Here is a 144,179-nt window from a genome sequence, read left to right as displayed (position 1 = left end):
TTTAACCCAAGGTTAACATGATTAGTCTTAAAGGTTAATACTTATTTCTCCTATATGCTTAAAGGTTAATACTTATTTCTCCTATATGTTAGTTATATTCATTATAAGGGTAGGGAACATGGAGATTTAGCAGCAAACATCAGCCCAACAAATGAAAATCCTTTCACCAATGCTCCCCTTAAGATCTATTTAGTCTTAAGATATGATAAAGTTACATTCTTACATAGCAAGGACACAGTGATTTATAACAAAGTACAGTGATCTATTACAAAAGACAAAATCCATTAACTCAAAAAGTCTAGTGTTGCTAACATCAAAAACTACTATATTTCCTTTGCTATATTCCAAATACATTGATTAATATAAGCCCAGGTGCCTAAGGATATAGAGGCCTGGTGGCAATCATTGACTCAACAAGAAGAAAAAGTCCTATGCTAATTAAGACTCTCAAAATACTCCAAAACTCTCTGTGCTGTTTACGGTTGAGAGGTAGTAAACAATCATGTGCCTAGTGGCAGCAGTATGGATAATCCTGTCACACAAGCTGGTCTGTCAGCAGAGAGGTTTAACCTGAGACATCCTTGTCCCACCCAGAGCAGGGAATTAGCAGCAATTATTGACAGAACAAATGAAGAACCCTTCACCAATATAATTCCTAACCAACACACTATACTAATAATTTCCAACTCCCCAAAAGAATTTGCCTTTAGTAAGTCTAAAACATCTCGTGCCTCTCAGGTTGGGAGGCTGTAAACAATCACATGTGGCCAGACAAACCTATACAAGTGGGCTAGATAACCTTCAGAGGAGTCCGTAAGCTGAAACACTCTTGTCACGCCCAAGAATTTTTATTGCCTTGGAGCTGCACGTTTACTCCTTCTCCGAGAGAAACAGTTATGGGGGAGAGCCCCCTGTAAAGTCAGAGGTATAGGTGAGAGCATAAAACAGACTCTGGTTTTGGGGTTAAATGCTCGGGAACAGGGGGTTTCCTGAGGCTTGATCACGCCTTTGCGTATGCCAAGCCTCCTTCCTCATGACCTTTGCCATGGGCGGAATTCCTCACACTGGCCCCCGGCATCCTCCTGCCCCCAATCCCTCCCAGCATCAGAGTCTTTTCCAATGAGTCAACTCTTCACATGAGGTGGCCAAAGTACTGGAGTTTCAGGTTTAGATCATTCCCTCCAAAGAAATCCCAGGGCTGATCTCCTTCAGAATGGACTGGATGGATCTCCTGGCAGTCCAAGGGACTCTCAAGAGTCTTCTCCAACACCACAGTTCAAAAGCATCAATTCTTCAGTGCTCAGCTTTCTTCACAGTCCAACTCTCACATCCATACATGACCACTGGAAAACCATAGCCTTGACTAGATGGACCTTAGTTGACAAAGTAATGTCTCTGCTTTTCAATATGCTATCTAGGTTGGTCATAACTTTACTTCCAAGGAGTAAGCGTCTTTTAATTTCATGGCTACAGTCACCATCTGCAGTGATTTTGGAGCCCCAAAAAATGAAGTCTGACACTGTTTCCACTGTTTCCCCACCTATTTCCCATGAAGTGATGAGACCAGATACCATGATCTTCGTTTTCTAAATGTTGAGCTTGAAGCCAACTTTTTCACTCTCCTCTTTCAATTTCATCAAGAGGCTTTTGAGTTCCTCTTCACTTTCTGCCACAGGGGCGTGTCATCTGTATTTCTGAGGTTATTGATATTTCTCTTGGCAATCTTGATTCCAGCTTGTGCTTCTTCCAGCCCAGCATTTCTCATGATGTACTCTGCATATAAGTTATATAAGCAGGGTGACAATATACAGCTTGATGTACTCCTTTTCCTATTTGGAACCAGTCTGTTGTTCCATGTCCAGTTCTAACTGTTGCTTCATGACCTGCATACAGCTTTCTCAAGAGTCAGGTCAGGTGGTCTGGTATTCCCATCTCTTTCAGAATTTTCCACAGTTTGTTGTGATCCACACAGTCAAAGGGTTTGGCATAGTCAATAAAGCAGAAATAAATGTTTTCCTGGAACTCTCTTGCTTTTCCATGATCCAGCAGATGTTGGCAATTTGATCTCTGGTTCCTCTGCCTTTTCTAAAATCAGCTTGAACATCAGGAAGTTCATGGTTCACATATTACTGAAGCCTGGCTTGGAGAATTTTGAGCATTACTTTACCAGCGTGTGAGATGAGTGCAGTTGTGTGGTAGTTTGAGCATTCTTTGGCATTGCCTTTCTTTGGGATTGGAATGAAAACTGACCTTTTCCAGTCCTGTGGCCACTGCTGAGTTTTCCAAATTTGCTGGCATATTGAGTGCAGCACTTTGACAGCATCATCTTTCAGGATTTGAAATAGCTCAACTGGAATTCCATCACCTCCACTAGCTTTGTTCATAGTGATGCTTTCTAAGGCCCACTTGACTTCACATTCCAGGATGTCTGGCTCTAGGTGAGCGATCACACCATCGTGATTATCTTGGTCTTGAAGATATTTTTTTTGTACAGTTCTTCTGTGTATTCTTGCCACCTCTTCTTAATATCTTCTGCTTCTGTTAGGTCCATACCATTTCTGTCCTTTATTGTGCCCATCTTTGCATGAAATGTTCCCTTGGTATCTCTAATTTTCTTGAAGAGATCTCTAGTCTTTCCCATTGTGTTGTTTTCCTCTATTTCTTTGCACTGATCACTGAGGAAGGCTTTCTTATCTCTTCTTGCTATAAGGAAACTAATTTGTATTGTTTAAGTCATATAATCTGTGGGACTTTGTAATAAAACTCCGAGAAGACCAAGACGGTCTGGAAGAAACAAAGCAAGTCTCCATGGCCCATCGGTGTGACCTGCAAGCAGCACCTAAAGCTCCTCCAAATCATCTGCCTCCCTGCCCACCTGCAGCATCTGGGTGTCAGTGCCACCTAGCGGTAGAAGATCAAACTGTCCTAGAGAGTTCCTGAAAGGATGACTTCCAACGTCAGGTATTCCACAAACATGTAATGAGAGTCAGATGTGTGCAGCACCACTGGAATGCAAAGACAGGTGGTAAAGTCAATGTACTGCTGCTGTTAATGTTGCTGCTAAGTTGCTTCAGTCGTGTCCAACTCTGTGCGACCCCATAGACGGCAGCCTGCCAGGCTCCCCCGTTCCTGGGATTCTCCAAGCAAGAACACTGGAGTGGGTTGCTACTTCCTTCTCCAATGCATGAAAGTGAAAAGTGAAAGGGAAGTCGCTCTGTAGTGTCCGACTCTTAGCAACCCCATGGACTGCAGCCCACCAGGTTCCTCCGTCCATGGGATTTTCCAGGTTAATGTACTAGAGGAGTCCAAAGTCTAGTGGGTGAGCTGGAAGCACAAATCAATTTAGTGCCAATTGTATGTGCTATACTAGAGGTCCTTAAGCATTTTCTTTCAACAAGGAGAACAAAATAAAATACTTGAAGACTGAAAGAATGCAGAAAAGCCTTTCAGAGGAGGAGTGCAGGGTGACTTGCAAAGAGAGGGTGGACCTGGCCACCAGGAGAAGGGGCTGCAGAAATAAGAAGAGATATAGCTCGGGAGTCTGTGGCTGTGTCTTCCTTCCTGACAGAGGCCAAGGCAGGTGTAAACTGGAGGCAACTGGTCCAACATGCTGTGGGCTTCAGTTTCCTGAGTCTGCATGTGAGTGCTCTAGGGATGTGAGAAATGGCCAAAGCAATGAACTTGGAGTTAATTTAAAAAGAAAAAAAAGTCAGCTTCTTAGACATCAAAATTTACCAGGAACACAAGAGTCTGAGAGAGAAGGATGAAGGGGAAGTAAGTGAGCCCGTTGTCTGCCTAGGTTTTCTCCAGATTCCTCCTCAAATGTCTCCAAGTAAGATTGGGAGTCTCCCGATAGAGGATAGCAGCAAACAGGACTGAGGAGTGGAGAACTGACTCTCTTCATGACCCCTTCCATCTGTACAACTCAGTCTGTGGAGGGCTGATGTGAATGGGAGGGATGGTGGGTCACAGGGACAGGCCCTAAGAGGATGGACTTTGACAACAGAAGCCTGAAGGCAAAAGTGATGACCAGAGTCGGCAACAGTGAGTTCCTGGTAAACCATCCACTCAGACCAAGACTCTGCCAGCCAAGAGGAGAGGTGTGGAGCACCACGTGCAGGTAGGCAGAGCCAGATCAAGCAGACTGGGGGTGAGGCTAGGAGATCAGGGCCTGCATAGTCCAGGGAATGTGGACAGAGCCCCAGTGTCACAGCCAGATCGACGTGAGGAAACTACAGGAGAGCAGTGAGATTAATATCCTCCTATGAAAACTTTGGTCATAATGGGTGTGAGTCTGCAGCCTCTATAGGAAATGGAGCCCTAAAATCAGGTCCATCTTCTCCACTTCTGTCCTCAGGCTTCCCTCAGTCCCTTCTGGGAGTGGGTGCTGAATATACATTTGCTGTGTGTGAGGATGACTCAACTTCCACCTGAAACAACCAGAGAATTCCTGAAACAGGTGTCACTGGAGATAAAGGACTCCAGCCTTCAAGCTAACTTTTCCCCAAAAGGAATTCCAGACTCCAGTCAGTGCTCAAAGGAGCCTGCCTGCTTTGAACTCTACTTCTCAGTCTGACAGCCACCCAGTTCCCAGAGGTTCTTACTGGCAAGGCTTCCTTCTCCTACCACCCCTGACCTAACTCCATGAACACCTACTACCGGGGTCCAGCCCTGGTTGGATCCAGAGATATCTGAAGCATGAACAGTGTCAGTGACTGAGATTTAGAGATGTAGAGAGAGATAAGGAAAGAATTTTGCAGTTAAGAAAATAAAGGAGAGAAAGAGGTTGATATTCCTTGGTTTACGCAGAAAACTAATAAAGCCCCAGCATGGGACTTGCCCTGTTCACTTAGGCTGCAGGTGCCCTCTTGAATAGCTGAGGGTGTCCCACCTTGAGCACCTTCTTGAGTGGGTCTTAGAAGCCCGGGCAAGAAAGTGAACTCAGAGGGCCCCTGCGCTCCAGGGGGTCAACCTGAAAAGGAAAGAAAGAAAAACACGGGGAGACCAAGCTTTGGTGAGCAAGGCCCACAACTTTATTTTCAAAGGGACCTTTATACCCTGAATTGTACATAGAGAATAATGGAAGATGCAGAGTCATGCAGGGTCAGCAGTCCTGACCCTTACCGAGATCAGGCTTTCTTTCTGCATACCTTTCCATTTGCAAAAGTTTTACATGATTTACATCATCTTCTGGCCAGGACCCCCAGTTGTTCCTGCTAACATTTTATGACCCTTCTTTCTGATAAAGGTTAGTTAACCAGAAAACTTATTTTCTCTAAAGGTGATTCTTCTAAAGCCTGGTGCCACTCCCTGAAAGCAATAGATAAAGTTGCATTCCTATAGGGCAAAAGTGTGGTGGGCTATAACAAGGAAGGAATTTATTAACTTAAGGTTTAATGTTGTTAATATCAAGGCTACTTACTTATGTTTCTATATATCAACTATATTGATTAATGCACTCCCAGGTACACAATGAAAGATATGAAAACTTGGCAGCAAGTATTTGCTCAACAATGAAACCCTTAACCAGTTCTATTCTAATAATTTTTAACTCCTCGAAAGGCTCTACATTCCTAGAATGTTTTAAGCATCCTGTGCCTCTCATGGTTTGGAGGCTGTAAGCAATCACATGTGTAGTTGTAAGAGTCCGGATAAACCTATCAGGCAAGTTAGAAAACTATCAGAGGGGTTTGAATTGAAACACTCTTATCATGCCCGGGAGACTTATTAACTAGAGCTCTAAGTTGATTTCCTTCAGAGAAAGGTGGTCGAGGACAGCCCCCCGTTAATGTCAGAGTAGTTGGTGGAAGGCATAAAATAGCAAGACAGACAGATTCTGGCTTACAGGTAGATGCTTGAGCAGGTCCAGGGGTCCCTCGAGTCCTGACTTGCCTTTGCCCATCAAGTCTCTCCCTCATGACCTTTGTCATGGGTGGGATTTCCCTTGCTGGCTCCCGGCAACCTACTTCATGCCTGCACCAGCAAGGCCAAGATCGAGGACCTGTGCAGGCTCAGGACAGGAGACTGCAAGTGCAGGTGAAGTGCCAGGTGTGCCTCACGCCTGCACACAGGACTTCATCCACAGATTCACTGAGCATCAGTTGAGCATTGCCCAGGTCTCCCAGAAAGCCAGGAGCAGAACAGAACCCTCTGGAGCTCATTCTGGCTTTCTAGGACATCATCCCAACTGGTAGTGCAGGTTTCTCCTCCTCCTGGGAGAGTCTGAACCCACCTTCATGAGTTTCATCTATCCCGGGGCAGAAGGCTTACAAATGTCCCACATCTCAACTCCCTGGCACTGGGCTGCCTGCACTCCCAGAAGACTGGTATAATTTGCTTGTACCTAACTTGGACTCTTGAGGTCACTGATATGCCTGTCCCCCTGCCGTCAAGGCTTCCCTCACCCATTGCTCTGTAAGAAGGGAGAATGACCTGGAAGCAAGGTCTTTCCTCTGGAGCATGGCTCCAATCTGTGCATCCAGCAAGTCACTGAGGCCCAGCCACTCCTTTTCATGTGATGATGAGAGAGCTGGATTCACTTCCTCTCCTCCCTTTGACAACTTCTCTAGGTGAGGTTTTCCGATAAACTCTATTCCTTAATCATATGCATTTTCAGGAACTCTCTCTGAGACCTGACATACAGGAGTGGCAATAACAAAAACAAAAAAAAAAACAAAAACCCTCTCTGAAAAATGGCATAAGGTTATAGAACTGAGCAGTAGGGACACAACAGTGATTTTCTCAAAGGCAGAAAATCAAAGGTACCAGGGCTATTTCTTCAGACCCCACCCCACCCCACCCACCAGTGCCCCTCCTCAGCCAGGCAGCTTCTCTGCTTCCCCACCACTCCTGCTTCCCACCCTGACATATTCATCTGGATCCACTTTTCAGATTTTTCCCCCTTGCCTCAACTTTGAAAAAATGTCCCCAAAGCCTGAATAATCAATTCCTCTGAAATACAGATTAAACCATTCCCATTTGTTATTTAAAGATACACCTTCTGAAATGTGAAGCAGCACCATCTTGTCAAAGAAGGGTCTTATTGAAGAAGGAGGGATGGAAGACAGAGGGATGGGCTCCTCCCAGATTGACTTCATCTTGTTCCTGGAAGAAAATCCTAAGGAACCCTCATTCTCTCTGTGTGAGACAGAGAATAAAGCAGTGGAGCCGAGACTGCTCTGTCCTTGGTGGCCAGTGGGAGAGAATCTGGATTCAGGATGCTGGTAAGAGGTGGTGGTAGCAGAAAGAGAAGCAGATCAGTACTAGAGATGAGAGTTCGGAGAATCCTGTTTCAGAAATGGAGCAGGGCTCATGTCATGCAGCACGGTAGAGAATGACACTGTATTAAGTGCCCACCATGTGCTAGAGCACTATGCTAGGAGCTTAATTATGTTTTCCCAAACAATCCCTACAACTCAGCAGTTCTGCTCCTTACTACCTGGTCTACAGAAATGCATGCACCTGTCTCCAGGGCACACAAGAGAAAGGCTCCTGTAATGTTGAGTGAAAGAAGCCAGAGAGGTGAGAATACAAACTATGTGGCTTCTCTTGTGTGAATCCCTTCAAATGGCAAAGTAAATAACCATGCTTGTAGATGTCTACTGAGGTGGTCAAATAATGGAGAAAAGCAAGGAAGTACTTTTCTCTGGGGAAAGGGGACTTGGGATATGTAGGGGATGCTTGGAGACTCCTGGGATGCAGGGGTGTTCCATCTCATGACCCATGGTGTTTATATTGAGTGGTGGTGATTTAGTCAGTAAGTCAGACATCATCCTTGCAACCCCATGGACTGTAGCCTGCCAGGGTCCTCTGTGCATGGGATTCTCCAGGCAAGAATACTGGAGTGGGCTGCCATTTCCTCCTCCAGGGGATCTTCTCAACCAAGGGATTGAACCTGTGCCTCCTTCATCTCCTGCATCGTAGGCAAATTCTTTACAGTTGAGCCACTGGGGAAGCCCCATCTCTTCTTGTATGTTATTCCTATTTTGGTTAGAGAGGCCACATAGGAACATGCCATGAACTCAAACCTTCACCCAGAGGCTGTAAACCTGGGAAAACATTTATTCAATTCCCGATGTTTTCCTCTGCAAATCTAAAGTAATTGCATTTCTTGTTTTGTGACCTAATCCTTCTTGTCCTTTGGCCTCAATTATATAATCTACTCTGTTTATCCATATCCTTAAATTTACAGCATTTCTTTCTGGTGGGTGAAACAACTACTATTTGTGGGCAAATATGTTATCGAAACACATTCACATTTTTCATTAATCGTAAACACTGAAACAGTGGCTCACATTTTAAAATATAGTAGTGAGATGGAAGAAGGACTTAGTAGATGCTTATCTTCAGTATTTACCATCCCCAGGACCATTTTATTTTTTATTGAAAATATAATGCCATGCAGGAGTGTCCCTGGAATTCTGGTCTACTAGAACAACCAACTCATAATGAAAGAAATAGTTCATATTTAAGGGGTTCAAATTAAAATAGGTATTTTTGTCAAACATCTATCAGGGATTTCACTAGTGGCATGAACAAGTCTTTTTAAATCTAAAGACTCCTAAAATAGATAAATACCCCCTTTGTAAAAAGCTTGCAGGTATATATATATAAGTTCAGCTATTTCTGGTGTTATTTAGATAATAAGCAAAGAAGATGAAACTCAGACATAACTCTCAAATCTTAAATACTTGGCTCTTCCAGGACAGGAGACTATGGCACCAGCACATCTAGGGAGGGTATATTGATAACATGAAAGGCATTGGTCAGCACAGAAGAAGGTTAGTACATGTCCTCAGGATAAGGGTCATCAGCAATCTGACTTCCAGGGAAGTGTGTCTAATTTGGTAAGAAGTTTCCAGATAAGGGAAAATAGTTGCTTCCTGACCATCTCACAGTTTATGCTGAGTGAGCACCCTTACTTTTAGAGAAGGACTTTGTTCATGAGAAGGTGATGCTCAGGTCTATGATTAGCTACCTGTCCCCAGACAGGGAGTCTTTTATTATTAATGAAAGCTTGCATTGTATATCATTGTATATCTCTACGTTGTATATCATTGTTGACATAATTTTTTCAACATCAATGTGCATCAAGGGTCTAAAAGTTTTGAATATTGTAAGAAGGAAGTTTTCAGACTTGAATCACTGAAGGTACTGTGCTTAGTTGCTCAGTCATGTCCAACTCTTTGCGACCCCATGAACTGTTACCTGCCAGTCTCCTCTGACCATGGAATTTTCCAGGCAAGAATACTGGAGTGGGTTGCCATGCCTTCCTCCAGGGGAATTCCCCAACCTAGGGAATGAACTCACATTTCTTGCATTTCCTGCATTGGCAGGCAGATTCTTCACAACTGAGCCACCTGGGACCCTGTTGAAGTTGGGGACTCACCCATAAACTGAGGTGGGGTGGGAGCTCTCGCAGTAGGTGGGCACAAGCAAGGGCTGAGAGCAGTGCCTCCACCAGGGGAGCATCTCAGGTTTAAGAGGTGATGTAGTTGGCATGACTGATGGGATGGATGTTAAGACTAAAATTAAAAGACCCTGTGAAAACTAAACTTGAAGATTCCCTAGGAGGACAGTTCACTGACTCAGGGATGAGGACAGGGTCCAACATCCTGCAGCTCACAGACAGTGAAGGTCCCAGGGCCCTGCTCAGAGACCAGTTGAGGCTTCTCAGGCCAACAGCCTTTGCAGGTCTGGGTTGTAGCTGGAGATTCAGGCCTGTTCGTGACTCACTGAGAGCAAGGGAGGTGACTGTGGTTGACAAAGGACTGCCATATTACTCAGATGCTGCAGAGATACAGCTATAAGACCTGTGTTCCTTTGCCTGGGTGGATGTGAGAGAGGTGAGGGGTACCCCTGGGAAAGACCTGGTCTTCCCTTCTTGTGACTTCTCAGGGTCTGAAACCATCTTAGTGTGGAAGAGTCACTGCACTGAGAGGGACTTGGATCCAAAAAGAAACTTGGCAGCAGGTCAGGTGTGGGGAGGGCATCGGAGGCCTTGTCCTATTCCTGATTTTGTCAGGTACTGACTTTCCAGACCCTGGGCTTATCCATTAATGTCCATGGAGCCTCAGTTTTCCCATTTGTAAAATGGAAGGTAATCATATATTTACCCATCTGTATCTCACAGGTGAAAGAATTTCATACTTTAGATATGTAGGAGGCATTGACGGTGATTTCACTGACTGACTATAGATCATAGGAAACACTTGTTATGTTGATTTAGCAGGAATAGATTAAGCAATGTCCTCATTTGTCCATATCAAACTTCTCCCATCCTTAACCCTTTAGAACTAAACCTCAGCAGAGCTCCTATTTCATTGTCATGGACACAGAAGAGCATTTCCTTAACCTGAGCACAGGACCTATCGTCACTCATGGTTTCTCTGAGACTCAGCCTCACAAAGTGGAGATATCTCTAGTTGTCATACAAAACAATGTAGCTGTTTTATGTGTCTTTTCCTACTATGGGAAATAAGCTAACAGCATGTTCAGATCCTAATGGCTTTTAAATCTACTTGAATCAGAGATTTCATATTCTTTCTTTAGATTCTATTTCCTTCAACTCTCTTTGATGTGATTTATTTTATCTTAAAGTCTTTAGCTGCAGACTACTCATACTCTTTAGCAGGATTTAGAGGAAAAAGATACACTAAACAGTGTATTTTAGGTCAAGGATTTTTTTTTGGTAGAGCTGAAGAAACAGCTTGGACTTTTTCTTGGACTTTCCTTGGACCTTCTCTTGGACTACAAGATTAAACTAGCCAATCCTAAAGGAAATCAGTCCTGAATATTCATTGGAAGGACTGATGCTGAAGCTGAAACTCCAATACTTTGGCCACCTGATGTGAAGAACTGACTCATTTGAAAAGACCCTGCTGCGGGGAAAGATTAGAGGCAGGAGGAGAAGGGGACGACAGAGGATTAAATGGCTTGATGGCATCACCGACTCTATGGACATGAGTTTGAGCAAGCTCCAGGAGTTGGTGATGGACAGGGAAGCCTAGCATGCTGCAGTCCACAAAGAATCAGACATGACTGAGCAACCAAACTGAACTGAGGAAACAAATTCAAGCCCGAGATTCCAGAAATGACATCTGGAGTCACACCGCAGAATAGAGTTGCTGAAAAAGCTGCTGCCTTTGCTGTGAACAGAAATCCACAAGATGCTTGCTGTAATCATGCTGTCTCTCTCAGCATCTGTGCCATCAAAATAGATGCCCTCCATCCAGCCTAGACCCAAATATAGCTCTGTCTAAAAGAAAAGTCTATGAGCACAAAAACTGGTGGAATCGTACCCATAATGAGTCTGGAAAATATGATTTGAACTTTTCATCACTGCAGTGCAAAAAGTGTACAAGCTCAGGAATGCCTTGAGTTTTGGATTAACCAGTTCCAACTACCAATTTTGTCCTCAGAGATTTATTTTATACTTTTTTACCTCTCTCTTGGTTTTTCATAATGCAAGTTACCCCGAACCTTCTGTAATTATCTCGCTTTACTGTCTCCTACTCCCCCTACTTCTTTTCCATCCTTCATTAATCCTCCACACTTGCACTCACACCTGCCCTGTTGGTTCAGTTCTTTCCTGGTTTCCATGAAAAAAATTGAGTTGAGTCAAGAATGGGCTTGTTTGCTGACATTACTGTAAGTTTCACTCCAGTATCTTTATCCCTTATTCTAATTAGTTCTGTGAAAGAACCACCCCAACAGATATTCAGCCCTCATCAGCACCCTCCCTGGGTGAAACTGTCCTAACTTATAGTGACAATGAGCACAGTGAGATCCAAGGGTAAATGTGAGTGAGAACTGAATAAATAGAAACAAAAAGAGTGTAGATATTTCTTCCAAGAAGTCTGCCTGTGATGAGCAAGAAAGAGATATATTAGGAACTGGGGAAAGTCATAAAATTTAGTAAGTTTTTGCTCTCTTTCATGGAAGAGGTTCAGTCATGTTGTCAAAAGAAAAGACAGGTGAGAGGGAGAAGTTGAAAACATGATACTAATGGGAATAATTGATAAAACAATGTGTCTGAGGGAGTAAGAGGCAAGAATATAGCAAGACCTATGGGGCATAAGCATATTAAATATTTCATGTCTAGAAGCATAAAGTTAAATACAAAAGTGAATACTTAAAATGACAAGAATCTTTTCAGGGAGATTTTCCTCTGGTGTCTTGAGGCCTGCATCACCTGCTCTTTGCCTCTATAGCCCTGTCCAACTCTTTGTGATCCCATGGACTATACAGCCCATGGTATTCTCCAGGCCAGAATACTGAACTGGGTAGCCTATCTGTTATCCAAGGGGTCTTCCCCACCCAGGAATTGAACTGGAGTCCCCTGCATTGCAGGCGGATTTTTTACCAACTGAGCTATCAGGGAAGAGATAGTACAGGAGAAAAAGGAAAACTAAAAAAGAGATTTGAGAGAGAGGATCTCAGAAAAATTAGCAGTCAGGAAAACCAAAGGTCTTTTTATGGATAACATAGTGATGAAATTTGTATAGGACTTTTCAACATACACCCTGGGATGGGGGTAAAAGCAAGAAGACAATAGCTGTCCAAGGGAGCACCTTACCTGGGGGAGCAGATAGGCAACCGGACAGGGACAAAATGCCCTTTTAACCCAGCACCCACATTTTTCTCTCTGCATGGCTTTAATATTAATTATATAGGTAGGTTAAAATAAGAGAAGAGAAACAGATACACCATGCAAACGCTAATTCAAAGAAAGCTAGAGTGGTTAAAAATCAAGGAATGTAGACTTCAGAAAAGAGAAGTGATCAACATTAGTCATGCATGTCACATGATGAAGTGATAAGTTCACCAACAGATAATAACAATCCTAAATGTATGTACATCTAACAAAAGAGCTTCACAGTACAGAAAGGGAAAGCTCACAGAAATGGAAGGGAACACAGACCAATCCACAGTTATAGTCAGGCACTTTAACACTACTATCTCAGTAATGGAACTAGGAGATGGGAAACAAGCCAAACTGGAAAAGACATAAACACCACCATCGATGACTTTGATCTAACCGGCACTAATAGAACACCCTACCCAACAACAGACTACACTTCTTAAGTGCCTATGGAAAGTTCACTAAGATATGTATTGAATCATAAGCAAGCCTTGACAAAGGAAAATGATTGAAATGATGAATCTTATTCTCTTGTCATAAAGGAATTTGACTGTACACAATAATGAAAACAAAACAGAATAGCCAAAATCTTAGAAATTAAAGAAAGTGAAAGTCACTCAGTCATGCCCGACTCTTTGTGAGAGACTATTTGCAACGCCATGGACTATACAGTCCATGGAATTCTCTAGGCCAGAATACTGGATTGGGGAGCCTTTCCCTTTTCCAAGGGATCTTCCCAACCCTGGGGAGATCTCAGGTATCCCACATCGCAGGCGGATTTTTTACCAGCTGAGCCACAAGGGAAGCCCAAGAGTACTGGGATGGGTAGACTATCCCTTCTCCATTAAATCCCAACGCAGGCAGTAATTGTCTCCTGCATTGCAGGTGGATTCTTTACTAACTGAGCTATCAGAAAAGTTAAAGAAGACCCTTCTAAATAATCAGTGGACCAAAGAAAAAGTCTAAAATGAAATTAGAAAATATTTGCATTTAGTGAAAATGGAAATATAATGTATATTCTGTATATACATTATGCAATGTATAATGTATAATTGAAATATAAATTCAACCTAAAATCATGGGCTTAATTTAAAGCATTACTTAGAGAGATATTTATAGAATTAAAGGTTTATATTAGGAAAGAAAAATACATATGATTAATACTTTAAACTTTAGAAGCCAGAAAAAAATAAAAAGAAAAGAAAAAAACACAGAGCAAGCAGAAAAATGAAAAGAATAAATACAAGTTCAGAAAACAATAAAATTAATAAATTTAAAAACAGGTAAGTACAGTTTTGTGGTGGTGGTGGCTTAGTTGGTAAGTCATGTCTAACTGCTGCAACCCCATGGACTGTAGCCTATCAGGCTTCCTTGTCCATGAGCTTTCCCAGGCAAGAATACTGGAGTGGGTTGCCATTTCCTTCTCTGGAGAATCTTCCCAACCCAGGGATTGAACCCACATCTCCTACATTGCAGGCAGATTCTTTATTACTGAGCCATCAGTGGTTTCCATATATATTTTTAAATATAATTTAAGATCATACTTCATTGTGAAAATGGAAAGTTTTTACTTAGTTTGGAAACAAAAAAGATCTCCAATTAAGCCACTTCTATTCTACACTGTGCTGAATTCTCTATCTATCCCTTAAGGTAAAATTTTTAAAAAAAAAAGCTACAAAGATTGGAAAGGGGAGGAGGAACCAATCATTTGTTGCAGACAGCATGCTAGTCTATGTAGAAAATTTTCTTGAACTAATAAGGTTAGTAATACTACAAAAGGACAGGTCAATGGAGGAAAAACATACTTTTATATACTAGTGAGATATGAACAAAAATTTTAAAAGTTTTAATCCAATGTTGAGGGATTCTGTGTGGTTCTTGAAGAAGTCTATGGAGATGCAGATTCATCTAGCAAATTCTGCATAGTTGACAAGAGGGTACAGCCAGGCACTGGTGGAACAGAGTTCATTAGGCTTTGAGGGTTTATCCTGGCCTCATGTACTCACCTCCAGTCCCTAATCCATCTCTATTATCTTTCAATTAATACATTAAAAATATGAATCATGTTTTTAATTAAAGTCATGGCACTTCTTCCAAAGATTTCAGAGTATTTAATAATATCACCATGTACTTCAGTTAGGCCTTCCCTAATGGCTCAGCAGTAAAGAATCTGCCTGCTAATGCTGGAGATGCAGGAGATGAGGGTTTGATTCCTGAGTGGGGAAGATCCCCTGGAGAAGGAAATGGCAGCCCACTCCAGTATTCTTGCCTGGAAAATCCCTTGGATAGAGGAGCCTGGCAGGATACAGTCCTTGGGTTTGCAGAGAGTTGGACATGACTGAGTGACTAAACAACAACAAAATAGTTAATGCACCTTATTTCCTGTGAAATTGTTCCTTCGTTTTCACTGTCCGCTAGCACACTGTCACTAAAAGCTCAGCTTCTAGATATATATAGGGGCAGGAGCTCAGTTTAGTATGTTTCCTGCACAATTCAGAGAAAAATTTTATTCTTCAGGCCTCTGGAAGATTACAGTACTTTCAAGTACTTGGAATCCTCCTTTTAACTTGTGATCTGGGTGTGTGGGGTGTGGCCTTAGTAATAATTCACACAAACTAGAGAGTCAAGCTAGAGAGAATGAAAGGACTAAAGAAATAAAAAGACTAAAAGACACACTTTGACTTTTTTTTATTATAAATTTATTTTAATTGGAGGCTAATTACTTTACAATATTGTATTGGTTTTGCCATACATCAACATGAATCCTCCACGGGTATATACGTGTTCTCCATCCTGAACCCCCTCCCACCTCCCTCCCCGTACCATCCCCTGGGTCATTCCAGTGCACCAGCCCCAAGCATTCTGTATTTGACTTTATTGCATTTAAACATTGAGCAAATACCAGGCTGCTTTGTTTGTGTTGGGGTGGTAACACTGGTGTTGGAGAAAGGAAGAGTTTGTTTTGTAGTAGAAGACCACTTTCAGTATTTGTTCTTAGACCCAGGTAAAACAGCTGATACTACTTTAATCTCCACCAGAAAACAAATAGTATGTACGTTGCCTAACTAAACATGTGATAAATATGCTTCTCCATTATTTGCTTGGGGAGAAGTATCTATCTTCTTTTTCACTAAGTTAAATACAATGCCAAGAGGAAACAGGAATGCTAATATAGACTGTGATGAGAAAGTGTAGAGAATATAAGAGGAGCATCTCCACTGGTCAGAGGTCAGAGAGACATGTGAGGATTGGGGAACCTCTTCTAGACTGCTATTTCCTCTTGCATCTACCTCCATCAGTTTCCTCTGCATCTGAACAGGCTGGCAAGCAGCCTGCAATGGGGTTCTGCTCAGACAGCTGCCACCTCTGCTGGGCCTGCTGGCTCCTGGGATTCACCAGCCTTCTCCTCAGTAAGTGACCTTGGCTCCTGGGAGAGAGGGATATTGGGGGGAGTGTTAGGCAGGGTATCCTTTCCTTGTCTGACATCTTTAGTGAACAGAAGATAAAAACAGCTCTGTTATAATTTAGCAAGGAGCCTGCATTTGCTTTAGAGCCCTGGGGTGAATGGAAAAACAAAGTGACCTTGGGCTGTAGCGAGGCTGGGACCCTTAGCTCGAACAGCTTTGGCTGCGTTAAGGGAAACATTTCCAAAGAGGCGAGTTGGCTTCAGCTGCAGTAACAGGGAGGCTAGTAATAGGGAGCTGCCTGGGCAGGAGGGACTGGAGGTGGGGGTTTAGCTCCAAGCAGATCATCACAGAGGAGAGGGCCCCTTAAAGTCTCTCATTTATCTCAAAAGAGCTTATGAATTTTGCATTTCCCTTCTGAAAAAGTTTTAAAAGATTCCCTTCAGGTAAAAAAGTACCCAAGGAGGATGCCCTCTATAGATTCAAAGCACTCTCTTAGGGCAAAACCCTGAAAATAAGGGACATGTTTATCATTCAGGTATGATTGAACAATATGGGAAGTATCTGTACCATGGAATATTATAAAACTTTTAAAAATGCATGTATATCAGTTGGCTCAGAAGAATTTCCAATTTCCATAAGGTCAGATGCATGACTTTCTATCAGCAAGATGCAAAAATCTCTACATATTGAAACTCTGATCTTTTAAAGAAACAATAGCTGTTGCTATTTGTAAATATCTGCATTTCCACATGTTTATAAGAATGTGGAGAAAATGCAGGAGAAATCATAATAATTAGCTAACTGGGGTATTTCTTGGGGGAAAAGTTTACTGGGTGGGAGGTTAAGAAAAAGCAGATAGAATAAGTAGATGAGTAAAAATGGAAACTAAAATAAAAAAGAATCACGTAAAGAAGGATGTGTGTATCTATAAATTTATGAAAAATTATATCAGTGCATATATAAATTAAGTAAAAAATAATACAAAAGAAAATTTATGAATTCTGGCAAAAACTTGGAAATTTTATTATTATACATTTTTGTGTTAATATCCTAGCCACTCAATGAACTTGCAATGAATGAAATTTAATAAATTGCAGAGCATTTGTAAAAGAGGATAACTGGGATTAGCAATGAGCATTGTAGTAAGGACTATATTTCATTTGGCTAGGTTACTTTTGACATGCCGAGGGGGCTTTAATGTCCGTCATGAGTGTATGTTCCTCGGTTTTTGTCTCACCACTTTTATCTACAGTAATATGTTGGCTGTCTTCACTTCTCCAGTGTTGTTTAACTGGAAAAATATGTTTGATATTATAGTTTCCTCCATAGGCCCTGGGACTGGAAATTCACAATTAAAAAATAAAAAAGAGAAAGAGTCAGAAAGTGAGGTAAAGGGCTTCATAAAGAGACAGAGAGAGGGAAAAAATCTTGTTAAATTTTTTCAACTGAGACTAAGGCCATCACACCCAGAGAAGGAAAGCAGCTTTTTCAAGGTCACCCAGGAACTGGGGAGGGGTCGCATTGGTTGCCCCTTTAACCCTAGCCCCCTTGGTACCAAATGAAGTGGACAGTTTTCAGTAGAATTTTGGTGATCTAGAAGAGGCATCAGGAGAAGGAATTTCAACCCTAAATTCCTCTACATATCAGGGGAGGAGGGTGTTTGAAGAAATGATTCTGTGATGGTGCTGAAGTATTTGCCTTATCATTCTTAAAATCTTTAACACTTTCCAGGACATTACCTTGGAAGGAGAAGAGGGAAAGGAAGCCAGCAATTCACACTCCAATTTCTCAGAGAAACAGAAGCTGCTGGTGAGGACAGTTCTTGTCCTGTGGGGACCCTAACCGTAGTAATCATAGCATTTACTCAGTGTATCACTGTATCTGCTGGTAGGACCAGGAGGAGAAAGAGTCCCTGCCTTTGCGGGCTCTAGACAGAGAGAGACAACACAAAAATGCAGTTGAGAGGGAACTGTAGGTTTCCTAGTGTGATGATGGGGGAACGATCAGAAATGTGGACAAAATTTTATCTTGATTACTGAGTTCTTAATTTTATATTATTAAAATAAATTTTTGCTTTATCTTGCTTACAAACTTCTCTCATGTCTTCATAATTTTCCTTGAGATTAGATCTTTGGTAGATCACAAAGCTTTGCTGCTGTCCTTCTCTTTCTGAATCTTCTTCCATGTTCCTCACAGCTGGGCTCACCACCCCTTTGGGGTGGATCCTCCCTGTAACCTGAGAGCTTCCTCTCTCCCAGGTTCCCTCCTTTACAGAAACTGGGGAGTCTGGCTGAGCTGCTGTTTAACCCTCGGCTGGCCAGAAGTTCCTGCTCTGCTAATCCCCTCTAATTACTTGCTTCCCCTTTTCCCAGGAGAGGGAAGTTGGAGGATGAGACTCCAGGAGCTGCTCAGATCCTGGTGATGGGACAGCAGTGCTGGGAGGAGAGCCCCTGGGGAAGACAGAGACAGGATGGGGGAGTTGATGGGAGCTCCTGCAGGGGAGAAGCCCTGGGCTGGGAGAGGGGAACCCTGGTGCCAGGTGTGGCTCTGCCCTGTGTGACCCAGGACAGGTTCACCCCCGGGGGAGTTTCCTCCTCTGTGACAAGAGGGACCAGAGAATAGCCCCCAAGACCCCTCCATGCTGTGACACTGTAGGATTTGGTTGGCCCCACCCTGGCAGGCCTCTCCTGTGGTCCTTCATGGCCTGTACTCTGTCTCCTCACCTGGTCCTGTCCTTTTCTGGGTCCTGCTAGGGATTCACAGTTGGTGAGCCTGTTTAGGACACCTTCAAATAGAACCTTGGCCATGCTGTGGTCACTTTTTAGCCCTACAAGCAGGGAAGGATGCTCTTCTTCAAACCTCTCTTTGGAAACCCAGTCTGGCCCTCTGTTTTCTCTGCCTCTGCTCCAAGAAGGGGTCTCAGGACCCAGTGTCCCCACACCTCCTGGTGAAGGACATAACCTCATTTCTCACAGTGTGTGGAAACTTGGTCTGCAAACCACCCTCAGCTGTGCTTTATAAATCACTAACTGATAGCCTCAGCCAGAGGTTTGTAGTTCCTGTCTGTTTAGCAGAAAATACCGGCTTCTTCTCCCTGTCCCCCACAGAATGACCCCCACTTGCCTCTGTACTTGGGGGGTAACTAAAGAATTGTTTGGATCACAGTTGCCCAGTGAAAGTCCCTTAGGAAGGTGTTACATTGAAGCCTGAAATACAGTCCTTCAGGAGGTCCAAATGGCCCTTGTTGAAATAAAAACCTGTGCTTTGAGCCACAGATTTAATATAGCCCTTTGGTGTTCTTCGTTTTCAAAAAAAAATCTGTATTTAAATGTTAGATTAAATCTGAATGTGATGTTGAGTGAAACGTTAAGGAATGCATTTATCTTCCCCATTAGTGAAGTGTGATGTCACTCAGTCGTGTCTGACTCTTTGCGACCCCATAGACTATAGCCTACCAGGCTCCTCTGTCTGTGGGATTTTCCAGGCAACAGTACTGGAGTGGATTGCCATTTCCTTCTCCAGGGGATCTTCCCAACCCAGGGCTCAAACCCAGGTCTCCTGCATTGTAGACAGACGCTTTACCGTCTGAGCCACCAGGGAAGTCCTATCTTCCCCATTAATTCATGAAAAAACAAGCAGTAACATTACCACCAATTCAAAGGAGGAGAAAAAGACACCTAAATAGGCCATCAGAAGTGCTGAAATGATTTATACTAATCTCCTGAATTCATATGCGTTTATAGTATTTGTGGCTACAGAGATGAAGGACCAGAAGAACACACATCAGTAACAGTGCTTATCTTTGGAGACAACACATTTCGAAATGACATATTTTACTTGAAATGACTCCATAAATCACATCATTGTTTTCCATAAACACATAATACCTTTATAATTTTAAAAAACTGACTAAAGAAATTAAAAAGAAGGCAACAATCCACAATAAGTAGTCCAGAAGTAGAATCACTGTAGAACAGTGTACAGACATTAAATGAGTCACTTCTTTGTGTACAGACCTAGAGTAGGCTCCTTGTGTATTAATAGAATAGGCAAGAGTAGAATAGCCCATGGGAAACATGCTCACATATGTGAAGATACAGGTATCTGTATGTATGTGCTTGTAAAACCATAATTATCTCTGGATGGATGCTCAGGAAACTGGTGATAGTGCCTGCCCGTGGGAAGGGAAATGGACAGTGGGAGTCAGAGACAGGCAGAGATTCCATTTTCAGTTTCCATTTCCTTTTTATTTAACCATATGAAAGCATAATCCACTTAAATTTTTAAAATTAGAAAGCCACACAGTGTAATTAAAATGTTATCTCCTCTTCCTTGAATGGGGATAAGAATCTCAAACTGCTGCCTTTGATGGGATGTCCTGAGAATTATGAGACATTCAGTGTTTGATGGAGCTGCTGAAATGACCAAAATCATGTTCAGGGGCTGGGCTACCTCTTCCCCTGGTGGTGAAAGCGTCAGCTGAAATCCAGCTGACTGTGGAAATTCTATAGTTACTAGGTCCTAATAACAGTAATACAGTAATGGGAACTGAACATGTATTGCTGAGTCCTTTTATGTATCTTCATACTTAATCCTCACTGGAGCCCCATGAATGTTTGCAATTATTGTCCTATTGTTCTTACGCAGGAACTCAAGGATTAGACAGTGTAGGAACTTGCTAAGTATTGCATCGGCAGGAAAGGGCGGTTTTAGGACACAGTGCAGGTATGTTTCAGTCCAGAGCTTACACCTCAGGGGGTTAGCAGGCTTCAAAGGTTCAAAGTGTTGACAGGTTGGTGCTGCGAGCTGTGTGCTATGCTGGGATTTGTGACCTCCAGAGTAGAAGAATTCGATCTGGAGCCAGAGATGAGGCTTGACCACTTGGAGCTTCTGTATAGCAAAGTTTTATTAAAGTATAATAGAGATAGGGAAATCTTCTGACATAGACATCTGAAGGGGACAGAAAGAGTGCTTGTTTGCTAATTTTTAGCAAAGTGTTTTATGTCTGTTAGAGAGCTACCAATCCGATAAGACAGAAACCTCAAGGCTGAGGGAGTTTCACCAGGCTCCTTTTCCACAATATGCATTTTTGAGACAGGATGGCACAAGGTGCATCACCCCTTCGGCCATAAAACAATTGACATGAATATTGGTTTGTTGAGTCCAACGTTTGAGAAAAGAAAAAAAGTTAGACTCAGGCAGAACCATTTTGAAGAAAGGCAGATTGCAAAGCAAATACATAATTTCATTAACATTGTTTAAGAAAAACATTTCCATCAGAAAAACACTTTAGCTCAAGGCAGAACCAGGTGTCATCAGCACAGAATTAAAAGAAGCCTCTTTTAATTTTGTGTAGAGAAAGAAAAAAAAAAAGTCTGCCGCTTGCAGTTTATTTCCTCTTGCTGCTTGGAGACCTCTGGCCTTAATATCTATTGCCTTCTCAGTGTGGACCCTGGGTTCCACATTTCTTAGGGTCCTGTATAACTTCCTGCGGTTGTCATACCAAAATACCAGACTTTGGGTGACCTAGAAACAACAGAACTTTACTGTTTCACAATTATGTTAACTAGGAGTCAGAAATCAAGGGTTTGTCAGAGTCAGGCTCCCTCTGAAAACTGTAACGGTGTATTAGCTTGGGCTGGATCATGGAAAAAGCAAGAGAGATCCAGAAAAAAATATCTATTTCTGCTTTACTGACTATGCCAAAGCCTTTGACTGTGTGGATCACAATAAACTGTGGAAAACTGAAAGAGATGGGAATAACAGACCACTTGACCTGCCTCTTGAGAAACCTATATACAGGTCAGGAAGCAACAGTTAGAACTGGACATGGAACAACAGACTGGTTCTAAATAGGAAAAGAAGTGCGTCAAGGCTGTATATTGTCACTCTGCTTATTTAACTTATATGCAGAGTACATCATGACAAACGCTGGGCTGGAAGAAGCACAAGCTGGAATCAAGGAGAAATTGCCAGGAGAAATAACAATAACCTCAGATATGCAGACGACACCACCCTTGTAGCAGAAAGTGAAGAGGAACTAAAAAGCCTCTTGATGAAAGTGAAAGAGGAGAGTGAAAAAGTTTGCTTAAAGCTCAACGTTCAGAAAACGAAGATCATGGCATCCGGTCCCATCACTTCATGGGAAATAGATGAGTAAACAGTGGAAACAGTGGCTGACTTTATCTTTTTGGGCTCCAAAACCATTGCAGATGGTGACTGTAGCCATGAAATTAAAAGATACTTACTCCTTGGAAGAAAAGTTATGACCAACTGCTGGGGGCCAGCCCTGGTGGATCCAAGGAATTCGAAGGGTGGACAGAGTCGGCGAGGAAAAAACTTATTTATTTATTAATATAAGATTAGATTAGGAAGAAATAGTGTAATAAGAAAATTAAGTGAAGAAAGAGGGCTGAATAACTTGGATTACATGGAAGACCAATAAAATTCCAGACAAGGAATTTGTACCATCTACACCATCTACATTGGGCCACCGGCATTCGGCACTCGCTTGAATATCTAAGGGTGCCTCGCCTTAGGCTCCCTTTCGCTCGGGTCTTAACAGCCAGGGCAAGTAAGTAGACTTGGCGAGCCTCCGCACCCCAGATGGGAATTCAGCCTGAAATTAAAGTAAAGAGGAGAGGGAGGGGAAAGGAGAAAAGGAGAGAGAGAGAGAGAGAGACACGGGGGAAACCAGTCCAGCCACTGGCTCCGTCCTCGATTGTTCAGAAGGCCTTTTTCCTGATAAGGGTTTGTCAACCAGAAGACTTATTTGTGTTGATCTTCCCAAAGTCTGGTGCCATTCTCAGAAAGCACTAAATAAAGTTACATTCTTACATAGCAAAGATACAGCAGTTTATAACAGGTGAAAGGAGTACAGTGATTTATAACAAAAGAAACTCAAAAATCTAGTGTTGCTAACATCAAAACTACTATATATCTTTTTCCATGTCCCATTTACATTGATTAACATCCTCCCAGGTGCCTAAAAGATAAAGAATATGGAGGCCTGGCAGCAGTCATTGAGTCAACAGTGAAAACCCTCTACCAATATAATTTTTAACACTTTAGAAAAGGCTCTGTGTCTTTAAGATGCTTTTAAGCTTTGTGCCTCTCACAGTTGGGGGGGGCTGTAAGCAATTCACAAGCTGTAAGAGGTCGGGGGAACCTGTTAGGCAAGCTAGAGAGTTATCAGAGGGGTTTAACTGAAACATCCCTTTCAAATGCAGAAGGCTAAAGCCCTGATTTGACTTTTTCCAGAGAATATTAGAAGAGTGGAAAAACAGGCAGATTATTATTTTGGGGGGGTGGATGCTCAGGAAATTCCAGGGGAAAAACCTGAGGTCTGATTAGCCTTTCCATCAGAGCTCTGCCACATGACCTTGTCACAGGTGGAATTCCTCATGCTGGCTCCCGGCAGTCTACCTTTGATGAGCAAGAAAGAGATGTGTTAGGAACTGGAGGGAAGTCATAAGATTTCATAAGTTTATGCTTTCTTTCATGGAAGAGGTTCAGCTATATTTTTAGAATAAGAGAAAAGAGCAGAGAAGGACAAATTGAAGACATAATACTAGGTGGGAATAACTGATGAAACAGTGTCTGAGGGGGTAAGACACTCATACACACAATACATCATGTGACATTCTGGGCTGGATGAAGCACAGGCTGGAATCAAGATTGCCAAGAGAAATATAAAAAACCTCAGATACGCAGATGACACCATCCTTATGGCAAAAAGCGAAGAAGAAATAAAGAGCCTCTTAATGAAAGTGAAAGAGGAGAGTGAAAAAGTTGCTTTAAAACTCAACATTCAAAAAACTAATATCATGGCATCTGGTCCCATCACTTCATGCCAAACAGATGGGAAAACATTGGAAACAGTTACAGACTTTATTTTCTTTGGCTCCAAAATCACTGCAGCTGGTGACTGCAGCCATGAAACTGAAAGATGCTTGCTCCTTGGGGAAAAAGAAAAAAAAAAAAACTATGACCAACCAAGACAGCATATTAAAAAGCAGAGACATTACTTTGCCAACAAAGGTCTGTCTAGTCAAACCTATGGTTTTTCCAGTAGTCATGTATGGATGTGAGAGTTGGACTACAAAGAAAGTTGAGCATGGAAGAATTGATGCTTTTGAACTGTGGCATTGAAGAAGACTCTTGAGAGTCCCTTGGACTACAAGGAGATCCAACCAGTGCATCCTAAAGAAAGTCAATTCTGAATATTCATTAAAAGAACTGATGCTGAAGCGGAAACTCCAATATTTTGGCCACCTGATGTGAAGAACTGACTCATTTGAAAAGACTCTGATGCTGGGAAAGATCGAAAGTGGCAGGAGAAGGGGATGACAGAGGATGAGATGATTGGATGGCATCACCAACTCAATGGACATGAGTTTAAGCAAGCTCTGGGAGTAGGTGATGGACAGGGAAGCCTGGGGTGCTGCAGTCCATGGGTAGCAAAGAGTTGGACACAACTGAGCAACTGAACTGAACTGAATTGAGGGGGCAAGAGGCAAGAATAGAGTAAGGTTTGTGGGGCTTAATCATATTCAATATTTTATGTCTAGAAGCATAAAGTTAAGTAAGAATATTAATACTTAAAATGACAAGAGCCTTCTCAGGGAGGTGTCCTGAGGCCTGCCTCCCCTGCCTTTTGCCTTTACAAGTAATGATTAGTTGTACTATATCAAGATCACAGCTGTTTGGTAGATACATTGTCTATATTTGTCAATCTTTCTCTTTTTTTACTGCTGACCCTTTGTCTCCTTATTTATAAAATTTTATTAAAATGTTTGAAAGAGAATTAAAAAATTGATGAATGACATTAATGTCACTTGTCATTATTCTCATCCTTCTAACCACAGCAAGGACTGAAATGATGAGGAGACCCTCTAATTCTGACACTTTCAGGCCTTCTCAATCTCTCTTCTCCCACACTTGGTCCAGTTCTGGAACTTTAGACCAAGGGAACCATTATCATTGCCACACTCTTATTGCAGCTCCGGGAGCAGGGGATTGCTGTAGGTAGACCTCTGAGAGTCATGTTCAGATGCAAGGTCACTGTGACAGCAAGAAAAACATGCTATTCACTGAGATAGTACAGGAGAAAAAGAAAAACTAAAAAAGGGCTTTTAGAAAGAGGATCTCAGAAAAATCAGCAGTCAGACAAACCAAAGGGCCTTCCATGGGTAACACAGAGATGCAAGTATTATGGGACTTTTCAGCATGCACCCTGGGATGTGGTAAAAGCAAGAAGATGACAGAAGATGTACAAGGGGGCTCTTCAACTAGGGGTGCAGATAAGCCACCAGACATGGGAAGAAAAGATCCTTTTAGTTTAGTATCTACATTTCTCCATCTGGCATGGTTTCAGTGTTAATTATATAGGTAGGTTAAAATAAGAGAAAAGAAGCAGATACACCAGGCAAGCAGTAATTCAAAGAAAGCTAGAATAGATAAAAGTCAAGAATGTACACTTCGGAGCACAGAAATTAGCAAGGTCAAAGATGTATGTCATGTAATGATGATGCGGTAAATTCACCAACAAGTAATAACATTCCTAAGTGAGTATGGACCAAAGAAAAGAGCTTCAAAGAACAGAAGGGGAAACCCACAGAACTGGAAGGGAAAACAGACAAATCCACAATTAGAGTCAGGCACTTTAACATCCTCTCCCAGTAATGGTTCCAGTAGAAGGAAAACAATCAAAATTGGAAAAGATTTAAACACCACCATCAATGACCTTGACCGACTGATATTAATAGAACACCCCACCCAACAGCACACTATACTTTCTTCTAAAGTGCACATGGAAGGTTCGTCAAGACATGTATTGGATCATAAGCCAAACTTGACAAAGAAAAAGATTGAAATGACAAAGTATATCCTCTAGTCAAAAAAGAATTTGACCATAAACAATATTAAAATAAAACAGAATAGCCAAAAACAGAAATCAAAGAAGACACTTCTAAATAATCAGTGGAACAAAGAGTAAGTCTCAAATGTAATTAGAAAATATTTTAGTTTAGTGAAAATTAAAATGAGATGGTTGCATGGCATCACCGACTTGATGGAGATGAGTTTGAGCAAGCTCCAGGAGTTGGTGATGGACAGGGAAGCCTGACGTGCTACAATCCTTGGGGTCGCAAAGAGTCAGACATGACTGAGCAACTGAACTGAGCTGAACCGAAAATATAATGTATCAAAATTTGTGGGCTGAATTTACAGCAGTACTTAGAGGGGAATTTGTAGAGTTAAAGACTTATATTAGGGGAAAAATATATGTTCTTAATAATTTAGCTCTAAACTTTAGTAACTAGAAAAAGAAAAGAAAAGTTAAAACACCGAGGAAGCAGAAAGAAGAAAAGGATAAATATGACCAGACTAGATAGCATATTCAAAAGCAGAGACATTACCTTGCCAACTAAGGTCCGTCTAGTCAAGGCTATGGTTTTTCCTGTGGTCATGTATGGATGTGAGAGTTGGACTGTGAAGAAGGCTAAGTGCTGAAGAATTGATGCTTTTGAACTGTGGTATTGGAGAAGACTCTTGAGAGTCCCTTGGATTGCCAGGAGATCCAACCAGTCCATTCTGAAGGAGATCAGCCCTGGGATTTCTTTTGGAAGGAATGATACTAAAGCTGAAGCTCCAGTACTTTGGCCACCTCATGTGAAGAGTTGACTCATTGGAAAAGACTCTGATGCTGGGAGAAATTGGGGACAGGAGGAGAAGGGGACGACCGAGGATGAGATGGCTGGATGGCATCACTGATTCGATGGACGTGAATCTGAGTGAACTCTGGGAGTTGGTGATGGACAGGGAGGCCTGGCATGCTGTGATTCATGGGGTCACAAAGAGTCGGACATGACTGAGAGACTGAACTGAACTGATAAGAGCAGAAACCAATAAAACTAATAAACCATAAGTCCCATCTTTCTAGATTCCATACATATGCATTAACATACAATATTTGCATTTCTCTTTCTGACTTACTTCACTCTATATAATAGGCTCTAGGTTAATCTACCTCATTAGAACTGATTCAAATATGATTCCTTTTATAGCTAAGAAATATTCCACTGTATATATGTACCTCAACTTCCTTATCCATTCACCTGCTGATGGGCATCTAGGTTGCTTCCATGTAAACAGTGCTGCGATGAACAACATGCAATTACCCTCCAATTAAAATAAATAAATAAAGTAGTTTTTAAAACTATTAATCTTAAAACAGATACATGTATTTTTGTGAAGGTGGTAATTTAGTCACTAAGTCATGTCCGACTCTTGTGACCCCATGCACTATAGACCACCAGGCTCCTATGTCCATGAGATTTTCCAGGCAAGAATACTGGAGTGGGTTGCCATTTCCTTCTCCAGGGAAATGGAGATGTTCTTTCTGAACACAGGAATGGAAGCCGCATCTCCTGGATTAAAGAGGATTCTTTACTGGCGAGCCACCAGGGATTCCCATGTATATTTTTAAATATAGTTAAACGTCATACTTCATTGTGAAAAATGGCAAGTTTTCACTTAGTTTGGAAGCAAAAAGATCTCCATTAAGCCACTTGTATCCTACATTGTACTGAATTTTCTATTTATCCTTTACAGCAAATAAGAAGTCTACAAAGATTAGAAAGGGGAAGGGGAACCAATCATTATTTGTAGGCAAAATGCTTATCTATATGGCTTCCCTGATAGCTCAGCTGGTAAAGAATCCGCCTGCAATGTGGGACACCTGTGTTTGGTCCCTTGGTTGGGAAGATCCCCTTGAGAAGGGAACGGCTACCCGCCGCAGTATCCTGGCCTGGAGAATTTCATGGACTGTATAGTCCATGGGGTCTCAAAGAGTTGGACATGACTGAGTGACTTTCACTTTCATTGTTTATCTATGTAGAAAACCTTCTTGAACTAGTAAGTTTAGTAAGATTACAAAAAGAAAGGTCAATGGAGGAAAAACATACTTTTATATACTAGTGAGAGATATGAACTATCATTTTAAAAGTTTTAATACCAGGTTGTAGGGGTTTGAGTGGTTCTTGAAGATGTCTGTGGAGATGGAGATTCATCTAGCAAGTTCTGCATAGTGGATGAGGGTTCAGCAGAGCCCTAGTGGAACAGAGCCCATTAGGCTTTGAGGGTTTATCCTCATCTTATGTACTCACTTATAATTCCTGATCCATCCCATTACCATTCAGTCTGTATTAAAAATATGAATCGTGTTTTTAAAATTAAAGTCGTGGCACTTCATCCAAAGATTTCAGAGTATTTAATAATATCACTATATACTTTAGTTAATGCAGTTTGTTTCCTGTGGAATGGTTCCTTCTTATTTGCTGTCAACTAGCTCTTGCCTGGAAAATCCCAAGGACAGAGGAGCCTGGTGGGCTGCAGTCCATGGGGTCGCTGAGAGTCAGACATGACTGAGCAACTTCACCCTCACTTTTCACTTTCATGCATTGGAGAAGGAAATGGCAACCCACTCCAGTGTTTTTGCCTGGAGAATCCCAGGGATGGGGGAGCCTGATGGGCTGCCATCTATGGGGTCGCACAGAGTCGGACACGACTGAAGCGACTTAGCAGCAGCAGCAGCAGAAGCAGCAAGCTGTCACTAGAAGCTGAGGTTATAGAAATCTATAGAGGAAGGAGCTCAGTTTAGCAGGTTCCCCGACCAATTCAGAGAAAAAACTCTGCTCCTCATACATCTGGAAGATTACAACATTTTTAAGTACTTAGAATCCTCTTTTTAACTTACAATCCGGGTGTGTGGGGGATGGCCTTAGTAATAATTCACACTGCTGTGTGGATCGGGTCTGATGTTTACACGTGTACTTATGTATGTATTTGTGTATGTGTGTTGTTTGTAGAAGCTATGGATTAGACATGAAATATTTCCTTGCTTCCCTCTGGTCTTTGGGAATCTAATGTAGGTAGAGATTGCTAGCTAAGTTAGAGAGAAGGAAGGGAAGAGACAGAAGCGACACAGTTTTCTCTTATTTGCATTTTAAAATTGAGTAAAATAGAAGGCTGCTTTGTTTTTATTGGGGAAGTATTTGTGGTGTTGGAAAAGGAAAGGAGAATTTGTTGTACAGTAGCAGATAATTTTTCAATATTTTTTCTTATACCTAGGTAAACCAGCTGATACTGCTTAATTTTCACCATGAAACAAACAGTACATACGTTGCCTAATGAAACATGCAACAAATATGCTTTTTCATTTATTTTCCATAGGAGAAGAATCTATTCACTTTTTCACTAAGTTAAATATAATACCCAAAAGATAGTATACTCATTTTCACTATATTGATTCTTCCGATCCATGAACATGGTATATTTCTCCATCTATTAGTGTCCCCTTTGATTTCTTTCACCAGTGTTTTATAGTTTTATAGTTTTATATATATAGGTCTTTAGTTTCTTTAGGTAGATAAATTCTTAAGTATTTTACTATTTTCGTTGCAATGGTGAATGGAATGTTTCCTTAATTTCTCTATTTTCTCATTATTAGTGTATAGGAATGCAAGGGATTTCTGTGTGTTGATTTTATATCCTGAAACTTTACTATATTCATTGATTAGCTCTAGTCCAAAGAAGACATACAGATGGCTAACAAACACATGAAAAGATGCTCAGCATCACTCATTATAGAGAAATACAAATCAAAACCACAATGAGGTACCATTTCACGCCAGTCAGAATGGCAGCGATCCAAAAGTCTACAAGCAATAAATGCTGGAGAGGGTGTGGAGAAAAGGGAACTCTCTTACACTGTTGGTGGGAATGCAAACTAGTACAGCCACTATGGAGAACAGTGTGGAGATTCCTTAAAAAACTGGAAATAGAACTGCCTTATGACCCAGCAATCGCACTGCTGGGCATACACACGGAGGAAATCAGAATTGAAAGAGACACATGTACCCCAATGTTCATCACAGCATTGTTTATAATAGCCAGGACATGGAAGCAACCTAGATGTCCATCAGCAGATGAATGGATAAGAAAGTGGTGGTACATATACACAGTGGAGTATTACTCAGCCATTGAATACATTTGAATCAGTTCTAATGAGGTGGATGAAACTGGAGCCTATTATACAAAGTGAAGTAAGCCAGAAAGAAAAACACCAATACAGTATACTAATGCATATATATGGAATTTAGAAAGATGGTAATGATAACCCTGTATGCGAGACAGCAAAAGAGACACAGATGTATACAACAGTCTTTTGGACTCTGTGGGAGAGGGAGAGGGTGGGATGATTTGGGAGAATGGCATTGAAACATGTATAATATTATATATGAAACAAGTCGCCAGCCCAGGTTCAATGCATGATACTGGATGCTTGGGGCTGGTGCACTGGGACGACCCAGAGGGATGGTACAGGGAGGGAGGAGGGAGGGGGTTCAGGATGGGGAACATGTGTATACCTTTGGTGGATACATGTTGATGTATGGCAAAACCAATACAATATTGTAAAGTAATTAACCTCCAATTAAAATAAATCAATATAATACCAAAAAGGAAACTGGAATGCTAATATATGTTGTAAGGAAAAGTTGTGTAGGACATAAGGGGAGCATCTCCACTGGTCAAGAGTCAGAGAGAGAGGTGAGGATAGGGGAGCCTATTCCAGATGACTATTTCCTCTTCTCTTGCAGCCACCTCTATCAATGCTTCCTCTGCAGCAGAACACGCTGGCAGCTTGTGATGAGGCCCTGCTCAGAATGCCCCCACCTCTGCTGGGCCTCCTGGCTCCTAGGATTCACCTCAGTGAGTAACACGGGCACCTGGGAGGGAGAGAGATTGTGGAGAAAGCTTGAGACAGGGCCTCCTTTCATTGTTTGATATCTTTAGTGAACAAAACATACAAAGAACTCTGTTCTAATTTAGCAAATGCTGTGCATTGGTTTAGAGTCCTAGTGTGAATGGAAAAACAAAATGGCTGTTGGCTGTGGTGAGCCTGGGACCCTTAGCTACAACATCTTTGGCTGCACTAAAGGAAGTATTTCCAAGGAGGTGAGGCTGCTTCTGCTGCAGTAACAGGGAGGCCAGGAGGGCCTGGAGGTAGTGGGGAAGCTCAGCTCCTTGCAGATCATCACAAAGGAAAAGGTACCTTAAAGTCTTCAATTTATCTCAAAAGGACTTATGAAGTTTGTATTTCACTTCAGTGTCAGTTTTCTTCTGCAATGCTTTAAAAATGTTGCTGCTGCTGCTGCTAAGTCACTTCAGTCGTGTCCAACTCTGTGAGACCCTATAGACGGCAGCCCACCAGGATCCCCCATCCCTGGGATTCTCTAGGCAAGAGTACTGGAGTGGGTTGCCATGTCCTTCTCCAATGCATGAAAGTGAAAAGTGAAAGTGAAGTCACTCAGTCATGTCCGACTCTTAGGGACCCCATGGACTGCAGCCTACCAGGCTCCTCCATCCATGAGATTTTCCAGGCAAGAGTACTGGAGTGGGGTGCCATTGCCTTCTCCAACTAATTCACTAGTTTAGTATGGAATAAAATAACAGAGGCTTTGAATAAGTTAAATTGGTAACAACTGGTCAGTTTTCTTCAGTGATTACTATTCTTCTACACAGGCAGAATAATTAATTCACGGATAGTCTTTCTGGTCTATCTTCAACTATCCTTACACTACATAATCATTTAGGGACATCTTTTTACAGATATATGAAGAGAACACAGGTAGCTTTACATAAGTTGAGTTTGTTAAATCTATTTGTTATGACAGGGGATTTCTGACACAAAAATTGCTCACTGCACACTGAACCCCAGAGAAGTGATTAAACAAGACAGCTGATGTTAAGAGGTATATGGGAGTGGGGTAGGGCGAGAATTCATGGATAAATTAAAAACTGGCAAGTATCTGCTGAAGCAGAGCCACTTTTGGGGGGCATAAGAAAAACTGATAAGTCACCATTTTGGTCTCTTTAGAGAAATCTATTTATTGTTAAGAACTTAAGACCATTTACTACCATTCATGCTGCAAAATGCAGTAGTCACACTATTTCCAAAAGGACCCTAAAAACTGTAGTGCAAAAGAAATCTAAGAAAATAAATAATTACAAAACCATCAACATTTTTCAAAGAAATGTGCTCAAAACAGTGACTTTTACAAAAACTGTGAATTTGTTTTAAATGAAAAAAGAATTCTGTCTATGAAAGATCAAAGACTCATTTCACAGGTAACTTATACTGCATTAATGACTTGATTAACAGTGTACAAATAAGGGTTGTAGACTTTTTTAATTAGGTCTGAGCAATCAATATACATACTGATGGGGGAGTGTTCTGTATCCCAAACTCCAATATTTCAGCTTTGTGTCCTGTCCTGTTATTATAATTTTTAAAAATCTTAACAACGCAGTGATTCAAGTTTTCGTAACTTCAATGATGTGTTAGAGGACAATGGATTTTGGTTTGAAAAATTTGTTGTATCTGAAGGCCAGAACAGTACTCGACCATGATGATTAAATACATAAAATGATGGGTGATTCCTTAGTGTGTCAAATGTCTTAACACCGTTCTGTTTTACTACTTTCTTTCTTGGCCCCTCGCCTGTGATTCCTGGTAGACTCTTGGTAAGAACATAAATGGGTGGTGATAGTGGAGTATCCTTTTCTTCTTCCCAGCGAGATACATGTAGTTTATTTTTTAGTTCTGAAGTGGCATCCATGTCTTTAAACTCCCCTGCAATATGAACTATACCATCTGCAAAGGCCAGAAGTGTCTGAAGAACTATACCTATTGGCAGTGATTCATCTTCGTTTTCTGTTATCTCATATAAGAATGATGCTGTGCAGTGGAAAAAGCCTCGTAGGCTAGGGCAAAGAGGCCGGTGCCCACCAGCCCCTTCCATAGCGACGGCGCCATGACTCCAAAAGAGCAGCCCAACAAAAGAAGCAGAGGGGCGGCAGAGCCGTTCCTTCCTCCACCGGTGGGTGTCGGCCCAGCGCAAAAAGATGACGTCACTGAAGCCCTGGGCGCAAAGCGTCTCAGGGGTGGCAAAACAGAATAGCCGTGAGAAAGCGGAAACAGGAATGCTGGGAAGAAGGGGGAAATGACAAGGAAAAAGGTCCAGGAATTAAAAATGTTATCTTCATGTAAAAACAAAAGCCTCCAGGATGATGCCCTCTATAGATTCAAAGTACCCTTTTAAGTCAAAACCCTGAAAACAAAGGACATGTCCATCATTCAGAAATCATTGAGCAGTATGGGAGATATCTGTACAATGGAATATTATAAAATCTTTTAAAATGCATGTATATGAGTTGGCTGGGAGGAATTTTCAGTTTCCATGGGGTCAGATGCATGGCTTTACCTCAGCATGATGTGAAAGGTGGTATATAATGCAAGCCTATCTTTTAAAGGTAACAGCAGACTTTGATATTTAAAAATACCTTTATCGCCACATGATGGTAACAGTGTGAAGAAAATATAAGAAAAAGCCATAATAGATCACTAAGGAAAAACATTGTTGTAAAGATTGGTAAAGAATATGTAGATACAATAACTAGTTGAGGAAGAAAATGAAAGTAAAATAAAACATCTCTTAAAAGAAGAATGTGTATGTATCAACAAATGTAAGAAACGTTGCTTCTTAATTTTAATTTTTTAATGTAAACTTATTTATTTTAATTGGAGGCTAATTACTTTACAATATTGTATTGGTTTTGCCATACATCAACATGAATCCACCACGAGTGTACACAGTTCCCCATCCTGAACCCCTCTCCCAACTTCCTCCCCATACCATCCCTCTGCATCATCCCAGTGCGCCAGCCCCAAGCATCCTGTATCATGCATCAAACCTGGACTAGTGATTCATTTCACGTATGATATTATACATGTTTCAATGCCATTCTCCCAAATCATCCCACCCTCGCCCTCTCCCACAGAGTCCCTAAGACTGTTGTATACATCTCTGTCTCTTTTGCTGTCTCACATGCAGGGTTATCATACCATCTTTCTAAATTCCATATATATGCGTTAGTATACTATATTGGTGTTTTTCTTTCTGGCTTAATCCACTTTGTATAATAGGCTCCAGTTTCATCCACCTCATTAGAACTGATTCAAATGTATTCTTCTTAATGGCTGAGTAATACTCCATTGTGCTTATGTACCACAGTTTTCTTATCCACTCGTCTCCTGATGGACATCTAGGTTGCTTCCATGTCCTGACTATTATAAACAGTGCTGTGAAGAATATTGGGGTACACGTGTCTCTTTCAATTCTAGTTTCCTCAGACATTGCTTCTTTAAATGTACAAAAATTAAATGCAGAGTAACAATTAACCGATACGATATTGTAAAGTAAAAACAAATAAAAAAATAAAATCTGAAAAAAATAAAACATAGGTTTTTTGTTTCTTTAGGTAAATATATTCCTAAGCAAAAACAATACCTAGTTGTGGATGTGACTAGTGATAGAAGCAAGATCCGATGCTGTAAAGAGCAATATTGCATAGGAACCTGGAATGCCAGGTCCATGAATCAAGGCAAATTGGAAGTGGTCAAACAAGAGATGGCAAGGGTGAACGTCGACATTCTAGGAATCAGCGAACTAAAATGGACTGGAATGGGTGACTTTAACTCAGATGATCATTATATCTACTACTACTGCGGGCAGGAATCCCTCAGAAGAAATGGAGTAGCCATCATGGTCAACAAAAGAGTCTGGAATGCAGTACTTGGATGCAATCTCAAAATGACAGAATGATCTCTGTTCGTCTCCAAGGCAAACCATTCAATATCACAGTTATCCAAGTCTATGCCCCAACCAGTAATGCTGAAGAAGCTGAAGTTGAATGGTTTTATGAACATCTATAAGACCTTTTAGAACTAACACCCCAAAAAATTGTCCTTTTCATTATAGGGGACTGGAATGCAAAAGTAGGAAGTCAAGAAACACCTAGAGTAACAGGCAAATTTGGCCTTGGAATGCGGAATGAAGCAGGGCAAAGACTAATAGAGTTTTGCCAAGAAAATGCACTGGTCATAGCAAACACCCTCTTCCAACAACACAAGAGAAGACTCTACACATGGACATCACCAGATGGTCAACACTGAAATCAGATTGATTATATTCTTTGCAGCCAAAGATGGAGAAGCTCCATACAGTCAACAAAAATAAGACCAGGAGCTGACTGTGGCTCAGATTATAAACTCCTTATTACCAAATTCAGACTTAAATTGAAGAAAATAGGGGAAACTGCTAGACCATTCAGGTATGACCTAAATCAAATCCCTTATGATTATACAGTGGAAATGAGAAAAGATTTAAGGGCCTAGATTGGATAGATAGAGTGCCTGATGAACTATGGAATGAAGTTTGTGACATTGTGCAGGAGACAGGGATCAAGATCATCCCAATGGAAAAGAAATGCAAAAAAGCAAAATGGCTGTCTGGGGAGGCCTTACAAATAGCTGTGAAGAGAAGAGAGGTGAAAGCAAGGGAGAAAAGGAAGGATATAGGCATCTAAACGCAGAGTTCCAAAGAATAGCAAGAAGAGATAAGAAAACCTTACTCAGCGATCAATGCAAAGAAATAGAGGAAAACAACAGATTGGAAAGACTAGAGATCTCTTCAAGAAAATTAGAGATACCAAGGGAACATTTCATGCAAAGATGGGCTCGTAAAAGGACAGAAATGGTATGGACCTAACAGAAGCAGAAGATATTAAGAAGAGGTGTCAAGAATACACAGAAGAACTGCACAAAAAAATCTTCACAACCCAGAGAGTCATGATGATGTGATCACTAATCTAGAACCAGACATCTTGGAATGTGAAGTCAAGTGGACCTTAGAAAGCATCACTATGAACAAAGCTAGTGGAGGTGATGGAATTCCAGTGGAGCTGTTTCAAATCCTGAAAGATGATGGTGTGAAAGTGCTGCACTCAATATGCCAGCAAATTTGGAAAACTCGGCAGTGGCCACAGAACTGGAAAAGGTCAGTTTTCATTCCAATTCCAAAGAAAGGCAATGTAAAAAAATGCTCAAACTATGGCAAAATTGCACTCATCTCACACGCTAGTAAAGTAATGCTCAAAGTTCTCCAAGCTAGGCTTCAGCAATACGTGAACCATGAATTCCGTGATGTTCAAGCTGGTTTTAGAAAAGGCAGAGGAATCAGAGATCAAATTGCCAACATCTGCTGGATCCTGGAAAAAGCAAGAGAGGTCCAGAAAAATATCTACTTCTGCTTTATTGACTATGCCAAAGCCTTTGACTGTGTGGATCACAATAAACTGTGGAAAATTCTGAAAGAGATGGGAATACCAGACCACCTGACCAGCCTCTTGAGAAACCTCTATGCAGGTCAGGAAGCAACAGTTAGAAATGGACATGGAACAACAGACTGGTTCCAAATAGGAAAAGGAGTACATTAAGGCTGTATATTGTCACCCTGCTTATTTAACTTCTATGCAGAAAACATCATGAGAAACGCTGGGCTGGAAGAAACACAAGCTGGAATCAAGATTGCCGGGAGAAATATCAATCACCTCAGATATGCAGATGACACCACCCTTATGGCAGAAAGTGAAAAGGAACTAAAAAGCCTCTTGATGAAAGTGAAAGAGGAGAGTGAAAAAGTTGGCCTAAAGCTCAACATTCAGAAAACGAAGATCATGGCATCTGGTCCCATCACCCCATGGGAAATAGATGGGGAAACAGTGGAAACAGTGTCAGACTTTATTTTTTGGCCTCCAGAATCACTGCAGATGGTGACTGCAGCCATGAAATTAAAAGACGCTTACTCCTGGGAAGAAAAGTTATGACCAACCTAGATAGTATATTCAAAAGCAGAGACATCACTCTAGTCAAGGGTATGGTTTTTCCTGTGGTCATGTATGGATGTGAGAGTTGGACTGTGAAGAAGGCTGAGTGCCGAAGAATTGATGCTTTTGAACTGTGGTGTTGGAGAAGACTCTTGAGAGTCCCTTGGACTGCAAGGAGATCCAACCAGTCCATTCTGAAGGAGATCAGCCCTGGGATTTCTTTGGAAGGAATGATGCTAAAGCTGAAACTCCAGTACTTTGGCCACCTCATGTGAAGTGTTGACTCATTGGAAAAGACTGATACTGGGACGGATTGGGGGCAGTAGGAGAAGGGGACGACAGAGGATGAGATGGCTGGATTGCATCACTGACTCGATGGACGTGAGTCTGAGTGAAGTCCGGGAGTTGGTGATGGACAGGGAGGCCTGGCGTGCTACGATTCATGGGGTCGCAAAGAATGGGACACTACTGAGTGACTGAACTGAACTGAAGTATTTTATTATTTCGTTTCAAAGGTGAATGGAATTGTTTGCATAATTTCTCTTTCTGTTTTCTCATTGTTAGTGTATAGGAATGCAAAGGATTTCTCTATGTTGATTTTATATCCTGCAACTTTACTATATTCGTTGATTAGCTCTAGTAATTTTCTGGTGGCGTCTTTAGGGTTTTCTATGTAGAGGATCATGTCATCTGCAAACAGTGAGAGTTTTACTTCTTCTTTTCCAATTTGGATTCCTTTTATTTCTTTTTCTGCTCTGATTGCTGTGGCCAAAACTTCCAAAACTATGTTGGATAGTAGTGGTGAGAGTGGGCACACTTGTCTTGTTCCTGACTTTAGGGGAAATGCTTTCAATTTTTCACCATTGAGGATAATGTTTGCTGTGGGTTTGTCATACATAGCTTTTATTATGTTGAGGTATGTTCCTTCTATTCCTGCTTTCTGGAGCGTTCTTATCATAAATGGATTTTGAATTTTGTCAAAGACTTTCTCTGCATCTATTGAGATAATCATACGGCTTTTATTTTTAAATTTGTTCATGTGGTGAATAACATTGATTGAGTTGTGGATATTGATGAATCCTTGCATCACTGGAATAAAACCCATTTGGTCATGATGTATGACCTTTTTTAATATGTTGTTGGATTCTGTTTGCTAGAATTTTGTTAAGGATTTTTGCATGTATGTACATCAGTGATATTGGCTTTCAGTTTTCTTTTCTTGTGGCATCTTTGTCAGGTTCAGTATTAGGGTGATGGTGGCCTCATAGAATGAATTTGGAAATTTACCTTTCTCTGCAGATTTCTGGAAGAGTTGGGTAGGATAGCTGTTCAGTTCAGTTCAGTTCAGTCGCTCAGTCGTGTCTGACTCTTTGCGACCCCATGAATCGCAGCACACCAGGCCTCCCTGTCCATCACCAACTCCCGGACTTCACTCAGACTCACGCCCATCGAGTCAGTGATGTCATCCAGCCATCTCATCCTCTGTCGTCCCCATCTCCTCCTGCTCCCAATCCCTCCCAGCATCAGAGTCTTTTCCAATGAGTCAACTCTTCGCATGAGGTGGCCAAAGTACTGGAGTTTCAGCTTTAGCATCATTCCTTCCAAAGAAATCCCAGGGCTGATCTCCTTCAGAATGGACTGGTTGGATCTCCTTGCAGTCCAAGGGACTCTCAAGAGTCTTCTCCAACACCACAGTTCAAAAGCATCAATCCTTCGGCACTCAGCCTTCTTCACAGTCCAACACTCACATCCACACATGACCACTGGAAAAACCATAGCCTTGACTAGACAGACCTTAGTTGGCAAAGTAATGTCTCTGCTTTTGAATATGCTATTTAGGTTGGTCGTAACCTTTATACTAATGCATATATATGGAATTTAGAAAGATGGTAATGATAACCCTGTATGTGAGATGGCAAAAGAGACACAGATGTACAGAACAGTCTTTTGGACTCTGTGGGAGAGGGCGGGGGTGGGATGATTTGGGAGAATGGCTCTGAAACATGTATATTATCATATGTGAAATGAATCACCAGTGCAGGTTCAATGAATGATACAGGGTGCTCAGGGCTGTGCACTGGGATGACCCAGAGGGATGGTATGGGGAGGACGATGGGAGGGGGTGTTCAGAATGGGGAACACATGTACACCCATGGTGGATTCATGTCAATGTATGACAAAACCAATGCAACATTGTAAAGTAAAAAAAATAAAAATAAATTAAAAATAAAATAAAATATAGTGAATTATAAATTCTGGCTAAAGCTTTGAAGCTTTTATTATTATTCATTTTTGTGTTAATATCCTACCACTTTGTGAACTTGCAATAAATGAAATTTAATAAATTGGAGAGCATTTGTAAAGCAGGACAAGAAGAATTAAAAAATGAGCATTGTAGAAAGGTCTATATAGTTTGATGACATTACTTCTATCTGCAGGAAAATGTAAGCTTTCTAAACTTCTCCAGTTATTTAGCTGGAAAAATAGCTTTGATATTATACTTTCCTCAATAGGCCCTAATGCTAGACATTCCGAAACAAGAAATAAAACAGAGAAGGTCAGAAAGTGAAACAAAGGGGACACAGGTGACAGAAACAGGGGGAAGGAACTTGTTAAAAATTTTCATTTGATACTATGGCATTCTCCACTCAGAGAAGGAAAATGACTTTCTCAAGAATACACAGCATCTGGGAAGGAGTAACATTGGTTGCCCCCTTAACCCCAGCCCCTTAAGTACCAAGCAAAATGAATTCTTCCCAGAAGAATTTTGGTAAATTGAAAGAGGCTTCATGAGAAGGAACTTCATCCCTAAATTCCTTTACATTTGAAGACAGGTTGGGGGTTGAAGGAGTGACTGTGTGATAGTGTCAAAATATTTCTCCTTATCATTAGATTATCCTTAGACTCTTTAAACATTTCCTGGACATAAGTTTGGAAGAAGTGGGAAAGGAAGCAACCAATTCACACTACAATTTCTCAGAGACACAGAAGCTGCTGGTGAGGACAGTTCTTGTCCTGTGTGGAACCCTCACCACAGCAGTAATAACATTTACTCAACATGTCCCTGTATCTGGTGGCAGAACATGGAGAAGAAAGGGTCCCTGCCATCATGGGCTCTTGACACAGGCATGGAGACGACAGCACAGAAGTACAGCTGAGAAGGAATTACTGTAGGTTTCCTAGTGTGATGATGGAGGAAGAGTCAGAAACATGAACAAAGGTCTACGTTAACTGCTAAGTTCTTAACTTTATATTTCTTAGATGAATTTTCACTCTGTCTTGCTTTCAAATGTCCTTCCTGGTTTTAATTTCTTCTTCAGAATCAGATCTTTTATAGATCACAGAGCTTTTTCTGCCTTCTGTCTTTTTCTATGTCTGCTTTCATCTTCCTCACAACTGGGTTCGCCATCTGGGTGGGCTTTCCTGCTGGCTCAGAGGTAAAGAATCTGCCACAGTGTGGGAGACCCGGATTCAATCCCTCAGTCAGGAAGATCCCCTGGAGAAGGGAATGGTTTGCCCACTCCAGTATTCTTGCCTGGAGAATTCCATGAACAGAGGAGGCTGGCAGGCTAGTCCATGGGATCAAAAGAGTTGGACACGACTGAGTGACTTACACTCAAGCATCAGGTAAAATCCAGCTGATTGTGGAAATTCCACAGCTCGTAGGTCCTAATAACAGTAATACAATAATGGGAACTGAACACGTATTGCTGATTTCTTTTATGTATTTTCATACTCAATCCTCACTAGAGCCTCCTGAATGCTTTCAGTTATTTTCCAGTTGTTCATATGTGGAAACGCAAAGCTTAGACAATATAGGAACTTGCTAAATATCACTCTCAGGAAAGGGTGGATCTAGAACACAACACAGGTAAGTTTCACTCTAGAGCTAACACCTCAGGGGTTTGCAGGCCTCAAAGGGCCAACCTGTGAACCCTGGGTTCCACACTTCCTAAGGGTTCTGTATAACTTCCTAGGGTTGCCATAACAACATGCCAAATACTAGATGACTTAAAAACAACAGAACTTACTGTCTCACAATTCTATTAACTAGGAGTCTAAAGCAAGGATTTGTCAGAGTCAGGCTCCCTCTGAAACCTGTAATGATGTATTAATCAGCTTGGGCCTCCATAATAAGATAACATAGACTGAGTGGGTGTTAATCAGCAGAAATTTATTTCCTCACAGTTCTGGTAGCTGAGAAGTCCCAGATCAAGGTGCCAGTTGAATCAGTTTCTGGGAAGAGCTCTCTCCCTGGCTGTAGACTGCCACCTTCTGGCTCTATTCTCACATGGCCTGTGGAGGGGGAGGGGAGAGAAAGGGAGAAGGGAGAGAGGAGCTCTCTGATATATCTTCTTACAAGGACACTAATCAGGTCAGGGCCCTTCTCTTAAGACCTCATTTAACCTACTTGCTTCTTAAGAGGCCCCATCTCCAAACATAGCTACCTAGTGGGTAAGACTTCACATAAGAATGGAGAAGGGCACACATTCAGTCAATAACAACAGCGATCCTTCTGGCCTCCTTCTAGCTTCTAGTGTTGGCTGGCAATTGTGTTCCTTGACTTCTAGGTGCATCTCTTCAATCCTCTGTCTTCACATGGTGTTCTCTCTCTGTCTCTTTACATCCTCCTCACTCTGCATGTCAGTGCTGTGTCCAGTTTCCCTTTTTTGTAAAGACACCAATCACATCATCTTGGGGCCCACCCTAACTACCTCCTCTTAACTAGGTATGCACATACCTTATTTCCACTTAAAATGACATAATTAGGTACTAAGGGTTAGGGTGTCAACATGTCTTTTCTGGGGGAAACAACTTGATCCAGGAAGTTCTTATCTCATCCTCAATAGCACACCCTCCTACTGGAGGACACTGGTAATTATATATACAACCTCATACACACTGTAGGGAATCCTGCTGGAGACTACGTTTGTCTTTTTTCCTTCTTCTTCTTATTCTTTATTAATTAATGTTGAAAGATACATCTTTTAAAAAAAACACACACACACAAAAATCACTTTGCAAAACATCACCAATTTTAAATCCTTCACATCTCTCCCCTGGTGATAAAAAGATAACATAGGAAGGTCCAAGAAGGAATTCGGAACCAGACCTTAGGGTTTTGAGACACTTAGAAGTGAAGAGCATTGAGAGCCTGTTGGGGAAGGGCATTAGGTATCAGGTGTATCTGGAAGTTCATTGATATGCAAGACAAAGTAGCCTAAAGTTCAGAGTCTGTGAGACAGATCCCACTGAAGTGGCCAAATGTGACCTAAAAGGGGCGTCTCTCCCACAGTCACTGAGATTTCAGAGTATTTGGGGCCAAGACTGCCATTTAGATGAGACCCTAGAAAATGAGTGGTCTTTTCTCCATAGCTTCAACCACCATGGCCAAGACCCTCCTTTCAGGGATATTATGACCCTTGTGTGGTCCTTAAGTCTCTCTTGTGATCTCCATAAGGAAGATTTAAAGAAGGTCCTGAGCAAGCTCAACTCACTTGTGATGCCTGCCCTCCCTCTGCCTGAATCCTGACATCAAGGCACCTCTACCCCATAATGAGGGTTTCAGAGCCCAGTGACATTGTCATCCAGCAACAACTGTCACTTTACATGCTGCTGCCTCACCCTAACCTCTGTCCCGTCACCTCTACCTTAGGGAAGTCCCAAGAAATGTGCATGGCATCTGCTTTGGGATCCAGGTCACTTTGTTGGGGGGCCCTTCTCATAGGGTGGATTTAGGGAGGAGGAGAGAACCCTCGGTGTGTTGCAAACATATACTGTAATGTGCTCTCACTCATCACAAAAGAGAAACAGAGGAAATTATGTGCCTTCTATTCCAGTGAGAAGATCTAAAACGAGGAACGTCTTCTTACCCATGAAGCCACCCTCCTCTACTCCCAGCCAGCACATCCCACTAGGGCAGATTCCTGGATTAGATTCCTCCCAACTGAGAAAATAAGATCCCCAAATACTCAAGGTCCTGTGGGCATAAAAGGGACTGCGGTTTTGGAGCTTAGAGAATATACTTCTGCTACCTCCTGACAATTGAGCCCAATGACTCAACTGGGCTTGATGACCATGAGATTTTCTGCAGACTTGTTTAGAGGGACCTGGTGGCACCGTCCCATCCAGCTTTCCTCAGTTGACCTTCTATGTGTTGTGTTGGGGAATCCTTCATGCCTGCAAGGTGTGTGCTCTGCAGGACAACATGGTGTCTGCACCAGACCTGTGCCTACCCTGGGGTATTAGAGGAGTGTCAGGTAGGAAGGAAAAGACCAAGAAGAACTGGGTATGAGACAGACAGGAGGCTGATTAGTGAAGACCTATTACTCCCTCAGACATCCTAAGGAGGAAAGGACGTTACACTGACAACTGCCCACACTGATAAAAGTTTTGAAGGCCTATGGCTCTGGGTTTAAGCAGGAGCTGAGGGCCCTAGTCCTGTGAGGTGACCTGAAGAGACTGGACTGAGGTCTGAGCCCAGAGGACATGCCTAGTTAAGCAAGTTAGTGATTCAGTCAGTTCACTCACTCAGTCGTGTCTGACTCTGTGACCCCATGAATCGCAGCATGCCAGGCCTCCCTGTCCATCACCATCTCCCGGAGTTCATTCAGAGTCACGGTCATCGAGTCAGTGATGCCATCCAGCCATCTCATCCTCGGTCGTCCCCTTCTCCTCCTGCCCCCAATCCCTCCCAGCACCAGAGTCTTTTCCAATGAGTCAACTCTTCACATGAGGTGGCCAAAGTACTGGAGTTTCAGCTTTAGCATCATTCCTTCCAAAGAAATCCCAGGGCTGATGTCCTTCAGAATGGACTGGTTGGATCTCCTTGCAGTCCAAGGGACTCTCAAGAGTCTTCTCCAACACCACAGTTCAAAAGCATCAATTCTTTGGCGCTCAGCCTTCTTCACAGTCCAACTCTCACATCCATACATGACCACAGGAAAAACCATAGCCTTGAGTAGATGGACCTTAGTCGGCAAAATTATGTCTCTGCTTTTGAATATACTTTCTATGTTGGTCATAACTTTTCTTCCAAGGAGTAAGTGTCTTTTAATTTCATGGCTGCAGTCACCATCTGCAGTGATTTTGGAGCCCAAAAAAATAAAGTCTGACACTGTTTCCACTGTTTCCCCATCTATTTCCCATGAAGTGATGGGACCGGATGCCATGATCTTCGTTTTCTGAATGTTGAGCTTTAAGCTAACTTTTTCGCTTTCCTCTTTCACTTTCATCAAGAGGCTTTTTAGCTCCTCTTCACTTTTTGCCATAAGGGTGGTGTCATCTGCATATCAGAGGTTATTGATATTTCTCCGGCAATCTTGATTCCAGCTTGTGTTTCTTCCAGCCCAGCGTTTGTCATGATGTACTCTGCATAGAAGTTAAATAAGCAGGGTGACAATATACAGCCTTGATTTACTCCTTTTCCTATTTGGAACTAGTCTGTTGTTCCATGTCCAGTTCTAACTGTTGCTTCCTGACCTGCATACAGATTTCTGAAGAGGCAGGTTAGGTGGTCTGGTATTCCCATCTCTTTCAGAATCTTCCACAGTTTATTGTGATCCACACAGTCAAAGGTTTTGGCATAGCCAATAAAGCGGAAATAGATATTTTTCTGGACCTCTCTTGCTTTTTCCAGGATCCAGCAAATGTTGGCAATTTGATCTCTGGTTCCTCTGCCTTTTCGAAAACCAGCTTGAACATCAGGGAGTTCACGGTTCACATATTGCTGAAGCCTAGCTTGGAGAACTTTGAGCATTACTTTACTAGCATGTGAGATGAGTGCAATTGTGCGGTAGTTTGAGCATTCTTTGGCATTGCCTTTCTTTGGGATTGGAATGTAAACTGACCTTTTCCAGTCCTGTGGCCATTGCTGAGCTTTCCAAATTTGCTGGGATATTGAGTGCAGCACTTTCACAGTGTCATCTTTCAGAATTTGGAATTCCATCGCCTCCACTAGCTTTGTTCATAGTGATGCTTTCTAAGGCCCACTTGACTTCACATTCCAAGATGTCTGGCTCTAGATTAGTGATCACATCATCATGATTATCTGGGTCATGAAGATCTTTTTCGTACAGTTCTTCCATGTATTCTTGCCACCTCTTCTTAGTATCTTCTGCTTCTGTAGGTCCAGACCATTTCTGTCCTTTATTGAGCCCATCTTTGCATGAAATGTTCCCTTGGTATCTCTAATTTTCTTGAAGAGATCTCTAGTCTTTCCCATTCTGTTCTTTTCCTCTATTTCTTTGCATTGATCGCTGAAGAAGGCTTTCTTATCTCTTCTTGCTATTCTTTGGCACTCTGCATTCAGATGCCTATATCTTTCCTTTTCTCCTTTGCTTTTTGCTTCTCTTCTTTTCACAGCTATTTGTAAGGCCTCGCCAGACAGCCATTTTGCTTTTTTGCATTTCTTTTCCATGGGATGGTCTTGATCCCTGTCTCCTGTACAATGTCACAAACCTCATTCCATAGTTCATCCGACACTCTATCTATCAGATCTAGTCCCTTAAATCTATTTCTCACTTCCACTGCAAAATAAATATAAAGAGATATCTGAAACACTGGTGCCTATCAACACTGTCATGACTGATTCTCTGCTTTCAGTGAGACTCAGGTATGGGAATAAGTACAGCAGAGGAAGGCAGAAGAATTTACCAGACTGGAGAGAGGACTGGATTCCTGGAGGGCAATTACCAAGCCAGGAGGATCCTGACCTTCTAAAAGAACCAAATTGCTCTTCCTTTAGGATAAGGTAGCACTTCCCCTGGTCCTGCTTTTTTCTACCCTGGTTTCCAGAAAGGACAAAGGCTATCAGTGCCTTGAAGCAGGTTTCTGCAGTAGGAGTATGAGTTCAGGAGATGCTGGTCCTAAGGGAAATGTGGCCTCTTGTCACAGCTCTGCATGAAAGTGACTGAGCAAGGCCCACTTCAGTCTCTCCAGGACTGAATAGGGATATGCTGTCTTGGTGGCAGGGACAGCAAAACTCACTAAAGGATCACTAGACTAGAACTCAACATTCAAAAAACAAAGATCATGGCATCCGGTCCCATGATTTCATGGCAAATAGATGGGGGAAAATGGAAACAGTGACAGATTTTACTTTTGTGGGCTCCAAAATCATTGCAGATGGTAACTGCAGCCATAAATTAAAAGATACATGCTCCTTGGAAAAGAAGCTATGACAAACCAGACAGCATATTAAAAAGCAGAGACATTTTTTTACCAACAAAGAAATGTATCATCAAAGTTATGGCTTTACCAGTAGTCATGTACAGATGTGACAGTTGGGCTGTAAAGAAGACTAAGTACCAAAGAACTGATGGCTTAGAATTGTGGTACTGGAGAAGACTCTTGTCCAAGAAGTCCCTTGGACAGCAAAGAGATCAAACCAGTCAATCCTAAAGGATATCTATCCTGAAGTTCCAATATTCTGGCCACCTGATGCAAAAAACCAACCTATTGGAAAAGACCCTAATGCTGGGAAAGATTGAGGGCAGGAGGAGAAGGGAGGGACAGAGAATGAGATGGCATCACTGACTCAATGGGCATGAGTTTGAGCAAACTCCAGGAGATAGTGAAGGTCAGGGAAGCCTGGCATGCCGCAGTCCATGTGGTTGCAGAGTTGGACATGACTTAGCAACTGAACAAAAACAAGAACCAAAATTGGATATCAGACATTGTTTCAAATTCATTGTACTAGCCTGCCTACCTAGAATCAAAGGTGTATACTATATAAATTTATTTAAAAGATGGGTTGTATCTTTTTCTCCTTTATTGTTACTAAGCAAAAAGTTGCATGTCCTGTTTCCATTGCCCTAGGTGTCTACACCACTGGAGCCAGGAGTTCTGGAGCACGCGGTTCTGAAGTTCAGGATTCTGGATTTGTTCCTTTACAGGGGACCCGAGGAGGTTCTGTGTTGATTCATGTGATCAAGGAGCAAGAAGCTGAACCATAGGAGGTCTCATGGGGCTTTGCCCCTGAGTCAAACTACAGAGACCTGCTGCAAGTCTGCCATGGGGCAGACACTTCCACCATGTACTTCCAGCACAAGTACCAACAGAGGATCTATGTGCCCAATGCGATGTCCCTGAGGATTGGGAACCTGACCCAAGAGGACAGTGGGCAATATTGAAACAGGCTCAAGCCAGCTTCCAGGGAGGAATAGATCTTACCCAGGTTTTCCACCTCACTGTTATGGTAAGTGACACCTCCTCACCCCATCCCATGGCTTCCCTCCTTTGTGGTAGAAGTGTCACATATGCACAAATTTTCAGGATTATTTCCAGACACCAGCCTTCAGACTCTATTTTCTCCTTTGAAATTAGGGTAAGTGGATTTATTGCAAATGATAAACATAGTTGTGATCCACACTAGGGATAAAGCCACCTCAGTATTCTGGAAGAGGAGAATGGAAATTTGGGGAAATGATATTGCCATAGCAATTATTGTTCTTTATAGGCTTAGATTTACTTAAATGTGTGCATTAGTTGTCTATTGCTGCTATCATTTAGAAGCTTATCACACATGCATTTATCATCTTACTGGGCTGTAGATCACAACTCTGACACTGGGTCTCACTGGGCCACAGACAAGATTTTGACAGGGCTGTGTTGTTTTGTAGAGGTTCCAGAAGATTCAACTTGTATTTTCCACCTCCTAGTGGTTGCTTACATTACTTGCCTCATGACCACCTTCCAACACCTTCAATGCCTGCAATAATGGGACCAATTCTTCTCACATTCTTATCCCTCTGACTCCTCCGCTTCTTCCTTCTTCCACATTTAAGGACCCTTTTCTTTAAACTGGTCATTACACTAGGCCCATCCAGGTAGTCAACAATCTTCTTATTTTAAAGTCAGCTTATTAGCAGCCTCAATTCCATCTGCTACCTTAATTCCACTTTGCCATGTAACCTAACATAGTCACAGGTTCTGAAGATTGCACATGGACGTATTTGAGGTCAGTTATTCTCCTACCGCAGTTCTGAAATCTAAGTGTAGTCAGTGCCTTCTCTCCTGTTACTTAGCACCAGTATCACTCACAAAGAGTCTACAAATCCAGCCCTAGAAGCTTTGGTAGATGGAGGAGAAAGATTACACGGCAACATCTCCAAAGAACCTCACTTAGCCAATACTTATTTCCCTGAAATCTCTGCCTGAATAGAAAGTATCTGCTGTGAGACAGTGGCTCTTTAAGCTTTAGGCCCCGATGTGATTTCTGTGGCAAACTTATCAGTGTGTCAATTCTCAAGTTCAGTGGCATGTTCCAACCAGACTCAGAGTCATCATCCTAGTTGCTACCACTGCACCTCCAGCAACTGTGTGTCCCCTACTGGGAGCACAGGGCCTTTCTCTGGGCTCCCAGCACTGGACAGTGTCCTTCTTCTCTAGAGCCTATGCAATCCCAGGCACTGTCTCAGCAGGAGAAGAGGACAAGGCCCTGATCTAGGAATGACCCTTGTATTCCAGACTTCCTCCCTTCCAGGAGAAACCTCATTTTCTCAGAAATAATGGGTCTCATGGAGGTGAGACCCAGGCTTTACTTTCTTATTGGAAAATTTTAAGGGTCTTCAGTCTAGTGAAACCACATAGGGCTTAACTCAGTGGCTCTCTCTTTATTGTCAACTGCTATATATTAAATATTGGGCAAATTGTGTTTTATCTGTAAAACATATCACTTAAGGGATGGTGGCATAGTTTCAATGAGATAATAGATGAGAATATGCATAGTGGAATATTTTCCAATCATGTGAGCGCCATTCTTTTATCCATCTTCTCCCAGATCCTGTGCCCCTTCCACAGATCATGCTCAAGTCTGCATCCATCACACCAGACTGGTGCAATGCCACTCTGGAGTGCACAGCCTCAGGGGACACAGAGGATCTGAAGGTGACCTGGAGAGAAAGGGCCTGCTCAGGGAGCTGGAGCAGAAAGTAACATGGGGACCACCCTCCAACTCCTAGACTCTGTCTGTGAGCCTGCTCCTAAGCCAGCCCAGTGTCAACTTGACCTGTGTGGTCAGCAACCAGGTGGACCAGAAAACTGCCACCTTAGACCTTGGAGAAGTACGTGCCCGTGGTGAGTGTACCTTCCAGAGGGGACGGGTACCCTGAGAGCTCAGGTAACACTGAGTCCTTGATGTTCAGGGCTTTTCTCCCCACTGTTTTAATAGCAATGCCTTTTATCTGGTTATTTCTTACAATAGTCTGCGACACACATTCAAGTTATTTTTGCTGCTAAATGTCTTCACTTTCCTGCCCTCCTCTAAATCCCTGGTCCCTGCAAGGCCAGATCATAGCCTTACAATACCCTTCGCCACTCCCATTCATTGTTCATGCATGGTCTTCAGAAAAATAAATCATTTTGGATCATTTCTCTCTGCTCTTCACTGAGTCCACCCTCCAGGATTCCTCATAGGATTCAGGGGTCAGATGGGCCTCTGTCCATGTGTATGGTCCCACACATTTCACCGTGAATTTCTTGCTTATAGTTCATAGAATGTGCCCTGGTATTTCAACTCTGGATATGCTGTTTCTCTATCATTAGTCCTTCTTCATTCTGTGTCTTTGATATCTGTCTTATTTTTTATGAGGATTTTCCACAATGACTGCAGACTTGCGATCGTGTGAACATGCATACACACGTGGCCCTACCCTAACAAGGGGCCCAAAATTCATTTAGTATTTTATGTGTTGTCTTGAAATTTTAATAACTTTTTATCAACTTTTCTGATTGTTTTTGCACAGAGCCCTGCACTGGTTTAGCCATCCTGCCCTCCAGCATCACTCCTTTAAGGAGCTTTCCTTAGTCACCCCCACAAGGGTAGTAATGTTTTGTTTATGCATTTCTCTCCTCCATAGACAAGAATATCTTGAGAGTGACGTTTTGTCCTCCTTTTAATTCTTGGACAAAAAACAACTTCTGGCCAAACTTTACTTGCAATCAGTGTTTTATTAAATCAATGAATGACCTGATAACTGTGTGTAGTCTCACCCTCTTTCTACTATCCTCTACATATGAGCTGGTGGAGAGACCTGAATGTTAGCCTCAATGTGTGTTACTCTCTAGACACAGGCTGAAAGGTCAGATAAATTTCAACACTCAGTATGACCAGCAAGAGCCCTCTGAACACCCTTCCCACAGCTCCTCCCTAGTCTATCCCCCTGCCTGCCCTAGTTGGGTGCGGGAACCTCCCAGGGCCTCCCCTTCTGAAACAGTCATTTTCTGATCAAGGTGCGCCTCCTACCTGGAATGCAATGCCCACCCAACTGTACCTGGAAACTCCTATTCCTTCCTAAAGTCTCATTGTGCATTACTTTTTCTGAGAGGGCCTCCCCAAAGTCCTGTGTATAAGACGTAAACCTCGATTGCACTGCAGTCCCTCTGGCTGGCAGACCTTGGTATTTTCTCGGTTCTCCCCTCTAGATGACCATGTCGTGTTCATCTCAGTATTCCTGGAACCAAACAGGAGCTCAGGACCTGGTTGACTGAATGAACCTGCCACGCTCTTCCTTCTTCAGCTTCTGAACCAGCACCCTTAGACCTATCCACCTGCTCTCTCTCTATCTCCCCTTGGCAATGGATATCTCATGTTCTCTCTTGTCTTAACATTCCTTACTCTCTGTGTGAGGGAAACATGTCCACATGCAGAGACCAGTGCTGCCCCCCTGCGAGGCATCCTAGGTGCTGTCGTGGTTATGCTGTTGATCCTTGGAGGCGGACTGTACCTTTGGAAGACATGTGGTAAGAAAAAGAATAAGGAGACTGGAATGTGGAGACAAGTTGCCGTTCTCCCCCGTGCTCCAGATCCCTGCCCTCCCCCACTGGACTCAGAGTCCCTCTCTTTTGCATCTTGATACGCAAGGAATCCCTCTGCAGAGGGAATGGCAGGTATCACCCTGGCCCTGGAGTTCATAGTGATGGATGAGGAGTCAGGCTCCACTCTGTGTATGGCTCATCCAGGTCTCAGGACTGCGGGAGGACTAGAAGGACCATGCTGGTGGCATCTACTATTTAGAGCTGAGTCAGTAGGATTCTTGAGAGGGCATGGGCAAGATGACTGCTGGGAGCAGAGGCAAGACCGGGATATCTGAGATCCCTCACTGACTTTGCCTGGATTTGTCCAACTAATCACTGCTGCTTCTGCACCCTCTTGCCTCTTTAACTCTTTTCCCACAATGCACTGTTGACTAAGAAAATGTATTAGTAGGACAGTAAAGTGCTGGGTTTTTTAGAGGGAATTAGTAAGCAATGCATGTCAATGGGAGTTGGTTCCATGTGAGTCCCTCTGGGCTTATGTATCCCTCAGCTGACTCAGGAACCCTGTTTCTTGCATCACGAGGGTTTTGCTGAACAATGTCTGGAGGAAAAAGAATCTTTTACTAGTGTCTCCGGTGAGGTCCATACCTAAGCCATGTCATGAAGATAATTAATTGGAGGAAGCAGGAGAATCGACAAGCCTGGTACATTTTTGCTGTGAACCTGACCACTTAGATACCTGCCTCTTCCAGCTCTGCTCCAGTTCCAGATGCCCTTCGTCTGCTCTACCTTGACCCTCATGGCTTCAGCTCTTGGGGCACTGGTGGTCCTATTACTTCCTCTCCAAAATACCCTCCCTCTAAGGATTCTCACCCCTGCAGGACAAGAATTCTTCCTGTCATGGACTCTGCTCCTAATCCCTCTCCTGCTGAAGCTTCTTGAAGAGGAAATCCCTGACTATGCTCATGTTAATCCCCACAACCTCAGCTCTGGGGCTGGAACGGGTCTTTCTGAGAACATGAGACCAGGCAGGGACTGTGTAGAAGTCCTAATCATGCCACAGAGAAAAGAGCCAGAATTGGTCCTGGATGCTGAGTTGGGAATCCATGGGGGCAGCATGAATGGATGGGAGCCCCCAAGCCCCAGGTTCCTTTGCACCTTCAATAGGGCCAAGAATCTGTGTTGGGCTGTGTGTGTGCACGTGTCTGTGTATTGGGAAGAGGGTCTATTTCAATCATAAACATCACTACTTATTTGACATCTCCATTTGGATGTCTAGCATGTCTAAACTTGAACTCCCTTAACATGCTTCCCATACATGCAGTCTTCCCATTTAATAAATGTTATTTCTCTCTTTCTTTTTCTTTTCCTTACCAAACATTGGTGTCATCCTTGGTTTATTCTTTTTTTCTCATATACCATGCTCTCTCAGAAAATATTTATATATTTTACATATATATGTTATATTATATATTTAATATATATAATGCTGGAGAAGTCTCTTGAGAGCCCCTTAAACAGCAAGGAGATCAAACTGGTCAATCCTAAAGGAAATCAACCCTGACTATTGGAAGGACTGATGCTGAAGCTCTAATACTTCACTATGTGATGCAAAGAGCCAACTCACTGGAAAAGACCCTGATGCTGGGAAAGACTGAGGACAGGAGGAGAAGGGGGCGACAAAGGATGAGATGGTTGGATGGCATCACTGCCTCAATGGACATGAATTTGGGAAAACCCTGAGAGACAGTGAAGGACAGAGAAGCTGGGCATGCTGCATTCCATAGGGTGACAAGAGTTGGATGACTTAATAGCCAAACAATTATATTATATATGTATGTATATGTATACATACACACACATACACATAATCCTATCACCACTTCCCTGATTCAATATGACCATCATCTCTCATCTGACAATTATAATAGCCTCACTGTCTCTTTGTTTCTATTCTTGTCTCCTTCAGGTCTATTTACAAATGTGTGTCCAGAGCAATAATTTCAAATAGGCATGCTTGCATGCTACGTTGCTTCAGTCTTGTCTGACTCTTTGTGACCCTGTGGACTGTAGCCCATTAGGCTCCTCTGTCCAAGGGATTCTCCAGACAAGAATACTGGAATGGGTAACCTTACCCTCCTCCAGGGGATCTTCCTGAACCAGGGATTGAACCAGTCTCTTTACATCTCCTGCATTGGCAGGTGGGTTCTTTATCTCTAGCACCACCTGGGAAGCCCTCCTTTCAAATATAAATTGTCTTAAATCACTCTAGCTCAGTACTCCTCCGTCACTTCCACCTTCTCTGAGGGACCCGGCACCATCTGACCTCACCTCCCATGCTCCCTTCTTTCCTTAGTGCATTTTGTACACTGGCTTTTTGCTATGCCTTCAATAAAACAGGCAGGCTCACGCCTCAGAGTCTTTACTTTTCCATGGAATTCACTTCTTCCATGAATCTGTGTGTGTCATTCCCTCACTTTCTTTGGGGGTTTGCACATATTTTCTCTTCCCCTCTGCCCTATTTAATAATGCAGCCTTCTTCTGGTGTCCTCCTCACTCTTCCTTGCTCTATTTTATCCATAGCACTCAACACAAGGTTAGAGGCAGAGCACATTCACTCTGGGCTGTTCTTTGAAGACAAACACGTGAATCAGGTCTCAACAAGTAACCTGGAAACGCTAGTATTCCGATGTCTTCATTATTCCCAGGAAATTGCAACACTGAGAAGTTAATGCACTTTCCCTGGACCAGGTAGCCAATACATGGGCAGAATTGTAATCCAAAGTTGGAATCAGATTCAGAGGTCACTGATCTTGACCACTAATTAAACTGACTTATAATGTATAATCTATCTACAAGATACTATTTAATTCAAAAAATATTAAAGCTCATTTTTATATATTTAAATTGGAAGGTGTGCATGAAATATTAAAGATTTTATAATTAGAGTAATGTGCAGTATTACTCTACAATTATAGATATAAAGGTATATATATTTATATGTATTGTTGTGTTATAAAGAATGTCTAAATGTTGATGTGTCAAGCAGTCAGCAGTGGTTATCTTTGGGGTATGTCTCTTTCTTTATATTATCAGATTTTTATAACCGTTACCAGACAAACCATCAACTATCAAAAGTTTTGAGCAGAGCAGTGACATGATTAGAGTTCTGTTTCTGATAGATAAAACTACATTTACATCAGTACCAGGCTTGTAATCTTGGAATCTAAAGTACTTTTTTCTCAGACTCTACGTTTACTTTTTATTGTGCTCAATATCAGTATCTTTATTGAAAGATTGTTCAAAGTAATTTCTAGTATTTTCATTGAAATCAGCCTAAATATCTCTAGATCTGTCTAGACAATACAGGAAAAGTGAAAATTTGGCTTAAACTAGAAAATTGTTCACAATCACCAATCGAACTTGCAAAAATAAAGATGCGTGGACCCTTTGAGCACACTTGACGTCATATGTCCACATTTCCATAGTTTCCTGGATCACATGCAAACTTTTATTGTCTCTGTGTCTTCCCACAACTAATATTGGCATCAGATTTCCTGGGGTGGAAAGCCCTACACACCACACCCCAATCTCCAAGGGGAAAAGTATCCCAGGAGTCTAACACATTCACTTCGCTGAGCACTCTCTGCATCCCAACAGACTTCTCCAAGATCTCAGGTGACAGTTTTCTATTCCATCTGATTACTGATCACACAGGTGAGGTTGGAGTCAGGATAAGTCAGAGGCCAGCTCACAGGGAGAGTCCAGGAGGGGGCTGGCCCCCGTTTTACTTTCTGCTGCAATTACTTGGGGAAGCACTTGCTCACCCAGGTCACCTTCAGGTCCTCCATGACCCCTGTGGCCCTGCACTCCAGGGTAGTTTTGCACCAGCCTGGTGTAATGGATGGTTAGTTGGCCAAGATTTGGAGACAAACAGAGTTTTATAGTGCATTTGTAGAGCATGCTACTCATCCATTATGTAGTTTCTGAGAAGCCAGGTGGGATGAAACTGCATTTCACAGCCAAAAAATGGAAGCTTCAAGAGGTATAATTGCTTGCTAAAATCAAATAATAAGAAAGTGATATGAAATCTCTTTTTTTAAGAGAATGAAAGCCAGCCAGAATCTCTCAGCTCCTTCCACCATCCATATCCCCTGCCTGTACCACACAGCTTAATTCACACCAAGTGTCCTTCACATACATCATCAAATCCTTCACAAGCCCTATAACCCTTGGAGGGTATAATCAAATCTCTTTTCTTTAATATAAATTTATTGATTTTAATTGGAGGTTAATTACTTTACAATATTGTATTGGTTTTGCCATACATCAACATGAATCCGCCACAGGTGTACACGTGTTCCCCATCCTGAACCCCCCTTCCTCCTCCCTCCCCATACCATCCCTCTGAGTCGTCTCAGTGCACCAGCCCCAAGCATCCAGTATTATGCATCAAACCTGGACTGGCTATTCATTTCATATATGATATTATACATATTTCAATGCCATTCTCCCAAATCATCCGACCTCGCCCTCTCCCACAGAGTCCAAAACACTGTTCTATACATCTGTGTCTCTTTTGCTGTCCCCATACAAATCTCTTGAGATAAAACTCTAGAAGTAGAGTTCACAAAGAGATCTGAAAACTGGTTTTCAAACTCAGTCTCTCACCTATTCTAAGACACACAAAAATAGAATTTGGTGCTAAGTGGGAAGAGAATTTCTTTGGGTGAGCCCTACTTGGAGTCCACTGCCAATGTTGCCCATTCTTAGTTTCACTGATCTATTCTTTTAGTTTCTATTTCATTTATTTCTACTCTGATCTTTATGATTTCTTCTCGACATAATTTTGGATTTTGTTTGTTCTATATCTAACTAGCATATTCCTTACCTCCTTTTTTTTTTCTTCTTTTTTTGGTTTGCTTTCAGGGAAAACACTTAAGATTTACTCTCACAGCAGATTTCAAGTATCTGCAACTAAAAGTCTGTACCTTTGCAATCAGATATTGACATTTTGTGGAATGTCCTGCGTTTGTGATTTGTATGATGGTTCTTTCACAACCAGACTGCAGTTAAAAGGTTTCTGAAGGAAGATCACAGAGCGGATGTGCTATTTTCATTATCTCAACCATTAACATGAGATGACTTGATTTTGACCATGACCTTCTGCCTGAGGTAGTACCTTGTAACAATATTTTTTTCTTTCTTTGAGTTGTTATCTCCATTTCTGAGATCTTTTCTCAATTTTCAGATTATTCCTTTCTTGCGCTGTTGGGCAAGTGTGTGTATTTTTCTAGGAAGGCATTTCTGTACTTCCATCAGAACCTCCAATGGGAAGGAGCTTGAACTAAGTCCCAGGAGAAGATCAAGAATGAGGCTGTAGTCTGCTGCTAATTGTGGTTCAGAGGAGGAAAGGGATGGTGTTCTGCATGTCAAGAACCTCATACACAGTGCTTTCTATATATAACACTTTTGCATTGATGTACAATTTTAAATCAATGTCACATAGTCCTACATAAAAATATTAAGGTATTAAAATATCCATACAATTACAGATTCATGAAAGGCAGTAGCTACTATTAATTATAAGAAACGAGAGGTTACTCCTGAGGAGAGCGGTTGTGGGAATCAAAGGCGAAAAGGATACTCTTCCTATAAACAGTGGATTAAACTTTTAATCATATGTATATTATCACATGATCTTTATGGCACAATTTGTTTTCTTTGTGTCACTTTTTAAAATTAAGCTAATAAATGTTAGATTGTTTTTAAGTAAGTGGCATTTGTTGACTATTTATATTAGGCACTGAGTGATACATCGTTCACTTAACCCTTACAATAAATGGATGAAGTCTGTCATGTTAATATCCTCATTAAGATCATGAGAAATCTGAGGTGCACTGAGGCTGAATAAACTGACCAGGCTCACACCATGGGGAAGAAGGTCAGACTCACAACCCCAGCAGGCAGTTGCTCAGTTGTGAGTGCTCAGGATGAGAATGTGGCAGGAAACGACCTACAGGTTCCAAAGCACTGTCCATCATTCATCCCAGCTGTCTCCATATTGACCTGTGAGGCAATGGTGACTAATCTCCACTCTACAGAAAAGAAAACCAGCTCTAAGAGAGGAGAAAGTGATCATGGAAAAGGTAACAGAGATCTGACATGGGAGCTGGACTTGGCTGTTGATGTGTGGTCTTCTCTTAGTCTTTCAAATCAGGCGACCTTCCAGAGACCAAAATCGTTTCTCCAGGGTTGGGTATTTCCCCATGAATGAATTGTACTTCCATGGAAAATCCTGTGAAGTCTTTTCCACTTGTGTCCTCACGCTTCCCACAGGCCCTTCAGAGAGTGGGTGCTGAATAAACATTTGCTAGATGTTAGGATGACTCAACTTCCACCTGAAACAGAGAATTCCTATAATACATATCACTGAAGATAAGGGCCTTTCTTGGTCTCTGAGCTAATCTTTCCCCAGAAGATATTCCAGACTCCAGTCAGTGCTCAAAGTTACAAGCTTGATTGCACTCTGCTCCTCAGCCTGCCAATCTCCCAGTTCCCAGTGGCCCTTACACCCAAGGCTGCCTCCTCCCACTACCCCTGACCTAACCCGGTGAAGACCAACTTCCCCTTGAACCAGTACAGCTGAGACACAGGACCTGTGCAGGTTCAGGATGGGGACAGTGACTGTGGGTGACATGCCAGGAGTTTCTCTCAAACATTCCATGGACTTAGTGAGCATTGGTTGACTGTTGTTCACACCTTTTAGACAGCCAGGAACAGAACTGAACGAAAATGGCCCTGGAGCTCAGACTCGATACTCTGGACATCATCCCAAATAACATTAGGTGTTTCTCCTTCTCCCAGAAGAGTCTGTAGCCAAACTCAACTTCCTATGAGATCCTTAGCTCTATCCCTGGACCAGAGGACTTACAAATGTTCCACTTCCTCAAGTCCATGGTGCTGGGATGCCTACAACCAGAAAACCCTTTAAAATTGCTGACAGCTAACCTGGACTCTTACTGCCTGTCCCCTCACTGTCAAGGCTGCTCTCACCCCTTGTCCTGTAAGCAGTGAGAATACCCCTGGAGCAGGATCCTTCTTCTGAGCAGAGCCCCACTCTGTGCATCCAGCAAATGGTTGAGGTCTGATTACTCCTTTCTATGGATGTTGAGAGAGCCAGGATCACATTCCCCTTCTCTTCTTGCCAACCTCTCTTGGTAACTTCTCCATAAAGCCAGTTCCTTAACTGTATGAATTTTCAGGAATTCTACCTTTGACTGGTATACATCATGTTAATTACAAAAGACCCACCTTGCAAACCAGCACAAGACTGGAAGTCAACAGTGAGTCATTAAAGTGATTTGTTTAAAAAAATCAAAGGCAACGGGGCTGTTTCTCCAGGCCCCACACTGCCCACAGTGCCCCTACCCAGCCAGGGAGCATCCCTGCTTCCCAACAATGCCTGCTGCCCATCACTATACATTCCACTTTCCAGCTTTCTTTCTCTTGCCTCAATATCTCTGGGAGAAAAAAAAAATATCCAAAAAGCCTAAGGATTCTCTTTCTCTGAAATATAGATTAAATAATTCCCATTTGTAATGTAAAGATCCGCCTACTGAAAAGTGAAGCAGCACCCTCTTATCAATGAAGGATGATGATGAAGAGTGAGGAGTGGGAGACAGAGGGGAAGGTCCTGCCAGGGCAGCTTTGTCCTGGTCCTGGAGGAAGATTCTAAGGAACTCTCAGGCTGGGAGCTGTGTGAATAGCAGAGAATAAAATGCTGAGACTGCTCTGGTGGCCAGGAGGACAAAACTCAATTTCAGGGTGCTGGAAAGAAGCGCTGGTGCCAGGATCTGAAGCAGATCAGTACTGAGAATGGGAGCAAAGAGAATCCTCCTTCAACATGCAGTTGGGCCCATATCAAAGAGGGAGGGTAAGGATGAAACTGTAGTAAGTTCCCACCATGTTCAGGGCACTGTGCCAGGATCTTGTATACATTCTCCCACGTTATCCCTATAACTCTAATTCTGCTCCTAACTACCTGGTCTACACAAATGCATACACCTGGCTCCAAGGGACATGAGAAAAAAACTTCTATAATGTTGGGTGAAGCCAGAGGAGAAAATACAAACTCTGTGCATTCATTGTGTGAGCCCCCAAACAAGCAATGGAAGTCTCCATGTTCGTGGATGCCAACCAAGGGGGGTGAAACTCTAGACAAAAGCAAGTGTTTATCTCTGGGAATGGGTACCTTGTCATTGGCAAGGAACACACAGAGATTGTGAGGATGTAAGGGTGTTCCATCTAGTGACTTGTGGTGCTCTTGTTGACTGTTTCTTGATAATTCATTAGGCTATTCATTAATTGTTATGTTCTACTGTTGTTTTTCACAATTAAGGTCTTTAGCAAAGAATACTATAAACAACCTTGAAGCATGAATTATTTACAATATTTTTGAGTTTTTTCCTTAGAGTTTATTCCCAGATATAAGTAATGAAGCAGATGGTATGAACAATTTAAAATTTTTGATACACATTACATTTGAAATTTCACCACTGCAAGTAAGTTCAATTGTGTGCCGAAATGTTTATTAACTGCTTATATTTTTATTTTCTGAACTCTCTATACATCAGATCAGCTCAGTCACTCAGTCATGTCCGACTCTTTGAGACCCCATGAATCGCAGCACGCCAGGCCTCCCTGTCCATCACCAAATCCCAGACTTCACTCAGACTCGCATCCATTGTGTCCGTGATGCCATCCAGCCATCTCATCCTCAGTCGTCCCCTTATTCTCCTGTCCCCAATCCCTCCCAGCATCAGAGTCTTTTCCAATGAGTCAACTCTTCACATGAGGTGGCCAAAGTACTGGAGCTTCAGCTTTAGCATCATTCCTTCCAAAGAAATCCCAGGGTTGATCTCCTTCAGAATGGACTGGTTGGATCTCCTTGCAGTCCAAGGGACTCTCAAGAGTCTTCTCCAACACCACAGTTCAAAAGCATCAATTCTTCAGCGCTCAGCCTTCTTCACAGTCCAACTCTCACATCCATACATGACCACAGGAAAAACCATAGCCTTGACTAGACAGACCTTAGTCGGCAAAGTAATGTCTCTGCTTTTGATATACTATCTAGGTTGGTCATAACTTTTCTTCCCAGGAGTAAGCGTCTTTTAATTTCATGGCTACAGTCACCATCTGCAGTGATATTGGAGCCCCAAAAAATAAAGCCTGACACTGTTTCCACTGTTTCCCATCTATTTCCCAGGAAGTGATGGGACCGGATGCCATGATCTTCGTTTTCTGAATGTTGAGCTTTAAGCCAGCTTTTTCACTCTCCTCTTTTACTTTCATCAAGAGGCATTTTAGTTCCTCTTCATTTCCTGCCATAAGGTGGTGTTATCTGCATACATGAGGTTATTGATATTTCTACCGGCAATCTTGATTCCAGCTTGTGTTTCTTCTAGTCCAGCATTTCTCATGATGTACTCTGCATAAAAGTTAAATAAGCAGGGTGACAATATACAGCCTTGACGTACTCCTTTTCCTATTTGGAACCAGTCTGTTGTTCCATGTCCAGTTCTAACTGTTGCTTCCTGGCCTGCATACAGATTTCTCAAGAGGCAGGTAAGGTGGTCTGATATTCCCATCTCTTTCAGAATTTTCCACAGTTTATTGTGATCCACACAGTCAAAGGCTTTGGCATAGTCAATAAAGCAGAAGTAGATGTTTTTCTGGAACTCTCTTGCTTTTTCCATGATCCAGCGGATGTTGGCAATATGATCTCTGGTTCCTCTGCCTTTTCTAAAACCAGCTGGAACATCTGGAAGTTCACGGTTCACGTATTGCTGAAGCCTGGCTTGGAGAATTTTGAGCATTACTTTACTAGCATGTGAGATGAGTGCAATTGTGTGGTAGTTTGAGCATTCTTTGGCATTGCCTTTCTTTGGGATTGGAATGAAAACTGACCTTTTCCAGTCTTGTGGCCACTGCTGAGTTTTCCAAATTTACTGGCATATTGAGTGCAGCACTTTCACAGCATCATCTTTCAGGATTTGAAATAGCTCTACCAGAATTCCATCACCTCCACTAGCTTTGCTCATAGTGATGCTTTCTAAGGCCTGTCACATCACTTCATGGCAAATAAACTGGAAAAAATTAGAAACAGTGACAGATTTTATTTTCTTGGACTCCAACATCAGTGCAGATGGTGACTGCAGCCATGAAATTAAAAGACGCTTGCTTCTTGGAAGAAAAGCTATGACCAAACTAGACAACATATTAAAAAGCAGAGACATCACTTTGACAGAAAGGACTGTATAGTTAAGAAATGATTTTTCCAGTAGTTATGTATGGATGTGAGAGTTGGACCGTAAAGAAGGCTGCTGCTGCTGCTAAGTCACTTCAGTCATGTCTGACTCTGTGCAACCACAGAGATAGCAGCCCACCAGGTTCCCCCATCGCCGGGATTCTCCAGGCAAGAACACTGGAGTGGGTTGCCATTTCCTTCTCCAATGCATGAAAGTGAAAAGTGAAATTGAAGTTGCTCAGTCATGTCTGACTCTTAGTGACCCCATGGACTGCAGCCTACTAGTTTCCTCCGTCCATGGGCTGAGGGAGAACCAAAGAATTAATGCTTTCAAACTGTGGTGCTGGAGAAGACTCTTGAGGGTCCCTTGGACTGCAAGATCAAACCAGTCAATCCTAAAAGAAATCAGTCCTGAGTATTCATTGGAAAGACTGATGCTGAAGTTGAAGCTCCAATAATATGGCCACCTAATGCAAAAGCTGACTCATTGGAAAAGACTCTGATGCTAGGAAAGATTGAGGGCAAGAGGAGAAGAGGACTAAAGTGGGTGAGATGTTTGTATGGCATCGCCAACTCAATGGACATAAGTCTGAACAATCTCCATGAGATAGTGAAGGATAGGGAAGCCTGGCATGCTAGTCCATGGGGTTGCAAAGTGTAGGACACGACTTAGTGACTAAACAATAAGCAACAAAAGAACCCACATGGAACCAATGCTGCTGACATGCACTGTTTATGGATGCCCCCCAAGTTCCCAGTACTACACGGGACTCAAATGTAAAATTTCCTAGTTCAGAAAGAGGCAGTGGGACAAGAAGTAGCGGTGATCAGGTGCTGGGGACCAGCCCCGGTGGATCCAGGGTAATTCCAAGCGGGGATGGCACGGCGAGAGAGATATATAGATTTAGACAGAGATAAGGAAAGAGTTTGCAGTTAAGAGAATAGAGGAGAGAAAGAGCTGTGTATTCCTCGATTTACATAGAAAGCCAATAAAGCCTGAGACAAGAGAATTACACCATCTACATAAGGCTACAGGCACCCACTTGAATAGCGGAGGGTGCCCCGCCTTGGGATCCCTTTTGCGTGGGTCTTAGAAGCCCAGGCAAATAAGTAGACACGATGAGCCTCTATGCTCCAGATGGAAATCAGCCAGAAAATAGAGTAAGAAAGAAAAAGAAGAGACGGGGGAAGCCAGATTTCCAAGAAACTTGTTTGTCCTTTATTTTCCAGGAAAGCTTTTATACTTTTTTTGTACATAGAGATCAATGGATAATACAAAGTCATGCAGGGTCAGCAGCCCTGACCTTTATTGAGACTAGGCTTTCTCTCTGCATACCTAGCTGTATACACAGGTCTTAGGTGATTTACATCATCTTCTGGCCAGGAGGCCTGTTAGCATTTTATGGCCCTTTTCTGATAAGGGTCCATCAACCAGAAAACTTATTTGCCCTAAAAGTGTTGTTCTTACTAAAGTCTGGTGCCACTCTCAGAAAGCACTAATTAAGGTTACATTCTTACATAGCAAGGACACAACAATTTATAAAAAGGAAAGAGGAGAACAGTGATTTATAACAAAGAGAAAATTCATTAACTCAAAAGTCTAGTATTGCTAACATCAAAACTACTATATTCTTTTTTCTACATCCCAATTACATTGATTAATATCCTCCAGGTGTCTAAAAGATAAAGGATATGGAGGTCGGCGGCAGTCATTAACTCAACAATGAAAACCCTCCACCAATATAATTCTTAGCTCTTTAAAAAAGGCTCTGCGTCTTTAAGATGTTTTAAGCTTCATACCTCTCGCAGTTGGGAGACTGTAAACAATCACATGCATAGTTGTAAAAATCTGGGTAAGGCAAGTTAGCCATCAGAGGGGTTTGAGCTGAAACACTCCTTTTATATGCAGGAGACTGTTAACTGGAGCTCTAAGTTAACTTTTTCCAGAGAAAGGTGGTCAGGGATAGCCCCTGTTAATGTCAGAAATGTTGGTGAAAGTCATAAAATAATAAAACAGACAGATTCTGGTTTTGGGGTAGATGTTCAAGAAGGCCCACGGGGGTTTCCTCAAGGCCTGATCTCGCCTTTGCCTATCAGGCCTCTTCATCATGACCTTTGCCACGGGTGGGATTCCCCATGCTGGCTTCTGGCAATTAGGTTTGATAAGCACAAGTGCAGCTGCAGAGGAACCTGGTGCAGCCCTCGATGATCACAGCTCCCGCCTCTCACCTGGTACATGCCTTCTTGATATTCTTCTTAACTTGGCTCTGTCCCGTTGCCATCATCATGGCTCCTGTGGTCCTCCTGCAATGCTTCTGCTGAGTCACACACATACACAGAGTGGAGCTTAAATCTCAGTCTCAAAAACCTGTGCCCAGTTCCATGGTTATGACCCCAAAGCCATTTTCACACCCATCAGCCCTTTTGCAGGGGGAAATCTCTGAGCAGCAAAATGAAGAAGAACGAGTTTCAGTGAAAGAGTGGAGTTATCTGGGGAGGGAAAAGAAGTGCAACTTGCCTCTTCCAGTATCCATGTTCCTTTACCTCTTATACATTTTCCAAAAGCACAGTCAAGTTCCCAGGAAGAATAGCACAACCACGATGGTCCATAGGATGCCTCCAAGGGGGCCAGCAACCGTCTGTCTGTGTGAACCTGTTTCCCTCACACAGAGAAAATGGAGAATGGTTAAGGGAAGACAATTTTAAATACCCATTGCCACAGGGAGATAGAGAGAACACATGGAGAAGTCTAAAGTCCTGGTTCAGAAGTTGGAGAGGTAAGAGTGCAGTAGGTTCATTCATAACTGAACTGAGAAAATACCACCTTGTACACATGCCTTCAGGGTGGGCCTTCCAGAGGATGTGATGCATAAACTGAGTCTTGAGGGAGGAGTAGGAGTTCCCCAGATATTCAAGGTGGGCACAGAATTTCAGAAAGGAGGAGCACCATGTTCAGGGAATGTTACTGTCAGATCATCAACCCTGGGGGGTTGCCATCACCCTATGCTGCATGCTGGAGAGGGACAGAGCAGGAAGGAGACAGATGAAGAAGATAAGAGGGAGAAAGAATCTCCTTCTCAAGCGTCTTGCTGAATGTTTATTTTATCTGAGAGTCCATGATGAGGTTGAGGGGAGGGTAATAGGGGTTTAAGTGATGCTGATATATCAGATCCCTCCAGCAGGTCAGGTATCCCTTGTGGAGGATGGGTTAGAAGGGCAAACTACACATATTCTTTCATGATTCATGAATGTGAGCAAACATTGCCAGAATCTTTGCTTAGGAGATGAATTCAAAGAAAACAAGACATGGCCTCTGCCCTCAAGGTGTTCTAAGTTACACAGGAGACAAGTCCATAAACCATTGTTAACTCAGTGTGGGGTGGCCTTGGATCACTCCTTTAAAAAGGTTACAGCACCTGCAAGGCCCTGTACCAAATGAGATGGAGGTTCCTTTTCTTCGAACATTATTAAGAGCAGAACCATAACCAAGCACAGGACCCTGTGTAACCATATTTATCACTCCCCCATGAAGCTGGCCTTTAACTGAGAGACATCCTTCAACAGGAGTAAGTAAGAAAGTGAAGGATTCTTGACTTTGGAGGACTGATGGTAGAGGAATCAGCATTTCCAGAGAGTTGGAAGCTTGTAATAGCAAGACTCATTCAGGGTCTCTGTGTAAACAATTCAGTGTGAAATATGTGAGGAGAGAGACGTGGGCAGAGAAGCAGTTGAGCCCTGACTCCTGCAGGGAGACACTGGAGGTCAAATCCCTCAGATGACACAGTTGGCACAATCCAATTCACTTTTTCTAAAGACCACACTAAACACACAATGAATGATGAATGAGTGTGGGGAGAGTTACTGAAAGGCTACTGTCTGGATCAACAATGGCAAGAGATGGAGAGGAGAGCATGGATGTAAGAGAAATTTAAAAGCAGAAGCAAATTGGTTGCGCTTCCCAGGCTGCTGTATCTGGTGACCCCGGTGGAATGTGGTGCTAATATGGTGCTCTCACAGTGGGGAGAATAGGCCAGAGCTCTCACCCCAGTACACTTGAACTCTGGGAGTGTCCCTCCCCTCTGGCAGGTTGTACTCACTATGAGAACAGACTTGCACAAAGTCTACAGAGGCAGTTTTCTTGTCCACATGGTTGCTGACCACACAGGTGAGTCTGGCATTGGGCTGACTCAGGGACAAGTTCATAGTCAGTTGCCAGGTGTTGGGAGCTAGTTCTGGTGTCCCACTCCACTCCAGCTCCCTGGGAAGGCCCTTACTCTCCCAGGCCACCTTCAGCTCCTCTCTGTTTCCTGGGGACTTGCACTCCAGGGTGACATTGCACCAGCCTGGTGTGATGGATGATGACTTGACCAGAATCTCAGGAAGGATCACAGGCTCTGGGGTAGGTGAGACAAAAGAATGAAGCATCACATGTGTGGAGAACATGGCAGTTCACATTCTCTCATCCATTGTCTCACTGAAGCTCTGGCAACCTCCCTCTCAGGATGGTCAATGCATTTCCCAGAAGAAACACTATTTTGCCAAATCCCAAATATACAACAATGACAATAAGAAAGGAAACAATTGAGGTAAACCCTATGTGATCTTACTAGATTACCAAGCCTTAAAATTCTTCCATTAAAAGGAAAAGCTATATGCTGGACCTCACCTTCCAGGATTCATTGTATATAAGAAATTGGGATGTTTCCTTCTTTCCAGGGGAAGAAGTCAGGAAAGGAAGGACTTGACATGCTCCAGGACCATTGCCCTGCTTCTGCTGTTCAGATGATGCCTGGGACTGCACAGCCCTTATGGAGCATTGACATATTGCCTGTGCTGGGATGCCAAAAGTAGAGACATTTCTGAGAGATGCAGTGGTAGTGACCGGGAACTACAAACCAAGTGTGGTTAGAACATGCCACTAAACTTGAGGTCCACACAGGCAGAGAAGTCACGGACAAGTTTGTCATAGATATCACATGGGAAACAAAAGCTGTCAAAGTCACTCTCATAGCAGATATTTCCCTATGCAACAGAAACTTTAGGGGGAAAAAGAGTTGACTAAATGAGGCTGTTAAGATGTATCGCTGTGTAAATTTTCCCCTATATCTATTGAGGACTTGAGAGCTGGATTTGAGAGGTCTTTGTGAGCAATTGTGTCTCTGGCCTTTTCATACCAGAGTTTGAGCAAGCTCCAGGAGTTGGGGATGGACAGGAAAGCCTGGCATGCTGCAATCCAGGGAGTGGGAAAGAGTCAGACACGACTGAGTGACTGAACTGAATTGAGACCTCTGGCTGGTAAGAAAAGGGAGGACAGGGAGGACTACCTACATAAGGATTTCCAAATTGTGGTAGATGAATAGGGCCGCAATCTCCAGAACCTCTGAATGTGTTAGGTTATTTGGCAAAGGGAAATGAAAGTAACCAATGAATTAAGGATATTTATTAACTGACCTTCAAATAAGGAGATATTCCAGAATATATGGTTGGAACCAATGTAATTACAAGGGTCCTTACAAGAAGAAGGAAGAAGAGGAGGAGGTCAGAGAGATCAATGTGAGGAGGAATTGTCCCTCCATTGCTGGCTGTGAAGATGGACAAGTGTGACCATGAGCCAAAGAATGCGGGCAGCCACTAAAAGGTACAAGGTGAAAGAAAATGTTTGTTCCTCTGGAACCTCCAGGAAGGCACACAGCCCTGACAGCACTGAGAAATGGAGCATTTTCTGCAATATCAATATACAAGGATGTCACAGCCATCAGTGATTCCAGCCCCCAAATGTGAATTTCTGAGCTCAAGAGGGGCCCAGAAAGAACAATGCCTGTTATCTTCCAGCCATCAGTCATTTCCCATGGAGATCTCTAAGGGGCTGCGGTGGTGGAGGCAGGAGGTGTGTGAAAAAGCCCCAGAGAGCTGAGATGAATATGAAAGGAATGACTTCAGTAAGCCCAGACTTTGGCACCTTCCCACACATAGAAAAGTGCTAAATTCCTTGAGATATCTGTTTTTCTTTAATTAACAATTATGTTTTGATGTTCAGACTACCCGCCCCTTGTTGCAAACTTCTATATGACCTGACTCCTCCCTCTGCCTCCTCAGAGCAGTTCTCTCAGGGTTACTTGAGATGCTGTCTCTCAGGCTTGAAATCCTAAATATGTCCACCGAATAAAACATAATTCGCAATTTCTAGGATGCAACTATTTTTTAAAATTGACTTGATTTAGCCCAGTGAGACCCCTATCTGACTTCTGATATCCAGAAAGATAAAATAATACTTTTGTGTTTTAAGCCACTAACTTTACACTAATTTGTGATAGAAGCAATAAAAGATTAATACACAAATCAAATAAACTGAGTCCTATAAAGAATAATAATTATCATGACAAATACTAATGAAGAATTATGGATGGAGGTTCATAACATTGTACAGGAGGTGGTACTCATAATCATCCCCAAGAAGAAATGCAAAAAGGCAATGTGGTTATCTGAGGAGGCATTACAAACAGCTGAGAAGAGAAGAGAAGTGAAAAGCAAAGGAGAAAAGGAAAGATATATCCATCTAAATGAAGAGTTCCAAAGAATAGCAAGGAGAGATAAGAAAGCTTTCCTCGGTGATCAATGCAAAGAAATAGAGGGAAATGATAGAATGGGGAAGACTAGAGAGCTCTTCAAGAAAATTAGAGATACCAAGCGAACTTATCATGTAAAGATGGGCACAATAAAGGACAAAAACTGTATGGTCCTAACAGAAGGAGAAGATATTAAGTGAGGTGGCAAGAATACACAGAAGAATTAAACAAAAAAGATCTTAATGACCCAGATAACCATGATGGTGTGATCACTTAAGTAGAGCCAGACATCCTGGAGTATGAAGTCAAGTGGGCCTTAGGAAGCATCCCTACAAACAAAGCTAGTGGAGGTGATGGAATTTCAGCTGAGCTATTTCAAATCCTAAAAGATGATATTGTTAAAGTGCTGCACTCAATATGCCAGCAAATTTGGAAAACTCAGCAGTGGCCATGTTGCAAAGTACAACTATTGAGAAACCAAGCACTGCACTTGGAGGGTTGGAGAACTCAGGTTTAGTAAGCCAGCAGTCCCAGATGAGCTAGCGCTCTGAAGTTCTGGGAGCCTGAACTTAGGATGAGCTTTACTCTTATAGGTTCCATACACACAGTTACACTTGGCACCGGTTGATTGATTACCTGGTTGCTATGGTATACGGGCAGTTACAGAGCACGGGAGTTGCTATGGGTTATGTGCAGGGAATTGCCAAACAGAAACTCATAGAAACAGGATTAGAACATTCCATACCTATCAGAACATATTATGCTAATAGTCGATTGCTAGGTCATCTTGTTCCTATCTTGGCGCAGCAAGCATACTTTACAGAAGCAGAACTAGCATGAAGTTATTTCTGAATGTAAGTTTTAAATTTTCCTCTTCAGTCTCCCCTCTTGGAGCCCCTTAAATCTTAAAAGGCATCAACTCCCTGATCTTCTTGGCCCAGGGGCTAATAACCTCTTAGGCTAGGAGGTGTGTGGTGCCCTCTGTCTGCGGCAGCTTCTGCTAGGCTGGAAACTGTCCTCAGGATAAATGGCAAAAGGCACGATAAGAGGAGGCAGGTCCCAAGGAAGAGTTGAACTATTCATACTAGAGTTTTGAATCCTCCTAGATAAGAAAACCATCCCTCAAGTAGCTCTCCAGGATTCCATCCCTTCTAAGTCTGGACTGGAACATGAGCTATTTTAGTCATTTTCCTGGTTATTTCTTCTATGACTTTGCCTTTATCATCTATCTGCAGACAACAGTTGCTAAGACTGAACTTCCCACATATGCACCCCCACCCCCTGTAGCTGGTAAGCAATGTAGAGCCAGGTGGTTCTGATAGATAACATTATGCATCTTGGTTTGTTGTTCTGCCAATAAGTTAAGAAACTTGACCATTTCATTAGTAAAGATCTCAACCACCGCCAGGAGCCAAACAATTCTGTTAAGCATGTAAATTGGGGTTTGGTAGCCCCAGGACCCATCTTCTGCCCAATTGGCTGGCCCATAGTATTGGATTATACATTCAGGAGGCCATTCATCATCTTTCTAATTTCCAATCTGTAGAGATCTGCACTTTTTGATGAGGCCTCTGTCTTTATAAACTGGGACTCCCAATGATTCACCTTGGGCTAGGGGAAGTAGGAAAAAGGAGAGATGATTAATCCCCAATAAGCATGCCTCCTGACCAGTTGGCTGGCAAAATTGAATACACGTTAGCCCCACAAATCCAGTATAATAATCCTTCTGGAGCAGGCCAATGGCCTTCAGTGGACCAGTCATCCCATCTGGTCTTTAAATTGGGGAAGCTTGAGAGAGGGTGAGGATTAGGCTCTGTATAGTTTGTGTTTCCCCACCAATCAGAGGTGTGAGTAGTTGCACTATAATATCTTTGGCCAAGACAAGTGAGTCTTCCTACTGGAACATTGAATATTGCGCCCCACAGCACTGGACAGTTTTTGCCAATTATGGAAGTCTTTAAATGCCAAATTCTGACCCTGGTTTTCTTGACTTCCGCTGAGCTGTTGAAGGGTCTCTTGAGATCTGATTCTTTAGCTTCCCAGGGCCTTTGTTCTCCCATCTTAGTTAACCCACACACATAGCAAGAAATAACCATTAATGTCTGGGCTATCGTCTCTGCTAGAGCTAAGAACAGGTTTTTAGTTTTGACTGAAACAGGAGGGGGACCACTTTCTATCTCTTTATAAAAAGAATGGAAGAGCTTGTGTGTGGATGCCAGGAATGGAACAAAAATACTCTGGAAATCCAACACAGTTCCTGGGTCAGCACCTCTCCCATTGATATAAATACCAATTTTAAAACCTTTTTTTTTTTTCTTTCATTTTGAGTCCCCAGGGTTGAAGATAGTGAAACTGACAGGATTATACATCCCTAGTTCACAACTGGGGACAACAGTTCCCTCTTGAAGGAGAGTTATCTTCTTTTATCTTTCCAGGTTGTCCATGTGACACAGCTCCAGTGAGGACAGTAAGCCCAGTAATCACCATAGCAAGAGCATTGGGTGGGTGCTAATTCACACATAGATTTGTCATTAAACACATACTCTTGTCCCATGATAAGCCCCACATTTTATAGTATTCCAGGGGGTTCTGTTAATAGCAGCACACACATCAAAGTGAACTGATGCCAGAAATTCTAAATTTGTAATTCGTGTCTGGTTAATCAGAAGCCCTCCTTCTTGGTGCCGAACCTCTAACCAGTCTTCATTAGGAGGCGATCTGGTGGTCAAAACAAGTGTATTGGCCTTCTTGTTGACAAATAGAATAGGTTGCCTTGTTATGAACACAGGTTTCTTGGGCCTCTCCTTGGCAGGGGAAGTGAGTTATGGTGAAGCAAGGTCCAGGTGACCCCCTGACCTGATCTAGTCATGTGAATGCATGGAGTACATGTGGGGTCTGTTTTACTTTCTAATACACTATAGCTCAGCAGGATATAAACTGCTATTATACAAAACACTTGATCCTACTTAATAATCCCATTACTTTGAGGATAGATTGTAGCCAAAGCAGTCTCTCATGTTTGACCCACAGAAAGCATCAAGGCCAGTTGTGCAACCAGTCCCTACCTGGCAGGGTGTCATTGTAACCCTGACTTTCAGATGTCCCTTGTCAAATTCCTCAAGTTTCCACCATGTGTGGACCGCCAGCCCTGGAGTGACTGGAGCAGGGTTGAAGATCTTGGGCAGGATTTGGGTCTATATGAAGGAAGACCCAAAGTGGCTGGTTCAGATGAGCCTCAGTAGTCCAGTTCTCTCGCACTTCTAGAGGTGCTACTATCTACACCCAGGTATGATGAATCCAAGAAGTGACACTTGTAACTTAGCAACAGTAGGGGTCGCCAGGATGACTGTTTGAGGGCCTGTCCAGACTGGCTGAAGTGGTTCCTCTTTCCAATCGTTAACCCGTACCTCATCTCCTGGCTTACAGGAATGAACCCAATTGCCCTAAGGAACGGGGGTCCTTTCTAAGGTTTCTCGAGTAATATGGCGAAAGACTCTTCCCAGGGGCTGGAGGTGTCAGGACATCCTCAGGTCAGCTGGTTGTTGGGAGTCTCCCTTGAGGTTCCCTATCACTGGAGGTGGTCTCCCATATAAGATATCAAAGGGAGAATAGCCTGAGGACCACATGGTGCACTGGGCCCAGAGCAAGTCTGGGGTAGCATGTCAATCCAAGGAAATTGGGTCTCCTGACAGAGCTTAACTAACATAGTCTTGAGGGTCTGATTCATGTGCTCAACTTTCCCTGAGCTTTGTGGCCTGTAAGCAGTGTGGAGCTTCCATTTGACTCTCAGTGTCTTGGACAAAGTCTGGATTATCTCAGATACAAAGACTGGCCCGTTGTCATATCCTATGGAGAGAGGTAGTCCATACCTTGGGAATATCTCTCTTAGTAGGGCCTTGGCCACCTTGCATGCCTGTTTAACATGCCTGGGATAGGCCTCAGCACATCCCTAGTAGGTGGAGACTACCACAAGTAAATATTTAGAACACTTGCAGGGCGTGACTTCAGTGAATTCAATTTCTAAATCTTCAAAGGGCAGTGTCCCAATTGTCTGAACCCCTGGGCTGGGTTTTGGTCCTTGGCTGGCATTGTTATGTGCACAAGTCACATACTTAGCGCAGATCTGGGGACACAGAGTCAGGAGCCTAGGAACGAAATAGTAGCAGCTCAGTAAACTTTCCAGTGCAGTTTTCTTTAGGTGAGTTGTCTCATGGTACTGTTTCACCAGCTGGACTGCTATATTGCTGGGGACAAAGACCCTTTGGTCTGGAAGCCTCCACCCGCCCTCTTTTTCTTTTGTTCCTCCCTCATAGAAAGCCCATTGATCTTCCTTGGTATATCTCAGGGATGGAGGCAATTCTGGGGCCAAGAGTATCTTAGAAATTGGCTCATGGCCTACCGTGGGACTTGGTTGGGTTGCTGCCTTCTTGGCTATCTGGTTGGCCAACCGATTCCCTTTGCTAACTGGATCAGTTCCTCTTTGATGGCCTTTGCAATGAATGACTGCCACTTGGGAAGACTTTCAAACTGCCTCTAACAGCTGAAGGATTTCTTCTTTGTTTTTGATCTCTTTTCTCCCTGTTGTCAGTAGTCCCCTTTCTTTATAAAGGACTCCATGAACATGTAAAGCAGCAAAGGCGTACCTTGAGTCAGTGTAGATATTGACTCGCTTTCCTTCAGTGTGCCTTAATGCCTGGATAAGTGCCCACAGCTCAGCCCGTTGTGCTGCCCACCCTTGTGGAAAGGCCTCAGACTTTACTATCTTGTCTGTTATTGTTATTACATAGCCTGGCTTGTGTTGTCTGCCCTGAAGAAACTGCTTCCATCAGTGAACAATTCCACTTCTGGGTTTTGGAGGGGAACATCCATCACATTTGGCCTGCTCAAGTAAATTTCATCTATGACCTCTTTGCAGTTATGATTAGGGGTTCCCACCTCCTTAGGTAAGAAGATAGTGGGATTCAGCATTTGCACAGTCTCAAAGTGGACCCGTGGCTTTTCACAGAGTAGTCCCTGATAGTGAGTCATCCTGGTGTTGGTGAGCCACTTGTGCCCTTGGCTGTTCATCAGCGCAGTAACAGCATGGGGAAATTTTACATTTATATTTTGTACTGTATCTGCTTCTCTAACCAGGACCACAGTGGCAGCTAATGCCTGGAGACATAGAGTCCATCCCATGGTCACAAGATCCAGTAGTTTGGGCAGATATGCGACCAGGCACTGCCATGGCCCAACTGTGTGAGGACCCCCAGTGCAGTGTGATTTTACTACACATGAAGGGGTTAAAGTCCCATGTCACATCTAGCAGCTCTAATGCTGGAGCGCTGGTCAAAAGTCTCTTTATCTCCCTGAAGGCTTTTTCTTGTTTAGGCTCCCACTCTAGGGGGTCCTTACCAGACCTTGCTGTGGTTTCGTGCAATGGTTTGGCAATTTCAGAAAAACCAAGTATCCAGATCTGGCAAAATCCAGCAGCCCCAAGGAACTCACAAACATTTCTTGGTGCCTGGCCAAGGTATTAAGCAGATGGTTTTTTTCCTATCATGCCCAAGTGCCCGGTGGCCTCTAGAGGTGACAAACCCAAGGTACTGACCTCCTGTCTGCAGATCAGAACCTTTCTCCATGACATCTTATACCCCGTGGTGGAGAGTAGAACCAGCAGGGCTTTGGTGGCTTTCCAGCAGTCCTTTTTGGTTTGACTGGCTAGAAACAGGTCATCTATTTTCTGGAGTAGGGTGCAGTTCAAAGTTTCTCTGGGGAAGGCAGCAAGATCCACAGCCAGGACTTCACCAAACAGGGTAGGTGAGTTCTTGAAGCCTTGCAGCAGTCAGGTCCAAGTCAGCTGTGTCTGTCTCCTAGTGTGTGGGTCTTCCCACTCAAAGGCAAAGAAGGGCTGGCTGGCCCCTGACAGTAGAAACAGAAGAAGCCATCCTTGAGATCGAGAGAGGTGAACCAGCTTGCATAGCTGAGTAAGAGGCTCAGGAGTGTGTAAGGGTTTGAGACCACTGGATGGATAGTGATCATTGTGTTGTTGATGGTGCAAAGATACTGGTTATGGAGACAGTCGTTCCCTCCAGGTTTCTTAACTGGTAGGAGCAGAGTGTGGAGCAGTGAAGAGAGACTGACAAAATTTTGGTGCCATGCAGGCATTGGATTCCCAGGCATGCCTCCTGTGGTATTGGATATTGCCTCTCTCTGACAGGAGTGGCCCTTGGCTTCATGTCCACCATGATGGGCATGTAGTTTTTGGCCAAACCTGGGGGCCCCTTTTCTGCTCAGACAGCAGGAAACTCCTTTAGCAGGCTGGTTGGATTTGTCTGTTCTCTCTCTGTGGAATAGAGGCACACTTCATCTTCCCTGGACATGGTCACAGCCATCATCAGAGCTGATTGCCTCCACAGGATGAGGCTTGCATGCTTCCTGGGGGCAAAGGTAATCTGCACTCCAAGCTTTGTCAGTTAAGTCTCTGCCCAGTAGGGGAATGGGGCACTCCAGTAAGTACAAGATTCGTGAGTCACTAGGGGGCCTTGCTGGCATGAGGGGGCCTTGCAGAATGAGTGGGCAGTCCTGTCCCCTGTGGCCCTAATGATAGTTGCTGTTTGACCTGTGAGGGGAGTCACAGGTGTGATTATTACAGAGCATTCAGCTCGGGTGTCCACCATAAAAGTCATTGATTGCCCCTCTGCTTTCATTGCCACCATAGGCTGCCAGGAGACCTAGTCTGATTCTCCTCCTGCCAGCCTGATAAGGTCTTAAATGACTGACTCAGGCTGGTACCTTCCTTTGTTGAGTTGATTGAACTTCTTTGACCATTCACACATCCTTCTGTGATGGGAGCATTCATTCTTTCAGTGTCCGGTCTCTTTGCAATAGGTGCACTTATCAAGATGTAGTAGTGGTCTCTTCTTATCTTCCCCTTTCCAAGGGGGAACAGTCTGTTTCACTGGATCTGAGTTCCCCAGTGCAGCAGCCAGCAATGACAGCTTCTACTTCATTCACTTGTCAGCCATCCTTTGGGCTTCTCAGTAGTGGTTCACAAACACCCTGTTTGCAACCTCCAGCAGCTGAGTGGCATTCATCCCAGTGAAGCCCTCAAGTTTCTGGAGCTTATGTTAGATGTCAGCATAAGACTGAGCCACAAACGCCGTGTTAACCACGCGTTGGTTTTCTTGCACTTCAAGGTCAAAAGGGGTGTACACCCAGGATGCTTCACACAGTCTCTCATAGAACTCCATGGGTGATTCACCTGGCTTCTGGTGCACCTCTGTTGTCTTAGACATATTGGTTTGTTTTCTGGCTCCTGCCCTCAACCCCTGTAGCAGGGCTTGCCAGTACTTGTCGAGGGAGTCCTTCCCATCCAGGCCATTGAAGTCTCAGTTGTGCCAAATGTCCAGGGTAGCCCCCAGGGTGCCTACCCTTGGATCCATCTCTGAGCCTCTGAAAGGATTCAGCAACATTTCTCAGTGTTGAAGAGAGTCAGGAGAAGATGGCAACAATTGCCTTGGGTAGGTTTGTGGGTGTGAAAAATAGACTCAAAAAGATCAATCACTGCCTGCAGTTTCTCTGAGTAAGATGGAGTGTGGTGTTTCCAGTTGAGGAGGTTGGTAGTGGTAAAGAGTTGGTAATAAAGGAATGGGCATCCTAGCTGGACAGGGTCATCCTCATTAATCGGGGAGTGGAGGAGCTCAGCTCTCTTGTAAAGGCATCAGCAGGGCTGTGGGCTGTTGAGCTGGCTGGTTGTCTGAGCGAAGTTGCTGTGGGCTCAGAGGGTGCTCTGGATTTGGAGGTGATGGAGACACAGATGGTGGAGGGCTGTCTGGTAAAGGGTGAGGAGGCTGAAATGGCGGAGCAGTTGGAATGTAGGGCAGAGGCACAGGAGGCTCTTCTTCAGGGTCCCCTTGGTGGATAACCTTTTTACAGCCCTTTTTTGTTTCCCTGGTGGCTCAGAGATTAAAGCATCTGCCTGCAATGCAGGAGACCTGGATTCGATCTCTGGGTCGGGAAGTTCCCCTGGAGAAGGAAATGGCAACCCACTCCAGTATTCTTGCCTGGAGAATCCCAAGGACGGAGGAGCCTGGTGGGCTACAGTCCACAAGGTCGCAAAGAGTCGGACATGACTGAATGACTTCACTTCACTTCACTTCATTTCACTTGCCTTTTCTTGGAGCCAGCTGGGCCACAAAAATCCTACAATGTCCCTGCTGGTTTGCACAGAACTGAACCCAAGGAGTTAGCTGATTGGTGGTTTGCAACCAGGAGTCTATGAAAGGAAACTGGTCTGGGTGCCCAGGGGTCCCTGTCACCGCTCAGTATACAGCTCTAACCGTAGGAAGGTCTAGAGTACCCTCTGCAGGTCAACCCACCCTTGAAGGTGGGCCATTCTGACTCACACAAGGTGCAGATCTTTCCCGAGGTCATCTTAATCCCACAGTCTCCAGAGAAGTTTTTCTTAAAATTTTTCATCATACAATCTAAAACAGTTGGCTTAGAGTAGCTTCCCCCATATTGACAAATGGAACCTACCTCTCTGACCAGGAAGGAGATGGGTGCACACAGGAAGGGCCTTGTCTTAGGGTCTTATAGCCTAGGTAGCACTGACATCACCACTCCTGGAAAGCCCAGTATTCCCACACAGTGCAATTACGGGTCTCCTTGAAGATGGCCCTGATCGCTAAATGCCTCAGGGAGACAGGACTGAAAGGAGGCAATCCCTTGTCATGGGATTCATGGAGGAATAATTTCAGGTGGGGTTCCAGAGGGGGTTTGGGGTGATTGACCCTCTCGCAGGCACTGAACAAGTGGAGAGAGCAGTATGCATACTCCTTGCCTGGATGAAGGGCCTGAAACCCTTGGGGAATCAGGGAATCATAAGGAAAAGGTGAAAGAGCAAGGCAGCCTCATAATGAGAATCCAAAAGTATGCAGAAGCATGTCAGAGTGTGCCCCTCCACACCCTCTGGCTCAAGGGACCAAGAGAAAGGGAGGTACAGAACTGCCTGGCAAAAGAGGCAAGTTTTTTGAGGAAAACTCAATTTCTCAATAATTGGCTCAAAGAGTCAGCAGATGGAAAGGGAAAATGAGCATTCAAAATTTTAAGAAAATAATTTTGGCAGAGGATCCTAGAGCAAAAGAGCCATTTGTATATATACAACTTCTAAATCAAATCAGTAACCAGTTGTCCCCCTCCCTGTGTATCCTTCCTTGTGTTGGTGGCACGAAGACAAACAAGTGTGGGTACCCCCTCCAAGAGGAGACCATTCAGGTGCCCACCTGGCCATGTCCGCATGGGGAACTTAGGTACCTCTTAGCTTTGGCAGGTCAGTATAAGCCCCTGACCAGGATCTGACTCACAGGGAGGGACTGGGTCCCTAAGAGGCAGACTCTTCCCTGAACCATATGAGGTCACCACAGAACCACAGGTTAGGACCCACTCAGAATCCAAAACCATGAGTGCTGTGTAGCCACACAATCACCCTGGAACGAGGACAAACCAGGGCATTCACTCATACACACATTCAGACCAGAGGTCATCACAACAGCTCCCTTCTCCGTAGTTCCCAGGGTTCCCTAACTGTTGCTCAAGGAGATGATCAATCTCCTCTTCTACCCATTGAGGTACAACATGACTGGGGACTGGCCCTGGGGCCTTACCTTATTGAGAAGTCTTGCCTGGTGAGTTGGCCCATCCCTCCAATGAGTCCAGTCAGGGCTCAGCCACATGGAGTGTCAAAATGGCAGTCCAAAAGAGAACCCAGAAAACCATCAAGGTCCTCCTTGTTTGTCTCGGATTTCCTTCACTCCGAACTGGCCAAGCCACTGGTGCAGTGTCTCAAGGGGCCAGTGTGGTTGGAATCTCCCTGGGACTTCCAGAAATGTTTCAGAAGTCAGACCATTGAGAAACCAAGCACCACACTTGGAGGGTTGGAGAACTCAGGTTTATTAAGCCAGTAGTCCCAGACAAGCTAACCTTCTGAGGTTCTAGGGGCCCAAGTTCAAGGTGAGCTTTACTCTTATAGGGTCAGTACACATAATTGCAGTTGGCACTGATTGACTGGTTATCTGGTTGCTATGGGTTATGGGCAATTACAGAGCACAGGAGTTGCTATGGCTTACCAGTAGCAAATTTCCAAACAGAAACTCACAGAAGCAGGAACAGAACATTCCACACTTAGCAGAATATCTTATGGTAGTAGTTGATTGCTAGGTCATCATGTACCATCTTGGCCCAGCAAAAACATCTAACTGAAGCAGAATGAGCATCAAGTTATTTCTAGCTGAGTGTAAGTTTTAAATTTTCCTCTACAGCCACAGGATTGGAAAAGATCAGTTTTCATTCCAATCCCAAAGAAAGGCAATGCAAAAAATGTTCAAACTACCAGAAAATTGCACTCATCTCACACGCTAGTAAAGTAATACTAAAAATCCTCCAAAATAGGCTCCAACAGTATCTGAACTGAGAATTTCCAGGTGTTCAAGCTGGATTTAGAAAAGGAAAAGGGACCAGAGATCAAATCACCAACATATGTTGATTATAGAAAAAGCAAGAGAGTTCCAGAAAAACAACTACATCTCTTTCACTGACTATGCTAAAGCCTTTGACTGTGTAGATCACAACAAACTGTGGTAAATTCTTAAAGAGATGGGAATACCAGACCACATTACCTGCCTCCTGAGAAATTTGTATGCAGGTCAAAACCAACAGTTAGAACTGGGAATGGAACAATAGACTGGTTCCAAACTGGGAAAGGAGTATGTCAAGGCTGTATGTTGTCACCCTGCTTATTTAACTTCTATGCAGAGTACATCATGTGAAATGCCAGGCTGGATGAAGCACAAGCTGGAAACAAGATTGCCAGGAGAAATAGCAATAACCTCAGATAAGCAGATGACACCAAGCTTATGGGAGAAAGAAAAGAGGAACTAAAGAGCCTCTTGATGAAAGTGAAAGAGGTGAGTGAAAAAACTGGCTTAAAACTCCACAACAAAAAACTAAGATCATGGCACCCAGTACCATCACTTCATGGCAAATATATGAGGAAACAATGGAAACAGTAACAGACTTAATTTTCTAAGGCTCCAAAATCACTGCAGATGGTGATCACAGCCATGAAATTAATAGACACTTGCTCCTTGGAAGCAAAGCTATGACCAACCTAGACAGCATATTAAAAAGCAGAGACATTATTTTGCCCACAAAGTTCCATCTAGTCAAAGCTATAGTTTTTCCAGTAGTCATGTATTGATGTGACAGTTGGACCATAAAGAAAGCTGAGAACCAAAGAATTGATGTTTTTGAATTGTGGTTTTGGAGAAAACCTTTAAGAGTCCATTGAACTGCAAGGAGATCAAACCAGTCAATCTTAAAGGAAATCAGTCCTGAATATTCATTGGAAGGACTGCCCCATTGGAAGGACTGATGCTGAAGCAGAAGCTCCAATACCTTGGCCACCTAATACAAGGAACGGACTCTTCCCAGCATCAGAAAAGTCTGATGCTGGGAAAGACTGAAGACAGGAGCAGAAGGGGAAAACAGAGGATAACATGGCTGGATGGCATCATCTACTCATTGGACATGAGCCTGAGCAAGCTCTGGCAGTTGGTGATGGACAATGAAGCCTGGCATGCTGCAGTCTATAGGGTCGCAGAGTCAGACATGACTGAGTGACTGAACTGAACTGAACTGAACTGATGACGAATACACTTCTCACAAATTTTCTTTCTCCTTTTCCAAAACACTGAAATTATTTTATCCCTGGTTTGAATCCCAGCTCTGCTCATTTGTGGTAAACTTACTTATCCTAATTCTGAATGAGAAAATAGGATATGAAGACTGATGTCTTGAAGGGATCCTGAAAAATGGAGCCTGTGTGAAACTCCTACCACAAAATCAGGAGGGAAGCCATAGGGTAGGGTGTGGAGGCGTCACTTACCATTGACAGTGAGGCGGAAAACCTGGGTAAATTCTCTTCCTCCAGTGAAGCTGGCTCGAGCCCGGTACTGCCCACTGTCCTCTGGGGTCAGGTTCTCAATCCTCAGGGATGTCACATTGGGCACATGGACCCTCTGCTGGTACTTGTCCTGGAGGCTGACCCAGGTTGGGGTGTCTTTCCCACGGTGGACTCGCATGAAGACTCTGTAGTTTGACTCAGGGCCAAAGCCCCACGAGACCTCCTCTGGGTCAGCTTCTTGCTTCTTGGTCACATGAAACAACACAGAACCTCCTCGTATCCCCTGCAGGGGAACATGGGCTCCAGAATCCTGAGCTTCAGAACCACGTGGTCCAGGATTATGGGCCACTGTGCTGCAGATGCCTAGGACAATGGAGATAGTAGTTTTTCAGTTAAGAAAAGAAGAGAAAGCAACAGAACTCATCTTTTTCATGAAATCCAACCAATACACTCTCCTGATTCTTGGAATGCAAATACAATGAATTTGAAATAATTCTGGAATCTAATCCTGGTTCTGGTGGTGCCTAACCTTGAACAATTTACTTAAACTTGCTAACCCAGATTTTCCTTGCTTGGCTGAAAATGATGTGTGTGAATTATGTGAGATCATGGTCTGAATCACATTTTCAGGTACATATAAGTGTCAAATTGTAGAAGGAGCTACCACAGTGCCTCCCAAAGACCCTCCTTCCCCCCGTTCACACCATTTTGACACCTCTTCCCCTGGAATATGGGCTGCACCTAGTGATTTGCTTCCAAGGAATAGAATACAGACACAGATGGATGTCTCTCCATAATACTAGGTTACACAAGACAGTGACGTCCTTCTTCCTTACACACATACTCTCTTTCTCTCCTTCACTCTCTTTCTCACTCTGAGGAATACACCTGTCATGTTGTCAGCAGCCCTAAGAAAGGGCCCACATGGCAAGGAACTGAGGGAGCCTCTGGCCAACAGCCAGGGAGAAACTGAGGCCCTCAATCCAACAGGCAGAGAAACTTGCCTCCCATCAGCGATTGCCCAAGTGAGCTTAAAAACAGATCCTTCTCAGATGACCCCGGGCTGATGCAGCCCCAGCCAAGACTTTGATTTCAGTTGGGGACATCTTGAGCCAGACAGGACCCAGCTGAACTACCCCTAAGCCCTGACCCACAGAAATTGTGAAACCATATTGGGTGGTGATTAAGGCACTAAGTTTTGGGGTGACTGTTTATACAGCAATAGACACCTAATACAAATATGAAAGCTGCTCTCCTTCCTGTTCTTTACATGCAGGGTAGTAGTTAGGACAGATAGACTGTGCTGTGTAAAAAACAGTTATAATACCCCAGGGTCTTAGAACAAGGGGTGTTTATATCACCCACCCCAGGTCCCAAAAGAGAGTGAGAGAGAAGTCCTATCACACATGGAGGAGGTGCCACCTCCTTGTAGCTGCACCCATGGAACTCAGAGCATCCTCACAGGCTCCCAGCCCCACAGCAGGGAGGGGAGACTGGAGAATCACCCAAGGGTTTCCCTGCTTCTGTCCAGAAATAGTGTGATTTCTGTTTTTGCTTTTTTGCCACCAATGGTCACAAGGCCCTGGCTAACTGCCAGCGACTAGAATATGAGAGGGAGCACGTGAGTATTTAGTGAATTCTGCTGTCCCTGCCACCAAGTCAGCACTTCCCAACAAGTCCCTGAGAGATCGCAGTGGGCCTTCCTCAGACACTTTACTGCAGAACTGTGACCAGTTGGCACTTTCCCCTCAGGGCCAATTGCTCCAGAGCTTATTTTCTCCCTTGAGGCTTAAACTCCAGGGACCTGATACCCTCTGCCCTTTAGGGGACCATGGTAGGACAGTACAGGACCAGGGAAAGTGCCACAGAATACCTGTATCCTGAAAGGAAAAACAATCTCCTTCTTCCAGCATGTCAAGATTTGCCTGGGTGCGGCTCTGACTGCCGGGGACACAGTCTTCTCTCCAAATCAGTGCATTCTCATCTCAAACCTGCCTCCCTCCTGCTGTACTAATGCCTATTCCTGGTCTCACTGGAAGCAGAGAATAGCTCATGCCAGCATTCATAAGCACAGGTGTTTCAGATATTTTTGTATTCATTTAATCATCAACTCATTTAATAAGGCATTTCCTCAGGATCAGGCCTTCACCACAGTCCTTTCAGCTCCTCTTACAGAACTCACAGACCCTCCTACAGACCCTCATAATGAGGTTAATGACCTTTTAGTCCCAAGTCAAAAGGCTTCACAACATGTATCAGTAGGGAAAGTGGTCCATGAGAGTAAAAGTTATTCATTCATCCATATATCCTGTCTGGCTCCTCAGAGCTCATCCTTTGTCCCTTCTTTCTATACCTCACTCCCCTATGAGACCCTAGTGCAAGACTAAGTCTGGTGCAAAGGACTGCTGCCCTGCAAAGCAGCAGTCACCAATCTTTTGAAACTAGTGACTGGTGTCATGGAAGACCATTTTTCTGCAGACTGGGGATGGTTTCAGGATGATTCAATCATATTGCACTTATTGTGCACTTTATTATTATAATGATACATTGTGATATATAATGAAATAATTATATAGCTCCCATAATGCAGAATCAGTGGAAGCCCTGAGTTTGTTTTCCTGAGCTTTGGTAGTAATTTGAGTGATGGGGAGTGGCTGTAAATACAGATGAAGCTTCACTCACTCACCTGCCATTTATCTCCTGCTTTGTGGCCAGGTTCCTAACAAACCAGGGACCAGTGCTTGTCCATGTCCCAGGAATTGGGGGCCCCCACATCTGGTCCCTTCACTTCATGGGAAATAGATGGGGAACAGTAGAAACAGTGTCAGATTTTATTTTGGGGGGCTCCCAAATCACTGCAGATAGTGACTGCAGCCATGGAATTAAAAGATGCTTACTCCTGGGAAGAAAAATTATGACCAACCTAGATAGCATACTCAAAAGCAGAGATATTACTTTGCCAACAAAGGTCCATCTAGTCAAGGCTATGGTTTTCCAGTGGTCATGTATGGTTGTGAGAGTTGGACTGTGAAGAAAGCTGAGTGCTGAAGAATTGATGCTTTTGAACTGTGGTGTTGGAGAAGACTTAAGAGTCCCTTGGACTGCAAGGAGATCCAACCAGTCCATTCTGAAGGAGATCAGCCCTGGGATTTCTTTGGAAGGAATGATGCTAAAGCTGAAACTCCAGTACTTTGGCTATCTCATGCAAAGAGTTGACTCATTGGAAAATACTCTGATGCTGGGAGGGATTGGAGGCAGGAGGAGAAGGGGACGACAGAGGATGAGATGGCTGAATGGCATCATTGACTCGATAAACGTGAGTCTGAATGAACTCCGGGAGATGGTGATGGACAGGGAGGCCTGGCGTGCTGCGATTCATGGGGTCGCAAAGAGTCAGACACGACTAAGCGACTGAACTGACTGACTGACTGACTGTAAAGGGCACACCCTGGTGTGAGAATGGACTCCCCCACACAGTTCACAGAAGGTCAATTGAGAAGAACCGGGCAAAACTTTGCTACCAGTCCCTCTAAACAAATCAGAACACAAACCCAATGGCCAGAAGGTCCCCATGACACAGTGCCCTATCCCTCTCTCACCAGAAACAGAGCTGGCACAAAACTTGATCTTAGAATATAGCCTCCAGAACTAAGGGAAACAAATGTCTGTCCTTAAGCCACTTGGTCTGAGGCATCTTGTTTTGGCAGTCCACACAGTGTAACACACCCTGCAGATTTTAGAGAGAATATATTCCTGCTGACACCTTGATTTTGGACTTGTGAGCACCAGAACTGAAAACATACATTTTCGTTCTTTTATGTCATCCAGATTTGGGATTCTCAAGAAGAGATTAGTGCCTAAACAGGAAGAAGAAAAGAAAGAGAGAAGTCTCTCTCTCTCTCTCTCTCTCTCTCTCTCTCTCTCTCTCTCTCTCTCTCTCTCCCCCCCCCCCTTTCTCTCTCCCTTTCTCTCTCTCTCTCTCTCTCTCTCTCTCTCCCCCCCCTTTCTCTCTCAGCCCTCTCCGCATGTCTGTCTGTCTTTCTTATGTAATCTTTGAGTCCCAGAAACTGTAGGAAAAACAAAAGAACTCTAACATATCTCTCTAGTGAAATAAAATTGAGAGAAGGGAAAGCTTACATTTTACTGTTGACATTAAGGTACCTAGTCAAATGGGATGTAATGTCATGCAAAGTTCATTGTTATTTCAAGATGTCTGTTTACAAATGCTTTCCAGGTGGCACTGGTCGTAAAGAATAAGCCTGCAAATGCAGGAGACTTAAAAGACATGAGTTCAATCCTCGGGTCAGGAAGATCCCCTGGAGGAGGGCATGGCAGTCCACTCCAGTATTCTTGCTTAGAGAATCTCATGGACAGAGAAGCCTGGAGGATTATAATCTGTTGGGTCACAAAGAGTCAGATACAACTGAAGAAACTTAGAATGAATGTTTACAAATGCTCTCTAATCCACTGAATTTTATATAACTCTGACAAGTTCATATAATGACTGAGATACTAAATCCAAAAATTAAAACAATAGAAGTTTTCCAAAGTTTCTTCACTCTGACAAGTTCATATAATGACTGAGATACTAAATCCAAAAATTAAAACAATAGAAGTTTTCCAAAGTTTCTTCAGAATTGATACTTCACTGGGCCTTATTATTTTTCATCAGTTTTTGTTTAATTTCATTATAAACACATAACCTGTGATGAATGAGATATACAGAGAACAAGATAGTTGAGGAGTAGGTGGATGCAGAGCACATCTCCCTCCACAGATCCATCAGGAATGCACCTTCAGACACAGAAGTGCTTGCAGAACACCACCTGAGAGCAGACAGGAGTACCTGCCCACTGGAAAACAATATATGGAAGCATGAAAAACTTGGTAGGATAAACGCACTAGGGGGGGAAACAGTTAGTAGGACTGGACCTGCCTCAGCAGTTGGGGAAAATGAAGTAGGCATCTGACCCCACATCAGGGCAATTGTCTGGGTAAGAGGAGAAACATTTAAGGCTGAGAGTGAAACAGCTGATCTGTGGCAGCCTAAATGGAAGGAGAATCAAATAGTCTTTGCTACAGTCATACCCCAGACAGGGACACAGGTCCCCTAGGCAGTGTCTGGGAGCTGGAATGCAGGGATTGTGGAGTAATCCCAGGGCAAGGGCTGCTGTTGACTGCAGAGAGGCAGACCTAGGGGACCTGAGTCAGCATGTTGTGATGGGAAACGCCTGTGGAGGAAAGTCAAGCAGCCATGGAAGCAAGGCAATACTGCTGAGTCATGCATCGGGGGTGGAGCTAGGGGGGTTGCACAAGTGAAATCCAGGGGCACCTTGCTTTGGCTTTTTTCTCCAGTGTCTGCTTTAGTTAGTTGTGTTCTTAACTGGTAGATATCATTTTTGGTTTCCTTTGTTCACCAGGTCAATCTATTGTACTTTATTTTTGTTTGTTCTGATTTTGCTTAGGAGTGTATATGTATATGTGTATATTCCATTATTTAATTACTTTCCTGATTTTGTAACTGCCATTTGTCAAATCAAAAAATCCTTAGAAACAAATGACAAATTGATGACAACTCAAGACCTATGAGATGCAGCAAAAGCTGTTCTAAGAGGGAAGTTCATAGCAATACAATCCTATCTCAAGAAACAAGAAAAACCTTGAATAGACTACCTACCATTATACCTAAAACAACTGGAAAAAAAGAACAAAAAAGTCCCAAAATTAGCAGAAGGAAAGAAATCACAAAGATCAAAATGAAAAAGAAATGGAAGAAATAATAGTAAAGATTAATAAAACTAAAAGCTGGTTCTTTGAGAAGATAAACAAAATGGACAAACCTTTAGCTACACTCATCAAGAAAAAAGGGAGAAGAATCAAATCAACAAAATTAGAGATAAAAAAGGAGAGGTTAAAAGACAATGCAGAAATACATAGGATTATAATAAAAGACTATTATGAACAACTATATGGCAATATAATGGATAACCTGGAAGAAATGGACAGATCCTTAGAAAAACTCAATATTTAAGACTGAAGCAGGAAGAAATAGAAATTATGAAGAACACAATTATAAGCACCGAAATAGAAGCTGTGATCAAAATTCTCCCCAGTAAAGGGAAGCCCAGTAACAAATGGCTTCACAGAATTCTATCAAACATTTAGAGAAGAGCTAATGCCTATCCATCTAAAACTCTTTCAAAAACTTGCAGAGGAAGGAACACTTCCAAACTCATTCTATGAGGCCACCATCACCCTGATAACAAAATCAAACAAAGACAACACACAAAAAAGAAAACTATAGGCCAATATCACCGATGAGCATACATGCAAAGATCCTCAACAAAATTTTAGGAAACAGAATTCAACAACACATTAAAAAGCTCATACACCATGATCAAGTTGGGATTATTCCAGGGATGCAAGAATTCTTCAGTAAACACTAATCAATCAATGTGATACATCTTATTAACAAATTGAAAGATAAAAGCCATATGATAATCTCAGCAGATGCAGAAAAACCCTTTGACAAAATTCAGCATACATTAATGATTAAAACTCTTCAAAAAATGGGCACAGAAGGAACCTACCTCAACATTCCCTTCTCCAGTGGACCACATTCTATCAAACCTCTTCACCGTGACCCAGCCGTCTTGGGTGGCCCCACATGGCATGGCTTAATTTCACTGAGTTAGACAAGGCTGTGGTCCATGTGATCAGATTGGTTAGTTGTCTGTGACTGTGGTTTCAGTCTGTCTGCCCTCTGATGCCCTCTCTCAGCATCTACCATCTTACTTGGGTTTCTCTTACCTTGAATGAGGGGTATCTCTTCACGGCTACAGCAAGCAGTGCTCCAATGAAGAAGGGAATGGCTAACCACTTCAGTATTCTTGCCTTGAGAACCCCATGGACAGTATGAAAAGGCAAAGAGATAGGACACTGAAAGATGAACTCCCCAGGTCGGTAGATGCAAAATATGTTACTGGAGATCAGTGGAGAATAACTCCAGAAGGAATGAAGGGATGGAGCCAAAGCTCCATCCAAAGCCAAAGCCAAACACACAGATGTAGATGGGACTGGTGATAGAAGCAAGGATCTATGCTGTAAAGGGCAATATTGCATAGGAACCTGGAATGTTAGGTCCATGAATCAAGGCAAATTGGAAGTGGTTGAACACAAGATGACAAGAGTGAACATTGACATTCTAGGAATCAGTTAACTAGGATGGACTGGAATGGGTGAATTTAACTCAGATGACCATTATATCTACTACTGTGGGCAGGAATCCTTTAGAAGAAATGGAGTAGCCATCGCAGTCAACAAAAGAGTCCTAAATGCAATACTTGGATGCAATTTCAAAAATGACAGAATGATCTCTGTTCATCTAAGGCAAACCATTCAATATCGCAGTAATCCAAGTCTATGCCCTGACAAGTAACACTGAAGAAGCTGAAGTTGAACACTTCTATGAAAACCTACAAGATCTTCTAGAACTAACACCCAAAAAAGATGTCCTTTTCATTATAGGGGACTGGAGTGCAAAAGTAGGAAGTCAAGAAACACCTAGACTGACAAGCAAATTTGGCCTTGGAGTACAGAATGAAGCAGAGCAAAGGCTAATGGAGTTCTGCCAAGAGAACACACTGGTCATAGCAAACACCCTCTTCCAACAACACAAGAGAAGACTCTACACATGGACATCACCAGATGGTCGACACCAATACCAGATTGATTATATTATTTGCAGCCGAAGATGGAGAAGCTCTATACAGTCAGAAAAAAACAAGACCAGGAGCTGATTGTGGCTCAGATCATGAACTCCTTATTGCCAAATTCAGACTTAAATAGAAGAAAATGGAGAAAAACACTATACCATTCAGGTATGACCTAAATGAAATCCCTTATGACTATATAGTGGAAGTGAGAAATAGATGTAATGGACTAGATCTGATAGACAGAGTGCCTGAAGAACTATGGATGGAGGTTCGTGACATTGTACAGGAGACAGGAATCAAGACCATCCCCAAGAAAAAGAAATGCAAAAAAGCAAAATGGCTGTCTGAGAAGGCCTTACAAATAGCTGTGAAAAGAAGGGAAGTGAAATGCAAAGCAGAAAAGGAAAGATATACCCATTTGAATGCACAATTCCAATGAATAGCAAGGAGAGATAAGAAAGCCTTCCTCAGTAACATATGCAAAGAAATAGAGGAAAACCTAGAATGGGAAAGACAAGATCTCTTCACGAAAATTAGAGATACCAAGGGAACATTTCATGCAAAGATGGGCTCGATAAAGGACAGAAATGGTAGGGACCAAACAGAATCAGAAGATAATAAGAAGTGGCAAAAATACACAGAAGAACTGTACAAAAAAGATCCTCTTGACCCAGATAATCACGACGGCGTGATCACTCACCTAGAGCCAGACATCCTAGAATGTGAAGTCAAGTGGGCCTTAGAAAGCATCACTACAAACAAAGCTAGTGGAGGAGATGGAATTCCAGTTGAGCTCTTTCAAATCCTGAAAGATGATGCTGTGAAAGTGCTGCACTCAATATGCCAGCAAATTTGGAAAACTCATCAGTGGCCACAGGACTGGAAAGGGTCAGTTTTCATTCCAATCCCAAAGAAAGGCAATGCCAAAGAATACTCAAACTACTGCACAATTGCGCTCATCTCACATGCTAGTAAAGTGATGCTTAAAATTCTCCAAGCCAGGCTTAAGCAATACATGAACCATGAACTTCTTGATGTTCAAGCTGGTTTTAGAAAAGGCAGAGGAACCAGAGATCAAATTGCCAACATCCGCTGGAGCATCAAAAAAGCAAGAGAGTTCCAGAAAAACATCTACTTCTGCTTTATTGACTATGCCAAAGTCTTTGACTGTGTGGATCACAATAAACTGTGGAAAATCCTGAAAGAGATGAGAATACCAGACCACCTGGCCTGCCTCTTGAGAAGCCTGTATGCAGCTCAGGAAGCAACTGTTAGAACTAGACATGGAAAAACAGACTGGTTCCAAATAGGAAAAGGAGTACGTCAAGGCTGTATATCGTCACCCTGCTTATTTAACTTATATGCAGAGTACCTCATGAGAAACGATGGGCTGGAAGAAGCACAAGCTGGAATCAAGATTGCTGGGAGAAATATCAATAACCTCAGATATGATGACACCACCGTTATAGCAGAAAGTGAAGAAGAACTAAAGAGTCTCTTGATTAAAGTGAAAGAGGAGAGTAAAAATGTTGGCTTTAAGCTCAACATTCAAAAAACTAAGATCATGGCATCTGGTCCAATCACTTCATGGCAAATGGATGGGAAAACAGTGGCTGACTTTATTTTTTCTGGGCTCAAAAATTACTGCCAATGGTGATTGCAGCCATGAAATTAAAAGACACTTACTCCTTGGAAGGAAAGTTATGACCAACCTAGACAGCATATTAAAAAACAGAGACATTACTTTGCAAACAAAGGCCTGTCTAGTCAAGGCTTTGGTTTTTCCAGTAGTCCTGTATGGATGTCTGAGTTGGACTATAAAGAAAGCTGAGCACCAAAGAATTCATGCTTTTGAACTGTGGTGTTGGAGAAGACTCTTGAGAGTCCCTTGGACTGCATGGAGATCCAACCAGTCCATCCAAAAGGAAATCAGTCCTGGGTGTTCACTGGAAGGTCTGATGTTGAAGCTGAAATTCCAATACTTTGGCCATCTGATGCAAAGAGCTGACTCGTTGGAAAAGACCCTGATGCTGAAAACATTGAGGGCAGGAGGAGAAGGAGACGACAAAGGATGAGATGGTTGGATAGCATCACTGCCTCAGTGGGCATGGGTTTGGGTGTACTCTGGGAGTTGATGATGGACAGGGAGGCCTGGCGTGCTGTGGTTCATGGGGTCACAAAGAGTCAGACGTGACTGAGTGACTGAACTTAACTGAACTAACCTCAACATAGTAAAAGCCATTTATGATAAACCCATAGCAAAATTTACTCTCAATGTTGAAAACCTAAAAGCATTCCCCCTAAAATCGGGAACAAGGCAATGGTGTCCACTTTCCCCACTATTATTCAACATAGTTTTGAAAGTCCTAGCTAAAGCAATCAGAGAAGAAAAAGAAATAAAAGGAATCCATATTGGAAAAGAAGTGAAGTTCTCACTGTTTGCAGATGACATGATACTATACATAAAAAACCCTAAACATAGCATCAGAAATTTTCTACAAATAATCAGTGAATTTAGCAAAGTCACTGGATACAAAATCAATAAAGAAATCAATTGTATGCCTATATACTAACAATGAAAAATCAGAATGAGAAATTAAGGAATCAATCCCATTCACCATTGCAAAACAACAACAAAAAATATCTAGGAATAAACTTACCTAAGGAGACAAAAGAATTGTATACAGAAAACAGATCACATACAAAGACATCAGATAGTAATAAATATGGTGAAAATTAACTTTACAGTAATTAAAGAAATAGATGTTAACTCAGTGGTAAAGATATACAGATAATAAGCAATGGTTTGCTCATACATTTTCTGGTGTCATTATAAACTGATTCTATCCATTTGGAAAGCAGTTTGGTTATATGTCGTAGGTCAGGGTGCTCCTACATTTTGACTCAGCAGTCCCATTTCTGGGAATCTAGCCAACAAAATACACCAAAATATGAGAAAAAGTTCTGTGCTGCAAGTTGTACATCACAGCAATATTGAAAACTTGGTGACAACTTGAAGATGCTAGTCCCATTTCTGGGAATCTAGCCAACAAAATACTCCAAAATATGAGAAAAATTTCTGTGCTGCAAGTTGTACATCACAGCAATATTGAAAACTTGGTGACAACTTGAAGATGCTAGAATAGAGGCTATACCCAACTCCCTGTACTCTGGACCACGACGTTTCTTCGTGTTTCTCTTCTTTGCACACATCATTCCTGATCTCTCCCTAAGCACTCTCCTTGCCCTGTGTCTATGAGCTGAGCCCTCTTACTTATCATCAACACTTTCAATCAGCATTTTCCGGGCTCCCTTTTTCATATCCTCAGCACCTCCTACATTCTCCCAGTTTGACACTTGGAGACTACCTGTAATTACTTGTTTACCTGCCTGTCTCCTCCACTCTGCTGCGCCCTCCTTCAAGGGTGTGGTCTATCTCCCTTTAATCTGAGAATTACTAGCACCCTGCCAGTGTTTCAGGTGCTTGATAAATATTTATATTAAAAATCGGTGAGTCATTTACTCAAATATTTTACAGACATTAAGGATGATGATTATAAAGAGTTATGTGGTAACATGTGACTGTATTATAATGTTCAATTTTATTTATGTGGAAATATCTCAAAGTAATAGGAAAGTTAAATGGAACAAGCAAGATGCAAAATGGTATACAGTGTAGGTTGCCATTTTTTTAGTAATAATAATAAATCATGTTGACAAAGAATGGAAAATTTATATGTGCACACTTTCTCTTGTTAATGAGTAGGCTATGTATGAAAAAAAAATTAGGTGTTAATTCTTTCAAAATGATAATATTGTTAGACTATGGGATTGTGGGTGATTGTGTTTTCATGTTTCTGGTTTCTATTTAATGTGGTTATATTGCTTTTACAATGACAAAGATAAAGTTATAAGTAAAGACAAACAAATAACTAATTAAAAAAAAAAGAAAATTATAAGACACTGATGAAAGAAATCAAAAATGACATAAACAGATGGAGAGATATTCCATGTTCCTGAGTAGGAAGAATCAATATTGTGAAAATGACTATACTACCAAATGCAATCTACGGATTCAATGCAATCCCTAGCAAAGCACCAATGGCATTTTTCACAGAACTAAAACAAAAAATTTTGCAATTCATGTGGAAGCACAAAAGACCCCAAATAGCCAAAGTAGTCTTGAGAAAGAAGAATGGAGCTGGAGGAATCAACCTTCTTGACTTCAGATTATACTACAAAGCTACAGTCATCAAGACACTATGATATTGGCACAAAACAGAAATATAGATCAATGGAACAAGATAGAAAGCCCAGAAATAAACCCAGGCACCTATGGGTACCTTATTTTTGACAAAGGAGGCAAGAATATATAATAGGGCAAAGACAGTCTCTTTAATAAGTGGTGCTGGGAAAACTAGACCATTACATGTAAAAGAATGAAATTAGAACACTTCCTAACACCATACACAAAGATAAAATCAAAATGGATTACAGACCTACATTTAAGATCAGAAACTAGAAAACTCTTAAAGGAAAACATAGAACACTTAATGACATAAATCAAAGAAAGATCCTCTATGAAGCATCTTCTAGAATAATTGAAATAAAAGCAAAAGTAAAGAAATGGGACCTCATTAAACTTTAAAAATTTGCACAGAAAAGGAAACTATAAGCAAGATGAAAAGACAACACTCAGAATGGGAGAAAATAATAGCAAATGAAGCAATGAACAAAGGATTAATTTCCAAAATATACAAGCAGCTCATACAACTCAATACCAGAAAAACAAACAACTCAATCAAAAAAGGGGGAAAAGACCTAAACAGACATTTCTCCAAAGAAGACTTACAAATGGCTAACAAACACCTGAAAATATGCTCAACATTGCTCATTATTAGAGAAATGCAAATCAAAATTACAATGATATAGTACACTCATTGTACAACTACAATCACCTCACTCTGGACAAAAAGTCATCATCAAAAAGTCTACAAACAGTAAATGCTGGAGAGGGCGTGGAGAAAAGGAAACGCTTGCACTGTTGGTAGGAATGTAAATTGATACAGCCAGTAAGGAAGACAGTATGGGGATTCCTTTAAAAACTAGGAATAAAACCACTATATGACACAGCAATCCCACTCCTAGGAACATACATGAGGAAATATCAATCTCACTCCTAGGCAGTATCATGAGGAAACCAAAATTGAAAAAGACACACATATCCCCTTGTTCATTTCAGCACTATTTACAACAGCTAGAACATGGAAACAACCTAAATGTCCATCAACAGATGAATGGATAAAGAAGTTTTGGTACATATACACAATAGAATATTACTTTGCCATAAAAAGGAATGCATTTGAGTCAGTTCTAATGAGGTGGACGAACACAGAGCCTATTATACAGAATGAAGTAAGTCAGAAAGAGAAAGAGAAATATCATATACTAACACATATATATGGAATTTAGAAAGATGGTACCAAAGAATTTATTTGCAGGACAGCAATGGAGAAACAGACACAGAGAACAGACTTACAGACATGATAAGAGGGGAGGGGAGGGTGAGCTGTATGGAGAGAGCAACATGGAAACTTACACTACCATATGTAATATAGATATACAACCTGGGAATTGGCTGTATGTCTCAGGAAACTCAAACAGGGGCTCTGTATCAACCTAGAAGTGTGCGATGGGGAGGGAGATGGGAGGGAGTTTCAGAGGGGAGGATATATATGTATATCTATGGCTGATTCATCTTGAGGTTTGACAGGAAACAACAAAACACTGTAAAGCCATTATCCTTCAATGCAAAAAATAATTAGAAAGCTAAAAATAAATAAATAAATGAGATATACAACTTTCTCATGACAGTCATTCTTTAAGTTCCCTTTTTGCTTAATTCCATCCTCTCTGCTTCGCCCTCCTTTCTTTCTTCTCCAAGTTCACCCCCTGCTGTAACCCACTTAGCAGTTTACTGTTCCTTCCATGATTTCTTCATTCTTTTACAACATGTGGCTATACAGACACCCTTAAATTTTGGAGGCTACTCTTCCTTTTACAAAATTACAATTTTACAATCTTCAACATCCTGCATCAGCCCACGAAAACTAGACTCCAGATGCTTCCTCCAATTCAGATACAGGGTTCTACGTCTGCCCCTTCTCCATGGACAGTGGCAGAGGCCATTACATTCCCTCTGTCAGGTCAAGGGGGCCTTGTTCCCACTCCTTTGGTCCCCAGAAGCTGCTTCTGTATCTCTCTCTCTATTCCTCTTCCCAAGTAGCCCCAGGCTCTCTTTGCTTCCCTGTTATTGAACAGTAGTGACCTCACCTCCCTAGTAATGGATCCCTTACTCTAGCCAAGGCTGCCTCCAATCAGGGGTCGCAGCCTCAACATAACTTAAGACATCAGAGAGAGAAGAGGTCCCTGTATCTTGCCTCCTGCCCCAAACAGCCCAGGCTACTCACTGAGGAGAAGGCTGGTGAGTCCCAGGAGCCAGGTGGTCCGGTAGAGGTGGGGGTCTTCTGAGGAGGGTTCCATCTCAGGCTGCCTGCCAGCTTATCCAGCTACAGAGGAAACATTTAGGAGGAACAGCAAGAGAGCGGGAAAGGCTTCACTCCAAAGAGTTCTTGGGCTCTTCCCCACCCCAAGGGTGGGGCTATCAAGTTAGTTCTGGATGTCAGCTCACAGGGCTAGAATAAGCCACTCCACTGTTTCATATTATCCCCAGAACCTACAATAGGACCTCAATAAACTATTGCAGAATAAATATATAAACAATTCCACTTTATGACCATGTTGCTGATGGACAGGGAGGCCTGGCGTGCTGCAATTCATGGGGTCGCAGAGTCGGACACGACTGAGTGACTGAACTGACACTGTATTGGCAAGGTGCCCCATTCCTGTGGTCATGCTAATTTGGTGACCTCACACTCCTTACCCCTGCCCCCATTATAATCCCTTTACTAGTTTCCCCTGGTTAACAGCTCAATCCAGGCATCCTTGGTCACTAATATCAACCTATGATCCAGCACAGAAATTACACTATTACACCCAGGATGGGCAAGATATCTTCTTCTTTATACCATTTAATGAAATAAATTTCCTGCTTGATTTTCTGTGAACTTCAACTATCAGTTGCCCAAGTAAGAAGCCATTAGCAAAAGAAACTAAAGGTTGTGAAAAGTGTCGAGTTCTTACATGCCCAGTACAAATATTAGCATATATCAGTTCTTGCACTATTCTGGTTTTCTTGCTTGTCATTAGAAGCAGTTATCCTCCCTACACACAAGGCAATGCCAGACTCCATGGTCTCTGATAGGCTCTTATCTGCATCACACCCACCACTTTCCTTTCATCCTCTGCCAGACCTGCTCCTGTTATCACAGAGGGGCAGGAGTAGATATCTACACTCCTCCTGTCCACAGCCTCAGCTGCCTCAGACTCACTTCCACCTGCTGAGGCTCGGGCTCTGGTGTCTTCTCCCTAGACTGAGCCCCCACACCTGAGAACTGTCTCATCCCACACTCCACAGGAGCAGCCCTATCTACCTAACTCCTGCTCCATGCCTCCTTCTCCCCACTGAGGCTTTCTCCTCAGCTGCCCAGACCCAATGCTGCATCCACAAGACTGGCATGCACTCAGTCATGCACTCAAGGTTTTCATGGGTGCACTAAACCCATTTTTGGATGTGAAAACTGAGATCAAGTGTGGCTGCATGACCTGCAAAAAAATCACACAGTGAATCAGGGAAAGGTGTGTACTCTCAACCACAAACTCCAGAAAAAATTTCACTACACCACAGCCATTGTCCCACCCCACTCTGTGACCTCAAACAACTCACAAGAGTCCATTTTCTTCTCCCTTACACTGCTCTGTAACATCTCATACAAGAGAATATCGACCAGGCTCATTGCCTCCAACCCCATCTATTATCGAGGAAATTACGTCAAAAGATGGTCTGTGTGTCCTGTGGTCACTAACTTCTGTACGCTGTCAAAATCCAGGCAGCTCATCCACTGGTCATTCTCAGGTGAAACTGAATGAGTCTGGTATGTACTTCTCTGTCATGTCCCTACATGTGTTGTGAGCAATCTTTGTGTGAGAAATGTTTGGTTTTGAAAATCATTTGCTAAAGGGGGTTGGGAAGGAGGAGCCTAGAGAGAAAGAAGCAGCAATGTGGTATAGGCCAAGGACACTGAGAGAGAGCCACACAGTAGAATTTATATGCTAGCAAAACACCTAGAACTTTTAAAAAGTTGAGGTAGCCTATCTCATATTCAACACACTAACCATCCTGTACTAGGCATAACACATAAACAAGCAAACATACCAACTTCAGAAATCTTGCAAAGAGTTTACTGAACACAAACACTTTGTGCTGGGAATCTTTGGGGAATTAAAGGAAGACAGACCTGGATCTACGTAATGTGTGTGTCAGGAAGATCAGATAGGAGGAAAGTGTAGAGTCCAGGGATATGAAGAGTCCAGGAAACAGAGATCTGAGAGATGACCAGGAGGAATTAAGCCCAAGAGAATGCACAGAAATTGTCAGGAACTCTGGATGTCCAAGAGTGGGTGATCATATCTATTTTTGTTTGAATTTCCAAAAGCAAACTATTCCAATGGAGAGCTGAGTTATGTGAAGAATACATTTATTAAATATCTATTCTATGTGTTTTTACTGTACATTAAAATTAACTGCACATTATTGTTATACATAATTATGTGCAAAAAATTACACATAAAAATTTACCTACAATAAATGCTTAATTAAATCCTCCTAGTGGCACCCCACTCCAGGACTCTTGCCTGGAAAATCCCATGGATGGAGGAGCCTGGTAGGCTGCAGTCCATGGGGTCTGAAGAGTCGGACAGGACCGAACGACTTCACTTTCACTTTTCACTTTCATGCATTGGAGAAAGAAATGGCAACCCACTCCAGTGTTCTTGCCTGGAGAATCCCAGGGACGGGGGAGCCTGGTGGGCTGCCATCTATGGGGTCACACAGAGTCGGACACGACTGAAGTGACTTAGCAGCGGCAGCAGCAACATTATATTACTTAAGCATTACATGCATCTAATGAAAGATCATCCTGATATTACAAAGAGATTAAATAACTTGTTCAAAGTTGTGTTTTAAGTAACTGACAAGTTGCTCACAAGGATCAACATCAGCCCAGTCATGGACTTGCTCTGGAGAGTATAATTTCTGAGGAACTTACATCATGATTGTGAAGGGTCTGAGGAATTAGAGGTTGGCTGTTTCCTTATATGGGAGGAAACTGCTGCTCTGGGAGAAGGATTAGGTAGCCTAGGTAAAGGAAAATTTGGGGTAGAGGATCTCATTAGTCTTTTCCACAGTCACCCTTCCTGGGTGAAAGACAAGAGGCACCAAGCTAGCCATGCATGGTTTACCACAGAACAGCAGAGAAGCCCTAGAGGTGGGCTGGCAGGAGAAGCAGACAGAAGCAGGTAGAGACTAGCCATCAGTAATCCTCCTCTCCTCTTCTCTTCCTTTGTAATAAAACTAATAATTTGCCAGGTTAAAATTATATTTAATATTTTTAATGAGAAATAGACAGCACTAAATTTTTTAATTATTAAGAAGATGATGAGTGGTTTCAGTGAGTCATTCAGGGAAAAGTAGGTAAATACTGAGCAACTATAGCCATAAATAGAAAGCAATGAATAATTCAACATGCATGTTAAAGTGTGAAAGGTATAAAATCTGAGTAAGAAAATTCTCTCCTTTATAAAAGAAATGAGAAAAATGGCTTCCCTTGTAGATAACTTTTTCAGAACTCTGGAAACTAACTATGACACACGGTAATATGATGAGGGCATTTATTCAAGAAAAACAACAGAATCCCGATAAGAATAGGAAGTGTTGTTCTGTTTTAACTTGCTCCATGTTTTCAAGTAGCGTAATTCACCTGAAAAAGAATAGCTTGTATTCTTGGTAAAACACCAGAGACCTTGTAGCCATCAGACAGAGCCAATTCAGAGTTTTATTCCCAATAAATCTGTCATGATTTGACATACCTGTTGGTGTAGCAGCCTAGAGTGCTGGGCTGCGACGGCACAGGAATGGCTGAGAGGAGCTACCCTGTGTCCGAGGTGAGTGGCGGCCTGGAGGAGCTACCCCGCATCCAATGTCAGGGGCAGCCAGGAGGAGACACCCCACGTCCGAGGTCAGAGGCGGCCGGAAGAAGACACCTTGCACCCGAGGCCAGGGGCAGTGACCCTGAGGAGCCACCCCAAGCCCCAGGCCAGGGGCGGCAGCTGGGAGGAGCCACCCATGCCTGAAGCCAGGGCCAGTGACCAGGAGGAGCAACCTGAGGAGTAATGGCTGTGCAGGCACAGGAGGGCCTAGAAGAGCTATCCCACATTGAAGGTCAGGAACGGCGGCGGTAAGGAGATACCCTTCATCCAAGGTAAGGAGCAGTGGCTGTGCTTTGCTGGAGCAGCCATGAAGAGATACCCCACGCCCAAGGTAAGAGAAACCCAAGTAAGATGGTAGGTGTTGCAAAAGGGCATCAGAGGGCAGACGCACTGAAACCATACTCACAGAAAACGAGGCAATCTAATCACACTAGGACCACAGCCTTGTCTAACTCAATGAAACCAAGCCATGCCTGCCTGGCAACCCAAGACAGGCAGGTCATAGTGGAGAAGTCTGACAGAATGTGGTCCCCTGGAGAAGGGAATGGCAAACCACTTCAGTATTCTTGCCTTGAGAACCCCATGAACAGTAGGAAAAGGCAAAATGATAGGATACCAAAGAGGAACTCCCCAGGTCAGTAGGTGCCCAATATGCTCCTGGAGATCAGTGGAGAAATACCTCCAGAATGAATGAAGGGATGGAGCCAAAGCAAAAACACTACCCAGTTGTGGATGTGACTGGTGATAGAAGGAAGGTCCAATGCTTTAAAGAGCAATATTGCATAGGAACCTGGAATGTCAGGTCCATGAATCAAGGCAAATTGGAAGAGGTCAAACAAGAGATGGCAAGGGTGAACGTCAACATTCTAGAAATCAGCGAACTAAAATGGACTGGAATGGGTGAATTTAACTCAGATGGCCATTATATCTACTACGGCGGGCAGGAATCCCTCAGAAGAAATGGAGTAGCCATCATGGTCAACAAAAGAGTCTGAAATGCAGTACTTGGATGCAATCTCAAAAATGACAGAATGATCTCTGTTCATCTCCAAGGCAAACCATTCAGTATCACAGTAATCCAAGTCTATGCCCCAACCAGTAATGCTGAAGAAGCTGAAGTTGAATGGTTTTATGAAGACCTACAAGACCTTTTAGAACTAACACCCAAAAAAGGTGTCCTTTTCATTATAGGGGACTGGAATGCAAAAGTAGGAAGTCAAGAAACACCTGGAGTAACAGGCAAATCTGGCCTTGGAATGTGGAATGAAGCAGAGCAAAGACTAATAGAGTTTTGCCAAGAAAATGCACTGGTCATAGCAAACACCCTCTTCCAACAACACAAGAGAAGACTCTACACATGGACATCACCAGATGGTCAACACCAAAATCAGATTGATTATATTCTTTACAGCCAAAGCTGGAGAAACTCTATACAGTCAACAAAAACAAGACCAGGAGCTGACTGTGGCTCAGATCATGAACCGCTTATTACCAAATTCAGACTCAAATTGAAGAAAGTAGGAAAAACCGCTAGACCATTCAGGTATGACCTAAATCAAATCCCTTATGGTTATACAGTGGAAGTGAGAAATAGATTTAAGGGCCTAGATCTGATAGATAGAGTGCCTGATGAACTATGGAATGAGGTTTGTGACATTGTACAGGAGACAGGGATCAAGACCATCCCCATGGAAAAGAAATGCAAAAAAGCAAAATGGCTGTCTGGGGAGGCCTTATAAATAGTTGTGAAAAGAAGAGAGGCAAAAAGCAAAGGAGAAAAGGAAAGATATAAATATCTGAATGCAGAATTCCAAAGAATAGCAGAAAGAGATAAGAAAGTCTTCTTCAGCGATCAATGCAAAGAAATAGAGGAAAAGAACAGAATGGGAAAGACTAGAGATCACTTCAAGAAAATTAGAGATACCAAGGGAACATTTCATGCAAAGATGGGCTCGATAAAGAACAGAAATGGTATGGACCTAAGACAAGCAAAAGTTATTAAGAAGAGGTGGCAAGAATACATGGAAGAACTGTACAAAAAGATCTTCAAGACCCGGATAATCATGATGATGTGATCACTAATCTAGAGCCAGACATCTTGGAATGTGAAGTCAAGTGGACCTTAGAAAGCATCACTATGAACAAAGCTAGTGGAGGTGATGGAATTCCAGTTGAGCTCTTCAAATCCTGAAAGATGATGCTGTGAAAGTGCTGCACTCAATATGCCAGAAAATTTGGAAAACTCATCAGTGGCCACGGGACTGGAAAGGGTCAGTTTTCATTCCAATTCCAAAGAAAGGCAATGCCAAAGAATGCTCAAACTACTGCACAGTTGCACTCATCTCACATGCTAGTAAAGTAATGCTCAAAGTTCTCCAAGCCAGGCTTCAGCAATACGTGAACCTTGAACTTCCTGATGTTCAAGCTGGTTTTCGAAAAGGCAGAGGAACCAGAGATCAAATTGCCAACATCCACTGGATCATGGACAAAGCAAGAGAGTTCCAGAATCACATCTATTTCTGCTTTATTGACTATGCCAAAGCCTTTGACTGTGTGGATCACAATAAACTGTGGAAAATTCTGAAAGAGATGGGAATACCAGACCACCTAACCTGCCTCTTGAGAAATCTGTTTGCAGGTCAGAAAGCAACAGTTAGAACTGGACATGGAACAACAGACTAGTTCCAAATAGGAAAAGGAGTTTGTCAAGGCTGTATATTATCACCCTGCTTATTTAACTTCTATGCAGGGTACATCATGAGAAACGCTGGGCTGGAAGAAACACAAGCTGGAATCAAGATTGCTGGGAGAAATATCAATAACCTCAGATATGCAGATGACACCACCGTTATGGCAGAAAGTGAAGAGGAGCTAAAAGCCTCTTGATGAAAGTGAAAGAAGAGAGCAAAAAAGTTGGCTTCAAGCTCAACATTCGGAAAACGAAGATCATGGCATCTGTTCCCATCACTTCATGGGAAATAGATGGGAAACAGTAGAAACAGTGTCAGACTTTATTTTGGGGGGGGGGGGGCTCCAAAATCACTGCAGATGGTGACTGCAGCCGTGAAATTAAAAGACTCTTACTCCTTGAAAGAAAAGTTATGACCAACTTAGATAGTATATTCAAAAGCAGAGACATTACTTTGCCAACTAAGGTCCTTCTAGTCAAGGCTATGGTTTTTCCTGTGGTCATGTTTGGATGTGAGAGTTGGACTATGAAGAAAGCCGAGTGCTGAAGCATTGATGCTTTTGAACTGTGGTGTTGGAGAAGACTCTTGAGAGTCCCTTGGACTGCAAGGGGATCCAACCCATCCATTCTGAAGGAGATCAACCCTGGGATTTCTCTGGAAGGAACGATGGTAAAGCTGAAGCTCCAGTACTTTGGCCACCGCATGTGAAGAGTTGACTCATTGGCAAAGACTCGATGCTGGGAGGGATTGGAGTCAGCAGGAGAAGGGGACAACAGAGGATGAGATGGCTGGATGGCATCACGGACTCGATGGACGTCGGTCTGAGTGAACTCCGGGAGATGGTGATGGACAGGGAGGCCTGGTATGCTGCAATTCATGGGGTTGCAAAAAGTCGGACACGACTGAGTGACTGAACTGAACTGAACTGTTGGTATTCCTGAAGATCCCACTTCCAAAAAAAAAAAAAAAATCTGTATTTGCCCTAACAAGGGATATTTCTTTGAGCTTCCCAAAGTATTGAATAACAGTTAATGCAAACTATATACTAATTAAAGGCTTATAAGGGAAAACTGGGGAGTGAGGGTGTTTTGAAAGGAGCCAGAGATCAAATTGCCAACATTCATCAGATCATGGAGAAAGCAAAGGAATTCAGAAAAACTTCTACCTTTGCTTCGTTGACTACACTAAAGCCTTTGACTGTGTGGATCACAACAAACTGTGGGAAATTCTTCAATCAATGGGAATACCAGACCACCTTACTTGTCTCCTGAGAAACCTGTATGTGGATCAAGAGGAAACAGTTAGAACAAGACATGGAACAACTGAATGGTTCAAAATTCTAAAAGAGTATGAAAAGGTTGTATATTGTCACCATGTTCCTTTAACTTCTGTTCAGAGTATATCATGTTAAATCCAGGCTGGATGAATCACACGCTGGAATCAAGATTGCCAGGAGAAGTATCAACAACCTCAGATATGCACATGATACCACTCTAATGGCAGAAGTTGAAGAAGAGCTAAACAACCTCTTGATGGAGATGAAAGAGTGAGACAGTCAATTCCTAGGCAGGTTGATAAGAAGTCTGGGGTCCCCAAGGAGGAGAAACCAGTCTGGGGCTCTCAAGGAGAAGATAGGGGGCTGGAGTTCTCAAGGAAGAGAAAAGGACAAACATTTTTTCTATAAGCCCAGAGCTGATGATTGCACAACAAAACCACTCATCTTGCTCAAGGATGTGTTTTCCCTTAAACTCTGTACCAATGATTATATAATAACATTGTATGTTGCTTAAGGACATGTTTCTCCTTCTTGAGAACCTTCTGACTAATCCTGTCATCTTAAAATGTATAGCATGGGAGTTGGTCTGGTAAGATCTTTCTATTGTTAGCTTTAATCCTGTTGTCTTAAAATGTATATTGTGGGAGTGGGTCTGATAAGACCTTTACAACCTTGAGACACACTTTTCACTTATTGTAATAACCAATTGAAAAAATATGTAGCTCCCTTGCTAAGACTAGAGAGGGACACTCTCCATAGGCCTTCTGATGTCTATGTCAGAAGCTTTCACTTTAATAAAATTCTGCTACACAAAACTGCTCGAGTAATCAAGCCTTGTCCCTGGCCCCAAGGATAAATCTTTGGAGATCACAAATCCGACATCATTCACCGAAAACTATTAAAACAAGAGTGAAAAACCTGACTTAAAACTCAATATTCAGGTGGTGGTCCTAACGTGGTGGAGGAATAGGACGGGAAGACCACTTTCTCCCTCACAAATTCCTCAAAAGAACATTTCAACACTGAGCAAACTCCACAAAACAACTTCTGTAGGCTGGCAGAGGACATCAGGCAACCAGAAAAGCAGACCATTGTCTTCAAAAACTGGTAGGAAAAAATAAAAAAGATGAAAAAGGAGACAAAAGAGGTGGGGAGAGAGCTCTGTCCCAGGAAGGGAAGCCCGTCCCGGGAAGGGAATTTTAAGAAGAGAGGTTTCCAAACACCAGGAAACACTCTCCCTGCCAAGTCTGTGGCGAGCCTTGGAAACAGAGGGCAACATAACAGGAAGGGAAAAATAAATAAATAATTAAATCCAAGAGATTACAAGCCCAACAGTAACTCCCCCAGCGGAAAAGCAGCACAGACGCCTGCGTCCGCCATTGGGAAGTGGGGGCAGGGCAGGGACGCGCGGGAGGCGCGGGCTGCAGTGCTTTGCAAGAATCGGGCAGGAATGCCCCACGCGCAACCAGAACGATCTAACTTGGGCTAGCAAACCAGACTGTGGGATAGCTACCACACAAAAAGCTCAAACATAAGACACCGCCAGGACCGAGCACAGAACAAAGGACAGAAACAGAAAAAGCCGGCTGCAGACCATCCCCCGCCAAGGACAGGCAGCCAGAGCCGTAAGGGCTGGAAAGGGGCAATTGCAGACCCGGAGAGACTTTACTTACCAAACTGCAAACAGGCTTCTTTACTAAGACTTCTGGGGGTGCTGGACAGTCACCATCTGCCTCACAAGGGGTGCCAGTGGTCCACCCAGAAAACTGAGCAGCAGAGGCAGAAAAGGCGACAAGTCGCAGTGATCGCACTTGCCAAACTCCTGAGCTACTCGGACCCGGGAAGGGCACAAAACGCAGTCCCAACCAAATCTGTGCCTCTGAGGGCTACCTGAGCACCGAACCTGAGTGGCTTAGACCAGGGAAGTGCACGCAGCCTAGGGCCGGCCTCAGACGGTTCCCGGCTGAGCATCATAGAGCCGGAGTGGTTTGTGCGCTGCGAGAAGGGACAGGTCAAGCGGGGCTGAGACACTGTGTGCACATGACAGTGCTATTTGTTTGCAGCATCCCCCTCCCCACAGCACGACTGAACTAGTGAGACTAAAAAACCAACATAAAGAAGAAGTTAAACACAGGGAACTGCCTTGGAAGTGACCCCACACTGCCCACAACATCAGAGAAGAGCAAGATATATTCTTACTATTTTAAAAATCATTCCCTTTTTTTTCTAACTTTTTTTAAACACTTAAGTCTTCTATTTCTCCTCTAATTTTTATTTCTATAACCTATTATTACTATTCAAAGAAAAAAAAGACTCCTTTTTTTTTTTTTAAGGCAAACACCATATATAGTCTTTGGGTGGTTATTGGCGTTTTTGTTTTTTTTTTTAATAATTCTTGTGGCTTTTTTTTCTTTTCTTTTCTTTTCTTTTTTCCTTTTTCCTTCTGCTTCTTTTCTTTAATATTGTATTTTTGAAAATCCAACCTCTACTCTAGATTTTTAATCTTTGCTCTTTGGTTTTTGTTGTCAATTTTGTACATTTAAAAACCCAAATTTCACTACCCAATTTTACATGAGAGCAATATTACTGGCTTGACCACTCTCTCCTCCTTTGGACTCTCCTTTTTCTCCACCAGGTGGCCTCTGTCTCTTTACTCCCCCATCTCTTCTCTTTCCAACTCTGTGAATCTCTGTGTGTTCCAGACGGTACAGAACACCTAAGGAACTGGTTACTGGCAGGATTTGTCTCTCTCCTTCTCATTCCTCTCTCTTATCCTCCTGGCCACCTCTGTCTACTTCCTCCCTCTCCTCTTCCCTGTATAACTCCGTAAATACCTCTGAGCGGTCCAGACTATGGAACACACATAAGGAAGTGACTACTGGCTAGCTTGCTCTCTCCTCTTTTGATCTCACCGCATCTCATTCCAGTCACCTCTAACTACCCCCTCCATCTTCTCTTCTCCTTGTAACTCAGTGAACCTCTCTGAGTGTCCCTCAATGTGGAGAAACTTTTCATCTTTAACCTAGATGTTTTATCATCGGTGCTGTATAGGTGGAGAAGTCTAGAGGCTACTGTAAAAATAAAACTCAAAACCAGAAGCAGGAGGCTTAAGTTCAAAGCCTGAAAACATCAGAAAACTCCTGACTTCAGGGAACATTAAGCAATAGGAGCTCATCAAATGCCTCCATACCTACACTGAAACCAAGCTCCACCCAAGGACCAACAAGTTCCAGAACAAGACATACCACGCAAATTCTCCAGCAACACAGGAACACACCCCTGAGCTTCAATATACAGGCAGCTCAAGGTTACTCCAAAACCTTTGACGTCTCATAACCATTACTGGTCACTCCACTGCACTTCAGAGAGAAGAAATCCAGCTCCACCCACCAGAACTCCAACACAAGCCTCCCTAACAAGGAAACCTAGACAAGCCACTGATAGAACCCCACCCACAGTGAGGAAGCTCCATAATTTGAGAACTCCACAACTTACCAGAGTATAAAAAGGCCACCCCAAACGCAGCAATATAATCAAGATGAAGAGACAGAGGACTACTCAGCAGGTAAAGAAACAGGAGAGTTGCCCACCAAACCAAACAAAAGAGGAAGAGGTAGGGAATCTACCTGAGAAAGAATTCCGAATATTGATAGTGAAAATGATCCAAAATCTTGAAATCAAAATGGAATCACAGATAAATAGCCTAAAGACACGGATTGAGAAGATGCAAGAAAGGTTTAACAAGGACCAAGAAGGAATAAAAAAGAGTCAATATATAATGAATAACGCAATAAATGAGATCAGAAACACTCTGGAGGCAACAAATAGCAGAATAATGGAGGCAGAAGATAGGATTAGTGAAATAGAAGATAGAATGGAGGAAATGAATCAGAGAGGAAACAAGAAAAATGAATTAAAAGAAATGAGGACAATCTCAGAGACCTCCAGGACGATATGAAATGCTCCAACTTTCGAATTATAGGAGTCCCAGAAGAAGAAGACAAAAAGACCATGAGAAAATCCTTGAGGAGATAATAGTTGAAAACTTCCCTAAAATGGGGAAGGAAATAATCACCCAAGTCCAAGAAACACAGAGAGTTCCAAATAGGATAAACCCAAGGCGAAACACCCCAAGACATATATTAATCAAATTAACAAAGATCAAACACAAAGAACAAATATTAAAAGCAGCAAGGGAAAAACAACAAATAACACACAAGGGGATTCCCATAAGGATAACAGCTGATCTTTCAATAGAAACTCTTCAGGCCAGGAGGGAATGGCAAGACATACTTAAAGTGATGAAAGAAAATAACCTACAGCCCAGATTACTATACCCAGCAAGGATCTCATTCAAACACGAAGGAGAAATCAAAAGCTTTCCAGACAAGCAAAAGCTGAGAGAATTCAGCACCACCAAACCAGCTCTCCAACAAATTCTAAAGGATATTCTCTAGACAGAAAACACAAAAAGGGTGTATAAACCTGAACCCAAAACAATAAAGTAAATGGTATCAGGATCATAGTTATCAATAATTACCTTAAACGTAAATGGGTTGAATGCCCCAACCAAAAGGCAAAGATAGGCCGAATGGATACAAAAGCAAGACCCCTCTATATGCTGCTTACAAGAGACCCACCTCAAAACAAGGGACACATACAGACTGAAAGTGAAAGGCTGGAAAAAATATACCATGCAAATAGAGACCAAAAGAAAACAGGAGTGGCAATACTCATATCCGATAAAATAGGCTTTAAAACAAAGGCTGTGAAAAGAGACAAAGAAGGCCACTACATAATGATCACAGGATCAATCCAAGACGAAGATAGAACAATTATAAATATATATGCACCCAATATAGGAGCACCACAATATGTAAGACAAATGCTAACAAGTATGAAAGGGGAAATCAACAATAACACAATAATAGTCGGAGACTTTAATACCCCACTCACACCTATGGACAGATCAACTAAACAGAAAATTAACAAAGAAATGTAAACTTTAAATGATACATTAGACCAGTTAGACCTAATTGATATCTATAGGACATTTCAACCCAAAACAATGAATTTCACCTTTTTCTCAAGTGTTCATGGAACCTTCTCCAGGATAGATCACATCCTGGGCCATAAATCTAAACTTGATGAATTCAAAAAAATCGAAATCATTCCAAGCATCTTTTCTGACCATAATGCATTAAGATTAGATCTCAATTACAGGAGAAAAACTATTAAAAATTCCAACATATGGAGGCTGAACAACACACTCCTGAATAACCAACAAATCACAGAAGAAATCAAAAAAGAAATCAAAATATGCATAGAAACTAATGAAAATGAAAACACAACAACCCAAAACCTGTGGGACACTATAAAAGCAGTGCTAAGAGGAAAGTTCATAGCAATACAGGCATACCTCAAGAAACAAGAAAAAAGTCAAATAAAAAACCTAACTCTACAACTAAAGCAACTAGAAAAGGAAGAATTGGAGAACCCCAGAGTTAGTAGAAGGAAAGAAATCTTAAATATAACGGACTTTTGGACTCAGAGGGAGAGGGAGAGGGTGGGATGATTTGGGAGAATGACATTCTAACATGTATACTATCATGTGAATTGAATCGCCAGTCTATGTCTGACGCAGGATGCAGCATGCTTGGGGCTGGTGCATGGGGATGACCCAGAAAGATGTTATGGGGAGGGGAGGTGGGAGGGGGGTTCATGTTTGGGAATGCATGTAAGAATTAAAGATTTTAAAATTTAAAAAATAAAAAACTAAAAAAAAAAAAAGAATTAAAAAAAAAATCAGGGCAGAAATCAATGTAAAAGAAACAAAAGAGACCATAGCAAAAGTCAATAAAGCCAAAAGCTGGTTCTTTGAAAGGATAAATAAAATTGACAAACCATTAGCCAGACTCATCAAGAAGCAAAGAGAGAAAAATCAAATCAATAAAATTAGAAATGAAAATGGAGAGATCACAACAGACAACACAGAAATACAAAGGATCATAAGAGACTACTATCAGCAGTTATATGCCAATAAAATGGACAACGTGGAAGAAATGGACAAATTCTTAGAAAAGTACAACTTTCCAAAACTGAACCAGGAAGAAATAGAAAATCTTAACAAACCCATCACAAGCACGGAAATTGACACTGTAATCAGAAATCTTCGAGCAAAAAAAAAGCCCAGGTCCAGACGGTTTCACAACTGAATTCTACCAAAAATTTCGAGAAGAGCTAACACCTATCCTACTCAAACTCTTCCAGAAAATTGCAGAGGAAGGTAAACTTCCAAACTCATTCTATGAGGCCACCATCACCCTAATACCAAAACCTGACAAAGATGTCACAAAAAAAGAAAACTACAGGCCAATATCACTGATGAACATAGATGCAAACATCCTTAACAAAATTCTAGCAATCAGAATCCAACAACACATTAAAAAGATCATACACTATGACCAAGTGGGCTTTATCCCAGGGATGCAAGGATTCTTCAATATCCACAAATCAATCAATGTAATTCACCACATTAACAAATTGAAAAATAAAAGCCATATGATTATCTCAGTAGATGCAGAGAAGGCCTTTGACAAAATTCAACATCAATTTATGATTTTAAAAAAAAAAATCTCCAGAAAGCAGGAATAGAAGGAACATACCTCAACATAATAAAAGCTATATATGACAAACCCACAGCAAACATTTTCCTCAATGGTGAAAAATTGAAAGCATTTCCCCTAAAGTCAGGAACAAGACAAGGGTGCCCACTCTCACCACTACTATTCAACATAGTTCTGGAAGTTTTGGCCACAGCAATCAGAGCAGAAAAAGAAATACAAGGAATCCAAATTGGAAAAGAAGAAGTAAAACTCTCACTGTTTGCAGATGACATGATCCTATATATAGAAGACCCTAAAGACTCCACCAAAAAATTACTAAAGCTAATCAATGAATATAGTAAAGTTGCAGGATATAAAATCAACACACAGAAATTCCTTGCATTCCTATACACTAATAATGAGAAAGTAGAAAAGGAAATTAAGGAAACAATTCCATTCACCATTGCAACGAAAAGAATAAAACACTTAGGAATATATCTACCTAAAGAAACTGAAGACCTATATATAGAAAACTATAAAACACTGGTGAAAGAAATCAAAGAGGAGACTACTAGATGGAGAAATATACCATGTTCATGGATCGGAAGAATCAATAGAGTGAAAATGAGTATACTACCCAAAGCAATTTACAAATTCAATGCAATCCCTATCAAGCTACCAGCCATATTTTTCACAGAACTAGAACAAATAATTTCAAGATTTGTATGGAAATACAAAAAACCTCAAACAGCCAAAGCAATCTTGAGAAAGAAGAATGGAACTGGAGGAATCCAATTGTCTGACTTCAGGCTCTACTACAAAGCCACAGTCATCAAGACAGTATGGTACTGGCACAAAGACAGACATATAGATCAATGGAACAAAATAGAAAGCCCAGAGATAAATCCACACACCTATGGACACCTTATCTTTGACAAAGGAGGCAAGAATATACAATGGAGTAAAGACAATCTCTTTAACAAGTCCTGCTGGGAAAACTGGTCAACCACTTGTAAAAGAATGAAACTAGATCACTTTCTAACACCGCACACAAAAATAAACTCAAAATGGATCAAAGATCTAAATGTAAGACCAGAAACTATAAAACTCCTAGAGGAGAATATAGGCAAAACACTCTCCGACATAAATCACAGCAGGATCCTCTATGATCCACCTCCCAGCATACTGGAAATAAAAGCAAAAATAAACAAATGGGATCTAATTAAAATTAAAAGCTTCTGCACAACAAAGGAAAGTATAAGCAAGGTGAAAAGACAGCCTTCAGAATGGAAGAAAATAATAGCAAATGAAGCAACTGACAAACAACTAATCTCAAAAATATACAAGCAACTTATGCAGCTCAATTCCAGAAAAATAAACGACCCAATCAAAAAATGGGCCAAAGAACTAAATAGACATTTCTCCAAAGAAGACATACAGATGGCTAACAAACACATGAAAAGATGCTCAACATCACTCATTATTAGAGAAATGCAAATCAAAACCACAATGAGGTACCACTTCACACCAGTCAGAATGTCTGCGATCCAAAAATCTGCAAGCAATAAATGCTGGAGAGGGTGTGGAGAAAAGGGAACCCTCTTACACTGTTGGTGGGAATGCAAACTAGTATAGCCACTTTGGAGAACAGTGTGGAGATTCCTTAAAAAATTGCAAATAGAACTACCTTATGACCCAGCAATCCCACTGCTGGGCATACACACCGAGGAAACCAGAATTGAAAGAGACACATGTACCCCAGTGTTCATCGCAGTACTGTTTATAATAGCCAGGACATGGAAACAACCTAGATGTCCATCAGCAGATGAATGGATAAGAAAGCTGTGGTACATATACACAATGGAGTATTACTCAGCCATTAAAAAGAATACATTTTAATCAGTTCTGATGAGATAGATGAAACTGGAGCCAATTATACAGAGCGAAGTAAGCCAGAAAGAAAAATACCAATGCAGTATACTAACACATATATATGGAATTTAGAAAGATGGCAATGACGACCCTGTATGCAAGACAGCAAAAAAGACACAGATGTGTATAACGGACTTTAGGACTCAGAGGGAAAGGGAGAGGGTAGGATGATTTGGGAGAATGGCATTGTGACATGTATACTATCATGTAAGAATCGAATCGCCAGTCTATGTCCGATGCAGGATACAGCATGCTTGGGGCTGGTGTATGGAGATGACCCAGAGAGATGTTATGGGGAAGGAGGTGGGAGGGGTTTTCATGTTTGGGAATGCATGTACACCTGTGGTGGATTCATGTCAATGTATGGCAAAACCAATACAGTATTGTAAAGTAAAATAAATTAAAAATAAAATTTTTAAAAAAATAAATAAATAAAAACTCAATATTCAAAAAACATATTCTTTGATTCTGATCCCATCTTTTCATGGTAAATAGATGATTTTTTAAAAAAGTGGAAACAGTGGCAGATTTTATTTTCTTGGGCTCCAAAGTCACTGCAATGGTGACTGCAGCCATGAAATTAAAAGATAATCTCCTTGGAAGAAAAACGATAGAAAACATAGATAGTGTATTGAAAAGCAGAGACTGCTTTTGATTTGCCAAAAAGATCTGTATATTCAAAGCTATGGTTCTTCCAGTAGTCATGTACAGATGTGAGAGTTGGTCTATAAAGTAGACTGAGCATCGAAGAATTAATGCTTTTGAACTGTTGTGGAGAAGACTCTTGGAAGTCACTTGGACTCCAAGGGTATTAAACCAGTCAATTCTAAAGGAAATCAACCTCAAAGAAAGAAGAGAGAAAGAAAGGAAAGGAAGTAGAACAGGATCTGAACCTCTTCTGAGGAATTGAAGTGATGGAGAGGTTTCTGCACCCAGGGAAGCCCACTCACTGATGGGGAAATCAGTTGGGATGGAAGGGGAGCATCTGAAGCTATTGAAGGGGGATGAATCAACTGATCTGTGACAGACAGAAGAGAATGAGACCTACACATGGTCTGTGCCAAAACCCTATACACCCAAGACTTTGGGGTGTGTTTGCCAGTTCACAGTGGGGGCTGAAAGCTGGAACATGGGGATTGGAGACCAAACTCAGGAGGAAGAGTGCTATTGGCTATGAGGAGGCAGCCAGAGGGAATGAAAAGGAGGAAATTCACAGCCAGGAATGCTTGTGGAAGAAACCCAGACTGCCATAGAAGCAAGTCACTGCTGCTGAGTGACATCACATGCAGGGGATGGAGCCACCATTGCAGCCCCACTCTCCCTACATGATAGCGCCTGACCCACCAGGTGTTAGGAAAAGCCCCCATCATGTCTGGCCTTGTGGTGCTGGCTGCCACGAAGTCTCCCCCTAGGACCAGATCTCTTGCAGCTATGGCTGCTGGCTTTTCTGCTCATCTATTGCCACTGAGGCCCCCGTGACTCAAGCAGTCATGCCACCTCTGCATCCTGCCCTCACCAGAGCAGACTGCTCCAGGGCGGTCTTGGGAGCAGACTCCTGTGAATGGGCCCCATACACAAGTGGGGTTAATGCCAGAGCTGAGCCCCAGGGGTGGAATGACTAAGGAAGAGGAACAAAAATCTTTCTGTGCAGTTGCAAAAGCCACAGCTTAAATTCCTCAGATCACATTAGTAAATCTTACATCCTTGGAATATCTGAATGAGTGCTCCCACAAATGAAATGAATCTAGCTCTAGCAGCTGTGGATTTGGGGGACTAGTACATGTAGGAGTAGGACCAGGCCTAAGCTGCCCTTGCAATGCACACAGAGAGACCAGAGACCTACCTAGAGGTTTTGGATGACTTCTTGAGGAGGCAAGGTTGGCTGTGACTCACAGTGGGAACAAAGACAGCTGAGATACTAGGAAAATATAATTATTATTACTTTTTCATGTTTTGCTTTGCTATATTGTTGCTGTTTATTATTATTTGTTTTTATTTTTTCCAGTGGTCATGTATGGATGTGAGAGTTGGACTGTGAAGAAAGCTGAGTGCCGAAGAGTTGATGCTTTTGAACTGTGGTGTTGGCGAAGACTCTTGAGAGTCCCTTGGACTGCAAGGAGATCCAACCAGTCCATTCTGAAGGAGATCAGCCCTGGGATTTCTTTGGAAGGAATGATGCTAAAGCTGAAGCTTCAGTACTTTGGCCACCTCATGCAAAGAGTTGACTCATTGGAAAAGACTCTGAAGCTGGGAGGGATTGGGGGCAGGAGGAGAAGGGGACGACAGAGGATGAGATGGCTGGATGGCATCACGGACACAATGGACATGAGTCTGAGTGAAGTCCGGGAGTTGGTGTTGGACAGGGAGGCCTGGTGTGCTGCGATTCATGGGGCTGCAAAGAGTCGGACATGACTGAGTGACTGAACTGAACTGAACTGAAATTGAAAATACACTAGAAGAAGCCAATAGCAGAATAACTGAGGTAAAATGAATGAGCTGAATAAAATGATGGATATATAGAATGGTGAAAATAATTGCCATAGAACTGAATATAAGAAGAAAAAGAAAAGGAAAAGAAAAAAAAAAAAGATGATGTCAGCCTTAGGGACATCTGAGATAACATTACATGCACTAACATTCAAAGTACAGAGTTCCCAGAAGACAAAGTGGAAGCATCTGAGAAAATAGTTCAAGAGACTATAGTAGAAAGCTTCCCTAACATAAGAAAGAGAATAGTCAATCAACTCCAGGAAGTGCAGAGAGCTCCATACAAGGTAAACCCAAGGGGAAACATGCTGAGGCACATATTAATCAAACTATCAAAAAATAAATACAAGGAAAAAATATTAAAAATAGCAAGGGAAAATCAACAAATAACAGACAGAGAATCCCCATAAGGTTATTAACTAACAGTTCAGCAGAAACTCTACAGGACAAAAATAAGTGGCGGAATATATTTAAAGTGATGAAAGGGGAAAACCTACAACCAAGATTACTTCATCCACCAGAGCTCTCATAAATTTGACAGAGAAATCAAAAGCTTTACAGACAAGCAAAAGCTAAGAGAATTCAGCACCACCAGACCAACTTTACAGCAAATGTTAAAAGAACTTCTCTAGGTAGTAAATAAAAGAGAAGAAAAAGACCAACAAAAACAAACTGAAAGCAATTAATAAAACGGTAATAGGAATATACATATTGATAATTACCTTAAGGTTAAATGGATTAAATGCTCCAATAAAAAGAAATGGACTGGATAAATGGATATTTTTTAAAAGGCCTGTGTATATGTTGTCTAAAGAGACCCACTCCAGACCTGAAGACACAGAGAGAGGGAATGGAGAAAGATATCTCATGCAAAGGGAAATCAAAAGAAAGCTGGAGTAGCAAAACTCATATCTTTATGAGTTTTGTCTCATTAAAAGAGATAAGGAAGGACACCACATAATTTTGAAAGGATCAACCCAAGAAGAAGATATAACAATTGTAAATATTTATGCATCTAATATAAGAACACCTCAATATACAAGACAAATGCTAATATCCATAAAAGGGGAAACTGATGGTAACACAATGATAATGGGGAGCTTTACATTCCACTTACACCAATAGATAGGTTGTCCGACAGAAAATTAGTAAGCAAGCACAAACTTTATATGACACATTAGAACAGATAGACTTAACTGCTATTTACAGGACACTCCATTCCAAAGCAGCAGAATACACTTTCTTCTTATGCGCACACAGAACATTCTCCAAGATAGATCACAACTTGAGTCACAAATTAAGGCTTGGTAAAGTAAACAATATTGAAATCATATCAAGCATCTTTTCTGACCACAACACTATGAGGTTAGAAATTAATTACAGGAAAAAACTGTAAAAAACACAAACACATGGAAACCAAACGATGTGCTATTAATAAACCAAGAGAATACTGAAGACATAAAAGAAGAAATAAAAGAATACCTAGAAACAAATGACAATGAAAATACAATGAACCAAAATCTATGGAATGCAGCAAAAGCAGTTCTAAAAGGGAAGTTTATAGCAATACAGTTCTATCTCAAGAAACAATAATAATCCCAAATAAACACTCTAACCTTATGTCTAAAGCAACTAGAGATAGAAGAGCAAACAAAGCCCAAAGTTAGTAGAAGGAAAGAAATCACAAAGATTAGAGCATAAATAAGTGAAATGGAAATGAAAAAAAAATTGCAAATAACAATAAAACTAAAAGCTGATTCTTTGAGAAGATAAATAAAATTGACAAATCATTACCCGGACTCATCAAGGAAAAAGGGAGAAGCTGAAAATCAATGAAATTAGAAATGAAAAAAGTTACAACTGACACTGCAGAAATACAAAGGATCAAAGAGACTACTATGAGATTTGAACTTCACTACTACTACTGTATGACAATAAAATGGACAACTTGGAAGAAATGGATAAATTCTTAGAAAGACACTGAACAAGGAAGAAACAGAAAATACTAACAGACCAATCACAAATAATTAAGTTAAAAGTATTACTAAAAATCATCCAATAAACAAAAATCCAGGACCAGATAGTCACGGGTGAATTCTACCAACCACTTAGCAAAGAACTACCACCTATCCTTCTCAAACTCTTCAAAAAATTGCAGAAATTGGAACACTCCCAAGCTCATTCAATAAGAGCACCATCACCCTGATAACAAAACTAAAAATATCATAAAGAAAAAAATTACAGTCCAACAACACTGATGAAGATAGACACAAACATCCTCAATACAATACTAGAAAATGAATCCATTAACACATTGAAAGGATCATATAAATCAAGTGGGATTTATTGCAGGGATGAAGGATTCTTTGATATATGCAAAGCAATCAATGTGATACCCCATATTAACAAATTAAAGAATGAGATTAAAGAATCTTAACAGATGCAACAAATCTTTCAACAAAATTCAACACACATTTTAGATAACTCTCCAGAAATTGGGCACAGAAGGAACCTATCTCAACATAATAAAGGTCATCTTTAATATGTAACAAACCCACAATAAACATTCTCAATGGGGAAAAACTGTAAGCATTTCTTCTAAGATCAGGAATAAGATAAGGGTGTCCACTCTCACTGCTATCATTCAACATAGTTTTGAAAGTCCAAGCCACAGCAATCAGAAAAGAAAAAGAAGTAAAAGAAACCTAAATTGGCAAAAAGAAGAAGAAATAAATCTATCACTGTTTGCCAATGACTTGATATTATGTAAAGAAAATCCTAAAAGTACCACTAGAAAACAACTAGAGCTAATCCAAGAATTTAGTAAAGTCACAGAATACAAATTAGTATACAGAAATCTCTTGCATTCCTATTTGCTAACAATGAAAGATCAGAAAGAGAAATTAAGGAAGGAATCCCATTTACCATTGCAACAACAGCAACAAATGCATAGACATAAGCTTATCTAAGGAGGAAAAAGATCTGCAAGCTGAAAACCATAAGATAGTGATGAAAGAGATCAAAGATGTTATAAACAAATGAAGAGATATACCAGTTCTTGGATTGAAGAATCAATATTATGAAAAAGACTATACCACTCAAAGCAATCTACAGATTCAATGCAAACCGTTTCAAATTATCAATGGCTTTTTCAGGGAACTAGAAAAAAATGTTTACAATTTCTATGGAAACACAAAAGACCTTGAATAGCAAAGTAATCTTGAAGCAAAAAAAAAAAAAAAAAAAAGGAGTTGAAAGAATCATTTTCCCTGACTTCAGACTGTATTACAGGGCTACAGTAATCAAGACAGAATGGCATTGGCACAGAGAGAGAAGTATAGATCAATGGAACAATACAGAAAGTCCAAGACCAAACCACCCACCTATTGTCACCTAATCTATGACAGAATATACAATGGAGCAAAGACAGCCTCTTCAGTGAGTGGTGCTGAGAAATCTGGACAGCTACATGTAAAAGAATGAAATTAGAAAACTCCCTAGCACCATGCATGCATGCAGGTCACTTCAGGCATGCTGACTCTTTGCAACCGTGTGGGCTATAGCCTGCCAGGCTCCTCTGTCCTTGGGATTCCTCAGGAAAGAATACTGGAGTGGATTGCCATGCCTTCCTCTTCCTCCAGGGTATCTTCCCCACCCAGGAACAAACTCGCATCTCCTCTGTCTCTTGCACTGGCAGGTAGGTTCTTTACCACCAGCACCACGTGGGAAGCCCCACTAGCACCATACACAAAAATAAACTCAAAATGGATCAAAGACTTAAACATAAGGCCAGAAACTATAATAACTCTTAGAGGAAAACATAAGCAGAACACTCTTTGACAGAAATTGTGGCAAGATTTTTTATGACCCACCTCTTAGTGTAGTAAGCTAATGGGACTTGAATAAATTTAAAAGCTTTTGCACAGCAAAGAAAACCATAAACAAGATGAAAAGACATGGGAGAAAGTATTTGCACATGAAGTAACTGACAACAGATTAATTTTCAAAATATACGAACAGCTCATGAAGTTCAATATCAAAAAAAAAAAGCCAATCAAAAAATGAGTAGGAGACCTAAACAGACATTTCTATACAGATGACCAACAAACACATGAAAAGATGATTAACATCACTAATTATCAGAGAAATGCAAATCAAATCTACAATGAGAGCTCACATCATACCAGTCAGAAAAGAAAAAGTAGCCATCCTAAATATTAAAACCTAGTGTGTTGTCACTGATTCTGTGTTCAAGTCCCCAACTGATTAAGCTCCTTCTTCGGGTTATAAGACATGCTTGATTAAATCTCAACTCCAAGTTTCCAGGTCTCCACTTGAGCGGAGAGACTATGCTAGGATCAAGAGAACAGAGTGGCACCATTTTCTTCCCTGACAGACACCATATTCAAGATGAGCCTGAGTCTCCTTGCACTGCACTTGCCAGTATGTCTTAGGAGACTGATGACAGCTGATCCTCCTACCCCGTCTCCAGCTCCAATAGGAGGTTCTCAGCAGTTTGTCATTGTGTATACTGGATTTTCACTCTTTCAATCAGAAAAGTTGTGGTTACTTTAAAAAGTGGATGGTGGTGGAGAAATGAAAATCCAAGAGTCTAAAGAAACAAAGTCCAATAGCTACTCTAGTTGGAGCCTGGAAACAGAGAATAGGTTGAATTTAAATAATCCCAACCTATGAGAGTAAAAAGGCATCCACAGTAGGCTTTTAACCAGCCAGCTTCTTTGAGACCCTCCATGGGTTTTGAAGTCTACAAAGTATGCACCATACTTCAAAAAGCAATAAGACAAATAGTATAATTATTCTGAAAGTTGCAAAAGTGGTGTAGGCATACACAGTATAATTCAGTTACAGTGTATGGTACTGTTTCTATTATATAATCACATTAACTGCTTTTTTCCTACATAATTATCTATTCAGCCAAGTTATAGTTGAACATGATACAACATCCTTGTATCACTACTGATAGTTGGTAATAGCTCTTTGATAGCAAACCTGCTATCAAATAAAACCTATTCTACTGTAGAAATTATCCTTGAACTGGAAAACAGTCTGCAATCCAAGTCCAGTCATGAAATACTACCATATTTGTGAAGAGTCTTCTAAATTCTGTGTCACTTTTGGGGAAAATATTATTTGTTGCTGTACGAAATGCTGCATCTGTGATTTAAAGTCTCTTATTGGAATTTGGTGGAAGTGATGAATTTCAGCCAAAGTGGCAAAAAGAAACAGTGTAACAGCAATCCTCAAGGCCATCAGCACCTCCATCTTTCCTTTCTTCCTTGTGTTGCCAACTCTCCTTTACTTTGGTAAGAGCTCTTTTCTGAACTTGGATGATGTCAGGGAAATTGGCCAGGTGCTTCTGACACAGCACTAACATGTCCATGATGGGGTCTAGGCACTGCCTGGCCTGCTGTAAGAGCTCACCAATGGCTTCCTAGGTATGTGCAGTGAAGGCAATGGTGGGCCCAGGTCGCCATCGCCTGTCAGGCCAGGCAAAGGGGTATGGATCACCTTCACGTACAAGGCCAAGAAAAAACCAGGGTCCCTAAGGCTGTTGATCCCCTTGAGCCAGCCCTCAATGTCCTGCTAGCTGTACAAGCTCAGCACCTCATCCTCCCACCACAAGATCACATCCAAATTCTTCCACCTGAAGTGGGCGCTGAGTGTGCAGCTTCATGGTCCTGGCGCCTTGACGATCTGCCCCCAACTCGCAGCTCCCAGAGACTGGTGCCCACCTGAAGGGCCCACGGTGGTGCCCACTCTACGGTGTAGGGAGAGGAACCCCAAAGGCCACGCATACCTCAGCCTCTAGCCAACAGTTGCACCCTCTGCACAGATATGCTTGCAATTTTTTGCTTTGAGTGAGTCTAGTTTTAGAATATGGATCAAAACTATTCCAAGAGCCAAACTATAGTGATACCCAGGCAGATAAATTAGTCGTAGATGTGTTTTACAAGTGGGGATGGAGATGTTGATCAGTTGCCTAGATTCTGATAAATGAATCCTCCTAGATCTGCCAACCCTACAGAGAATGTCGAGTGGACTCGACTTCCCTCTTCCATAATATTCTCTAGCGGAAGGCTCAGGGGAAAGAAAAGGTAAACAGTGTCACATATTAATACATTATTAGAATGTGCAAAGGCCAGTTGGCTTGACAAGCTTGAAGAGACTCAGAGGCAGATCTAAGTACGTGGATGGTTTCAGCCCACGGTAGGAGCTATTTCTGGCAAGCACATGTTCTTTTTTTCCCTCTTTTCTTATTTTATTTACTTTTAATTGAAGGATAATTGCTCTACAATATTGTGTTGGTTTCTTCCATACATCAACGTGAATCAGCCTTAGGCGTACATATGTCTCCTCCCTCTCGGACTTCCCTCCCACCTCCCACCCCTTCCCCCTCCTCTAGGTTTACAGAGCTCAGATTTGGTTTCCCTGAATCATACAGCAAATTCCCATTGGCTATCTATTTTATATATGATAGTGTATATATTTCCATGCTACTCTCTCCATTTGTCCCAACCTCTCCTTCCACTCCTCTCCACCCCCAATCCAGGTCTGTTCTCTATGTCTGCCTCTCCATTGCTGTCCTGCAAATAGGTTCATCAGAACCATCTTTCTAGATTCCAAATATATGCATTAATATACTATACTTGTTTTTCTCTTTCTGACTTACTTCACTCTGTATAATAGGCTCTATGTTCATGCATCTCATTAGAACTGACTCAAATGCATTCTTTTCTTTATCTAAGTAATATCTTATTGTATTAATCTACCACAGCTTATTTATCCATTCATCTGTTGACAGACATCTAGGTTGCTCCCATTTCCTAGCTATTGTAAATAGTGCTGCAGTGAACATTAGGGTACATGTGTCTTTTTCAATTTTGGTTTCTCCAGGGTATATGCCTAGTAGTGAGCTTGCTGTGTCATATGGGGCTTCCTAGGTGGCACTAGTGGTAAGAACCCACCTGCCAATGCAGGACATGTAAGAGATGCAAGTTCGACCCCTGAATCAGGAAGATCCCCTGGAGTGGGGCATGGCAATCCACTCCAGTATTCTTGTGTGGACAATTCCCTGGACAGAGGAGCCTGGAGAGCTACAGTCCATAGGGTTGCAAAGAGTCGGACACAACTGAAGCAACACAACACAACTGAAGCAACTTCACACACGCACATGCACACGCACACACTAGTTTTATTCCAAGTTTTTTTTTTTTTAAGGAATCTCCATACTGTCTTCCATAGTGTCTGTATCAAGTTACATTCCCACCAACAGCGCAAAAGGGTCTCCTTTTCTCCACACCCTCTCCAGCGTTTATTGATTGTGAATTTTTTTGATGATAGGCATTCTGGCCAGTGAGAGGTGATTTTGTAGTTATAGCTTTGACTTCCATTTCTCTAATAATGAGCAATGTCAAGCATCTTTTCTTTTATTTAATAGTCATCTGTATGTCTACTTGAAGACATGTCTTGTTTCTTGAAGTAGAATTGTATTGCTATAAAATTCCCTCTTAGAACTGCTTTTGCTGCATCCCATAGGTTTTGCATCATCGTGTTTTATTGTCATTTGTTTCTAGGAATTTTTTATGTCCCTTTTTATTTCTTCAGTAAGCCATTTATTATTTAGAAGCATATTTTTTAATCTCTATGTCTTTGGTTTTTTACAGTTTTCTTTTCCCTGTAAGTGAAATCTAGACTCCTAGTGCTGTAGGAGTCTAGAGACTCCTAGAGTCCCATAAGTGACTGACCCAGACTTGCCTGTTAGTGTCCAGGAGTTTCTAGTGGAGGCATGGGTTGGCAATGGTCTGCTGCAAAAAAAGATATTTAATATGATTTTGATTTTCTTAAATTTACTGAAGCTCGATTTGTGACCCAAGATGTGGTCTATCTTGGAGAATGTTCTATGTACACTTGAGAAGAAAGTGTATTCTGCATTTAGATGGAATGTTCTGAGGATATCAACCATGTCCATCAAGTCTGATGTGTCATTTAAGGCTTGTGTCTCCTTATTAATTTTCTGTTTTGATAATCTGTCCATTGGTGTAAGTGGGGTCTTAAGTTTCCCTACTATTATTGTGTTACTGTTAAGTTCCCCTTTTATGTCTGTTAGTCTTTGCCTTATATATTAGCTGTTCCTGTGTTGGGTGCAATATTTAAGACTATTATGTTTTCTTCTTTGCTTCTCCTTTGCCCTTGGATGTGGGGTATGATTTATTGGTAGGTTGCAACATTCTCCTGTCAATGGTTGCTCAGGAGTGAGTGTAATTTTGGAGTTCTAGCAGAAGATGAGTGCACACCTTCTACTCTGCCATCTTGGCCATGGTGGGGCAAAGGAAAAGCCCCAGCAAGATGGTAGAAGGGGAAAAATCAGGTTTAGAATCAAACCCCATACCCACTCTCAAGATGCTCAGAGGACTCAAACAAAACCTTGTGCACACCAGGACCCAGAGACAACAGAGACCAAGCCACACCTGCCTTTGAGTGGTTGAGTGTCTCCTGCAGAGGAACAGGTCAACAGTGGCCTGCCACAGGGGCAAGGGCTCTGGGTGCACCAGACCTGGGTCACATAGCATGTGGCATAAAAACCTCCTGGAGGAGATCACCAGTTACCCTGCCATAGAGCCGCTGAGCAGATAACACACAAACTGCAGAACAATTATACCAAATAAATTCTACACTGTTAAGAAAGTTCTAGGACCCACAACAGATTTCCCAACCTGGAGATCTGACAAAGGGACTGAGAACCCACAGGCAATTTGACTTTTGAGACCAGTGGGAATTGATTACAGAACTTACACAGGACTGGGGAAACAGACTCTTGGAGAGCACAAACAGAACCTTGTGTGTAACAGGACCTAGGAGAAAGGATCAATGATCCCATAAGAGACTGACCCAGACTTGCCTGTGAGTGTCCACGAGTTTCTAGTGGAGCCATGGGTTGGCAATGGTCTGCTGCAGGCTTGGGGGCACTGAGTGCAGCAGTGCATGCATGGGACATTTTGAAAGAGTTTGCCATTATCTTCATTACCTCCACCATAGTTTGGTCTCCGGTCAAACAACAGGGAGGGTACACAGCCCCACTCATCAACAGAAAATGGGATTAAAGATTTACTGAGTATAGTTCTGACCATCAGAACAAGACCCCAGTTTCCCCCACTGGGGAAAGAGTGGGGGAAAGACTGGTGGGAGAGTCAGTCTCTCCCATCAGGAACCTTCCATAAGCCTCTATCCTTACCCATCAGAGGGCAGACAGGATGAAAACCATAAACACAAGAAACTAATCAAGCTGATCACATGGACCACATCCTTGTCTAACTCAATGAAACAATGAGCCATGCAATGTAGGGCCACCCAAGATGGACAGGTCATGGTGGAGAGTTCTGACAAAATATGGTCCGCTGGAAATGGGAATGGAAAACCACTTCAGTATTCTTGCCTTGAGAACCCCATGAACAGTGTGAAAAGGCAAAAGGATATGACACTGAAAGATGAACTCCCCAGGTCAGTAGGAGCCCAATGTGCTACTGGAGAACAGTGGAGAAACAACTCCAGAAAGAATGAAGAGCTAGAGTCAAAGCAAAAACAACACCCAGTTGTGGATGACTGGTGATGGAAGTAAAGTCTGATGCTACAACAAACAATATTGCATGGGAAACTGGAATGTTAGGTCCCACAATCAAAACAAATAGGAAATGACCAAACAGGAGATGGCAAGAGTGAACATTGACATTTTAGGAATCAGTGAATTTAAATGGACTGGACTGGGTGAATTTAATTCAGATGACCATTATATCAACTACTATGGGCAAGAATACCTTAGAAGAAATGCAGTAGCCCATGACTCAACAAAAGAGTCTGAAATGCAGTACTTGGGTGCAATCTCAAAAACAACACAATGATCTCTGATCATTTCCAAGACAAACTACTCAATATTACAGTAATCCAAGTCTATACCCAAACCAGTAATGCTGAAAAAACAGAAGTGGAATGGTTCTGTGAAAACCTATAAGAATTTCTAGAACTAACACCAAAAAAAAAAAAAAAAACCGTCTTTTTAATCATCAGTTCAGTTCATTCCCTCAGACATGTCCAGCTCTTTGCGATCCCATGAATCGCAGCATGCCAGGCCTCCCTGTCCATCACCAACTACCGAAGTTCACTCAAACTCAGGGCCATCGAGTCGGTGATACCATCCAGCCATCTCATCCTCTAGTGTCCCCTTTTTCTCCTGCCTCCAATCCCTCCCAGCATCAAAGTCTTCTCCAATGAGTCAGCTCTTCGCATGAGGTGGCCAAAATACTGGAGTTTCAGCTTTAGCATCATTCCTTCCAAAGAACACCCAGGACTGATCTCCTTCAGAATGGACTGGTTGGATCTCCTTGCAGTCCAAGGGACTCTCAAGAGTCTTCTCCAACACCACAGTTCAAAAGCATCAATTCTTCGGTGCTCAGCTTTCCTCACAGCCCAAGTCTCACAACCATACATGACTACTGGAAAAACCATAGCCTTGACTAGACGGACCTTTGTTGGCAAAGTAATATCTCTGCTTTTCAATATGCCGTCTAGGTTGGTCATAACTTTCCTTCCAAGGAGTAAGCGTCTTTTAATTTCATGGCTGCAATCGCCATCTACAGTGATTTTGGAGCCAAAAAAAAAATAAAGCCTGACCCTGTTTCCACTGGTTCCCCATCTATTTCCCATGAAGTGATGGGACCAGATGCCATGATTTTCGTTTTCTGAATGTTGAGCTTTAAGCCAACTTTTTCAGTCTCCTCTTTCACTTTCATCAAGAGGCTTTTAGTTCCCCTTCACTTTCTGCCATAAGGGTGATGTCATCTGCATATCTGAGGTTACTGATATTCCTCCCAGCAATCTTGATTCCAGCCGGTGTGTCCTCCAGCCCAGTGTTTCTCATGATGTATTCTGCATATGAGTTAAATAAGCAGGGTGACAACATACAACCTTGACGTACTCCTTTTCCTATTTGGAACTAGTCTGTTGTTCCATGTCCAGTTCTAACTGTTGTTTCCTGACCTGCATATAGGTTTCTCAAGAGGCAAGTCAGTGCTCTGGTATTCCCATTTCTTTCAGAATTTTCCACAATTTATTGTGAACCACATAGTCGAAGGCTTTGGCATAGTCAATAAAGCAGAAATAGATGTTTTTCTGGAACTCTCTTGCTTTTCCATGATCCAGCGGATGTTGGCAATTTGATCTCTGGTTCCTCTGCCTTTTCTAAAACCAGCTTGAACATCAGGGAGTTCACAGTTCACATATTGCTGAAGCCTGGCTTGGAGAATTTTGAGCATTACTTTACTAGCATGTGAAACGAGTGCAGTTGTGTGGTAGTTTGAGCATTCTTTGGCATTGCCTTTCTTAGGGATTGGAATGAAAACTGACCTTTTCCAGTCCTGTGGCCACTGCTGAGTTTTCCAAATTTGCTGGCATATTGAGTGCAGCACTTTCACACCATCATCATTTTTCATCATAGGGGACTGGAATGCAAAAGTAGGAAGTCAAGGGATACCTGGAGTAACAGGCAAGTTTGGCCTTAGTGTGCAATATGAAGCAGGGACAATACTAACAGAGTTTTGCAAAATGAATGAACTGGTTATAACAAACACCCTCTTGCTACAACACAAGAGACGACTCTACACATCTACATCACCAGATGGTCAATATCAAAATCAGATTGATTGTATTCTTTGCAGCCGAAGATAGAGAAGCTCTATACAGTCAACACAAACAGGACCAGGAGCTGACTGTGGCTCAGATCATGAACTTCTTATTGCCAAATTCGGACTTAAATTGAAGAAAGTAGGGAAAACCACTAGACCACTCAGGTATGACCTAAATCAAATCCCTAACAATTATACATTACAGTGACAAATAGATCAAGGGATTAGATCTTGATCTAATGGACAGAGATTCATGACATTGTACAGGAGGCAGGGATCAAGACCAACCCCGAGAAAAAGAAACGCAGAAACGCAAAATGGCTGTCTGAGGAGGCCTTAAAACCAGCTGAGAAAAGAAGAGAAAATAAAGGCAAAGGATGAAAGGAAAGATATACCAATTTGAATGCAGAGTTCCAAAGAATAGCAAGGAGAGATAAGAAAGCCTTCCTCAGTGATCAATGCAAAGAGATAGAGGAAAACAATGACAGGGAAACACTAGAGATCTCTTCAAGAAAATTAGAGATACCAAGGGAACATTTCATGCAAAGATAGGCACAATAAAGAACAGAACCGGTATGGACCTAACAGAAGCAGAAGATATTAAGAAGAGGTGGCAAGAATACACAGAAGAAGTATTCAAAAACATCTTAATGACACAGACAACCATGATGTGTGATTACTCACCTATATCCAGACATCCTGAAATGCAAAATCAAGTGGGCCTTAGGAAGCATCACTATGAACAAAGCTAGTGGAGGTGATGGAATTGCAGGTGAGCTATTTCATATCCTAAAAGATGATGCTGCGAAAGTGTTGCACTCAATATGCCAGTAAATTTGGAAAATGCAACAGTGGCCACAGGGCTGGAAAACATTAGTTTTCATTCCAATTTCAAAGAAAAGCAATGCTACATAATGTTCAAACTATTGCACAATTGCACTCATCTCATACACTAGCAAAGTAATGCTCAAAATTCTCCAAGCCAGGCTTCAGCAGTACTTGAATCGTGAACTTCCAGATGTTCAAGCTGGATTTAGAAAAGGGAGAGGAACCAGAGATCAATTGTTAACATTTCTTGGATCACAGAAAAAGCAAGAGAGTTCCAGAAAAAAACATCTACTTCTGCTTTACTGGCTATGCCAAAGCCTTTGACTGTGTGGATCAGAACATACTGAATTGATGTTTTTGAACTGTGGTGTTGGAGAAGACTCTTGAGAGTCCCTTGGACTGCAAGGAGCCCCAACCAGTCCATTCTGAAGGAGATCAGTCCTGGGTGTTCTTTGGAAGGAATGACGCTAAAGCTGAAACTCCAGTACTTTGGCCACGTCATGCGAAGAGTTGACTCATTGGAAAAGACTCTGATGCTGGGAAGGATTGGGGGCAGGAGGATAAAGGGAAAACAGAGGATAATATGGCTGGATGGCCATATGGCCATCACCGACTCGATGGCCCTGAGTTTGAGTGAACTCCGGGAGTTGGTGATGGACAGGGAGGCCTGGCATGTCGTAATTCATGGGGTCGCAAAGAGTCAGGCACGAGTGAGTGACTGAACTGAAGAACTAAAGAGCCTCTTGATGAAAGTGAAAGAGGAGAGTGAAAAAGTTGGCTTAAAATGCAACATTCAAAGAACTAAGATCATGGCTTCTGGTCCCATAACCTCAGGGCAAATAGATTTGGAAACAGGGACAGGCTTTAATTTTGGGTGCTCCAAAATCACTGCAGATGGTGACTGCAGCCATGAAATTAAAAGATGCTTGTTCCTTGGAAGAAAAGCTATGAACCAACTAGACAGCATATTAAAAAGCATAGACCTTACTTTGCCAACAAAGGTCCATCTAGTCAAAGCTATGGTTTTTCCAGTGGTCATGTATGGATGTGAGAGTTGGACCATAAAGAAAGCTGAATGCCAAAGAATTGATGCTTTTGAACTCTGGTGTTGGAGAAGACTCTTGAGAGTCACTTGCACAGCAAGGAGATCCAACCAGTCTGTCCTAAAGGAGATCAGTCCTGAATATTCATTGGAAGGACTGATGCTGAAGCTGAAACTCCAATACTTTGGCCACCTGATGTGAAGAACTGACTTATTTGAAAAGATCCTGATGCTGGAAAAGACTGAAGGCAGGAGGAGAAGGGAAAGACAGATGATGAGATGGTTGGATGGCATCACCAGCTCGATGGACATGAGTTTGAGTAAGCTCTGGGAGTTGGTGATGGACAAGGAAACCTGGCATCCATAGGGTCCATAGGGTTGCAGAGTCAAACATGACTGAGCAGCTGTACTGAACTGACTGACTGTCTGATGTCTTCTTCTTGGATTAATCCCTTGATCATTATGCACTCTCCTTGGGAAGAACATATTCTTCCATTACTCATCTTGTAGGTTTTGAGGAGTTTGGTGGTAGATGCCAGTACCATTTGCAGGGTACCATGGACTCTGAAGATCAATAGGGAAGAAAGTATCAACTCCTTGATGGAGCTGGTATCTCAAATGATGGGGAAATTAACAAAATGGGCCTCTCTAAATAAACTCCCAAGTGATACAGAGGGGCCTCTGCCTCATCCTATCTTTTATCTCTCTTTTAGTTGATGAAGCAGCATAGGAGCCTGCCATGCACTCAAAACTTCACTCCAGAGGCTACAAACCTAGGGAAAAGTTATTCAGTTCCCCATCTACTGTACATGTGAAGTAATTACATTTCTTGTTTTCTGACCTGACTTTCCTCATTCTTTGTCCATAATTATACAATCCTGTCTGCTTATCCATTTGCTTGTTTATGACATTTCTTTCTGGTAGGTGAAACATCTACTATATATGAGCAGATATGTTATAGAGGCACATTCACATTTTTCATTAACTGTAAGTACTGAAACAGTGGCTCACTTTTTAAAATTTATAACTGAGTTGGATGAAGGACTTAGTATGTATCTATCTTCAGTATTTACCATCCCCAGTGACCATTTTACTTTTTAATTAAAATGGCAATGGCACCCCACTCCAATACTCTTGCCTGCAAAATCCCATGGATGGAGGAGCCTGGTAGGCTGCAGTCCATGGGGTCACTAGGAGTCAGACACGACTGAGTAACTTCTCTTTCACTTTCCACTTTCATACATTGGAGAAGGAAATGGCAACCCACTCCAGTATTCTTGCCTGGAGAATCCCAGGGACAGAGGAACCTGGTGGGCTGCCGTCTATGGGGTCGCACACAGTTGGACATGACTGACGTGACTTAGCAGCCAGTAGCAGCAGTGTCATGAAAGGGAATCCCTGGAATGCCAGTCTACTAGTACCATCAACACATTCATAATGAAAGAAATAGCTCATAGACAAGGGATTTCAAATTAAAACAGGTATTTTGTTGAACATCTACAAGTGATCTGACTGGTGGTATGAACAAGGGCCCTACTTACTAAACTCTTCAGAGACTGCTGAAATAGATAAATATTCACCACCACCACCACCACCACCACCACAGCTGTGAAAAATTCACAGGCCTAAATCAGTTCAGCAATTTCCGGGGTTATTCAGATAATAAGTGAACAAGATGAGACTCAGACATAATTCTGTCAAGTCTCAAAGCCCTAGTTTTCCAGGACAGCAGAGTATGGAACCAGCACATGTAAGCAGTTTATAATATGAAGAGCACTGGTCAGGACAGAAGCAATGCAGGTCAGCATGTGTCCCCAGAATAAGGTCACCAGAAACCTGTGCCCCAAAGCAGTGTTTCCAGTCTGGTAGGAAATTCCCAAATATGGGACACTGAGCCAGCTCAGGGCTTAGTGACTAAAGCAGACAATGACTGGACTGCAAAGGAGGGCCCTACTTGTGCAGAGGCACAACTGTGATCAATAAATATGTGCTAGGTGAAATACAGTGCAAGTTGCCACTTGCAATGTAACTGAAAGATGCTTTCCTTACTCAGGAACATGTGTGACACTGCAGCATTCTCACAGGAGGCCTGGGACAAGAGTGAGACAAGACTCCCACTCTCAGGTGCTAACCCTGGACTTGCACCAGCCCGAGAGTGGTATCTCCTTGCCTCCTCTGTGCACACGGCCAGGGGTGGCATCAGAAGGGAGAGGGCAAGAGCCAGTGACCTGGTCACATCACAAATGACAGACAACTTGCTGAAGTGCTGTGGGAGCCCAGCACAGAGAGCTCCTAATTCCATGTGGGGCAGCATGGGGAGAGTCCCAGGGGATCATCTGAGCTTTATTTGAAAGAGGAGGGAGGGAAGGGTCTTACTTCAGGTAGTGGGAGCAGGTACGCAGGCTGGAGACTGATGGGGTTTCTTTACTTAGGCCCATAAGGGCTATTAACCCTTAATATGGGAAGGTTTTTCCCAGTTAACTGCATCTTCTGGGGCTCTCCTTCTCCTCCTGTCCCCACTGTGGCTCTCATGGACTGTGAGTGGAGATCTCCAAAGCCTTCCCTCTTACCTATGGGGTAGAGTAGTGTGGTTTGAGCCCTTGGAGTGGGTACAAGGTTGTGTTGGGTGTTGTGGTCTGTTCTCCTCACAATGGAGAGAAAAGAGATGCTCAGAACCAATCCAGCCAAGAGCTAAGAGGGGAGTTTTGTGATAAAGGAAGCCCTGCAGAAAGAGGCCTGACCAATGTGCCTGGGGAGGGAGTCGTCCACACACTATGGTTGGGCAGGAGCCATGCATGGGATATAAGCACAATGTGGGAGCAGTCTCTCTACCATGGGGGGCTTCTCCAGGTTTAAAAGGTGATGCAGTTGGTGAGACTGATCAGATGGTGGTTAGACAATGACAAAAAGGCCCTATGAAAGCTGGACCATGAGAATCTCTAGGAAGACAGTTCACTGCCCCAGGAAGGACTGCGGGGTCCACTAGCCTTCAGCTCCCAGACAGTGAGAGTCCCTAGACCCTGCTTGGAGACCAGCTGAGCTTCTTGTGCTAGTGGCTTTTGCAGGTGTGGAAGAGGCTGGAGATTCTGGCTTATTTGTGATACACTCAGCATAGAGGGAAGTGGCTGTGGTTGACCAAATGTCGCCTTATTTCTCAGAGGCTGAGACACACCTCAGGCCTTTGTTCCCCTCCTGAGGTGGTCTGAGGGAGATAAGCTGTGCTTGGACAGGTCTGGCCTCCTTCCACTCATGTGGCTTCTCAAGGCTTGAAATCATCTTAGTGTGGGAGATTCCCTGTGATGAAAGAGACTTGGATTCAGAAAGACCTTTGGCTGGGGTAGTGGAGACTTGGTCCAAGTCTTGACTTTGTCATGTACTGACTTTCCAGACCCTGGGCTTGTCTATTAATGTCTTTGGATCCTCAGTTTCCACACCTGGAAAATGGGAGGTGATCACAATTGTATCTATCTGCATCTCATGGGTGAAAGTGTTTCACATACATACGAAAAGGTATGATGTGACATTAATGGGCAAATGATGGGCATTTGTTGCAGCCTGGCAGAGCAGAGACCAGAACCTGCCCCATGACTCAATGGTATAGCAAACTGTCCCCTCGTGACTGTCCTAGTAAACATGCCGTAGGGACACACTTGTGGCAGGTGGTGCTCTCTGCTCTGCTTCACTGCCTGCCCCTGTGTCCATCCCCCTGGAAACAAAACAAGATGTTCGTGATCAACAGCAGAGCCTTAACTTTACTCCCTCTTTATGATGTGCTGATCAAACTCCCTAGTATAGCTATTCCCTAAAGATCTCATGTGACTTCTACCAATAAAAGTGTGGGCTGAAAGGAGCCATTTTGTCTTCCTGCCATGCAGAGCAGGAGGGCCCCTGACTCCCCACTTGCCAAATTACACGAGTCTGTCTTTTCATTACGGGCTCGCCCCCTTTTCAGGTTTTTCTCACCCACTGTGCCGGACGCGGCAGGCTTGGTGATTTAGCTAACTGACCCGAAACCAGAGGAAATGGCCTTTATGTTGATTTAGCGGCAGTAGATCAAGCAGTGACCTCACTTATCCACATCAAGCTTCCTCACATGCTTAACCCTTTAGATCTTAGCACCAGCAGTACTCCCATTTCACTGCCATAGACACAGGGGCCCACCTTATCATACACCTTTTGGAGCCCAGCATTTCTACAGGGGTTTCTCTCGGACCCAGTCTTACAAAATGAAGATAATTTTCATTTGTCACATGGAACAATATAGCTGTTTTTATTTTATCTTTGATACTGTGGCAAGTTAAACAAAATATTCAGATCCAAATGGCCTTCAAACCCCCCTGTGTCAGATAGAAATTTTAGACCCTTTCTTTAGATTTTCTCACTATCAACTATCTTTTATATAATTTTACTAAATTTATATAATTTATATAATTTTACTAAAACATATATTTTATGTTAATGATTTTTTTGGTAGAATCAAAGAAACAAATTCAAGTCAGAGATCCCAGAAACTACATCTGGAACCACACTGTAAAACTGGACTACTAACAGTTGCTGCCTATGACATGAACAGGAATCTGCAATATCAGGAGATGCTACTCTCTAATTGGGCTATCTCTGTTTGCATTCCATGCCAGCAAAACAGAGGTTCAACTCCTTGCCTAGGCCCCAATATTTCTCAGTCTCAAAATTCTTGTGTATGTAAAAACAATGGTGGAAACTTAGTCATCAGAAGTCTAAAAATGGGTTTAAAACTTTTCATAAAAATTAAGATATAATGTGTCAAATGCATGAACTGAAACTAAAGTAGCACGTAGCAAGAAATTTGTAGAATTAAAGATTTAGATTAGGAAAGATGAAATAGCTGGTTAATATTTCATGCTTTAACTTTAGAGCAAGCAAAAAAAAAAAAGGAAACAAGAAATATCAGAGCAGAAACAAATAAAACTGATAAATCTAAAAACAGGTATAGAATAGAACAGCATAAAGATGGCGGAGGAATAGGACGGGAAGACCACTTTCTCCCTCACAAATTCCTCAAAGAACATTTCAACGCCAAGCAAACTCCACAAAACAACTTCTGTAGGCTGGCAGAGGACATCAGGCAACCAGAAAAGCAGACCATTGTCTTCAAAAACAGGTAGGAAAAAATATAAAAGTCGAAAAAGGAGACAAAGGAGGTGGGGAGGGAGCTCCGTCCCGGGAAGGAAATTTTAAGAAGAGAGGTTTCCAAACACCAGGAAACAGTCTCCCTGCCCAGTCTGTGGCGAGCCTTGGAAACACAGAGGGCAACATAACAGGAAGGAAAAATAAATAAATAATTAAAACCAAGAGATTACAAGCCCAACAGTAACTCCCCCAGTGGAAAAGCAGCACAGACACCTACATCCGCCATTGGGAAGTGGGGGCAGGGCAGGGACGCGCGGGAGCACAGGCTGCAGTGCTTTGTAAGAATCGGGCAGGAATGCCCCACGCGCAACCAGAACGATCTAACTTGGGCTAGCAAACCAGACTGTGGGATAGCTACTGCACGAAAAGCTCGAACATAAGACACCACCAGGACCAAGCACAGAACAAAGGACGGAACGGAAAAAGCCAGCTGCAGACCATCCCCCGCTGGAGACAGGCAGCCAGAGCCGTAAGGACCGGAAAGGGGCAATTGCAGACCAGGAGAGACTTTACTTACCTAACTGCAAGCAGGCTTCTTTGCTAAGACTTCTAGGGGTGCTGGACAGTCACAATCTGCCTCACAGGGGGCGCCAGCGGTCCACCCAGAAAGCTGAGCAGCAGCAGCAGAAAAGGTGACAAGCCACAGCGATCGCGCTCGCCAAACTCCTGAGCTACTCGGACCTGGGAAGGGCACAAAGCGCAGTCCCAGCCGAATCTGTGCCTCTGAGGGCTGCCTGAGCGCCGAACCTGAGCAGCTTGGACCGGGGAAGTGCACGCAGCCTAGGGCCAGCCCCAGACGATTCCCGGCTGAGCATCGTAGAGCCGGAGTGGTTTGTACGCTGAGAGAAGGGACAGGTCAAGCGGGGCTGAGACACTGTGCACACGACAGAGCTATTAGTTTGCAGCATGCCCCCTCCCCACAGCGCGACTGAACTAGTGAGCCTAAAAAACCAGCAAACAGAAGAATTTAAACAGAGGGAACCACCTTGGAAGTGATCCCACACGGCCCACAACATCAAAGAAGGGCCAGTAATATTTTTACTATTTTTAAAATCATTCCTTTTTTTGTTTTGTTTTGTCTTTTGGTTCTTTTTCCTTTTTTCTTTTTTTTCTAACTTTTTTTTTAATTGTTAAGTCTTCTGTTTCTCCTCTAATTTTTATTTCTATAACCTACTATTACTATTAAAAAAAAAGAATTTTTTTTTTAAGGCAAATACCATATATAGTCTTTGGATGGTTGTTGGTGGTTTTTTGTTTTTTTGTTTTTTTTTGTTTGTTTGTTTGTTTGTTTCTTTTAATAATTCTTGGGTTTTTTTCTTTCTTCCTTTTTCCTTCTGCTTCTTTTCTTTAATATTGTATTTTTGAAAATCCAACCTCTACTCTAGATTTTTAATCTTTGCTCTTAGGTTTTTGTTGTCAATTTTGTACATTTAAAACCCAAACTTCACTACCCAAGTTTACGTGAGAGCGAGATTACTGGCTTGACCACTCTCTCCTCCTTTGGACTCTCCTTTTTCTCCACCAGATGGCCTCTGTCTCTTTTCTCCCCATCTCTTCTCTATCCAACTCTGTGAATCTCTGGGTGTTCCAGACGGTGGAGAACACCTAAGGAACTGGTTACTGGCAGGATTTGTCTCTCTCCTTCTCATTCCTCTCTCTTATCCTCCTGGCCACCTCTGTCTACTTCCTCCCTCTCCTCTTCCCTGTATAACTCCGTAAATACCTCTGAGCAGTCCAGACTATAGAGCACACATAAAGAAGTGACTACTGGCTAGCTTGCTCTCTCCTCTTTTGATCTCACTGCATCTCATTCCAGTTATCTCTAACTACCACCTCCATCTTCTCTTCTCCTTTTAACTCAGTGAACCTCTCTGAGTGTCCCGCAATGTGGAGAAACTTTTCATCTTTAACCTAGATGTTTTATCATCGGTGCTGTATAGATGGAGAAGTCTAGAGGCTACTGTAAAAATAAAACTGAAAACCAGAAGCAGGAGGCTTAAATCCAAAGCCTGAAAACATTAGAGAACTCTTGAATTCAGGGAACATTCAGCAATAGGAGCTCATCAAATGCCTTCATACCTACACTGAAACCAAGCTCCACCCAAGGGCCAGCAAGTTGCAAAACAAGACATACCATGCAAATTCTCCAGCAACACAGGAACACTCCCCTGAGCTTCAATATACAGGCAGCTCAAAATTATTCCAAAACCTTTGATGTCTCATAACCCATTACTGGTCACTCCACTGCACTCCAGAGAGAAGAAACCCAGCTCCACCCACCAGAACTCCAACACAAGCCACCCTAACCAGGAAACCTAGACAAGCCACTGATAGAACCCCACCCACAGTGAGGAAGCTCTATAATAAAAAGAACTCCACAAATTCCCAGAATATAAAAAGGCCACCCCAAACGCAGCAATATAACCAAGATGAAGAGACAGAGGACTACTCAGCAGGTAAAGGAACAGGAGAGTTGCCCACCAAACCAAACAAAAGAGGAAGAAGTAGGGAATCTACCTGAGAAGGAATTCCGAATATTGATAGTGAAAATGATCCAAAATCTTGAAATCAAAATGGAATCACAGATAAATAGCCAAGAGACGAGGATTGAGAAGATGCAAGAAAGGTTTAACAAGGACCTAGAAGAAATAAAAAAGAGTCAAAATATAATGAATAACGCAATAAATGAGATCAGAAACACTCTGGAGGCAACAAATAGCAGAATAACGGAGGCAGAAGATAGGATTAGTGAAATAGAAGATAGAATGGTAGAAATAAATGAATCAGAGAGGAAACAAGAAAAACGAATTAAAAGAAATGAGGACAATCTCAGAGACCTCCAGGACAATATGAAACACTCCAACATTCGAATTATAGGAATCCCAGAAGAAGAAGACAGAAAGAAAGACCATGAGAAAATCCTTGAGGAGATAATAGTTGAAAACTTCCCTAAAATGGGGAAGGAAATAATCACCCAAGTCCAAGAAACACAGAGAGTTCCAAACAGGATAAACCCAAGGCGAAACACCCCAAGACACATATTAATCAAATTAACAAAGATCAAACACAAAGAACAAATATTAAAAGCAGCAAGGGAAAAACAACAAATAACACACAAGGGGATTCCCATAAGGATAACAGCTGATCTTTCAATAGAAACTCTTCAGGCCAGGAGGGAATGGCAAGACATACTTAAAGTGATGAAAGAAAATAACCTACAGCCCAGATTACTATACCCAGCAAGGATCTCATTCAAACACAAAGGAGAAATCAAAAGCTTTACAGACAAGCAAAAGCTGAGAGAATTCAGCACCACCAAACCAGCTCTCCAACAATGCTAAAGGATATTCTCTAGACAGGAAACACAAAAAGGGTGTATAAACCCGAACCCAAAACAATAAAGTAAATGGTAACGAAATCATACTTATCAATAATTACCTTAAACGTAAATGGGATGAACGCCCCAACCAAAAGGCAAAGACTGGCCGAATGGATACAAAACAAGACCCCTCTATATGCTGCTTACAAGAGACCCACCTCAAAACAAGGGACACATACAGACTGAAAGTGAAGGGCTGGAAAAAGATATACCACGCAAATAGAGACCAAAAGAAAGAAGGAGTGGCAATACTCATATCCGATAAAATAGACTTTAAAACAAAGGCTGTGAAAAGAGACAAAGAAGGCCACTACATAATGATCACAGGATCAATCCGAGAAGAAGATAGAACAATTATAAATATATATGCACCCAATATAGGAGCACCACAATATGTAAGACAAATGCTAATAAGTATGAAAGGGGAAATCAACAATAACACAATAATAGTCGGAGACTTTAATACCCAACTCACACCTATGGACAGATCAACTAAACAGAAAATTAAAAAAGAAATGCAAACTTTAAATGATACATTAGATCAGTTAGACCTAATTGATATCTATAGGACATTTCAACCCAAAACAATGAATTTCACCTTTTTCTCAAGTGCTCATGGAACCTTCTCCAGGATAGATCACATCCTGGGCCATAAATCTAAAATTGATGAATTCAAAAAAACCGAAATCATTCCAAGCATCTTTTCTGACCATAATGCATTAAGATTAGATCTCAATTACAGGAGAAAAACTATTAAAAATTCCAACATATGGAGGTTGAACAACACACTTCTGAATAACCAACAAATCACAGAAGAAATCAAAAAGAAATCAAAATATGCATAGAAACTAATGAAAATGAAAACACAACAACCCAAAACCTGTGGGACACTATAAAAGCAGTGCTAAGAGGAAAGTTCATAGCAATAGAGGCATACCTCAAGAAACAAGAAAAAAGTCAAATAAAAACCTAACTCTACAACTAAAGCAACTAGAAAAGGAAGAATTGGAGAACCCCAGAGTTAGTAGAAGGAAAGAAATCTTAAAAATCAGGGCAGAAATAAATGCAAAAGAAACAAAAGAGACCATAGCAAAAATCAACAAAGCCAAAAGCTGGTTCTTTGAAAGGATAAATAAAATTGACAAGCCATTAGCCAGACTCATCAAGAAGCAAAGAGAGAAAAATCAAATCAATAAAATTAGAAATGAAAATGGAGAGATCACAACAGACAACACAGAAATACAAAGGATCATAAGAGACTACTATCAGCAGTTGTATGCCAATAAAATGGACAACGTGGAAGAAATGGACAAATTCTTAGAAAAGCACAATTTTACAAAACTGAACCAGGAAGAAATAGAAAATCTTAACAGACCCATCACAAGCATGGAAATTGAAACTGTAATCAGAAATCTTCCAGCAAACAAAAGCCCAGGTCCAGACGGCTTCACAGCTGAATTCTACCAAAAATTTCGAGAAGAGCTAACACCTACCCTACTCAAACTCTTCCAGAAATTGCAGAGGAAGGTAAACTTCCAAACTCCTTCTATGAGGACACCATCACCCTAACACCAAAACCTGACAAAGATGTCACAAAAAAAGAAAACTACAGGCCAATATCACTGATGAACATAGATGCAAACATCCTTAACAAAATTCTAGCAATCAGAATCCAACAACACATTAAAAAGATCATACACCATGACCAAGTGGGCTTTATCCCAGGGATGCAAGGATTCTTCAATATCCGCAAATCAATCAATGTAATTCACCACATTAACAAATTGAAAAATAAAAACCATATGATTATCTCAATAGATGCAGAGAAGGCCTTTGACAAAATTCAACATCCATTTATGATAAAAACTCTCCAGAAAGCAGGAATAGAAGGAACATACCTCAACATAATAAAAGCTATCTATGACAAACCCACAGCAAACATTATCCTCAATGGTGAAAATTGAAAGCATTTCCCCTAAAGTCAGGAACAAGACAAGGGTGTCCACTTTCACTGCTACTATTCAACATAGTTCTGGAAGTTTTGGCCACAGCAATCAGAGCAGAAAAAGAAATACAAGGAATCCAAATTGGAAAAGAAGAAGTAAAACTCTCACTGTTTGCAGATGACATGATCCTCTACATGGAAAACCCTAAAGACTCCACCAGAAAATTACTAGAGCTCATCAATGAATACAGTAAAGTTGCAGGATATAAAATCAACACTCAGAAATCCCTTGCATTCCTATACACTAATAATGAGAAAGCACAAAAAGAAATTAAGGAAACAATTCCATTCACCATTGCAACAAAAAGAATAAAATACTTAGGAATATATCTACCTAAAGAAACTGAAGACCTATATATAGAAAACTATAAAACACTGATGAAAGAAATCAAAGAGGACACTAATAGATGGAGAAATATACCATGTTCATGGATTGGAAGAATCAATAGCGTGAAAATGAGTATACTACCCAAAGCAATTTACAAATTCAATGCAATCCCTGTCAAGCTACCAGCCATATTTTTCACAGAACTAGAACAAATAATTTGAAGATTTGTATGGAAATACAAAAAACCTCGAATTGCCAAAGCAATCTTGAGAAAGAAGAATAGAACTGGAGGAATCAACTTGCCTGACTTCAGGCTCTACTACAAAGCCACAGTCATCAAAACAGTATGGTACTGGCACAAAGACAGACATATAGATCAATGGAACGAAATAGAAAGCCCAGAGATAAATCCACACACATATGGACACCTTATCTTTGACAAAGGAGGCAAGAATATACAATGGAGTAAAGACAATCTCTTTAACAAGTGGTGCTGAGAAAACTGGTCAATCGCTTGTAAAAGAATGAAACTAGATCACTTTCTAACACTGCACACAAAGATAAACTCAAAATGGATTAAAGATCTAAATGTAAGACCAGAAACTATAAAACTCCTAGAGGAGAACATAGGCAAAACACTCTCAGACATAAATCACAGCAGGATCCTCTATGATCCACCTCCCAGAATTCTGGAAATAAAAGCAAAAATAAACAAATGGGATCTAATTAAAATGAAAAGCTTCTGCACAACAAAGGAAAATATAAGCAAGGTGAAAAGACAGCCTTTGGAATGGGAGAAAATAATAGCAAATGAAGCGACTGACAAACAACTAATCTCAAAAATATACAAGCAACTTCTGCAGCTCAATTCCAGAAAAATAAACGACCCAATCAAAAAATGGGCCAAAGAACTAAATAGACATTTCTCCAAAGAAGACATACGGATGGCTAACAAACACATGAAAAGGTGCTCAACATCACTCATTATCCGAGAAATGCAAATCAAAACCACAATGAGGTACCACTTCACACCAGTCAGAATGGCTGTGATCCAAAAATCTGCAAGCAATAAATGCTGGAGAGGGTGTGGAGAAAAGGGAACCTTCCTACACTGTTGGTGGGAATGCAAACTAGTACAGCCACTGTGGAGAACAGTGTGGAGATTCCTTAAAAATTGCAAATAGAACTACCTTATGACCCAGCAATCCCACTGCTGTGCATACACACCGAGGAAACCAGAATTGAAAGAGACATGTGTACCCCAATGTTCATCACAGCACTGTTTATAATAGCCAGGACATGGAAACAACCTAGATGTCCATCAGCAGATGAATGGATAAGAAAGCTGTGGTACATATACACAATGGAGTATTACTGAGCCGTTAAAAAGACTAAATTTGGATCTGTTCTAATGATGTGGATGAAACTGGAGCCGATTATACAGAGTGAAGTAAGCCAGAAAGAAAAACACCAATACAGTATACTGACACATATATATGGAATTTAGAAAGATGGTAATGATAATCCTGTATGCGAGACAGCAAAAGAGACAGATTTAGAATGGACTTTTTGACTCTGAGGGAGAGGGAGAGGGTGGGATGATTTGGGAGAATGGCATTGAAACATGTATACTATCATGTAAGAAACGAATCACCAGTCTATGTTCAATACAGGATACAGGATGCTTGGGGCTGGTGCAAGGGTATGATCCAGAGAGATGATATGGGGTGGGAGGTGGGAGGGGGATTCAGGATTGGGAACGCATGTACACCCGTGGTGGATTCATGTCAATGTATGGCAAAACCAATACAGTATTGTAAAGTAAAATAAAGTAAAAATAAACTTTTTTTAATAAAATAAAATTGAGCAAACAGCAACTTTATTTATTTGTACTGGGAGGTAATATTGGTGGTGAAAAAAAAAAGAGAGAGAGAGAATTTGCTATGCAATAGAAGATAACTTTTCAATGAATTTTTAGACTCAGGTAAACCAGCTTATGCTATTAATACTTTAACCTCCCCCACTAAAGAAAGAATACCTGTATTGCCTGAATACTCAAGCAGTGATTGTTTCTGCATTTATTTCCTATGAGAGAAGAATTCTTCCTATTTCTCACTAGATTCAATATAATACCAAAAAGGAAACGTGGAACATTGCAATACAGTGTGATGAGAAGTTATAGAGACATAAGAGGAGTATCTCTACTGGTCAGCGGCCAGACAGAGGGGTGGGGATGGGCAAGCCTATTCCAGGCAACCACAGCATCTCGGGGTGTGGAGTAAGCTGAGAGACACTGTGATGACTTAATGAAACTCTGCTGAAGTGTCCTCACCAACAAGCACCAAAAATAACTAAAGTTTCACTATTTCTTTCTTCCCTAAGATTCACTATTTCTTTCTTCCTAACAATAAGAAAAAAATAATCGCATGGGAAGTGCTTAGCACAGGACCCGACATGTCGCTTGCACTTGATCAACTGCTTCTCAAGGTGGAAGAGAGAAAGGAACTGGGGACAAGCTCCAAGTTTCTGAAATGGGCCACTTACTGAAAATTGTTATTGTTCAGTCGTCAAGTTGTGTCCAGCTCTTTGTGACCCCATGGACTGCAAAACGCCAGGCCTCCCAGTCCCTCATCTTCTCCTGGAGTTTGTTCAAATTCATGTCCATTGAATAGGTGATGCCACCCAACCATCTCATCTTCTGTTGCCCTCTTCTCCTTCTGCCTTCAATCTTTTCCAGCATCAGGGTCTTTTCCAATTAGTCAGAACTGAGAATAGGGTCCCAGAAACAGGTTGGAAGTTGAAGACAATAAATGCAGCATCAGGCATATTGAGCCTGAGCCCCAGTGGAGACATCTAGTAAAGTTGAATGCGGGGTCTGATGCTTAGCAGAGAATGTGTTGGGGAAATAGTTGGGGCATTAGCAGCATGTGAATGATAATAGGAGCCAATGGAGTAGGGGTCAGTGAGAGAATGAGAACTGAGATGAAAAGGCAACTGTCCCCAAACACTTGGAAGCAGTAACATTTGAGGGAAGGACAGAAGTAAAGGAAGAGGAGCCAGAAAAGGAGCCTGAGCAGGGTACCAGATGGGAAGGGGAGATCCAGGAGAGTGTGATATTAAGGAAACTGAAAGAAGAGTGACTTTACAAAGGAAAGAGGAGTCAATAGTGTCAAATGCTGGCGTGTTAGTGGGTCACCGTGTGATAGCCTAAGGAGTCCTGGTGAAGAAAGGCCAAGAAGTGAGTGTCTTGAAGCAAGAGGAGAGGTTGACTGTGATGTGGAAGAGACAGAATTAGGACAGCAGCTGTGGGTATGGAGTAAAGTGCTCCGTCAAGAAAGGAGTGTGCTAAGAGCACGCAGGACTCCAGGAAAGGCACGAGCAAAGCGGGATCAGCTGAAAATACCAGAGAGAGAGGAAATACATAAGACAAGAGTTTTCCCAAAAAGATGAGAAGAGATCAGACTTGAAGGTACTGTTAACCATTGAGAAGTTTACACATTCTCCTGAAATGTACTTGGGACATTCTCCAAAATAGGCCATATATTAGGCCATAAACAGCCTTGTTAAAAGATGGAAATCATACAAATTATATCCTCTGACTCCAACTGAATGAAAGTGGAAAACGGTAGCTACAGGAAATATGGCAAATATGTGGAAAATAAACAACACATTCTTCATCAACCAAAGGGCAAAAGAATAATTCACAAGGAAATTGGAGAGTTTACTGAGATGAAAAAAAACTGAAAACACACAACATTCAGAACCTGTGGGATGCAGCAAAAGCAGTACTTGAGGGAAAGTCCAAGTATAAAAACCCATTTAACATGGGCTTCTTTAACAGAAGAAAGATCTCAAACCAATAACCCAAACTTCTAACACAAGAAACTATATTTTAAAAAAAAAGAATAAAACGAACAGAAATACAGAAATAATAAAGATTATATATGTCAGTGTATGGATTGATCTATCACATTTTATTTATTCACTCATCAGTTTTTGAATATCTGTGCTATTTCCACTTTGTGACTACTAAGAATAATGCTGATTTTCTGTGAATGCAGTATTAATTTTCTTGGATGTCTACCCAGAAGTGGCATTGCTGGGTCATATGGAAGCCCTTTCGGGTACCTTGCTGAGGAACTGCCAAAATATTGTTCAAAGTGGCTGGACTGTTTTATTTCTTAGCATCAGTGTATGAGGATTCCAATTTTTCCGCATTCTTGCCAACAGTTGTTACTGTTAGACTTTTTGATTCTAGTCATCCTAGCAGGTGTGAAATTGTATCTCAATGTGGATTTGTTTTTCATTTCCTAATGATTAATGTTGTGCACCAATGTGTTTGTTTATTGTTTATATATCCACTTTGGAGAATTGTATATTCAATTCCTTCATCCATCTTAAAAAAACATTTGTCTTTTACTACTGAAGTAGAAGAACTTTTCACATAATAATGACACTAGGTTTATCAAATATGTAATTTGCAAATCTTTTGTCCCATTCTCTGGGATGTTGTCTCAGTCTGTTCATGCTGCCACACAAAAACTTCGTAGACTGGATGACTTAAGCAACAAATATTTATTTCTGTTTGTTCTATCGATTAGGATTTCCAAAATTAAGGTACCAGAAGATTCAAGGTCTGATAAACCAGGCCTGCTTCCTAATTTATAGATGGAAATCTTCTCTCTGTGTCCTGAATGGTAGAAAGCTTGAGAGAGCTTAATACTTGGGCCACCTGTTGCAAAGGGCCAACTCATTAGAAAAGACCCTGATGCTGGCAAAGACTGAAGGCAACAAAGAAGAGGGCAGCAGAGGATGAGATGGTTAAATAGCGTCACTTACTCACTGGACACAAATTTGAGCAAACTCCAGGAAATAGTGAAATGCAGGGGAACCTGGCACACTGCAGTCCATGAGGTCACAAAGAGTCAGACATGACTTAACGTCTGAACAACAACAGGCAGAGAGAAAAGTCGCAAAGATGAAACTATTTGATTAGTCTTATAGCTCTGGTCAGAAGTGGTAGTTGTACTTCTGCTCACATTCTGTTGAGGAAAACAAATCATCTAGATAAGTCCAATATGAGTAGTGCAGAGAGGTACCATCTTCACACAGGAAGGACAGTTATTATTTGGGAACAATAATAAATTTTATTCTCTATGTTACTTGTCTGGCTAGAATCTACAGCATAATGCTGAATACAGGTGGGGAGAACAGACTCTTTTTCCTATTTTAGGTTAAAAACTTTCCAGTCTTTCACTACTAAGTATGAGGTTAGCTATGAATTTTCATAGATACCCTTTATCAGTTAAGGAATTTGTCCTTGACTCCTACATTATTTAATGAAATGATGTTGTATTTTGTCAAATACCATCTTGTTGTCTACTGAGTTTGACTATTGTGTTTTCCCTTTAACCTACTAGTACAGTATTCTGCATTGATTGATTTTCACATGTTCAATCACCCTTGAATTCCTAAGAAAAATCTCACTTGGTCGTGCTATATAATCCTTTTAAAGTGATGGTGGATTTTGTTTTCTTAATTTTTGAAGACTTTTTAACCTTTATTAATGAAAGGTATTGGTCTATAGTTTTCCTTTGATATTTTTGTCTGGTTTTGGATCAGAGTAATTCTGACATCATAGAATTAATTGGGAGTGTCACAGATAGAGTTACTCTGTGAATTGTTTTAGGCTCTAAGTGTTGCCATAACACAATACCAAGACAAGGTGGCTCAAACAACAGCCATTTACTTTCTCACAGTTCTAGATGCTGAAAGTCGAAGTTCAAGATGTTGGCAGGTTTGATTTCTCTTGCCATCTTGCTCCCTGGCTTGCATAAGGCCCCTTCTTGCTATGTCTTCACATGGACTTTCTCTGTGTTTGCACATACCTCCTGACCTAAGGAGCCCAGTGATACAGATGTAGTGCCCTACCTTTAGGACTTTTTGGTCTAACTGCCTCCTTAAATACCCTATCTCCAAATACAGTCACATTAAGAGTTAAGACTTCAACTTTCGAAAATAAGGGACGATATTATACATGTTTCAATGCCATTCTCCCAAATCATCCCACCCTCTCCCTCTCCCACAGAGTTCAAAAGACTGTTCTATACATTTGTGTCTCTTTTGCTCTCTTGCTTACAGAGTTATCATTACTGTCTTTCTAAATTCCAAATATATGCGTTAGTATACTGTATTGGTGTTTTTCTTTCTGGCTTACTTCACTCTGTATAATAGGCTCCAGTTTCATCCACTTCACTGGGATGACCCAGAGAAATGGTATGGGGAGGGAGGTGGGAATGGGGTTCAGGACAGGGAACACGTGTACACCCGTAGTGGATTCATGTTGATGTATGGCAAAACCAATACAATATTGTAAAGTAAAAATAATAATAATAATAATAAATAAACAATAAATGGTTAAAGAAAAAAAAATAAGGGATGAGAGGACGGGTTATAATTCAGCCCACAACTGGACTGTTTTGAATAATTATTCAATCTCATCAATTGTTATAGATCTGTCCAGATTTTCTATTTCTTCCTTAGTTCATTTTGATATTTTGTGTATTTCTCGGAATTTCTCTATTATCTAGGTTATCAAATTTGGTCATACAATTATTCATACTATTTCCTCATAACCTTTTTTATTTCTGCTGCTAGTTCATTTCAGTCGTGTCTGACTCTGTGCGACCCCATAGATGGCAGCCCACCTGGCTCCCCAGTCCCTGAGATTCTCCAGGCAAGAACAGTGGAGTGGGTTGGGTATTGTTAATTAACGTTCTAATTTATACAAGTTTGTTCAGATGAATACCAACTAAGTTCAATGGGCTTCCCAGGTGGCACTAGTGGTAAAGAACCTGCCTGCCAATGCAAGACATAGAGATGCAGGTTCAATCCCTGGGTCTGGAAGATCCTCTGGAGGAGGACACAGCAACCCACTCCAGTATTCTTGCCTGGAGAATCCCATGGACAGAGGAGCCTGTGGGGCCACAGTCCATAGGGTCGCAAAGCGCTGGACACAACAACTTAGCGTGCATGCAGTATACAAAAGCTTTGATCTTACATACCTGTTTCTCTTTCATTTTTGCTGCTACTGTTGTACTGTTTATATTTTATCTAGTGTGCCAATAACACATTTTTATTTTAATTGCTTTCTGCAAGTTGTCTTTTAAATAAGATAGGAGAAAAAAAACTGTGTAAACCACAACAAAAAATCACGTTTCTTTTAATATTTACCTTTCTTGTTTCCTCTACTGGTACTCTTCCTTAGTTTATATGATTTATTGTACATTGTCTTCTATTTTAGCCTGATAAAGCATGTCTGCAAGTAAAAAATTATTAGTTTTTGTTTATCTGAGTGTGTCTTAACTGATACTTAAAGAAAAGCTTGCTGTTATCGAGATCTTGGTTGACTTTTCTCTCTCAACACCTGAATTTGTCATCCCT

General features: G+C 42.1%; 1 protein-coding gene and 1 pseudogene across 12 annotated transcripts; both read right to left on the bottom strand.

Annotated features, from left to right (window-relative positions):
• Window positions 1–32,300: 32,300 nt before the first annotated feature.
• On the bottom strand, window positions 32,301–33,002 carry LOC106990643 (ER membrane protein complex subunit 5-like; annotated as a pseudogene).
• Window positions 33,003–54,852: 21,850 nt separating this feature from the next.
• Window positions 54,853–131,652, bottom strand: LOC121820615 (uncharacterized). Of its 12 annotated transcripts, none has more exons than XR_009597545.1 (6): window positions 93,603–93,738; window positions 79,400–79,780; window positions 65,005–65,301; window positions 63,137–63,568; window positions 60,568–60,746; window positions 54,853–56,999 (listed from the first exon to the last, which is right to left on the bottom strand). XR_009597545.1 is itself a non-coding variant. In XM_060403088.1 (6 exons), the coding sequence occupies exons 1-5, from the start codon at window positions 93,673–93,675 to the stop codon at window positions 63,164–63,166; spliced, it is 930 nt and encodes a 309-aa protein (XP_060259071.1). In that variant the 5' UTR covers window positions 93,676–93,738; the 3' UTR covers window positions 54,853–60,746; window positions 63,137–63,163. The 12 variants fall into 12 exon arrangements, 7 of the variants coding, with proteins under 7 accessions (XP_060259071.1, XP_042111867.1, XP_060259069.1 ...); XM_060403088.1 differs by having other exon boundaries at window positions 54,853–60,746; window positions 63,137–63,225; window positions 63,452–63,568; XM_042255933.2 differs by lacking the exon at window positions 60,568–60,746 and having other exon boundaries at window positions 63,137–63,225; window positions 63,452–63,568.
• Between the last annotated feature and the right edge of the window lie 12,527 nt (window positions 131,653–144,179).

This window comes from Ovis aries, chromosome 1, assembly GCF_016772045.2.
Source record: "Ovis aries strain OAR_USU_Benz2616 breed Rambouillet chromosome 1, ARS-UI_Ramb_v3.0, whole genome shotgun sequence".
Lineage (NCBI taxonomy): Eukaryota > Metazoa > Chordata > Mammalia > Artiodactyla > Bovidae > Ovis > Ovis aries.
Note: the sequence above shows the minus strand (reverse complement) of the source record. Positions and strands in the feature narration are given on the sequence as shown.

Excerpts from the sequence above, each read along its gene's own strand:
- LOC121820615 (XM_060403086.1), bottom strand. The coding sequence starts at position 93,675 with ATGGAACCCTCCTCAGAAGACCCCCACCTCTACCGGACCACCTGGCTC. Across the intron at positions 65,302-79,399 it reads TTTCCGCCTCACTGTCAATG|AGCCTGTGATCCTTCCTGAG; the intron begins GTAAGTGACGCC and ends CACCTACCCCAG. Across the intron at positions 63,569-65,004 it reads TGTGCAAGTCTGTTCTCATA|GGAAACAGGTTCACACAGAC; the intron begins GTGAGTACAACC and ends TCTCTGTGTGAG.